This window comes from Vidua chalybeata, chromosome 3, assembly GCF_026979565.1.
Source record: "Vidua chalybeata isolate OUT-0048 chromosome 3, bVidCha1 merged haplotype, whole genome shotgun sequence".
Classification (NCBI taxonomy): Eukaryota; Metazoa; Chordata; class Aves; order Passeriformes; family Viduidae; genus Vidua; species Vidua chalybeata.
This window is the reverse complement of record NC_071532.1, coordinates 56,564,295-56,708,473: the sequence shown is the minus strand read 5'-3', so window position 1 is coordinate 56,708,473 and position 144,179 is coordinate 56,564,295. Positions and strand designations below refer to the sequence as shown.

At 42.6% G+C, this 144,179-nt stretch overlaps 2 protein-coding genes across 3 annotated transcripts; one reads left to right on the top strand and one right to left on the bottom strand.

Annotated features, from left to right (window-relative positions):
* Positions 1-36,894: 36,894 nt before the first annotated feature.
* Positions 36,895-100,700, bottom strand: FNDC1 (fibronectin type III domain containing 1). 2 transcript variants are annotated; one of them, XM_053939131.1, is made up of 20 exons: positions 100,620-100,700; positions 77,195-77,404; positions 76,712-76,810; positions 74,764-74,878; positions 73,452-73,639; positions 72,367-72,474; positions 69,978-70,166; positions 66,826-69,198; positions 64,828-64,949; positions 62,975-63,086; positions 61,599-61,979; positions 56,864-56,929; positions 54,808-54,969; positions 52,610-52,840; positions 52,114-52,222; positions 44,446-44,525; positions 42,733-42,762; positions 40,924-41,085; positions 40,105-40,227; positions 36,895-38,610 (listed from the first exon to the last, which is right to left on the bottom strand). In XM_053939131.1, the coding sequence occupies exons 1-20, from the start codon at positions 100,687-100,689 to the stop codon at positions 38,495-38,497; spliced, it is 5,046 nt and encodes a 1,681-aa protein (XP_053795106.1). In that variant the 5' UTR covers positions 100,690-100,700; the 3' UTR covers positions 36,895-38,494. The 2 variants fall into 2 exon arrangements, with proteins under 2 accessions (XP_053795106.1, XP_053795107.1); XM_053939132.1 differs by lacking the exon at positions 100,620-100,700 and adding an exon at positions 93,423-93,434.
* Positions 100,701-120,813: 20,113 nt separating this feature from the next.
* On the top strand, positions 120,814-141,110 carry GINM1 (glycosylated integral membrane protein 1). Its single transcript, XM_053937403.1, has 8 exons — positions 120,814-122,493; positions 131,071-131,130; positions 131,306-131,402; positions 134,161-134,312; positions 136,443-136,599; positions 137,328-137,458; positions 138,173-138,336; positions 140,168-141,110. The coding sequence occupies exons 1-8, from the start codon at positions 122,389-122,391 to the stop codon at positions 140,274-140,276; spliced, it is 975 nt and encodes a 324-aa protein (XP_053793378.1). The 5' UTR covers positions 120,814-122,388; the 3' UTR covers positions 140,277-141,110.
* The last annotated feature ends 3,069 nt before the right edge of the window (positions 141,111-144,179 follow it).

Sequence of the window (144,179 nt, the reverse complement as noted above, 5' to 3'; positions counted from 1 at the left end):
CTAAGGTCTGATCTGTATCTTTTTCTATTTGGATCTTGGCATAGAGAGAGCTCCTGTGAAATTTATTCACAAGACAGACAAGAGCAGGCAACAAATCTAAAATTATTTGTATAAAAAAGAGAGACAGTACTAAAATTACATTAGACTCATTTTTATTTTTGATTGTGTGTAGCTATTTGACCTTTCTCTGTTGCATTCTTGCCTGGCTGAATGCTTTCCTCTTTGTATCTGTGCCTTTCAATTCTGCCTCCTAACACTTTCTCTTTCACAAGTTCCCTATATAACTTGTAGCAGAGGACAAAAAGAAATCCACTTGATTTGTGGCAAAGGGGGTTTTGGATCAATATGAGTGAAGATTGTGATGGAGAGATGGTGGGATCTTGTCTACTGGAAGCTCTGAAGAGCAGATGTGATGAACGTCTGTCAGACTTGATCTCTCAGGGCTAAATCAGTCCCACATTCCAATGGTTAACATTAAGAGAACAGCTGTGGATCCAGCAGTTGCAGCAAGGACATATGTCTCTTGAAGTTGCAGAGCTATTGACTGTATTATAAAATCAACAGCTGGATTTTATTGAAAAAGACAGCATTTCCCATCTCTCCCTGCACAGAGGCAAACAAATCATGCTTTGTCTATGCTTTGGTCAAAAAGAAAAGCTTCTGCTATTAAAGTATGATTGTATTAATTTAAAAATTCTTCACGGGTATGTTCATGTGTATACATGGCTCTAGGTATATTTCTAGTTGGCATTTCAAGAGAAATTAATAAAAGTGGACATTTTGCTCACCCCACTGACCTTCTCAGGGCAGCTGTAGAGATGGAGCAAATCAGCTTAGACAGCGTTTTCACTGGCTGAACTCTTCATGCCAAAGCCTGTGCTGGGCTTCCTAGCAGTGGAGGAAAATTCAAAGTGGTTGCCACAAGAAGGAGGGGCAGGTCTGGAGCCATGAAACCGTATCATGCCTGTTACAGGAGAGAAAAAGGGAAGGAGAAGGGATGGCAAGCTCTTATCCCCATGTCTGTTACATTCCCATCCCTCCTGTCACATCCCTTCAGAGGTGGCAGACCCAGCACTGAAAAAGATGCACAATGGAGCCTTGACCACTTGGCTGTTATCTTCACTTGACTGCTGTTCTCCATTACTTGTGTCCAGAGTCTGACTTGTCCCACTTTCTTTTTTGGTGAATTATGAATTATGGCAATTAAATCCTACTGGAACATTTGTATGATCAGAGCCCAACTGCAGGCTACAATGCCAAGTGCTGGCTCTCTGAAAGTTCCCAATGAGATGCCAAAAGCAAATACATGATTCTCTGTGTGTGATGCCTGGCTGAGTAGCTTCCAAGTGCTGTATCACACTCTGAAGGAATTGTGTTTCTGCACTGGGCTGTCAGCATCCTCAAACAGGAAATTCTGGAACAGCAGATTTTGGCGACTTGTGTCCTGGGGAGTGGCAAGAGCTCTGCCACGCAGGACAGACACCACAGCTTTAACCTCACTGTAGAAACGAAGAATTCTTTTGTTTCCTGATGAGGAAAAGTCTGCTTGTCCGAATGCTTGCGGTGGCTCAGAAGAGATTACTATAACTCATTCTCATTTTATTGCTCTTAATAGTAAACCATTCCCATGCTGCTAGGACTGGTGGAGTATAAAACCCCACAGAACTGAATCATTACAGCAACACAAATAAGGCCGTGAAGACCATCTTTCATCTATTCCATTAAGTTTATAGCACAAGAAAGCAGCCTTTACATATACAAATCCATGTGTTCTTACAATTAAAAAAAAGTTTCATTTATTTTGTGTGTCTTTATGGATCTGGTCATGAAACTCCTTTAGTATTAATCTTCCCCTCTTTGCCAGTAAAATATTCAAAAAGCTTTCTAAAAATGAGAGCAAACTGGCTGAAGGAAAGCACATCAGGCCAATCTCACCTGTTAAAAATAATTAAAATTAGAACTTGGATGTCTCAAATACTGTGCAATCCATTTTGATATCCGAAGATACTTGCTCATTAATTCAGAGCTAAGTTTTTCAAGTTTGTAGAAAACTTGGCACCACACTAAAATAGTCTAATTTAATAGCATTTAATTCCTGGTCTGCCAGCTTGAAATTTAAAGAGGATGGAGTCTCCATGGCTGTGCCTATGGGTGACTGGGTGCCTCAAGGGACTTGCCAGCAGATGACACAAAATCCTCATGTCTGGAACTCAGCTCATCACTGAAGCTGGAGTTATGGGAGGACCATTCAGTAGCTGTCACTTGCTGGAGGAACACCAAAGATGTTGAAATAAGGGTTTGCAGGAAATCATGTGGGATTTGGCCATCTTTCCCATTCACTGTAAGCTAAGCTATGGGGAAGGTGCTAATTACTGTTTATGCAGCCTCTTAGCAAACTTGGCAGCCTGCTGTGAAGCAGTCCTGCAAGCTGACTGCTCCTGATAGAGGCAGGGAAAGCCCAGCCTGAGTCAGCCACAGTGCTGCATGTGTCCCCTCCCTTTGAGACCACACTGGTGCCTCTGCTCCTGCCTGGCCAGATGGTGATTGCTGTCACTGTTCGTCATCCACTTCTTTGGGTTTTGGAGCCCCACATGCTCTCCCTCAGTCTGAAATCTTTCAAGCTGTGACTGGCAGGGACACCTGGAGGAAAAGCTTTACCCTGGGAGGCCTAGGTAGGGGAGCAAATTGCAGAGCTTTCTTCTGAAACAACCATCATCTGCCCTTTGCTTTCACTCCGTGGTCCTTTGGACTGCAGGGGCTTGTTGCCAAAAGGAAGGCATGTCTCATATCCACCACAGCTGCGTGCTTCTTCTCCATTGTTCTTCTGTATCAGCAAATGGAAAGGTTTAGAGAGATGACTGTGGCTGACCCAGCACACAAGCCAGCTTGTTTTAGAGGGCTGCTATTAACTCTGTGGTTCAACACCGGCAGCCAGAAAGGGAGACAAAAAAATGAAGAGGATTATTTCCAAGTGAATTCCCAAGAGTGCATTCAATTAGAGATGTTGTTTTTTGACCTTTCACAGGCTTCATTAAAGCCCCTATCACTTTTCCAGAAAAAACAATTTTGGAAACAGATAGGAATAAATGAAAAATTTATTCTTACAATGCCACACAGCCCAAAATGAGCAGTCTTGAGTGATCTCTGCTGAGTACCACTGTTCAATTAAAAGGATGCTTATGAAGTCTTCATACTGTGAAACATAAATACTTGCCTACAACCTACTGGGAGCTGCCTCATGAGAGAAAAAACATGCACTCTATTAACTCAGCTGGTATGAAGTTTAGCATGTAGGCTATAAAGTGACCTAGAAAGGGGAGTTTATGGACACTGGTATTACTCACTATGTGATTTCACAAAGAATTATTCGTTAGAAACAGCTTTAAAATACAAAGGAAAATTCCAAGAAAAAGTGGGAAATAGGTTTTGGAAAGACCTGAAAATTTATTTCAAGGGCCTAAAATCTGAGAAGTTCTGGGGGGGAAAGACAGTTATTAGATCAGTAGTGCAGGCTGGTACTCAGAAGAGCTCCTATTACTTACAAAACTGAAATGCTCCTTAATAGGAACATGTGATCCTGTGCTGGTGTTTATCCCATGTGTGACTTTGTTCGAATCCCTTTTGGATCTAGCCTTGAGGGCCTTCTGATATCCGGAAGAGTTGTTTTCCAGCTCAGAGAGCTGGAATGGTTTTTTGGAAGCTTTCTACATCCCACCTGTGCAATGCTGGCTGTTGTGGCTGTCACAAATTGACAGCTGGGCAATGCTCCTCAGTGTATGTCACGACAAGCTGTCCCCACTGAAAATGACTGCAGCCCATTTCTACATCTTCATTTTGAGACAAATATAACTAAACACTTTACACCAAAGAATAAGTTTAGATTAGGTTCCTTTAACTAATTTCATCTATATTCCTATCATATGCTTAATACCCAGTTTGTGTAACAACCTGTGACAGAAATAATTACAGTAATTTGAACCAGTTCTCTTGACAAAATTTCAGCTATTTGAAATGTGAGAGTGAAAATTCTTATAGTCTTTTCATCTAACTACTGAAGAGCTTTTGGATATCAGAGCAGGAACAGAATGCAGTTCTCCTTGTGGAAATCAGTGTAATCAGACTGATATAAACACAGGTGACCTGCAGTCAGTGTTCACTGAGCAAGCTCAGAAGTTCAGCTCTCTGGAAAATATATGAATCAATTTCCTTGTAATCCACTGCTTGCTTTATGTCTCTGCAAATATTCTTTTGGAGACATTAGTGCCCATATGATGGAAGGCACAGCTAACATTATGACTAAACTGAACTTCATCTGGAATGAGAACAACTGTGGTTATTTTATTATGCCAGCTGCAATCTGTTTCTGTTGGGTGAGATGTGTTTACTGGTTCTGACATGACCAACATTACTTCACTAAAAAACTCTTGACATTTTCATCTGTGTATATTTCTAAAAGTCTGTTCTAAATAAATAGGTAAGCCCAAACCATGTTTTCCTATGGAAAAAGATACTTCTTAAAGATTGCATTTTTAAGGATCTTCACTTTATTTAATGTGTGAACACTTGAAAATCATTCCCTGACCTATGATTTTGTGTACTTTACAAATATTTCGTAAGTAAATTTCAGTGAGGACAAGAGAATAGGGTTTAGAGTTGATTCTAGCACCTTCTTTTACTGTTTATATGAAGCCAGTCACACCAAATGGACACACACTCAGCTCTGTTTAAAACATCCACTTCTTACTGAAGGGCAATGACAGGAAAGAGGGAAGGAGGAATATTTGAACCTGCTTGTGGACACTGACAATGTCAAGCAAAGCTTTTAAGTTTGTAATAATTTCCTGCTGCTTCTAAATATCTCCCTGTAAACTATGTTTTAAAAGGAAACAAACAACAATAACAACATAAGTTTATAATTGACACCATCAGTGAAATCTGCTCCTCTGGAGATGCCACAGGCATGCACTGCCTTCCTTAGCTCTGCAAGTACTCAGACACTTTCTGCTTCTCTTATCTGATCACATGATGCTGACAAGGGCTGCTCAGGATAAGGTGTTCTACAGCTGGAGGTGCTCTCTGTTGCATCTCAAACTAAATTCATAAAATCATACAACGGTTTGGGTTGGAAGAGACCTTAGTGATCAGCTAGTTTCAACCCCCCTGCCATGGGCAGGGGCACCTTCCACTAGACCAGATTGCTCAGAGCCCCATCCAACTTGACCTTGAACACCTCCAGGGACGAGGCATCCACAACCTCTCTGGGTGACTTGCTCCAGTGCCTCACCACCCTCACAGTGAAGAATTCCCAAGATCTTCCTCAACCACTGTGTCTCTGGTTCCATGAGTTTACCCCAAGGAAAAAATCTGCATCTGGGTAGAGCAGACCTAGAAGAAGACCCTTGTTCGTCCTCAATGGATCTATCCAGAGGCATAACACTTCTCTTCAAAACTTTTTCCAGCATGTTCCTCGTTAGGCCTTTGTATGTCAGAAACCATCCAGCAGACAGGAAATATTGAGAGAAACATTAAAAGATGTACCCAAGGCCTTAGAAGAAAGCCAGGTCAATATTAAAATTTAGACAACAAAGCAGCTTCCTACTCCATCCCCATTTCTTTTCAGAACAATATGTGTTGCAGTTTAAGGAGGGACACCAGCCACTACAGATCAAGAAAAGGAAGTTGCTTGTTGGTAGATGAAATTAGCAACTGAAATTGTGAGAAGATGGAAGGAAGAAACAGGAATTGTCTCTGGTGAGATCAAATGCCCCTCAGCTGCAGTGGGTTCCCGATGAAGTAGGCAATGTAGCCTTGCCCACAGCTGAAGGTACTTGCAGTGATGTTCACTTCTGCAGGCTTTAGAAACCACCAGCCCAGTCTCTTCTCCTCGAGGAAAGCATGCGTAGCTAGCAGATGCTGAAGAAACACTGTAAAAAGATGAGGAAACATTTATTCTGTGCATCTAACCATTCAGCCTCTTCTGTTTGCATTAACCAGGACTTTGGGGAAATACATAAAAATGGGGATTTATAGCTGCATTAAGTCCAACAGTGTATCAGTGAGCAGCATAAAGTCAGTAACACTTCATAGCACTGTTCCTCTCCTTCAAATGCTTCTTTCCCTGTAATCCAGAAACTTTGGGACAATCACTGTCTTTCAGTTTTTCAAAGAAATGACAGGTTACATGAAAATGATATTATACCTTTTATTACACTGGTGCTGCTTGCTGTTGATTCACTTAGTAACTCTTGTCTTGAACTGAAACAGATGGAATTAGCACAAATATGGTGTGTTAAGATTCAGCATTTGGCAAACTAAGGTGGTTTGTTGCTAGGAGAGCAATTTCTAACAGCACATTTTTAAAACAAAAATTAATGTTTTACCCTTCATATGTTGATATCCAATGTCATGTGTCTCTAGTAACCCACTTCTTTCCTTGCAGCAAAATATTCCACTCCCAGAGTCCAAACTTTCCTGTCTGCTTGGGAGCTATGAGAATACAGCATACAGGAAAAAATGATGCTTATCCAGAAACAAGCCATTCCTCAATGTTAAAGCTGGATATTGATTGTCTTCATGCTGAAATACCTCTGCAAAAACCAGCATCCTTTGTTAGTGAGGAATCCAAGCCTCATATCTCTGATCCAGGGGTGTCTTGCTGGGATAACTATTGGCCCATAATTGAATGTGTCCAACAGAAAATACTTGTGAGGAAAACTGGAAGAAGTCATGTTTCTCTATTGTGGGCCATTTGGAAAACAACCATGAAAATTAACAGATCAAATCTGATTATGCTCTCCAGAACTGAGGTAATGAATCTGCTGACAGGACATGATGAAGGCAGAAAAGTGCTTACTATGTACCAGCTAGGCTGAGAAGAAAACAGATTAAGCAGACATACCCATCCATGGATTTATCTCGGAAACCAAAGATCTGACTCCAGTACTGCCACCAAAGCCATGTGTTCATGCAGCACTGAGAGAGTGTGACTTCTGCAACAGGCACCTTAAACAAGAGTGCTTTGTGATAAATTCCTGACACTAGCAAACAAAGCTGGTCACTCAAATGCTTTCAGAAACAAGTCCTGCTGACAGTTAACAATATACCTGTCAGCAAATTAAAAACAGGGAAAACTGTCTCACATAAGACCCATGCAATAATGCCCAAGGAGCAGTACAGCCTTCAGAGCTGAGCTGTTCCCTGGCCATGGTGGGTGTGGTGCAGAGCATCTCATTGAGCTGGGCTTCAGCATCAGCCACAGCTCAGCCCCTGCTGGCAGATTGCTGGCGCTGACTCTTCCCCCTGCACACCCCTGCACCAGAGCACCTCAGCTGCTAGCAGATTTAAACTGGATGCAACCTACTGCTGCCCTTAAAGTGTGTCCCCCATCTCTGTTTCTCTGGGAGTAATAACAAGACAGCTGTTCAGATGGAGAACTGCTAAAAAGCCTGCTTTTGAAAGCTGGCAAAACCAGGGCCCAGGGGTTTGGTCCAACTCTGCCTTGCATGGGGCAGCTCCAGCCTGCAGTGCCACTGCTGTGCAAACAAAGAACAAACTCATGGTTTTAACATGAGGACAGAGGGTACTTTACCTAGCAAAGTGGAACAGAGCAGGCATGGAAAAGCCTTGTTGCCAGAAGTCTGTCCTGTTCCTGGTCTGCGGGATGGCTGCACCTTCAAACTGAGGCAGCAGCCCAGGGATCCAGCCACACAAGCCTAAAGGGCATCAACAGGACACACCAGAAACAGCCACCCTATCAGTTGCACAAGTTCTGCATGGGGCAGGAGCAGAATCCCGTCTGCCTTGTACTGCCAGGCTTGTGTGTGATGCTGCCCAAAAAATGCCTTGCCAAGTGACACAGCTGGTTAAACCACTTTCCATACTCCCTCTTCTCCTTGATTGTTTGTCTCTGTTCTTTGAAGTCCTGGGGGCTTGAACAGCATTAAGTGTCAGCATGCACCTGTCAGCTCAGCCAGCACCTTTCATCTCAAAGCCTCCAGAGCAACCTCCTTGCTCTGAAACTGTGGGAGTGTACAATGCAAAAATCTTGCCTGGGCCTTGGACCCTACAGGGATATTTTCATTACATTGTTATTATACAAAAGGCCCAGAAGGAAAAATAAAAATTAGGCACCTGCACAAGCATAGTTTAGCCTGGTAGACACACTGAAGGTCTCTGAAGATCTATGCCAAGCAGTAACCTTTCAGTGTGTTTGCAATCATTATGGTTGAGTTCAGTGTACCTGAGCAAACTAACCATCAACAGGTCTCAGCACTGAGATTGCCAGGGCCTGTTTGAACAAAGAAATTTGCAGAGTCCCTTAAAATGTTGTCTTGCCCAGCAAAATACAGCACTAGGCCATTGGGACAGGAGCAGAAGCCAGCATTTCCCAGACTAAAACCCAGCAACATGACCAGTAGCACACCAGCCCACCATGAAAGCTGTGGGTGCTTTGTGGCCTCTGATGACAGAGGAGACCCCTGTGCTCAGTTCTGCCTACCATGCTATGTCTCAGCACTGCTTTCCTGAGGGCTTTTGATGCAAGGCAACCCCAAACCTGACACAGACCTGCTTCTCATTTTACCAACCCAGAGCAGAGTAAAGCATAGCTTGTCAATTGACCATGCATGTGAAATTACCTTTTCTGCTCTGATAACCTGCTTCAAGCAGAATTAATTTTTTTCTTTTCTGTGAGGAATTCTCACTTATAAAATCATCTCAGGGCAAGCAAACCCCATGAGGGAATGGGCTTGATGTATAAGCACATTGATATCAACACGCAGTCATATATGCCTTCATAGTTGGCAGCTTTTCTCTGAGATTGTATCCAGAATGTCACAAGTTTTGTGAAAGAAAGTTGGCTCTATTTTGCTGAGACATCTTTCTTTTCTGTCCTGAAGTGGTAGAAGTTGAGGCTTCTCAGACCACTTAATCACTCCCCTGACTTGAAGTACCTTTGTAATGGCTTCACTGAGCTGAAACTGTTTTCTGCACTTGGGAAGGCTCCTGGCCTTCCTTGGGCTGTTGCTTGCTTAACAGCATGAGCCTCCTCTGCTGTGGAACTGTGCCTGTGCTATTCAGTCAGATTGAAAAATGAAAGCAATTTAAAAATCTACCCAGACTGACATCTCCCATTTGGCTGACCTGGCCCTGCAGACAGGGCCATTGGCCATGGTAGGACCGGCGCCCAGCTACCACTGCATGCCCTGGGCTGGGGCTCTGGTGGGAGGGGAGTGCACCAGGCAGGGAGGGAGATGACATCTGGTACCACTAGGAAAGAGTGCAGGGGAAATTTAGTGTTATGGGGAGGCAGGGGAGGGGAAAGCCATATGGATCTCGGCAGGAGGATGAGGTGGTGCCTGGAGCCAATGAGGAGAGCAGGAGAAGAAAGTCACAAATGAGACACTCTGGGAGGAGAGAGAGGGAGAGGAAGAAGGAGGTCGATTTGACAGGCAATATAAATACCCCTTCTTTTCCTATCCAATTACTGGCTCCTTCTACAGTCCAAAATTAACTACTGTAGTCCATAACAATTACAGGCCTCATTAAAGCCATGGAAGAATGAGCTGTCAGACTGAAGAGCTGTCAAGCCCTTTCGTCTAAGGAAAAGAACTGGAGGCCCAGGCTCGTGCAAGCCATACTGCAGGCAGCCTCAGCCAACAGGCAGAAATTTTCTCTGGAAACAGGCTTGGGGTGTGTATTGGAAAAGCAAAGCCAGGGGGATTTGTGCCCAGTGTGGGTGGCAGCTTGAGTTTGACAAGCTGCCGTGCTAGCAAGTTTGGGAACAGTTGAGTTGGAAGGCACTTCTACTACTCTACTGGCTGGATGGCCGGGCCCAGAGAGCGGTGGTGAGGGGTGCTGCATCCAGCTGGGGACAGTCACCAGTGATGTCCCTCAGGGGCCTGTGCTGGGGCCAGTTCTGTTCAATATTTTTATTGATGACATGGATGAGGGGATTGAGTCTTTCATTAGTAAATTTGCAGATGACACTAAGCTGGGAGTGTGTGTCGATCTGTTGGAAGGTAGGAGGGCTCTGCAGAGAGACCTGGAACAGTTGGATGGATGGGCAGAGTCCAGTAGGATGAAGTTTAATAAATCCAAGGGCCGAGTCCTGCATTTTGGCCACAATAACCCCCTGCAGTGTTATAGGCTGGGGATTGTGAGTCTGGATGGTGTGGAAAGGGACCTGGGAGTACTGGTTGACAGCCAGCTGAACATGAGCCAGCAGTGTGCCCTGGCGGCCAAGAAGGCCAGCAGCATCCTGTATCAGGAATAGTGTGGCCAGCAGGAGCAGGGAGGTCATTCTCCCCCTGTACTCAGCACTGGTGAGGTCACACCTTGTGTCCTGTGTCCAGTTCTGGGCCCCTCAGTTTGGGAAGGACGTTGAGATGCTTGAGCACGTCCAGAGGAGGCAACGAGGCTGGTGAGGGGCTTGGAACACAAGCCCTGTGAGGAACGACTGAAGGAGCTGCGGGTGTTTAACCTGGAGAAAAGGAGACTCAGAGGTGACCTTATCACTCTCTACAACTCCCTGAAGGGTGGTTGTAGTCAGGTGGGGGTTTGTCTCCAGGCAGCAACTGACAGAACCAGAGGACACAGCCTTAAGCTGCACCAAGGGAAATATAGTTTGGATATTAGGAAAAAGTTTTTTATGGAAAGAGTAATAAAGTACTGGAATGGTCTGCCCGGGGAAGTCGTGGAGTGACCATCCCTGGATGTGTTTAAAAAAAGACTGGATGTGGCACTCGCTTAGTTGAGGTGTCAGGGAACAGGTTGGACTTGATGATCTTGAAGGTCTCTTCCAACCTTGTGATTCTGTGATTCTGTGATACTCATACTCCTGCCTCTTTGGGAAATGGGGCTGCCATACCTCCCTAGGGGTCCATGATGGGGTCATGTCAGATATCCTCCATTTCTATAACTGGTTCTTGCCCTGAGGGAAATTGTCCTCCAAGTGACTTCCTTTAGTCACATCAACTGGACAGTGTCGCTGGCCATGCAATGCAATGCCCTTTAGATGCATTCTTTCATTAATTTGTTCATTCATTCAGATGTGTTTCTGCCTACAAGAATGTAGATTTTATGTACCTTGGGGTGTGGAGGGGAAGGCAGGACTGATCACATATGCTATGCCAAGGCTAGCTGCCATGTGCAAATACATGGTTCTGCATGTTGGCATGAACACAGTTGCTTCAGTCAGTCTCACATCAGCCAGAATTCAGCCCCAAGTGTGTACTCAACACAATATCTCTGATCAGCCATGGTGCAAAGGTCTACTCGCGACCAGATTGCAAGTCACCAGTTCCATCTCCTTCATCTTCCCAGCATTTGGCCTGTTTATATTTCCTTTTTTTCTGGGAGATGAAATGAGATTTGAGGACTATTTAATGCTTAAAAAATCCATGCAGCCGTGTTCTACTTAACAGAGAAGTTTTACATGGAAAATGTGTTGTTTTTTCCATTATGTTAACTTCTCACAGCTCTGCCTGCCAGTGGTAGCTCCTTACTTTCAAGTTACTGATGAGCCTCAGCATCTGTTCTTCTGGGCATCCAGACTATTTGCAGATTCTTAAAAGCAAAAGCCATTACATACTCTTATTAGAAATGACTGGATGTCTTCCAGGGTTGGAGTCAATTAGTGAAACAGGCCCACGATGTATTGCTGATATGATGTTGCAAGAAGAGTAGGTTAACAGCTTGTCCACTCACACTAAGGCTACTCTGCCTTCTTCTGTTCTAACACCACCAGTAGAATTCCCCCAGGCATCTGGGAAGAGGTTGGAGAAGTCAGTCTTTCTAGTACATGTCAAGTTGAAAAAATAGTTCTGGGTAGTGCTGACAGCTTAAATGCTCTTTAGACTTGCATTAGAACAAGGTCTTCTGACTTGGAAAACAAATCAAACTTTTAACAAGGCAAAACTGCAAGCACAATCTCTGCATAAAATCCTGATAGCATTTTCCAGCTAGTAAAACTAGAACCTTACATTTTATAGCTGGAAATGAAAGTATTCAACAGCTGTAGGGGAATGAAGCCAAAGTTTTGTGACAAAGATTGTCACTCCTTCACCATCCAGCCAAGCTTTACCCATGGAGCTCTTTGACAGTATTGCTTTTTGTTTTTAGTGAATCTCACACAGAAAGAGCACACACACCTTATCCATTGCCCTTAATATCCAGGCAGGCAAGAGAGTCCAAGCTGAGAGATTATCTTTTGCTAATCTTCTCCAAATGAAGGCTCAGAATTTCTCCTGGACAGCAGAATTGAAGGTTTTACCAAGCAATGCACAGAGCTCTGCACTTTCATCACTGCTGAGGTGTTGTTGGACATGTAATTTTTCATACTGCTGCCAAGTCTGAGAAAGAGAGAGTATGATGCCTAAATGTGAGGCAGCTTTCAGTGACTGCAAAGTTTTCACTTCATTATTTGCTGTAGCAGTTTTGACCGTTCATCCTGGGCCATAGTCATTCAGAGGTACAAGAAACTGGAAACTAGTGTGACATGAATGGAGACATAACGCCAAAGTTTATCAGAGTCTGCTTCCCATCCCTGTCCAGATCCTTCTTGAGAAAGTCAAGAAAGAGAGACAGAAAGGCAACATGAGTCTGTGTAAATCTCCTCGTCACTGCTGGCACAGTGTCAGTGTGCACGTGGCACAAGCCAGTCAAGCTCTACCTCAATGTGCCTCAAAATGGGAAATGGACAGGAATAAGTCAAAGCACTTTTCAGTGTATGTATCTCTTGGCCTGGATGCAAGTACATTAATCAACCTCCTTTTTTGATCTTTTTTCCCTTTTCACCAAGTTGATCTTCCAAAGACATTTTGTCTCCTTCCATTTTCCCCCTTTTAATCATGCAAGTGACAACAGCACTAAGATGGATGTGTTTACAGCCTAGAGCTGGGCTGGTGTCTCAAATTTCTCTGTGCTGCAGACAATTGCATGACTTCACCCACTGGTCACACAGCAGAAGGCCAAGGGGCTGCCAGCCAGCAATGTCCAGCAAGTGTGCAGGAGAGGCTGTTCCCAGTTCACTGGCACTGGAAGAGATGAACTGCAGCAAGGGCTACAGAGGCAGCACACCTCTGGCAAGAGGAAAACCATAGGGAGCAGGCTGGGGATGGACTGTGCCTGTGTGTATCTCCACCCCCCAGTTCATCCATCTGGAGAGACTGAGCAGGCTCAGATGCATGTGGGTGAATTTGCACCATACCTGGCTAGCCACACTCTGGCACACATGTACACTCACAGTGTGTGTCACACCCTGCCCCAGGGCACTTTAATGTGGAGTTAAGTCTTGCTCCTGGTCTTTGCAGGACAGCCCTATCAACTATTTCTGATGTCTGTGGTAAAGAAAGGGAAATAAGCCCCCTTCTGAACAGACCACTGTGAGGCCAGCTCAATGAGTATCAGTATCACAGCCTTGCTTTCTCCAGGTTTGAAATTTAGACGTGGCAGAAGGTTAACTCCTGATATTGTACAGATTGTTCTTTTGCAACTCTGGAGAAAGGTGAAGTGCTCATCTTCATTTTAACTTCATAAATTCTCTGCTGTTACATGGGCTGAGGACATTGACAGTACCTGATCTTGGCTTCTGCTTTCCTGAGGCATACGATGAATTTCTGGCTTCTGGCTTTACCTGCTGAAGGTCTGAAATTTGCTACGGTGTTGTGGCTACTAGCATTCAGTATGTGGGGTCTGCCACCCATCCCAACACACACAGACTAACCCTGGTCACCAGCCAGTCCCAAAGACAGGATCCAGAAGCCCAGTTTCTTCCTGACCCAACATTGCTTAATCGTCCCAGATTAACACCAGAGTTGGGTTTCACTGCTTCAGAGTCCTTCAGACATTTAGCAAGGCAAATCAAGTTGACTATTGCCATCTCAGTTTGGGAAATATAAGACAATTTTATAAAGGGCACTGGTCTTCTCCCACCTCTTTCTTTAGAAATGTCCTCTAAAGCAATTTCACATTTCAAGTAGTTTAGGAATGCTCAGATTTCATCTCTGTTTTCAGACTCTTCTGCCACACTGAGGGAACATGGTGAAGGTTGGTTTGCAATGAGCCAAACTCAGACAACTGAGGCAGGGATTTTTGCTGCCTCCAATAGATTTCCCCATCCCCAATTTCCCCATGGCAATTTCCCTATTTCTCTATGCTGACCTACATATTTCTAAGAAAATCTTCTCTATGAGGCGTGATCTTTGAGACAATTTTTTTGCTTGCCTTTTTCCTGGTGATTTTGTGATCAGATATGTGGACTGGTTGTGTTTTTCATCACTTTCATTTAGTATGAATTGCTACCTCAGGAGCACACTACTCAAGAGCTGGTCCCATAACTAACTTCCTGAATCTTTTTCTCTTCCTGAAGTAGAGTTGAAACTTTTGCAGTGCCCACTTCTTGGACAGTCCCATGCCAAATGTACATTTTAAAGGATGTCACACAAATGCACAAGATAAACCATATCATATTATCAAATGTCTCAATGTGTACTCTTTCCAGAACTAGTTCTAATGCTGAATGTGGTGTGTGAAAGTATGAAACAACCACAGAGAACAGAAACCAAAACTCCCTGCAGATGTGTGCTAGTCAAAAGGCCAAATCTGAGATGTGGCTTTGAACACCCTTCTCTCTCAGTTTCTCTTAGAAGAACAATACTTTAAATAATAAGAGAAACACCTGTAATTTCACCTGATAAACTTCATCCTTCGTCCTGGGGATTTAAAGTGGTCACAGCTTGCATGGTCGAAGGAGGTTCTAACAGGTCTTATGAAAGAGATTTTTTTCCTACTCTTGTTTCCGTACAGAAAAGCTGTTGCAAATGGAAACTGTACAAGTAGGTGAAAAAATAAATGGGAGGGAAAGGGGTGCCTGGAGTGAAAGAGCTACAAGACCACATGGTTCTTCAGAGATCTTTCCTCCACCATTGTGCAGAACCATCATCTCCACCCCTGAGGGCAGCTAAAAGTCGTAAGCCATTTTGGTTCTAGGGAACACAGAACTCTCACACAGAAGAGGTCAAATCCCAGCACGAAAATCCTTGATAGCACACTGTGAATAAAGCAAGCATCTATATTAAAATGTACCTAATTCCAAATTGTTGTACATGTCAACAAATTATAGACACCCTGCTGATGTCTCTCCAGTGCCCTGGTAACAAATTGTAATTTGTAATTTGAAAGAACACTGTCATTTCCAATCTGATCTCCTCTAAGTTTTCTTTTCATATCCAGAGCATAAAATGAGAAGTATTTAAATCTGGGAGAGTTGAGGGTCTTTTTATTTCGGCACTTTCTCATCTTTGCTTTAGATACCCATCATAATTGCTTTGCAAATGGAGTTTTTTACATCATTAAAATAAGTGGGACCCATAACATAGTGAGCTAAACAATGCTTTTTCTAGGGGGAATACCACAAAAAATGAGAGGCGATGATCAGTATTTTATGGTTCAGATGAGCTAGGCAAACAACAGTCCTAGCAGCAAAGAACGTGACCGCCGTGTCTTTGCATCCTGCAATTTCAACCCTTCCCAGACCTTTGCACGGAAAACTATGGTGTCCACACCCCAGCCTCTGCTTTTGGGGAAGGGGCTGATGGGACTGGATTATGTTTCCCCCAGAACTTATGGGGAAGGGGAGACAGCCACCTTCATCTCAGCTGAGCCAAGCATCTCCAAAGCAATTGATGGCAACCTTCATGCTGCAATGGCTGCCCTATTTCTGGAACTCAGGTCACCTTGCTCAAGGCAGTCTTGTGTATCTATGTACTCACGGTGCCCTATTATAGAATCATCATTCAATCATAGCATGCCCTAAGTTGGAAGGGACCCACAGGGATCACTGATTGAGTGATCGAACTCCTGGCCCTGCACAGGACAACCCAAGAATCACGCCTTGTTCTTGAGAGCTTCTTGAAAAGTTTCTTGAACTCTGTCAGGTTTGGTGCTATAACTATGTCCCCGGAGAGCCTATTCCAGTGCCCAGCCACCTTCCGGGTGAAGAAACTTTTCCTAACCTCCCTTGACAGAGTTTCATATCATTCTCTCAGGTCTTACAGCTGGTGGCCAGAGAGAAGGAGACCTACCCCTCCTTCCCCTTGTGAGGAAGCTGTAGACTGATATGAGTTTTCCCTTCAATCTCCTCTTCTCTAGGCTGAATAAACCGAGATCTATGTAGATGTTCCCATGGAAGTCTAATTTCCTGACTTAGGAGAACAAAAATGGAAGCCAGACTTAAACTTTTCTGAAATTTACTCTGTCGTTATATTTAGTTCTGCATTAGCTTTGCAAAAACTCAGCTGAATCTGCAATTACACCTCATGGCCCCTCCAAGGACAAGAAACCAAACCAGAATCTTAAACTATCCTTTGAAATTTCTGCCTCTTTCAATGGTTTGGCAGGGCTAGGTCTTGCTTGTGAAATGTACCAGTCTCCCAGTGGAGGACCACTCATTTGTTACCACTTTCTCCTCTAGTACTATGGAAAGTTTAAAATGATCAGGGAAGTCCATCAATATATTTTTTCCCCCAGCATTAATTTCCTGTTCTCTTTTCATGTGAAAAGTTACCTGAACAAAGCACAGTGAATGATTTGCCTGGTGTGCCTTCCCACATTATTGTAAAATATAATCAGATCAGAAGCTATTCAGGGTGGATTAATACCAAGCAAAAACTAAGGTTTACTGTGGAGAGCATCCAATAGAAATTTCCTTTTTCTCACCACAATTTTATATGGGATTAAAATCATATTCATCAGCACTTTTGCAAATATTTTTCACTGACATTGCAACTGATGTTTTCTCTTATTATTTTAAACAGCTTGATCAATTACCAAGCACAGTAAGTTTCCAGTAATTCCATCTGTGTTATAAGAAGGAAGGTGTTTTATTAAGGTTTGAAATTTCTGTTTACCACAGACATATGTTCAACACAGCCCTTCCAAGAGTTTTGGAGCCACAGTTGTTAATTTTCTTCTTCTTTGGAAGGATGCCTGGTCATAACTGAGGTTCTTTTGCTTGTTGCACTGTTGTTGCATGTAAGGACTAACACAGCTTGTATAGTTTTGTGAAAAATGAAAGTTTGGAAAGGAATGGAAGAAGAGTGAAGTGGTGAGCAGGAGTAGGGCATCCACTGCAAGGAAAGAGAGAAAGCTCAGCTACTTTTTTATGCAAAGACATACTGGCTCTTCCCTGTAGAGCTTGTTTCTAAGCATCTAAGTAGTCTGTTTGGGACTTTTGCTTCTCAGTGGCCACATGGATAAAATGTGAAAGCGTGTGACATAATTTCCACTTACCGGCAGCAGCAGCAGCAGGCAAATACTAGTTTCACTTCTGCTGTCCAGAAGGAGGGGTGGGAGCCAGGTTTACCCTACATCTCTGTTCATCAGACTATCTGGTTAAGGCAGTTACACTGGGCATCTGAAGGTGTCCAGCTGTCCTCCTGTCTTCTAGCTTGTGTAAGATGATACTCGCAGTTTGTCTTGCCACAGCTCACCTGAAGGGTCAGACTTCAGGACAGCTTCAGTGTGAAACCATGTTTATGACAGCAGGTTTGAATGCATGCTGGGCTTCTGGCTTCCCACCACATTCTCCTGGATGTTGAAATATTTATGGGGAAAATAATCTTATGAGCTGAAAGAGATAAGGAGCTACAAAACTGCTGATTGCCATAAGGACTCATCCTCGTCTGGTGGACTTGAGTTTCTCCCACTGACTTGCAGACATAAGCTTTCTGGAATGGAAATGACTGCAGTCCAGCATTTCTCTTGTTTGATGAAATGGAAATGGAAATAAACACCTCACAGCCAGTAGCTCTATCCAAGATTATTGTCCTTTCCAGTTCAGAAGGGTGAAGTCTTGTCACATAAACTGGGTGAGATTTTCCTTAAATCTCCAATCTATACTTGCTTCCCAAATCACAGTACTTTCCAAATTTTACATGCTATTCCCTATTTTTTTCTTTTCCTTTCCTTTTTTCATCTTCTTTTTTCTTTCCTTTTTTCTTTTTCTTTTTTTCACAGTGTCAGTAAAATGTTACTTTGATTGATAGCAGAACTCAGACTCCATCAAGGTTCAAGCCACAAATTCCCTGTGGCAGCCAAAACCACTGAGTAAGGGAGCGCAGCTTGGAAGGATTTAAGGGAGAGTGGTTCTGGGAACTCACATTTGGGATGCCTGGAAGATGCTGGGATTGCAATCCAACTCAGTTTAGGGCTTTCAAGATGTCATGAATTGTACTTCAGAGGAGGCAAGCTGGACCATCATTGATTCTGGTAGGCAGGTGGATAAAAACAATGAAATTGTTTTACGTATCATTCTGAGATGCAATCCTAAAGCTAAGAAATCCCATTTGAGGATCAGTTCAGAAAGTCTTTCATATCATTAAAATCCTCCAGGTGGCTGCTTTTCCCTAAGAACCAAGGATGTTTCTCTGGCAGCTTCACCATGGCTCTGCTGGCTGCCAGACCATTCCACACCAATTTTCTCTGAAATGATACCATGGCAGCCAGTGTGAGCAGAGAACCCTCCATCTCTACAGTGAGTGAACATGTGGGTCCTGTCTGAAAAGAACAGGATGCAACACCTGTCTTTTAAGAGAGGTTAATGTGGTCAGAAGCAAACTGGAACAAAATGGGGCTGTTGAAGACTGTAAGTACCTCCAGCTGTCACTGCTGACACAGCTGCTGGAAGGAAGACAAGTCCTTATGGCTTTAGGGCAAAACCTCACTCACCTGTACCTTCTGCATGGGGTGGGAGGCCACACGGGTGGTGGGTGAGGGTCCTTTTGAAGCTGGCCTTTGTGGGAGCAGCCAGCACCAGCCTGGCCACCAGAGCCATGCCATGGGCAAACCCTGTCTCTAGCCTTCCCCACATCTTGACAGGGAGCTGCCACTGCAGAGTCCTCACACCCCTGTACGACTTGGTGCAAAAAGAAAAGTTGGGGAATAGTTGGAACATTTGGACTCTCTGGCATCCCAAGGATTTCCTTTCTAGCATTTGAAATGACATACCCTTTTGAAAGATTTGTTATTTGAGAAAAAATTAAAAACATTTGGAAACATTTTTAAAAGGTCAAAATCAAAATAAAGTTTTGGAAAATAGAGAATCCAGTCACTCAGTGTGAAGTGTTCATTTTCTTTGAAATAGTTTTGTATAATTTTTTTTCCTTCCAGGACTTCAACATTTCTTCTTTCCTGGTCAGAAAAGAATGTTAGAGCCTGACAGTCCTTATAGGGCTGGAGGAGCTTCTCCTACCCAGCCCTTGTGTGCACACATCATTCATATCAGGAATGGGCCCTTGGACCATAAACCAGTTGAGCAATTTGCTTCCAAAAGGAAACCACCACCAGAGTAGAAAAAGATGCTGAGAATAAAAGTAATTGTTTAATATCTTAAAGAAAATCAGTGCTGAAAATGGCTTCCACTGTATTCCATTTCCTACAGCTTTGTGATTTGAAAACAAAGATTCTACTCTCTGTCTTCCACAGGCTTGACCTAAAGCTTTTCTTTCTCTCAGTTATGTGTCACCTGAATTCCATCAATTTTACACTTCCTCTCTGACTTTGCTTGTCAGGGCCACAGAGCAGGGACACATTTGTTAGCTATTTTCCAAAGCACAGCAGGCACTATACCAGTACAGATAATAAACAAAGGGAAACATGCCAACTCATACAAGAGGTAGAACTTTGAAGTTTTCTCTCCCTGTTTTCCTCATTGCAATTTTAATGGAGTTATTTAGAAGTTAATATATTTCACCCTTGCTTCTCACTAAATATTCTTGACTCAGCAGAGATGTAGAGCTGCTGAACACACTTAAAGCAATGAGAAATTGATTGTCAAACAGATGCAGAACATTATTACTAATTTTGTGGTTTTCATCATTCCTCTCCTGTCAAGAAAAGAAAAATCAAATCACTGAAGTCTGAAACTGGTAACAAACCTTATGGCATTTGCATTCTGAAATAAAAGAGAAAGCCTGTGTCTGCAATCATCCAGAAATTTGTCCTTTAGCCTAAATGTGTTTGTTGTCCTTGGCATTCATTTTAAGACATCTCTATTTCAAAAGTGATCCTCTGAAAAGTGAGGATTTCTAAGATATTGGTGGTGCCCTCTCTCTGACCCTGTGAAGGCAACAGTCTGGGATATCTCTTGGTTTCACTCACCAGGCTACTGGCAAACACAGGCTTAATTACCCTGCCTTTATTCTCACTGTGCATCTGATACACCAAACATGTTGAAGTCACGACAAATATTTTGGTCCTACCATAGTGCAGGTTTCAGTCATACTCCCTGAGTGTTAGGGGTGCTGCCAGGAAGAATTTTGGCTTTGCAGACCCCATGCATTCACCTTCACTCCCTTGCCTAAATATGGGTGCCTAAGGACAGACACCCTGTGGGGCTGGGGGGTAAAATACCAGACCTACAGGTGACCCACAGCTTCCCATGATCACGTCTAGGGACCACACAAGATACACTTCTGCACCTTAGGGAGAGGCCTGTGTTTAGGCATCTGAGTCCTACCTCTAGGAAGCAGCAGGTACCAACACTCTGGTGTTTGCCTAGAGCTACATCCCTCCCCCACTTCAGGGTGAGATGAGTTTTTCCACAAAATCTGTCAATTTCTTTTCTTTGACTGCACAGGAAATTCACCCAGCTGTGCTGCAGGTGCTGGAGACCCCCTGTCTAGGAGAATGTTGTGACCACCACCACCACCACCACCACACAGGTGAACATTGAGGTTCTTCATGGTTGTGTGGCAAAATTCCTGGAAGTATTTACTTCTTTGCAAGAAAATGTTTTAGCCATTTAAGGTGGGAAGAACAGAGGGAAATTATTTTGTTTGTTCTAAAATAAATATCAGGTTGACAAATTTCTTTAACACTGACTAGCATGCATTTCTTTCCCATTATAGTTTTGAAGTCTGCTAAAAACCTTGTGACTGCACATGAATTCCTCACAGTGATGTTAAAGGCAAGCAATGCTGTAGGCTGAAACCTCACCCAGCCAAAAATGATGGAAAGTCTCCTATGAACATCAGTAAGGGCAAAATTTTTACCCCTAATTTTTGTGGTCAAAATATTTCCATGGACTCTAGTTCTCCAGCATATGATTGTTAGCTGGACTAGATCAGGCACCAGAGCAAAAATTCAGACAAGTTGCTCTGAGATCTTAAAGTGGGGCAGAAATACCCTCAAAGATCACATGCTTGCACAGGGATGCTACAAGGGGATTTTAAAGCAGTAAAGCAGTAAAAAGCTGCAAGAGGCTCTCAGGAGTAGAAGTAGTTCTGGAAGTCAGAGGAGAGCCAGGTGAACATATTTCTCTGAACTGCATGAGACTGCAGCTTGAAACTCTGTTGAAGTTCAGGGCTGTGCTGCCTTTATTCAAAACAGATTTCCTAGATTCACTCTCTGTGTGCAGGATTATTTTTTAGTTATTATTTCCTAGCTTTCCTGTTGCTGTATGCAATCATTCCAAGGAATGCTCAGCTATTTTCAAAACTCCATGCTTAATAGCCAAGGTGAATTTTTGAGGAGGCCATGACTTCATCTGCACCCACATGCAGTGCAGCACAGTTGGAATAGGTCTGGGAGTGGGTCAGTGCTGAGGACCCACCTCAAGTCACTCAGATCTCCTCCAGCCTGGTTCAGATGCCCACGAAGATGTGGCACATGTTCCAAGGACTCCCAGGGACCCTTCTCAGCCTCATTTTACCCACCAGTCTGAGTTCCCTGAGGCCAGTCTGCAGTACAAATCTTTGCAGGTTGTGCATGGGGAACACAGATACCTCAAAAACACACTCCTGCTGCAACTGAATGCTGGTGTCAGCACAGCCCCAGGTTTCTGTAAAGCAGGGTAACTTCCCTCTTTGCCCCCATTACAGCAGACAGAACTACAGCGCTCCTAGGCACAGCCACGCTGCTCAGGAAGTGTCAGTGGCACCAGAAGGGAAATGAGTGTGAACAATGAGCCTGCAGGGCTGGATGTGGCTGCTATTAGGACATGAACTATATTCAGCTCCACAAGCTGATTTTTTTCCACGAGCCACAGCAAACCATGCTGATCCAACCCATCCAAAACATCTGTGAGTACAGAAACTAGTATGTAGGAAGTGATTAACAATTAGTTAAACATTAAGCTGTCATCATTAAGAAGGGGAAAGGGAGAAAGCTCCTTTCCGGTAACCCCTCCCAAATCAGTGCTAACAAGCTGAGCTAAAAAGGCAACAGCTGATCTTGCACTCAGGTGCTGAGAGCTACCTGTTGGGATGTGAGTAACACCTGCCAGGATGCTTGCAGTTCATCCAGCCTGTAAAAACATAAATCACCTAATCTCTGGACTGAGCTTGAAGGGAGTCAGTAGTTCAGGCTCGTTTTAATTGTAATTTATATGACTATTCCTGCCTGGAGGAGCAGGCACCAAAGAGGGAAGACACTGCAGCCCTGTCCTCTCTATGATCACTGAGCCATCTCTACCCCTACAGGGATAACAGATGCAGTTAGTTCAGTGGAAGATGGAGCTGTCATGCAAGAGCACAGTGCTGCCCAAATGAAGCACTGTCAGCTCTTAGGGACAAGTTTACCATCTTTGAGGACAATTCTTGCGGTGCTTGGTGTTCTGTTTGCCTTCTAACTTCTGAAATCAAAGTAGCAGAAGTGTATCAGAGGCATTCCATTTCTTCAGCTCAGCTGTTGCAATCTCATGGGAAACATGGTGAGAGCAAAATGCACCAGTTCAAGAATGTAAATGAAGAGAAGTGTGATTTTGTTGTTTAAAAAATGTTTAATTTACACAACTGACTTTGGGGTGAGAAGTAGACTAACACTTGGTGATTTTTTGTGAGTTGCAATATTTAAATAGCACACTCTAAGGCTAAGAGCTGTCTAAGTTCTTCTCTCTTTCCTATCTTTCTTCTAAATTAAGTCATATGTGCTTGCAGTCTCCTTGTCTCCAGGAATGGATTCTCATCCCTGAAAAGAGTTCAGAATCTTTATCTTGAATGATCTGAAACATTTTCCAGGATCCCTAATGACATAGCTCCTCCATTTAAGTTGGAAATTTCTTAAATACAAACATTTCATGTTCTGATCCTGCAAATGCCCATAAGTAAATAAATCATACAATCACAGGATAAGCTGAGTTGGAAGGGAGCAATCAGAATCACCGAGTCCAACTCCTGGCCTTGTGCATGACACCCCAGGAGTCACACCCTGTGCCTGAGAGCAGTGTCCAAACACTTCTTGAACTCTGTCAGGCTGGTGCTGTCACCATTTCCCTGGGGAGCCTGTTCCAGTGCCCAACCACCCTCTGGGTGAATAACTTTTTCGTGATACCTATCCTAAACCTCCTCTGACTCAGCTTCATGCTGTTTCTTCAAGTCCTCTCACTGGTCGTGAGAGTGAAGAGATCGGTACCTGCCCTTCTGCTTCCCCTTGTGAGGATGTTGAAGACCACAATGAGGTCTCTCCTCAGTCTCCTCTTCTCCAAGCTGAACAAACCAAGTGACCTCAGCCACTCCTCATATGGCTTACTCTTTCTTTCCCTTCTTGAAAACTGGGACAATGTTCACGAGCTTCCAGTCAGCTGGAACCTTTGAGGATTCCCAAGACCACACAGAAATCACCTGTGGAAATTGCTCTTGTGTGTAAGTGTTTCAGATGGTTTACCTATAAGGATATTTTTGGCAATAGCCAGCAAAATGCTCGTTATACTTACATAAACCTTGTGGATGGACAATGCTTGGCTGCAAATACAAGCAGTAAGAAAGTGGAAAGAATTGTAACATTTCTGCTATTAGTCAGACCCCTGAAGAGCAAAGAGCATCACAAAGAAGAAAAAAACCACTGGAAATTAACCAAAATTTGCTGAAATTGCAATCTGTAGTTGCAGATGGAAAGAATATGATACATTACCAGAAATGGCCAACCTTTCCAGGTTCATTGCTGTCAACTCTTCAGCAGATTTGTATCTTCAGTCTTCTTGTTTCCTGAAATGCAGCATGTCACTGCTCCAGGCTTCTGATCAGAGTAATGCCATTGTCCTGCTGGCTGGTGGCAACAGTCCCCCCAGGCCTCCAGGATCCTGTAGGCAGCTGAATTCAAGCCCATGCAAGTGTTTCCTGAGCAGCACCATGACCATAAGTGCAAAGTATGTGAAGAAGGAATCATTGATGTAAACAGTTTAGCTTGATGAAGGAATACAAACATTTTCCTTTGGCTCTCACTGACTTCTTAAAGCCAGCATTTCACCCCTTCTCTGAACTTCTGTATCAATTTTGTGTCTTGCAATACTGGATACAGCTCCACTATAAGCAGGGGCTCTATAGAGTAATGCAGCTCAGTATATGAAACACTTGCAAGGGAGCATGGGGCCCTCACAAGGCAGACCTTTGAGGGAAACCTAGAGGGGTGGTGCAGGTCCCTGAAGTCCCAGAAAACTCATGGCTAGTGTTTTGTGCACCAGTCACACAGAAGTGTATGAAAATGGATGAGCAGTTAAAGATTCAGGCTGACAGCAACATGGACTTTGGAATTGCGCTAGACAGGGAGGAGGTGCCTGCCCAGAAAGGTCTTGGTGTAGGGCTGGGAGGTGAATTGAGCTGTCTGAATCAGATAAACAGCATTTTTCTCTACATTAATCAGTTGAAGTTTTAGTAGTTAGCAGTTTACAGATTCACTGGAATTTGTGGTTCAAGCTATTTTAGCTATTTTTTAAAATTGGTTTTTTCATCCCTCTGTTGCTCTTCTCCTTAGCTAATGATAGGAGACAAAGCCCAAGTACTAAGGCTGAAAGATGTTTACTCTGAACCAAATTTTGCTCTCAGGCCTGCCAGGATAAAATTAGTGACTAATATAAGCATGAGAAAAATCAGGACTGTTCTCCTGTCCTTTCTGTCCAAGGGCAGCAGAGAAGGCCAGCAGCTCCCTGGGCTGTGTGAGCAGAAGCACAGCCTGCAGATTAAGGGAAATGTCTGCTTTTTCCACTCAGCACTGAACAGACCATGTGCAGAATACCACGTGTAATTTTGAAGTTTCCAATACTAGGAACACACCAATAACCTGGAGAAGTTTCAGTGGAAGGCCACTAGTATGGTCAGGACTAAAGCACTTGTGAGTAGAAGCTGAGGGAGCTGGATTTGCTGAGCCTGCAGAAGCGAGTTTCTGTGAGACTTAAGAGCAGCCCCCCATACCTTCTGGTCTAATTTGTGAAGGAAGGTATGGGTGGCCGGGCTGGCTAGGGGACAGCTGTGGTCTGTGACATCAGTCTTACAGTCCCCAGCCATCCGACTTCCCTCCATGCTCATGCCATTCCATTACTGGACATCATTAAGGGACCTGGCCTACAGAGTGCTTGGGTCTACTTGGCTGTCAGCAAGGAATATGTTCCTCACCCCTGCTCTGAAAAAAACATCACATTTCAAAAGTGTTCATATAACTCAGCATTTCCTTGACAGAAGATGCTAATTCAGAACAAGTCTTCGTAAACACTGGATTCATAGTGGGACTTGATAGAGATGGGGGTGCTGGGGCTCTTTTGGTGATTGCTGCACTCCACAAATTTCTAAAGGGCTTGTTATAGTACCTTGAAGTGCCAAACAGGTATTTAACGTGGGCCTGCATTTCAATAGCCTTCTACTTTCAGCATTGTATTTATAAAATGGAAAATGAACTACAATTGTAGAAACTACTTACTACAGCAAACTTACCTGTGACTTGCAGGAGGCAAGGGAGGCCTGGACCTGAAATAGGACGTCTCCATCACAGAGGAAAGTGATTTGGCTTGAAAAGCACAGCATTAGAGTTGCCCCATACCACCACTGTGTGCTATACTGGCAGTACAGAGCAGACACGAACTCATCCTGGCCAGCCATGGTCTGGCTGTAACATAGATACCCACCTCAGAATGTTCTGGCTCTGTCAGGGCTTTGCACTTTCCACTCTTGGCCCTTTCTCCTACTTCACATATTTGGGAGGACTATTTAAAACATGGATGAGGGAGTAGTGTTCTGGCAGTGGCATTAGCAAGAGCTGTGTACTTTGGAATGCCTTCTCAGCACAGGCTAAACAGTGAAACCACTGAAACCCCAAACCATGCTGAAAACTTTTCATTTCTTGATGGATTTTTATCCCTGTCCCCACATCTTGGAAATAGCAAGGCTTAAGAATGCAAAATTATTTTTCAGTGTAAGATATTAAAATAAGAGATAGATATTAAGGACCTATGTTAAGATGTAAGATACTAAGGACCAATGTTCTTTAGGAAAAAAATTCTGATGCTTCAGTGCTTTGAAAGGTTTATTGGTGGGGGATGGGGTGGAAAGAGCAAATATCAGCATATGAATAATGTGTGGATTACAAAAAGGGGAAATATAAATTGAGTTAAATATTTATTCTTATCTCTAGCTCACTGCACTTTTGTGCTCTTTCCAGCTCAGCAGGACTTTTAGCTAGCTGAGATGTTGCCTCAGAGACCCATAAAAGTTCTACAGCCCAGAAAAAGCCCCATAAAATAAGTAAAACCTCCCAGTGTGAAGTTCTGCCTCTCTCTCTCAGCAATTAACTCTTCTTCCTCCCACTTTCATAGAAGCTGGCTTTCCACACACTGGATGCCAAGTTTTCTGCTATTTCTTTTTTCACACCAACCTCAAGAGAAGGACAATGGATTTTTAATCATCCTGTCTTTGCACTGTGGTGTGTTCTTCTCATCTCCAAATCTTTTCTGGGAGAGCTGCAGTCTGCTATGGGCCTGTCTCAATTTTATTGGCCATTGAAGGACACTAAAATCTTCTTGCTTTCAACTGTTTCTTCTGTGGAAATATGTCTTAACCATACCTAAATATCTTCCTCTTTCTTACTACCATCTGTGCTACCAGCTTAGAGAGAAACTCTCTTTGCTACTGGAAGCAAAGTTCTGGTGAAGGTCTTGGCATTTGGCAGCTCTTTTGCCTTGTGTCAGGCACACAGAGAGGTTACACTAAAGTCCATTGGTCTCAGTTCTAACTCTCACATCTCCCTGTGACACAACCCCAGCACTGCCCTAGCTCACATCTCTCCTTCTTTGTTAATGGCAGACCTCCAAAAGGTCTCTTATAACAACCACATTCACCTTCTTAATTTGTTTTGTGCCTCTTTTATTTTCTGGAGGATGAGAAAGCATTTTTACCCTCCATTTCCTTTTCCTGCAGCTCTAGATTATAGCTACTTACTGTCTGAGCATGTTTGCTCAGAAACTCTGGAAACACAGTGCAGTTTGTTTCAAAGACCATTTGCAAGTGGAAAATATCAAATGTTGGTAGTGGTGCCAACATTTATTATATGGAGTTTCCTCTGTAGCTGGTTCATATGAAGCATTCATCATACAGCATTGAAAAAAGCATATGATTGATTGACTGGCTGTTTTCAGGAACAGTAGAGTCTGTTCTGTAGCTGGCTTCCTGCCCCTCGACAGCTGGCTAGCTTCTGCTAGTTTCATAGGGACAAACTGGATAAGCAAATTCATGTGCCTGAACGTGACTACTGAAGCTCTGTACAAAAAGGTGACAACTCCAAAACACAAGTCTATGCAAGCAGGACATATTCAGATGTGGATGCACCATTCCTTGAGTGCTTCCTGGAAATCAAGAATTGGGTTAAGCTGTCCATGTCAACACAGACATCAACTAGACCATCCACACATCAAGGAGGAGCCAAATGTAAACCCCCTTCTCTGGGGGTCCGTTTCCTACCTAAGTGCAAGAACTGCAATTTATCTGAGGGTTGACTGTTTCTGTCAAACCATGCCTGTATATTCTGGCATGCATTATTTCCCATTAGATCTATTCAGATCTTGAAGGAGAACCACTTCCCAGTTCAACGTCATAAAACACAAAGTAACATAACAGTAGCCAAATAAACATTTCTCATAAAATAGGGAAACACAGCAATAGTATGCATGTAAAGAAAACCACATTAGCTGTGTGACTAAAACAGATGCCTAGACTCAGTCAGGGAGGAGGGAAATGGCAAACAGATCCTTACGTGGCATTGTACAATCTTTTTAAAATATTAATTTCTCTTTAGTCACTTCTGGCCTCAAAGTAATGACTCAGGTGAAGCTCAACAGAGGCATCTCTGCTGACCCACAGTGTGAGTTTGTGGTCAGAGCTGCCCTGCTCTCCTTCCAGTACATGGGGGCAGAAACTACAATGTGAGACCTAACAAAGCATTCAATTTATTGCATCTGTAAACAGTTAGTTGTCCAGTTTTATATACCAATTTAAATTCAATATCTCTAAATTATCTTCTGTGAAGGCTGACAACTGAAATGTAGCTATAACTTCTCCCTAGTCCAGTAATGAGTGAACTACTAATTAGTACCCTTTTTTTGAATACAATACCTCAACTTTTCAGAAGGCAGATTTTGCATTTTCAAGAAGTGAAAAGGACATTTAGGGGGTTTATAGGAAAGGGATTAATCACCTGGTCTGAAGCCTCCAGCTCCAGACTGTCTCCTTTCAGCTGCTGGCAGCTGGCTAACCCACACCCTAATGGCCCAAATGAAGGAGGAAGTTTCAATTCCAGCTGTTACTTGAGACCCTGGAAAGGACTACAGATCCGTGTGTGTGAATGTGTGGAGTCTGTACCAAAGTGACTTTTTACACAGTTTTTTCAGGCTCAGTGACAACAACAGAAACAAAAACTTGTTGAAAAGATGCAAGATTGAAAACAAGACCCCATACTGAGGGTCTTTTCCTATAACTGGGCTTCCTAAACAATGCACAAGTCTCTACGGAGCAGTGAAACTTGAAAACGCATGACCAAATTTTGTCCCATGCTGAGAGATCCCCAAGATATCTGAAGTCCAGTATTGTGAAGCATCAGGACTCAGTGAGGATTCCAAAGAGTCCCTTTTATACTTCCGTAACTGCATGAAGCAACATTAAGACAAGGATAATATTTATCAGGGAATTTTCTTGTAGAGAAATACCCTCAGAGATTGTTCATTGACATTCTTGCAATCTCCTTTCCTGTTATTCTTTGGCAGAGAACTGAGAGGATGAAATTGGCATTGGTTTGGTGTATTGCCATTGAATGAAATGCAAAGTGTTTAACATAAGGAGACCTCAGGTTTAGTTGCATGCAAGGGATGAACAAGGGCGACTTGGCAAAGTCAGCAAAACTCCAGAGGGCACCAGGCCATCGTACCGATTCTTGCCTCTTTTTCTGTTTGGAAAACAAATGTGTTGGTTTTGATGTGGCTGGTGGAAGATAACACCTATAGAAAAGTGAATGCCCACCATGTAGAAGCATGCTCACCTCCACAATAATGGAGCCAACAACCAAAGCCTTGAAGGGAGAAGGCAAATTAGGCAATCTCACTTGTTTTACACACAACAGCTATAAAAATCTCAACATTCTACGGGGTGCAGCACCACAGCATTTTTACTTCCCAAGTGACACATTGCAGGATTGTTTGAAGAAAATGTTTTCAGAGCCGCAATCTCTCAGGTGAACAGAATGTTTATAAAAATGAAAATCTGGATGATGAGAAAGGAAATCTGCAGTAACACACCAAGATGACAGAAACACCCCCCAGCACAGAGAAACTAGACAGCTGTCTTCGGCAGCTTGCTTTTGCTACACAGCAAAGATTCCTGAACCAAGAACGTTTCCATTGGCAGACTGTGGTCTGTCTCTTTTTGCTAAGGAAGCCAAGGCCTGGGAATCTCAGAAGTTTGAGGAATTACAAAAAGCGCAGCACATTTTGATCACTCAGCCTAATTAACCTCAAGCTATTTGGAGTAACTGACTACCAAGGGACATTCAATCTCCTGAGAGTGCTGTAAAATGTGAACCAGTGAAATATTTCCAAATGTCTTCAGAATTTTCCAAGTTGTAATCATCATAATTCTTCTAATACCTACTTAATCCACTTGTTAGAAACATCAGCATATTGCTAGAACTCACTAAGAATTTGCTGTATACCACGTGTTGTTTGTATTATATCCTTCAGTGCCATACATTTTTCTACTCAGATGCAACTCAAACAACCCGTAATACATTTTTGTCCCTATATCTTATATGCTGTCTCTTTGAAGCAACTCTGTTTTCAGTACATGTTACTCAAATGTCTTGTGATATATTGATTGATGTATAAAATCTTATAACATACTACATAATAAACATAAGAATTCACTAATTATATGAATAAATGGCATGTCAGTTACTCTGAGCAACATGGGGTTTTTTCTGGTTTCTGAACCTTTGGTGTTTTCAGAAAACATAATTCAGCACATAATTCCAGAATAATTTTCAGAAGAAAATTTCAAAAGGAAGAAACCAAAGCAGAGTTTTCTTTGTAATAAAAGATCTTAAAAGCATATTTCTAGTAGGGGAGCTGAAAATCCAGAAAAAGAATATAACCTTAAAATGTAAAGTAAGAGCTGCAGCATTCAGTAAAGGTAACTGGGAAATGGTTGGTCAGCCCTGACTAACCTAGACCATTTCTGTGCAAAAAGCAAGCAGAGAAACTAGGAATCACCAGCCTTCCCATCAGAGGAACATTCCCCGTCATCTTGAAAGTCATTCCATGTTTGTTGGCAAGATCAGTTTTGAGCCTCTGCAGACTGAGGACCAGCAGAGTACCTGGTAGGAGAGCAAAGGGGCTGCAGCGTCACCGTGGATGATCTGTGCAGGAGCCAGGCTGATGCAGTACACTGGACAAGACCATCAGTGTGCAGTTTTGCAAGGTAAAGTTTCGAGGCAGGAGAGTACCAAAAATTGAAATTAGAGGTAATAATAACCCATAATGCTGCTTGAATTGAATGGACAAGTCCTCATTCTGGTTGGTTACTTCTCTGTTTTGTTTAGGTTGCACTCCCTAAAGCTGTTGTTGACAATACTATTCATTTTGTAGGTTTTGTTTTTTCTCACATTTAGGGAGAGGAAATTGTAATATACTCAGGGCTTGGAACAATTTTCTCTTGTTTATTCACTGCTGATTAGCAGCATAAACTACACAGACCTCAGCTGACTTGTATTTACGTACTCTGCTGTTTCAGTAGAGAACAAAAAAAATACACAGTGTATCTGCTCTGGGCAGCCTCTCCTGTGTATGCTATTGCCTTTCGGCAATTCTGTCTGTATGGGTCACCGTGGCAGAGGTTTGGGCTCTCACCCTGCCCTTCCCTGGGGGAAAGGACTCCCAGTATCTGCCCACAGATGTCTGTTGGGGTGCCAGGTGCAGCTGTACAGACAGCCTCTGCCTTTCTCAAGGTTGTCCCAGCCAAAGAGCAGGGCAGCTGCAACACTCTGAGGAGCCATTTCGAGCAGTCCCTTCCCTCCCTTCCAAAGCTGATCTATGAATACTGACCTTCCAAGGCTACCCAAAATGATCCTCATCACCCAGTGTGATGGCACGTGTAGTCTGGGAGAAGGTGACTCACTGGTGACTGACTCCAGCTCAGAAGCTTGCCCCAGGCAAGGCCTGCAATGCAGGCACTCCTGCTCAGTAGGGGCACCCACGGGCAGCACAAGGAGGAGAGGTTCTGCAGCCTGGACCAGGCAAGACAGGGGCCAGCATGAAGACAAAGATGCTGGGTGAGGTGGAGGAGCAGAGAAGATCCGACCACAGGCCCACTCCTGTGTTTTATTGCCTCTGTTTTATTCCCTCATGATGCTACTGACCAGAGGGAAGAGGGAAATGCTGCTACATTTGTTTTGGAGTTTGTGGCATTAACATCTGCTATGTTCATGCAGGAGAGAAATGTGTGGGCAAGGCAGGTTAAACATCTGCTAGCAGGCATTGAGTGGGACAATACAGATCATGCCCATGGGTGTCAGGGAGGAACAACAACCTCTGAGTGAAACTGTGAAATATTTTTGGATATACCTTTAGATTACACTTTCAAGACACAGTGCTTCAAGAAAGACATTCAGCTCCAAGAAAGAATCTCCAATTATCAAAGGAAGAAACTAAAGGAAAGGGGAAGATAGAGGTAAATTATGGAGAATCAGCAAAAGCTTCTGGGATTTTATCAGGAGTTTAAACAAATGCAGCCCATATTTTTAATGGGAAGAAGACCTTCACATAACAAAGACCTTTGGAAGGATGGAAGTTGTGTGGAAAGCAATTAGGTGGGCAGAAACACTGTTGCTATTACATTCAGGAAGACTTTGAAAACCTCCTGGAAACAGTCAGTAATGCTTTCATTCCTGCTGCAAGATAAACTGGTTCTTGTTGCCCACAGTACTCCCGTGAAAATCACACTGCCTGCAACCTTAGGAAAATTATCACCAGTGAAAGCCCAGCAGGATCACACAGTGTTTTTTTGTACTTGTTCCAACTTAGAACATTCCAAAGCTTCAGACAGAGGAGGCTGCAAGTTTTATCTTGTGAGGGATGGACTTCTTCCTGAAGATTCTCTCTAAGACCTGAGAATGGACTTTGCCTCTCCTGAACCAAAACTATGCCTTCATTAAAAGAATTTTCTCGCAATGTGTGTGAAATTTTGAAGGAACACAGAACAGAATCACAGAATATGCCGAGTTGGAAGGGATCCATCAGGATCATCAAGTCCAACTCCTGGCCCTACACAGGACACCCTGAAGAGTCACACCCTGTGCCTGAGAGCAGTGTCCAAACACTTGTTGAACTCTATCAGGCTGGTGCTGTGGTCACTGCCCTGGGGAGCCTGTTCCAGTGCCCAACCACCCTCTGGGTGAAAAAATATTTTCCCTGATATCCAGCCTAAATCCATATCCATATCCCCTCATATCCACTCCTCTGTCCCTCCACTCATCTCCTGCAGCATGGACCTGCTGTAAGTCCTGGCCAAACAGTATCTCCTGCCATCCAGAGGCTTTCTTCAAACCATGAAGGTATTACCCACAGTGGGTGACCTGATCCTCAGGCTCAGCTTCCACAAGCCACATCTGAAACGCATGTGCAGGAACTACTCACAATAAGAAACCATGGTCAGAAATTCTTCATGGGAGTCTAGGAGACCACACCCCTTCCCTGCTTTTGCCCTCAGGGCCTCCCTCACTCCCTCACAAATAATCATGTATTATCTCGGAGCTAGTTGCAACTTCCATTTAGGAACAGGAACACTTCTGATATAACAAAAGGCTGGGAGGCTTGTGACTTTTCAGTCTGGAGAAGAGAAAGCACAGTGGAACCATATCCCTGATGTGGTGGAGCCAGGTTTTTCTCAGTGGCATCCAGTCACAGACAAAAATCAATGGGTACAAACTCAAATACAGGAAAATCCATTTAAACAAAAGAAAAATATTTTATATTGTGGGATGGTGGTTAAACACTGACCCAGGTTGCAGAGAAACTGTGGAGTTTACATCATCAGAGATCTTTAAAATGCAAGAGGACATGGTCTTGCTACAGCTAACCTAATTTCAGCAGGATTGGACTAGATGTTTCTCAATGGTCCCTTCCCACCTCAGCCATTCTGTGAATTTATGATTATTTTTGTCCAATAATATAAAAATCCACGGTGGAAAATGTGTGGAGATTGAAATTTGTTTGTTGTGAAATTTTCATTCTTGTTTTGTCTGGCTGCATAATAGAGTAGTTGGTATCATTCATAGACTTGTATTCTCCAGGTTGGAGGAAGCTTTGAAAATCAGATCCAACACACTTGAACCTCAAAGCAAGGCCAGCATCAAAGTTAGATCAGGCTACTCATGGCCCTGTCCAGGCCAGTCATGAGCACCTTCAGGGGTGGAGTTTTCCCTACCTCTCTGGGCTGCTGTCCCTGTACTTGATAAGTTTGATGATACAAGCATTTTCTTAATATTTCTTGGAATTTCTTATGTTGAAGTCTGTGTCCATTGCCCTTCAGCCTTTCAAGTGTGTGTATCATTCACAAAAGTGTGTGTCTATCTTCTTTATGATTCCTTTAGGCCATTTGAGATATCAAATCACTGCCAGCGAACCCTTCCCTTCCCAAGTCTGAACAAACCCAGTGCTCAGCCTTTCCCTGTATGTCCTGTGCCCTAACCATCATGGTCATCCTCTTGTTGATGTCCTCCAGCTGGCCTTGTTCAGAAGGGCAGAAGATACTCCATGTGCAAGCTCTCCTCTGCTGAAGAGACAAGTACATCCCTGAGCCCACTGGCTGTGTCCTTGCTCATGCAGCTCGGTCTGTGGCTCAGCTTCACTAACACAAATATGTTCTTCCTTGGCATGTGACACGTGGAGGTTCTCCAGCTCTTCTGCTGGTCAGGCCATGTTTGGAGGTGGGTGACACTGGCACTGGCGACACAACTGGCCCTGAGGAGTTATGGCAGCTCTTGGTACCTGAGGACCTAGCCCCCAAACTGTTGCCTTAGACACTTGACTCGCCAGTGTTGACACCAGGATTTTTGCACTCGGCTACAATTCCGGTGTTATTCTCTCCGAGCGCTCATTCTCACCAGGCTCATACATTTCACTAACTGTTGTGATGCAGTTGGCAGAGTGATGTGGCAGAAGTCCGGTGGGAGTGCTTCCTGCTTTATGGGAGACACAAGCATGATGAGAAAGAGAGCAGCAGTACAAGGCATGGCTTTGTTTTCAAATGTTACCAGCTAAGGGCCCTCAGGCAGGCTGGCAGGGCTCTTTGGGTGGGACTTTAAACATCCATAGATGCCAGTTTTTCCTTAGGAAGCAGAGCTGGGCTACTGCCATATTGACCTCATTCCCTTCTTCATTTACCTCTTTCTTTTCTGCCAGAGGAAGGCAGCTTTTCACTTGAATAACATCTATCTGCCTGGTAAGAAAAGAGGACAAGGGTTCTGCAGACAGAAAACTGTATAGTTCCTCATAGAGAGGAACTGCAAGGATCATTTCACATTGCTCAGAGGGTAGGGTTACCTCCCACAAAGGCTTTCTATTATCTTTCCAAGTGACACTCAGTGCTTCCTTCATCACCAAAGAGTTCCACTGTTCACATGCTGGGTTCACATGCAGGGCTTTGGCTGCCCCTGAGAACCCTTGGCATTTTTCACATGTTGGCAATTGTTCCTGCTGCCTTTGAGGCAGAAATCCCAATTCTCACAAAAATATGGTACAATGATCAGAGATTTGCATCTGGAACTGACCAGGCCAGACAATACTTTGAGCAGCTTGCTTGTCTTTTCCTCCCCACCCCTTCCTCTGTTGTGTTTTTATCCCTTTCTTTTTCAGCTCCGTACAATTCCCCACTAGGCAGGGCCCTGGCATCTCTCCACCCCTGAGAGACTTGGACCGGAGGCGATGCAGGCCCAAGCTGTGTGAATTTTCTCTCTGTAGGGATCCTCTTTCTCCTCCATCCTCTTCCCTCAAGGTCACTTAGACAAGAAAGCAGGGGTGGTGCAACACCCCTCAGAGCCTCTGAAGGGACATGGCATTCTCTGAGCTGGCGCCAAGAGCTTGAAAACCAGATGCAGATGTGGTGTTGCCAGTAAGAAGGGCATGGGAGGAGATCTGAGAGAGGGAAAGACCCGTTTCTCTCCCACTAGCAGTACTCAAAGTTGTACGACACTCTCTGATATGCAGCCACAAAGCTGTACAGCTACTTCAGTTGAGAGGCAGTTTATCTCCCAAGGGGCTGTGCTGCTGCTTCTGTGCTGGCACAGTGTACCATGGGGACAGCAGAGAAGTAGGGAAGGAAAGGGGAGGGTTGCCCATTGTTCAGGGTACTGACAGGGCCTTTGAGAGAGGATCTGGATTGGGACATGGCTTTCCTGACCCACACAGCTTTTAGTCACCTCTGTAATCCCACCACCTCTTAGATGAACAAAGAGCAAGATCAGCATCATCTCATCAAGAAACTGCCTAGTATCACGATAATAAGTTTACCCTACGCATGGAGCAAAGGATGCAAATGTGTCAATCAGATCACCTCATACAGCACAGAGGACTTATCCAGACCTCAAAGTGAAGGCTGCATACCATTGTAGTTCATGTGTTTCCCTGCTGTGTCCTACTGCTGACTCTGCCCTGGCTGGTTTAGCCTCAGAGATGATTTACACTGGAGGGGAAGAGTGCACAGTGCCCTCCACCCCTACCTCAGCCCCTCCCAGTTCCTCCTCAGCTGAGGCTGCAGAAAAAGCCACTGTCTCAGATCTTCACCCCTAGTAACATCTCTGAATGGGACTGTCTCACTCCCAAAGGTACTTTCAGCAGGGAATGAAAGAACCATGTCTCTTCAGCTGAATAAATCAGAATTTACCTGTGTTCTCTGAAGGTATAATGCAACTCTTCTGCAAAGTTGCTCTCTGGACAGTCATCCTGTATTGCCACAGGACCAACATGTGGGACTTTTCACTTCCCTTTGCTGAACTTCATGAGTTTTCTGACATCTCATTTCTCCAGCCCATAGAAGTCCCTCTTTTGAGCAGCTCTCTGCATATAAACCACTCTCCAGCCCCAGTTTAGTATCAGTGGCAAGCTTGACTCCATCCATGCACTCCATCCCACTGTCCAGGTCACTAGGCCATACTGGACCCAGTACTGGCCCCTGGGGGTGGCACTTGCAACCACCTGTCATTTGGACTTCGCAATATTTTTGATTACAAGCTTTTGAGCCTCACAACAAAGTGGATCACCAACTCTTTAAGCCATATTCCACCAGTTTCACTACAAGCAGACAGTGGGAGACCATGCCAAGTGTTTTACGGAAGCCAGTGACATTCCCTTTTTTCCCCTGTGCACGGCGGCAGTCGTTGCAACGAGGACGATGACAAGGCTGGCCAGGTAGGATTTGCCCTTGGTAACTCCACACTAGCTGCTAACTATCTTCTAAAGAGAAGAACACATTCACATGCTCCCAGTCCCTTACAAAAAGTTGACACTTAGTCCTGTCCCAAGGAGGACTTTTTGAAAGCTAACAATTTGTCACATATATTACTTGACACAGATGACCAGAAAGGATGAAATAGAAATTGAACCATGTATCATAGGTTTATTAGGGAAAAACATTATACTTCAAGACCATATATTTGGCACTGTACTGAAGCAAAAATATGTGAGAAAAATTAAAACGTTAAAATCCAAATCACCATGAAAAAGAAAATGCTCTTTTAATGACTTTAATTCCCTTTTTTGCCCCCATACAATTTAAAATAACGACAGGAAGCAACTCAAGAAGTGTTAAACCTACGCTACATGTAAACTGGAACAAGAGTGAAAGATGGACCAGAGACTGGATCTGTACCCTGGGTTACTGCTACTCTCCTAGGCTGCCAGAACAGGTGAGTCTTACTAACGTGGGCAAAGGTTCTTGAGATGTTACCATGAAACATTATTGCAAGCCTCCAAACGCCTTCTAAAAAAACAATCATTATACCTTTCATTCATGTCACTTCTGCTTTCTGGTCTGCTTGGAAGAGATGTTGGTAGTATTTAAAAAGAAGTGTATCGCAATTTGTCCCCATGGTCAAATGAGCTTCCTGCTAGTTGACTCCTGTATTGGTGGCTTGGGCTTCTTTTTGGAGAGCAAATAAGTTAAAAGCAGTTTCTAATTTCCAAATTACTCATCCTATGCCTCTGCAGTGAAAGATACTGACAAGGAATAAATAACATACAAAATAAGATGAGAATGGATTGAAGGAAAGTTGCACTAAAACTTTTAAATAGTAAAGGATAGAAAGCTTAACTGATGCTGATGAACTGCTGTGTATGTTTTTGCTGGACTATACAGTGCCACTCTAACATGGATAGAGGAGTAGAAATCCATTGAATGTCCAGTCCAAAGGCCGCCAAGGAAATGGGATACAGGTATTGATCAATAATTCAAATGTTACATCAGCAGTACTCACAAGAAGAATAGAGCTCTTTCCTTGGTTAATATATTTTGCATAGCAATATTTCAAAGAATTAACAGCACCTTTTACATAAAAATTCCAAACATATTTATCTAGTGAATAAGAAGATCTCAGCATCTCTAAGAAGTATTTCTGCAGATGTACAGTACTGTATTTATATAGATATAGATACAGATATATCTCAAAGTGAATTTACACTGTGACCTGGTGATTAGTCCAGCAGTGGATGAACCCACAGGGTAAGTCTTCAGGAGAATATACTGCCTTTGGTGGGTGGCCAGTTACATGGCATGATTGCATAGGGGAGCCCCATCGGGCAGCAAAAGACAGTTTAGCATCCCATTAAGCAAGCACAGCATGCTTAGGTCGTTCCTGTAAGATACAATAAACTTCCAAATTTTCATGGCTAATACAGTTCTAATTTTCACAGGTTGCACACATTGCAACCTTCTCTTTGTGCCTTAAAGACACAGAAGAGGAAGGAAAGAAGGAAACTTATATCCTATCCCTGCTTCCAAGCAGAAATCAAGTAGCACCACAGATTAAGGCTGGTAAAGGGTGTCCATGTTTGTCTTCACAATGGTTTCTTGAGCAGTTGGTCTTCACTGGTTTGCCCCATTTATCTTTTTATTTTTCCTTTTCCAAATCAGTTGCTCACAGTTCTCTAGTAGAAATCATTTGAAAAGCATGGTCTACCTAAGACAGGAAAGACAGACTGCTACCATTTCCCTGGGATGGGCACACCACACTCATACCAGCCCACGTAGTAGTAGGGTGTTGTGTATCCAATGCGTCCAAATGATACAGGTTCCTGGCGGTACTGGCGGTAATACCCTGTCGGGAGAAAAGCACCCATTTGTATTCCAGAACACAGACACAGCAATTTAACAAAAGTAGCAGATGCAGTGAGAGTCAATCCCACAGCGCAAACGAAAATTTATAAACTGTCTGGCAGAGAGTTGTATCAAAAGTGTATTGGCTAGCCCAGGTATTTGGCCAAGATCTTTCTTGAATGATCTAACTCTGGTCCTTAATATTTCTTGTAGTTTTGATTGGTTTTACTGCTCAAAATCTCTGTAACTATTGTGTAATGCTGTGGTCTGCCAAAGAGCTGCTGCATTTCACTCTAAAAGGTGGGCATATTTCAGCTGTGTTTATGAAGTTTTTAAGTCAGTTTAAATATATGAAGGACTCTGAGGCAAAAAATACCATCAAATCACATTATCTCACAGGGCTTAAGAGACTATCAGCAAAAGTTAGCTTTTCACAAAACAAAAAGGTATCATTTCATGCAGTAAATATTGAGTTAAACCCTCCCTTCCCCTTTTAATTCATCTGCAGAAAGAATGTGACTGCTTAAAGCATTAGAAGAGGTGCAGCATTCTTGTCCGCATAGCTCGTGCATTGGAACATCTGAAACACCCATGGCTTGTGCCAATAATAAAACTTCTGTGTGCTCTCTATCTCTTAGACCTAGTATATACACATCTGGATTAATCATCTGTCTTCTGAGCTAAGAATGCAGTACTTCACCACGATATATAAATATCAATGACTATTTCAGTTTCTTCCTGGTAACACCACCATGCAAAGAATATCAACACATAATTTAACATGGAAACCACTAAAGCTAACTGAATAATTTAAACCAACAGACTTACTGAAAAAATTGGCTGACTTCTATGATTGGTTTCATTTTGGGAAGCAACCTGTCTTCTACCTGGTTATGTGAGGTGAGCAATTTGCTCAGATGAACTCCTTCAAGGTAAGAATTTTCCCTCTGAGACAGGTGTCTACCAGGCCAGAATAAAAGTACTGATCTTAAGTCACTAAACATATTCCTTTGTGCTTTGCACTGAATGACCTAATAGAAATCATTCACAAAAGCTGTATTTGCAAAGATGTAGCTGGTCCCTTTAGGCATATGGAAGAGGTTTTGCATCTCGATTCAATGAATCAGGTCTTGTCAATAAGAGAAAGCTTTCATAGACCTGTACAATTATGTTTTGTTTCATTTTGCATTTTATCACTGCATAGTATTTGCATCATATGCTCCTTTCTTTCTGTCTCTGTCTCTGTCTCTGTCTCTGTCTCTGTCTCTGTCTCTGTCTCTGTCTCTGTCTCTGTCTCTGTCTCTCTCTCTCTGCACCCACAAGTCCTCTGGGACTTGCATAATCTGTTCTTAGCTACTGCATCAGCTGGACTCCTTGGAGGGCTGCCAGCAGCTGTGGACAGAGCTCCACTCTGTGCTCTGCTCCCTACCCCTTAATCCTCCTATAGATGGGCTAGCAGGCTCCTGGCCAGCATCCCACTCCCCCACTGCTGTACCTTGGATCGTGGGCAGGGCTTCAATGTATGACTGAGGTCCTGTTCTTCCATCCAGGTGTGAATCCACAAATTGGCAGTGGTCCTCACCCCTTCCCCAGCTATCCCCAATGCTGTAGAAGGTATCTGAAGAGTGATACAGACAGATTACTTAACTCAGCAATACTTATGTCTGGGATACTCTTTACCACCAGGAAAGTAGGTGTGGAAGAAAGCAGTAAGAATGTTGCAGTGACACAGACAGTATCACCAATGAACAAACAGGGACCGGAAAGAGGGAGACTACCTTCACAGAATGGAAGCAGAAATTATGGAAAATAAATGCGTTACAGCTCAGTAAGGAGTAGTCCCCATTTTGCAAGTCCATGGGCAGTGCACTACAGGTGACAGGTGAAGATAATTTCAACTGGATTAGTTGAAATATATCATGTGAAAGTAAAAAACTCTCAATATGTCAATACCATTAGTTTGACTTCAGTCTCAAAGGAAAATTAAGAACTGTGGAGCTCTCTTTCTCAAACAAACAGAGCCCTTTATCTCTTATTATCCAAACACTGTATTGAAACTATACCAAGGCACTACAATAGTCATTAGTATAGCCTGAAAGACCATTGAGATGATCCCATTACCCCAGCTCAATAATATGGAAAGTTTTTTTCATTATCTCACAGGCATTGCACCCGTGTAAGAGCTACTACTAATTCTTCTTGAGAGAAGGACTCTCGCATAGTGGTCACACAATTCTGACACATATGAAATAAACAAAACCAGAAGATGAAGAGACAAGTAATAGTGTAGCAGGAAATTAATCTTGGTGCCTACCTTTCAGGTCATCACTGAGGTAAATTTTGTACCTTAAGGAGTTGCAAAGAACCACTCCTACAAACTTGCGGTACCAAGTTCGTTTCACGTACTGCTTGCCAGTGCAGTCTGAGTAGGTGGGGTCATATTTAAAAGTGAATGGGATCCAGATAGGCTCACCACCTCGGAGAAAGAAATAAATTCCACGTTAGGGACAGACATTAACACTTCAGTCCAAGTTTTGCAGAGTTTAACATCTAATAATATGTTTCAGAAAACATGCTGCAACAGATTATTTTTTTTATATTCAGAAGTAGTACTTCAAGAAAAAAATATTATTAAAAATAAAGTTAGAGACTTTATTAAATCTCTCCTAGGCAGTAGACAAAAATAACTGTTAAAATTATTAAAATATGATTTCATGTACTGAACCACAGCTTAAGTAAACAGTCTTAATTGTTTCAGTAAGACTTCTTCTCTACCTAGCATTACACAGTTTCTCTTCTTAACACAGCCTGATCCTAGGTCTGACAGCGACTCGCCTTGTAAGACTTTAAAACGTAACCCTTTTACAGAAGAACAGATGTTAAGAACTCTGTGGTGAGCAACAGACTATGAAGTCTCTTCTTGCTATTTAGTTTAAAAGATCATATCAAAAATGTACTTTTCTGTTTTGTTTTCCCAGATTACATCAAAACAGATTAGTTTCCAATAACAGACAAGTGAGACCTTTCCTGGGGAACTCTGTTCAGAGCATTGCTGCAGATAAGACTGCTTAATTGTATTGCAAAAGAATAAATATTCCTACTGGCTTGCCTAAATATTTGCTTTGTACTACCAAGATAAATATTTATTTTGAAATTGCTGTTGTATTAATGTATACAGAATAATACAAAAATCTTCCAATGTGATAATTGGCCCAAAGCCATATTTTTACTCTGCTATTTCTAGGTGGTTTACAAATGAGATTGGAAGTTTCTTCTGTTAGTCATTCTTCCTTTCACTGGGCACATGGACCAAATCCTGCAAACCCTTGCATGTGAGAAGCAATCACTGATCATCAATCCTCAGAGACTTCCGAGGACATAAAGAAACCAGACTAGCAAGCACAATAAAACAGAGAAGGAAGGGATATACTGGACACAGTTTTCATGAAAAGTGTAGCAAAAAAATCCTGAACCAGCCATTTTAACACCTTAGGAAAGCTGATGGAGCATAGTAACCATGAGGTCTTTTTTCCTGCATCTCTTCTAAGAGCACGTACTGCCTGGGGTTAGACTACCAATGTTCATGTCAGCAAGGTTAGTCCCAGCACCAGGAAATCAAATCTTCTGATTATGGGCTGAACTGGCTTATTGCAAATTTGGAAATACAAAGCATTTGTGGCATATTATTCAGGTCAGTAACAAATCCTTGAATTTTTTTAGCATTTATAAGGGCATGAAGATTTGTACAGATGAGCACCAGGACTAGAGAGAGAGAAACCTGATCCTGCTATTCAAGCTATGCTTAGGCAACTGAAGGACACAGATACTGAAGTAACATTGTTTACTGCTTTTTACCAAGCAATTAACGCTGTTGTACCAGGGAAAAATATGGACCAAAATCAAGTACTTATTTGAACACATCTTTACAAGGCTTATCTTCAGAAAATAGAATAAAGGGTCCTAAGACAAAAAGTATTTTATGAATTAGTCCCATTTGTTACTACCTGTTCCCACTTGAAACTGTACCTAAAACTGCATGTTTAAAGGTTTCTAATTCCCATATTTGAACTGTTTTGCACAGGCTTTATTCACTTCATGAATGAAACAACAGAGTAAGACTTACCAGGTGGCCTAACAATGAGGAGAGGATTGTCTAGAAGAAAAAACACATCGTTTAGTATTTTGCTCCAAACCTTATTTTATAACACGCAACATACAGAGTCACTGATTGAACATTTTCAATAAGGTACTTCATCCTATGATGGCATTCTTTATTGAATATTCTCATCAGCTCAAACCTTACACTTGCATTAGAAGAGCGCTCTGAATTAGCAATTTCTTTCTCTTATGACCTATTCCATCACTGTAACTATACTACCTGGCCTTGCATTTACCAACTGGTTTTTGTACTTGTGCCAGCTGCAAAGCCACCTTTGGCCATGACAGATGAAAGATTAGTGCTGCAAACAAAACTTTAAATTTGGTGTATGTAACGTGTTAAATAAAGCTCCCAAAGGAGCTGATTTTGGATGGGAAAACTAAGCATTCAGGCCCATATGCTGGCAACAGGAAAATGATCTGCAAGATACAGCACAGAATTATGGAATTGTTTAGGTTGGAAAAAGGCCTTTAACATCAGTGAGTCCACTGTCAACCCAGCATTGCCAAGTCCTCCTCTAAACCATGTCCCTCAGTGCCACATCTACATGTTTTTTAAACACCTTCAGGGATGGGAGCTCCACCGCTTCCCCCAGCAGCCTGCTCCAAAGTTTGACAGTCCTTCTCTGGATGGTCTCGAGCACCTCAAAGTCTTCCTTGTAGTGAGGGGCCCAAAACTGAACACAGGACATGAGGTGCAACCTCACCAGTGCCAAGTGTGGGCACAATCACAGCCCTGGTTCTGCTGGCCACACTATTGTTGATACAGGCCAAGATGCCATTGGCCTTCTTGGCCACCTGGGTAATGTCAAATATTATGCTTGGATTAACATTTGAGCCTCTTATTCATTTAATGAAAATCTGAATACATTATCCAGGACCACTGACTTATCTCACATTTCTGTCTCCCTTCTGTGATGATTTACTTCCACAGTTCTTAGTGGAGCTTCTGAAGTGAGTACTACAGAGTGAAGGCAAATGAGCAATGGCAGAGACTGTGTAAACCTCATGCCATTGAAAGGGCAAAATTTGCAAGAAACAAGACCTTTCACTCAAGTAAAGACTTTAAAATTTGTTCTTTATTATTCAGTGGAATCACTGGCCTCTAGCTCAATGGAAGTAGAAGAAGAAACAGACAAAAACTAGCTCATTTAATGTACTATTTTTAGAAGGGGGTGTTGCTCTTGAATGTACTATTAACCCTGTGAAAGAGCAGTATTCCTTGTCAAAAAAAAAAAAAAAAAAAAAAAAAGAACAGAGCACTTTGCCTGTCTGATGGAACTCTTCTATTGCTTTCTGTTTTTCTTCCAGAGACAACTGCTTCCAACTGTTTAGCTGTTCACAATTAGGAAACTAATTTACTAAATGTTTGGTCAATCTATCAAAGACCTTAAATTTCACATTGTTCCTGTATTGTTGAACATTAGTAGCCCTTTGTATTTGAAATTCAACTTCCTCTTCTCCTGCAGCTGACTTTAACATCACTTACATTTTCATACTGGCATTAGGAGTGCGTATTATTTTCCTAGCTTAACTGAAAATAAATAATTAAAGTTAAAAAATAATATGAAAGCAGCAAGTCCAGAATAATCACTGTTATTGGTATGCTGGTTTCAGTCATTGTCCTACCACATCTGTTATTGCAAGTTTTGAGATGAAAATAAAAAGCAAACCATACCAGATTCTGTTATAAATGAGACTGAAGAGCTAACAGGCCCATAACCAAAGGGATTCTTTGCTTGGACTTTAAAATAATACCTGAAACAAGAAGAAAGGGAAAATAATACTGAAACAGATCACATTGCAATGGCTAAATTATAACTAATAGTAAAACAGGGTAAGAATCAAAGCAGAAGAATTCCAGAGTATCCTTTGCATTAAATGGATTTGGATACTGAGCCAGAGTATGAGTTGGCTGTTACAGACAAATGTCTCCTTTTTGCAACTGCTCCCATGCATATTTTTGGAACACTTACTTATGAATCATCTCCCTTCCAAAAACCACATACAACGACATCCACTTTCTACGAAACAACTAATAGCTAGACTAAAAGAAAAAGTTGCAAGGAAATCAAATTCTGATCTCAGGAACAGTTTTAAACCAGAATAACTCCTAGGGAAGCAGTGGTGTAAACTGCAAACAGAAACTGCATCAGATTTACATGAGCTCAGAAGCTAAGCTTTTGACCTTTCTGTAAAAACTCCAGAAGCATTAAGATCACAATACTTGAGTAAAAGAAGAAAGCATCACATGATGTCTTACTGATTCCTCCGGAGTATTTAAATCACATGCTTAACTCAAAGCACATGAATCACCACTAGAACTCCATTCTTTGCTCAATAGAAGCAAATTTATCCTCACCCTTAGAGAAGAATACATGTAAGTATGTTTTTAGTTCATTTCCAAATACAATGATTTTTAGTTGATGCCTACCCTGACATTTTTCCCCAGATTAATGTTTTCTTCTTTTCCTTTTATATTTGGTTCAGTCCAACAGAAACCAACTAGAATGGATGATAACTTAAAAATTTCCGGCACAGCATTTTTTAAATTCCTGAGTTTAGGTTTCCTTTCTTGCCTGCTTGCTCAATTTCATTCTTGTAAAGAAATTAATTTAAAAAATTATAATTACTGTGCCTTTGTAATATCCACATAGCATTTGGATCTTGATTTAGCCTCTCATCCAAAAGCAGACATGTCCAGAAGCTCTACACACATAACAGGGCAAGTGATTACTTGGATGGATGGTTGCCACCAAGCACTGGATTACCTCACATGAGAGTGTCCCACCGGAATGGCAGGCCTGATGTATCACAGCTGGTGAAAGGCAGTCTACTCCATCAAAAACATCAGGCTGCTCTTCCTGGTGAAGATCTCTCAGACTTAATCACATAGCAGGGCCTGGAGGTCCCTCCTAAAAGGCCCCTGTCTGGCCTAAGCCCATGTGAAACTAATCACAACGAAAAACCAGAGGGGACGCAGTTGAACCAGCCCTTTGGCAAAACAGATTTTTTTTTTTTTTCATTAAGAGGAATATCTTTTGTCAAGAAAGATGAACTGCTTTGCCTTAAAATCAACCTGATCTTTACGAAAAGGTAGGAAGAGATATGCAAATCCTTCTTCTTTGGCTGAAGGGTGGTAGTCACATGAACACTGGGTTTTGCCAAGAAGCAAGGCGGTTATCTCCAGGGTATGGGCCAGGGCATCTCGTTTATTCCTTAAAAATTGTAGGTACATTGTCTAGGTGAAATCAATGCGGAAGCTACCAGAATTGAAATATTCTGGACTTCATCCATGGCAACAGATTTACCTTTTATCTTCCTTGGACCTGGAGCACATGCACGGTCAGACTCTCTGTGGGACATGTTCCCATGCCTGCATGAGGGATGTGTCCCCTGTCCCTGCTGTGTCCTGCAGCTGATACCAGAAAACTACTCCTCTATTGCTTTCTGCAGCCAGTTCTGCCTTCAGTTAATGAGTATATGATGCTCACAAACAACTCATGTTGTTTTTTTTTTTTTTAAAGACACATATGATGTGGCAAAAAGAAAATATGATAAATGCAGAATTCAGCAAGGCTGTGCTTTTTGCTCATGCCCAGCACAATCCTTTTGCTGGCAGAAAATTTTGCGCCTGTTTTTAACTACTGATCTAGATTTTTTGTATAAAAGAGTGTTTAGCATGTCTGGGGAAAGAAGAGAGGAAAGGCAAAAAGCCTCCCATGTGCTTCTCTACTTCTGGCCACCAAGCAGAGCATGGCAGCTCAAGCGCTGCTTTAATCCCAAGTTGCCAATGCTCTCATGGGGCACCTGCATTCATCCACATCTCCTTCACCAGCACTTTTGTCACATAGATTGGGACAGGGGTGAGCAGCACAAGCCTGTCCATAGAGACAGGACACAAGGCAGTAATTCCTCAATGTGGTTCTTGAAAGAGCTACAGCACAGCACCAAGCTTAACTGACTTAGCTCAGTGTTTGCTGCTTCAAAAAAGCAGGAGAAAAACGTTTTGTCCAGCTCACACCTTTCCCATAATGCTTCAAAGCATAGTGGAAGTATGGATGCCTGACTTCCCACTGCCTCCAAAGTATAATCAGATACCACCTTTCAACACAGTGGCACTGTCTGAGTAACTCTTTAAATACACTTCATGCACGTGTATTAATGGTAGCCTCAAAGCATTCCCATCAGACATATGACATATGAGTGCCATAATTCCCCTTGAAACAGGCCAGAGAGCAGTGCAAGAACCTTGTGCATCTCTTTAAGTGGGGAAAAACACGCAGATTTGTAGCCAATGCATAATGCAGGAACTGATTACCTATGCAATCAGGACAACTGTGCATTCAGCTGTCCTGTTACATACATAGAAGCCCATCTAGGGCATATGATGGTTCATGTTGCCTGCTTGACTCTCTAAAAAAAAACCAAAAACAAAACAGTGATGAAGTCATGAGTACATTTTTCTTTGCTAAATTGCAAAATGGGTTCCTAAGCCTTTATATACAGAAGAAAGCTCTAGTTGTATCAGAAAGAGAGCCAGATCTCATGATTTGCTGACCTGTGATTTAAACATAGACAATGCTGTGACTGCTGTATTAAGAAGGTCAATAAAATAATGCAGTTGGGATATATTTCTTTCTCAGACATGACAAATAAAAAAGAAATTGCCAAAGCCATTCTAGGTCCAGGAATCTGACATTTTCATTAGTCAGAATCCTTCAGCTGATGAATTTGCCAGGAAATCACAAATCAGTATAACTTGACTGGTTTTCATCACATAGATACATGAACAAAATTTGCAATATATAATTTGATTTACACTTTGCTTAGGCAGAACTGTATGAATTGCTACCATTAGGCACAGAAGAATCACAACAGATGCAGTACCATTTGTTATTCATTTTCAATACAGACAACAAAAAGGCTTTTCCTCCTACAAATAACCTTCCTTTGAGATTTTATATACCAATTCTAGTCATACGTCAAGAAAGGACATAGTGGACTGTAACAGGGTATTGAATATATAACATGTTTTTTCATTTAGGCTACATGACTTATTGTTCAACATACCTGTCATTTAGAGCAAAATTATTTTCTGACTTAACTCAAGGTGTCTCTGTTCTGTTGGAATTAAATGGCTGGCACTCACAGAGAAAAGGGAGATAATCACTCAGCATGATAATTAGGGAAGCAGCTTTAAAAAAAAAATAGCCTCAAATTCCTTTTTCCACACTTGCCAAAGGCATGCCTTCATGGATTGTCAGCCTTGCACTCTGCTCAGTGGCAGGCTGAAATGGCAGGATGCACCCCCACAGCAAGGGCTAAAATCCTCTGCCTACAACTGCACCATTCTTCCAGAAGAAAAATGTGTAAATCAGTGCCTGCAGGTTCACAGGCTAATGCAAAGTGTCTCACTCCTTCTGAAATGGCCCACCGCTACATCTCTCATCAATATTTGCAACTAATATTATAATAAGACATTAGTGCCAAGATGGCAGAGGAGCTTCCTACAGAGCTGGTATGAGGTAGGTATGTGCCACACAGGTCTACCACTTGCACAGGGCAATGGTTTCATGGACATCTTAGCTCTGTGTGGCCCTGGAGTCACAAAGCAGCCACCTGTGGTTGATGCTGCTTGTTGGACATACCATGGCTTTGTTTTAATGGAGCTATAAAAAGGAAATTGAGTTTTTTGGTGCATCTGGCCCCCTGAAACAGAAGATCCAGGCTCTGTTTGCCATTATAAGCCCTGAGTAAATGTTTAGGAACCTCCTATGAAATACTATATACAACACTGGATTGGTAGTAGGCATTGTGGGATCAAGATAGCCCCAGACTGAACAAAACCCAGTGAACAGAGGGAAAGATTTCAGAAGACATGGAGATATGGGGGTGAAGGACAGTGTTTTAAATCATGAGACTATCTAGCTACTCCCATCAGGACTGACACAGCATTCCTGAAAAATGCAGAAAAAAGTCTAACCATGCTCAGGAAGAGGACTGAAATGTTTATGGCAAGGATTATAATGTTTCTGACTGCATAAGACTGATTTAGTGGTTGAGCAGATGCTGTCCAGCCCTTTGCATCATCTTCTGTGACAGCTGAGAATTAAAGTTAGGAAAGGGACCTTGTCAAAACTACTGGCTTAAAGATTTAATAAAGTTTAAAGTAATTTTAGTGTTTACAATCACAAATCACAAGGAAGCAGCTCCTGTACCCACTGAAGCTGACCAGAGTTTCACTAATGGAAAAACTTCCACTTCTCAAAGGGAGGTCAGGCCAGGCCTCAGTAGAAAATTTATGAAATAGATTAAACATAGATTTCTGTTTTGTTTGTAAAACTTAAATAACAGGCCAATGTTTTCCAGGATATGTTGACAGCTTGAAATCTTCTCTGGTGCTGACTTCAGCCAGGATGCCAACCTGCTTCTCATACACTGTGCATGCTGCAAAATTGCACCACCCATAGCCCCTTGTGGGACGCCCAGTAACCAACAGCACCTGCTCACTGCAAATGACTGAATCAGACATTTCTCACAAAATGCACTAACAATGCAGACACAACATTTTTAGATTAACTTCAGCTTTCATGCCATATTTGCCTAGGCATGTTATCTTTTCCTAGTGGTTAAGGAGTTATTTTTAAGACAAAAGATATGCAATCAATTCAATCTGTTGTTTTGGAGAATGTAAATGAGAATGGCTGATACATAAAATTTCTCTCTTATAAAGATCCTTCGTTCTCCACCATAGACCCCACATGAAGCCTTTATTGCCTTCACAGAGCATACAATAGGGGCCAATGAATTATATCATCTTCAGGAAGATGCTGGTGAAACAATATGCTTAAATAAATAGCACTTGCTTGAATCTCCCTGTCATGAAACAGAACCTTGATTCAACAAGACAGTCACGAGGCTCATGGAGATGCATGAATCCATAACCTTGCTGTTCCTATAAAACTCCATTCAGATACAGACAAAATGTGACATTCTGAAGCCTGGAGTTAATGTACATCTCAGACATGTTGGCAGCCCAACTCCCACCAATTCCCCTGCACTGAGTGTAGCATGGACAGCAGCTGCAGAACTCCTGTGAGCTTTCACTGCAGCCACTCCTTCCGGTGTTCTGGAGCCCTTTAGGTGTTGGGTATGAGAAGCAGAGAGTTATCTCTGGCCTTCAACACTGTCCTTTGGGCATCAGGAGAGGGAGACATGACTGAAAGACTGAAGAGGTGAGGAGCTTCAGCTGAAAGGTAGAAATGGCACAGAAGCAAGAAATGGAGGGCTGCAGCCGGGAGAAGCTGGGATGTAAAGACAATGCCTCCCTGGCCTGCATGGAAGACAAAGTAAGAGTGGAGGAATGAATACTGGTGAAAGGGAAAAGGGCTGGCATACAGAGGAGGCTGGGATGTGGAGGCAGAAATGGGTTCTAGCAGCAAGAGGAGAGTTGTTTAGGGAAAGGGAGTCCTTAAGTCACAAGGATGTAGATATACAAAGGCAAAATGGTCTGCATTCCATAGTGCTTCCATCATATCTTGCTGTAACAGGTGAAACCCACAAAGAGCTGTGCCACATACTACCCTATATACATTTGTAACAACAATGTTTTGTAAGGAGAGCACTAGCAGATGCAGAGTATACCACTGAAGCTCTCCACTGTGAAGTAATTTTGCTTTAACACACCATGAACCAGCCTCAAAGACTCTCACTAAGGTCTAGATTACCAATCTTCTGAATAAGTGGCCTTTTTAAGCTCTTGGATATGTAAGAAAATGCCTCATGAAGCGTGTGATTGACAGTACTGTAGACAAAACAGGAAAGGATAAGATGGACCATGTTTTCCTGTAACATCTATCTCTTTTAACTCTGTGGGTGCTCTGGATGTGCTTATCCTGCTTCTCCATAATTAGCATTCCCCTGCTAATTTTCCAGGTCTTTGACCCTGCAGGTGTCCTCTGCTGAACAAGGCCCTTGTGCAACTGCGTAAGGAACTGCTGCTGAAGTTGCTCAGGCTCTGGCTCTCCCAAGGAGATGTCATGTCCTCAGAACTCTGGCTGGAGGGAAGTCTCTGTGGAGGAGAGATGGGAGTGCACCCCCTTCTTTGAACATACTTTGATTTCTTGGTACTTGGATATTTCCCAGATAGCAGGAGCAGCTGCAGGGGCAAACCTGTCTATGCTGAAGTCTGGAGAAGTGTCATGATGTGGTCAGAAAAATATGCCTCATCATATGCCCCCAAATTGGCTACACTGTACTGGCTTTTCAAAATTTATTTATTTTATTTTATCATTTTGTCTATTAAGGTTTTAGATGAAGGCCATGCTCAAACAATTCTTTTTTCTATGTTGAGGTTCTCAATCAACTACTATTAATTGTCTTGGAAAGAAAAGATACTTTGGCTGACACACTGTTTCTTTCTTCTGTGCTGTCCTAGCACAAATCCTATGTGCCTGTCCAAGCAGTCAGTCCTCACGCAGTGATCTGCGGCTCAGCATCAAGTAAGGCATGTTAATTCCAGCCCACAATCCCAGTGCATCTCTCCACTGTGTGAGCAACACCTTCCACTAGTGCCTAAGAGACTGCAGACAGCAGCATGTGAAGGCCAAGCTCAAGCGAGTACCAAAAGAATTTCAGGCTCAGAATTTGAGACACAAGTATGTGAGACACTGAGCATCTCTCTAAAGGAGTAGTTTGAATGGGATCCCTCTGTAGCTGTTTACTTTGCCCCCGGTCGCCACAAATTATTCCGGTATTATGTGAAGCATGCATTCTTGTTCCGCCATTTCAATCAGATTTTTTGTAAGATGAAGACCTAAAGCTCCTGCTAAACTGACTTCTGAGCAATTGCCACAGCCTCACTTTATATCACCAAGCCTTCTCTTCCAGCGCTATTTATGTGAACAGAAAGCAAACACAGACCAGTGGGCAGCACTTCCCCGGTAGGCATCAAATCTTGGCCACACATATGCTAGAATGGCCCACATCATATCAAGTCACATCATGGGTATATTTTAGTATACTCCCCCCCTCAACATTTGATTCAGTTATCCAAAAGATTAGAAAATGCATTTTAAAACAGTATTTTCTTTGTTACAGATACGTCTTTTCATACACACAAATATATATACATGTACCCACTGCCATCTGCTCCAGGGTTAATATGGTAAAGATATCAGGTTGCTGTTGTGTAGTTTATAGAACAATTTGCTGTCTAACAGAATCAGTAAAATTTAAACCAGATGTACAACATTTATACTAAGACCAAGAAAAACAACTGACAATTCTCAAAATTTGTTTTATTTCCTTAACAGAACTGAAAATGAGTGGATCAAATCCTTACCGTGTGTTGGGCTTCAGGTTCTCAATTGGCAAGTGAGTAGACCCAGCAGTCCTGGTTGACCACTTATTCTTTAAAAAGTCATCATAGGATGCACTGTAAACCAGATAGCCTGTAAACAGGAAAGAGAAATAGTTGTGAGGATTCTAATTTAATTTTAAATAAATTATATCCTTAGGTGTCATGGTAAATTTTAAGGATTAAAAGGAATTGAAACATCTTTGAACATGAAAGTGATTCCATGCCTAACTCCCATGGAAAATCCTGGCCTGTAAGAATTTCCTATCCTTAGCTAATAATCATGGAGCTTTATATCAGAGGACAGCACCCAACTGTGAATTCTGATTTAAAAAACAGTGAAGGCAAAAAGATGACAGAGGTAACCCATTCACTGTTTTAAGTGATACATTAACTGTGCAGACACTACTACAAATGGTCATTTAGGAACACCTTCCTCTTCTCTACTCTCCCACCAGGAGAGAAACCCTCAGGAGAATACCTGTTACCATGTCTCCTTGAGCAGGTTTGGCCCAGTCCACAATGACAAAGGAGTGACAGCCTTCAACTGCCACAACTGTGATGTTGTGAGGGGCTTTCAGGGGACGCTGATCTTTCTCTCTGAAGTCATTGGGAATGATTTCATCAAGGCTCTCCACTTGGAAATGCTCCAGGGCCTCTGTCAAGGAGCAGGGGGCTGCTGGATCCTTGTTGAGATAGGTCACATAAGGAGCTAGAAGAGACAGGGAAGGGCAGCATTTAGTAAGGAGTTTGAGGTATCTCACAGTAGAACACAGGCTAGCAATTTCCTCAAGAGAGTCAAGTTTTGTGGTGCATTTTAAAATTCTTCACCTTCCAGTCCAGAGACCGCTGCCAACAAGGCATGGCTTAGAGCCAAACTGATTGATGAGCAGGGGGAATGGGATACCAGCATTCAGGTTTACCTACCCCACACTCGCAACTGTACCAAACTATGCAAAGATGGAAGGACTGTCTTTGCTACAAGAGGCAGAAGAGAGCAGTCTGAATGCAGCACCCTCTGCTCGCTACCTCCAGCTTCTCTGGAAGGTGGGATGAAAATGTCACCCAAATTCTGCCTTTCCAACATGGGAACAAGTCCCTGCCAGGGCCTTCAATCATCTAAGACTTTACGGGTTTAAGTGGTTGGTTTTTACACAAACATCCTGAAGCTGGAGCAAAACAACAAAAGAAACGTGAAGAGTAATTCCAAGGTGAAGTCCAACCAGTTTAAAGGGATTCTTGTGGTCCCCTGAGTACTAAGGGACCAGGAGCCAGGAGTCTCTACCTTCCAGGCATGTGCTCCCAACCTGTAACTTCTATTTTGAAAAGCTTTGTACTGACTGGAATTGCACTTCAGTTCAGGAAAAGTTTAAAACATCTTTTTATTGCCTTAAAAGTCACCGTAACATTCAAAGTAAGGACTATAAAACTTGCTTTGGAGATGTTTATTCAGTTGCAATAATACAATTCATTGAAATGGTAATATTATTTCCCTAGTGCCTTGAAATGTTCATAAACCAACGTTTCTTGGTTTATCTTATTGGATTCCATGCCCTAAATGAATTTTTTCCAGATCTTGCAATGAAGTTAATTTTAGCCTCTCCAGCTAAATGAATCAAGAAGCACTGTCAGTGAGAGAGCTGAATAGAAACATCATGAAATTGTTTGGACAGGGAAACTGAAGATGCACTGGAAAAAGTTTTGGCATATATAAAAACAAATCTTTCACTCCAGCAGCAGAGTTTCACTTAAGCCACATGATGCTTGTGGATATTAGAAGGGAAGCCAAGACATGTCAAAGACGATTTTCCACCCCCTGAACTATTTTCTGAAATGCCAGGTGAGTCAGCAGCTGACCTGACCTCAGTTCAAGTGCCAGAATTATGCAAAGGGCTGCAGGAGGTGTCACCAGCCTGGGGTGGAAGCTGGAGTGCAGTGCCCTATAATCTCCAAATCCCTGTCTTCTGGACCCCAGCTGCTTCTCTGACACAGCAGCAGAGCAGCTCTGAAGTCAGTGCTGCAACACCAACCTACACACTTGAATGGTTTGTGTACACAGGAGACATGGCTCATGTAATGGGGGCTCCTTCATCAAATGCCTTCTACTGAGAGCACATTAAAATACCAAAATCATATTTATCTCTACTGGATTTATTTTTTGGAAAGTTCATATCCAAACTACCATTCATTTCTCTTGACATACATGCTTGTGCGGCGTGGATGAAATCACTGGGGTTGAACAGATCATTGGAAAACAATCAGGTCCCCCAGAGGAAGACTCACACCTATGTGGAGACTTCCCCTGATGGAACTGCTGGTGTGAAGTTAGATGCAGCTAAGCTGAACTAAGCACTGGTGTAGACACTCTTGCTCTCTTACTAACTTCAGCTAGACCAAATACAATGCAGAACACAGAACAGAGCACTTACACTGAAAGAGTACAAAGAGGTTTTTAGTGGTTGAACAAAATCATTGTAGGCCCATGCATAGACATGCAAGCATTGAAGCAAGGAAAAAAGTACTGCTTTTTGGGTTTCCAGGGTGGCAATCCTTAAAAGGACCACACACACGTCTACTGGATATGTATGTGCAATGATCTCAGCTGAAGGGCTGGCCTAGCTGGAGCAAGACTTCTTTGCAGCACAGTAGCAAGCTACATAAGCCAAAGGGCATCCTTACCAGTGAAGCGTTTCTTCCCAGCAATATCATATTCTGACACAGGGCCAGTGCCACCAACACCGGTCTCTGGATAGACAACCTCCAATTCTGTCGTCGTAGAAGCAGTGGTAGTGGTGACAGTGGTGGTGGTTGGCGGCAAAGTGCTCTCAAAAAACTCGTAGTCTTCAGAGGAAACACAAGATGAAAATGTTAGCATGCTTCATCTAATTTTGGCTTAACTATGAGAAGGGAAACAATTCTATCACTGGCCACAGTCCCAAAGAAGTGCTACACACTCTGCCTAGTGGGGCCACGGCACACTCCTTACAGAACTCTATGTCGAGGTTGGTCAAACTTCAGCCTTGCAGTGGTTTCTACCAAACTGATGGACGGGGAGAACAGTCTTTGCCCCAGAATACTCATGTCACTGCTGATTTAAACCTCACTCACATAGTTAAACAGGACGAAAATTATCAAATGTATTTGTACAACAATATCCGGAATGTGCATCTGCCACATCCTCTCATAAACCCCAAGATAAGATAGTACAGTAATTGAAACCCTGGCCAAAGCCGTCAAATGCCTGAGGAAGGAGAAGGGAGAGAAAAATTGGCTTTCTAAGAAAACTCAGTGTTACAATTCTAAAGCCCTAGAGACAGGTCATACTGCTCTCAAACCCTCCTGTGACGGGAGGTGCAGAGTTCAGTACTTTCCATTTGTGGTCCCTGCAGGGCCATGAAGGAAGGCAAACTCTCCCACATGAGTCCCATTATGTTCAGTCCTATTTAACTCAGTGCTCTTTGAAAAGCTACTGTCCTACCTGACTGGCACACAAAATGAAGGGAAAGTAGCATTTGGCATCTCTGCCATGACCTCATGCAGGATGGGGAGCTCTGCTCATGTCTTTGAGTGTTTTGTGCTTAAACTGCTAAAGCATATGTTTTCTGCATATGATCTGTACCTAAGGGGAGGCCTGGCAAAAGACCTATGCACTGAGGATATTCTGCATCCATGGAGATGTAAGGGAAATGGGATGTATGTCTTGCGTAGTTTCTAATTCATCCCTTCCTCCCCACATTCTAAATGTCAGTTTCAGTACGAAGTGATCAGAATTAAAAGTACAAATGTCTATTATATCTTCCGCTCAGCTGCTGCACTCTTTTTAAATGTTTTTCTGTTGTTGGTTAGACTTAAGATCCAGCACTACAACCACAAATAAAAAAAACCTTCATTGTTCTAGAGCCATAAATTCTACTAAAAAACTTTTTGTTTAACTGAGGTCTGTACTAATCCACTTCCATATGTGGGGGCAGGAGCAGGAATTTGAGGACTAAAAGGGATAGAACATCAGATGTCACTGATGGCAGAAAGTGAATTTCAGTCCCAGTAATTGAGAATTTGCATTCCCTGTGCAAACTTTCAATTAAATGCTGTGAGACTTGACGCTTCCTCTTCAGCTAAGTTTTGTATGTCCTTGTATGTCCTTGATTCCAATATCAAGATGGCATTAATATAACGCTAAAAAAAATATTTACCTCTTTTCCTTTCATCTGATTTCAAATCTCTTTGATATAAATTCTATATCAATTAAGCAGATTAGTTACTTTATATGTAGGTGATCTTATTCAGTATGAGCATGCTTAATTGTCTAAATGCAGACTACACATTAAAGAAATAACTCGCTAAGGTATTTCAGTTGTTCAGGGCTTGAAAGTTATTTGGATTTTGTATTTTAGAGGAGGTAATTGACTTTGACTGGGCTGGAGTTAGAAGTTGTACCAGAGAAAGTAAATCTAGGATTGAAGCAGTGCCTGTATGACATAGCTCTGAAAAGTAACCTATTTCCTCAATAGGTTCCTGTTAGATTGCTGGACTGATAAAAAGGGACTTTTATGTCCATAAACAGATGATTTTGGACCCTTTCTCTTCACATGTGATGCAGAACCGTTTTCCAGCTCACCATCACCTGCTTAAGCTCCCATTTACCAATCTGCCTCCTTGAACCCAGTTCCAAAGAAAGAAGACAGAGAAAAAAGCAATATGCCATTTGCAATGGATTTCTACAGTTAAAGCATACCATCATCGTATATCACATAAGCTTCTGGAGTTGTTGTCACATCTGAATCCAGTCCTGAGAATGTATCTATTGACACAGAAAGAAAAAAAATGCTATAAGAATTCACTAAAATAATTCTGGAATAAAGTTTAATATTAAAGTATTTAGCCAGTGGAATTGTAAAGAAAAAGATAACTTCCTGGTTTCCAAATAATGCAGTGACAGTCTGCCCTGCACATTGAGAATAACAGATGAGAAGCTAAGTGCAGTAGTCAGGAGTTTTGCTGGGGGAAAATGGGTTCGGGGCTCCTACATAAAATTAAGAGTAATCACCTTCCACAAGCTCTGCCCCAGGCCCCAGCTGCTCTGGAGCAAAGGTAGGCTGCCAGCAACTATATAATGATCACATCTGGATATGACAATATTTAATAGTCTCGGAAGCAGCAAATGTGAAAACATTACATGCCAAAAAAAACCAACCAAGGAATTAAGTATTTCTACCCAAATATTTTTGTGGAGGTATAAAAACAAACAGCCCACAGAGCCATGACATTTATAGACCATTTCAATGGTCTTGCAAGGAATGCAGCCCAAAAGGAATGGATTTGTAAAGTAAAGTAATTAGTGCTGGGTTTTCTGGGGTTTTACTCTGCACTAGCTCTATTCTGATCCTATGGAATGGCTGCCCATTACAGGTTGGGTCACATGCGTGTAATCCTGAAGCACTGCTCTGCATTAGTTTCATCCAGCATGAATTCAGTTTTCAGGAAATCAGAGATTGCCCCAGAATGCAAATGAAAACATAGCAAGGACAGATGATTATGAGGTGCGCATCAAAAACACTATACTGATCCACCCCAAAACCCAATGCAGATGCACCAATAGACTTCCCAGCTGACTATTCCTTGATATTATCTCATTATCTCTGCAGGACATGAATCCAGCACCAGATACATCAGCCATCAAGTACCGCATCTGTTGAATCCCAAAGGCTTTCCTGCGCACTCTGAAGAAAGCATTTCTCCACATTATTCGGGGAAGCCAAAGAGTACACAAAGCTCAGCACAGTCATAGAAAGCCATGCAAACAAAGCAAAAGCACTGTGTAACCCACTGCAGGTACCATCAGAAGTCTCCAATGCAATGCTGGGGCTGGGGAGGGGCCAGCATGTGAACAAAGACAAGAGAAAGACAGCTTTGACCTCCAGACACTTCACATACATCGGTCACGTTCCTGTAACACTCAATAGGGAAGCAATAGTGTTATTTTTACTAAACCAGAACTGCAAACAGCACAAAGTTTCAACTGCCAATGTTAAATAGCTCACAAATATAATCTGAATGATACATTTTCATTTTGCTGATTTTTTTTTAGAACCAACAATTACTGTATAACTGCTTTTTTTCTCCTAAAAAGTATTTTAAATACACTGCAGGATTTTAATGCCAAAATAAGACAGGAAATGGGTTTATTCTTGTCGGACTTTCATATATTAGAATCTAACATTTCCTCATGGTAGACTTCTGCAGCCACTCTTCAGGAGATGATCCCCTTGGAAGTCACTTGACTTCTCTGAGGGTAGTGAGTCCCAAAGTAGATTCTTTGCTGAATTCTGCAGATCTACCCACAACTGGCCAACATCAACCAACATCTATAATGTATGCACTTACCTTTGCCTGCCTACATCCAAGTAATCAAGAGGATCAGATATGCAGAAATTTGAAATCTTTCACGGGCAGATTTAAACACGTCCATGCTTATTAGCTAGTAAGTCCTTGACCTACCTACAGTCCAGCAAAGCCAAACTTCATTTTCTATTTTTGTACCCAATTTCAGTGTCTGTCTTCTTTAGCATTAGCAGTGTCATGGTAACAATAAGAGTACTTCCCAACAGACCTCTTATTTTATTATTTTCTGTACATACTCCAGCTGCAGTTCTTCACCTTGCTCCATCACCCTTTGCTGAATCTCTTGAGTAAACCCTGCCTGTAACAGATGGGGCCAAATCTTCCTATGACCACTTGCCGCAGACTTTTGGCATCTGTAAGGACAGACTTGTTGTCTTACTCATCTTACAAATTCCATCACTTGATTTTATCACATGTAACACGTGGTTAAGTCTCCACCTGTTTTTTCCTTTGTTAGTTCATGAATAAAGTTTAGTTGATTTCACTGACAAATCACGCTTGTGTGGCCAAACTCCTCCTTGAAAGTTAAAGACTGATGAATCTAGTAAAAAGCTGACAATAAGTTCTGCTGGATCAAGAAAAATTCCTGCCAGAGATAAAAGAATTTGCCAAAGCTTAAGTAGAACATTTGGAGCTGGGTTTTGGCACTTGCAGACCCTGTCTGTTTGTGAGTAAAGCACTTAGCAACAAATATCAAGCTTTGGCAGAAAAAGTACTTCACTACACAATGTGGAGTAATTTCTAGATTCAGATTAAAGGGAAAGACAAGAGAAAAATATAATTCAAAGTAATTTGGAAATGGTCAAGTGAAAATTGCATTGTTTTGATAATTCAAGTAGTAGTTTACCCCTCTTGAAATATACACTTCCCTTGTTAAACAATGACAGCCAACATTAAAGAAATACCACAAAGATCTTCACTTTTCTAGCAAGTTCCTTTGTGGAACAGACACACTGTTTTCCTGTGTTTATCTAATCCTGAAGCAGGTCACTAGGATTTAAAAAAAAACTGAAAAAGACTTCAGAGAAGCTTTCAAAATTCCCAGGTAGGGACTAATATTGCAAAAGCTATAAGGTAAGAAGCCTTAAGAACCAGGTAAGAAGCAGAAATCCAGCACCATCCTTTCAGTCTTCCACTGTGAGGCATTTGCAGACATACTGTCAAAATGCCAGGCAGTTTATGAGTTACTTCAAGACCATTCTCATTGAACACACAGCCTGAATAAAAACTTAATTTTCATTCGTGCCTCTATCACGTTCAAATATTCAGCAAGCCTAACTGGTAGAAGACAAAAAGCCCAAGCAGAATTTTTTAAAAGTTCAGAAAATCATATGAAAATTCTCCAGCCCACAACTCTGCTAAATGTGAAACCACAAAGGATTTTGTTGTTCAGCTTCTGGAGCCTACCTTCAGTTTAACCCCAGATATATGTCATGAACTTCTACCGTTGTTAAAATGTGTATTCTCAGAAGGGGTCCTCCAGGTACCAAACAGCACAGGCCAAAAAGGAGGAAACATTACAGGACATAATCAATATTAAGATAAGCAAAAGCAGCTGGGGCGTGTGGGAGGGATTCTAACTGCCAAAAATCATGGCTCCCTTTAGGCAACTTTGAAAGTATGAGAGTGACAATATATAACAATATTTGTAGCACTTTTGTAAGTACAATTAAGAACTATGAACTTTCCATAGGGAAAAGCAAAACTCTTCATATTAATATTTAATGATGATATGATTTTTACGTGCATATATATGTGTGTACACATCTGTGCATATCTACACAGTGCAAGCATGCTTCTATAACTGTCAAATGTGGCTAATTGTTAATAAATACTAACACTATAACTCATTGTAATTCCACCTGCACAAGGAACTGACATCTCTGACTCATTAACTGTCATGAGCTGCTGGTAAGGGAAATTTGTTTTCTGCTTCTGAGATCTTCTCCCAAGATGCCATCCTTAGACTCACGGTGAGTTGCAGGAGCCACACCTTTCTATATCACTGCCCTTTTCAAAGTGATAGTTCAGCTTCCTAGGCCATGGTTTCGTGACCTACTTGTAAATCTACTTTGACTTAAGAGATACAGGTGTATGGGAGAAAGGTAAAGGGGCTTCATTACTCATTAAAACTGGCTGCTGCAGTTGTCAGATGTCTGACTGCCAACATGCTGGTAAAGCTATGGCTGTGCTGCTATTGCCTATTAGTAGATTGAATTGAGGATTATCTACAAATGGGAAGGGTAAGGGGGTACCATGGTGCTCCCTGATCTGGCAAAATAAGCAGCTAACTCACTTGCAATGCAACATCCAGGTGCTGAAAGCATAAAACATTATAGGCTCAACACCAAAGACTCTCGTGCATTTATATGTGTTTACTTTGGATTTCAGTTTGGCACCACAACCTAAGCTTGTATAACAGCAACAGGGGAAAATGACATGCACCGACACTGGTTCGTATCTTCAGGTATTAAAGAAATCAGTGTACAACTCTCTGCCTTATCTGTGCAGAACCTGGGCTGCCTTTCACCAGCTTCATCTGTGCTGTGCTGCATTCCTGCTAGACAATCTATCTCCAAGGGCTGGCAAGAGAACAAGAATCTCACTTTGCAAATGCTGTTTCCACCATGGCTCAAAAGAGAGACTCTTCAGAATTCATTGTGATAAGTGAACAGAAAATAAACAAAATGTATAGCTCCTCTAGCTCCTACCCTGGCCTGAAATGGAATGAGAAAAATTCATACGTAAGTGCTTTGACCACAAAGCTACTGCCTATACTTGTAACCCTGTGAGTGAACATATGTGATAAAAGTGGATCCAACACAATGTAAGAAATTTGCTGAAAACGACACAATTTCACAAAAAACCTCAGCTTTGGTGAAAATTGGCATTTTCCAGTAAAAATCCATTTAACACCAAACCCTTCTTCATATGCTTTAATCTCAGCTCCTATCTTATCAAACGGACCCAAATCTTCAAAGGCAGATTCTCCACCATTCCACATCTGTGTAACTGCGCTGTACAAACAGCACAGCCATGGAAATTCAAACAGCACAAAAGGAAATTACCTTCTGCATTGCACTCTGGCAGGCCATTGAACCCCAGGAGCAAGTTGCCTTCATCATCATACTGTCCATAGGTGCCTGGAGGACAGGTTGGTGCGGGTTTCTCAGTGGGTGGTTCAGTGGTGGTCGGTTCAGGAGTGGTGGTGGTGGTGGTTGTAGCAACAGTTGTAGTGGTTGTGGTGGTTGTTGTGGTAGTTGTTGTAGGTATTGTTGTAGTAGTAGTTGCGGGAGTGGTTGTTTTCTTAATCATTTCAAGACCAATCAGAGGCTTTCCTCCAAGGCTTATTATTGGTTTATCTTGTGCACTCGCTACAGGTTTACTAAATCTGCTATGTCCAAACAAAGGCAATCCATCAGGACTCACCATTGGAGCACCCTTTTCATCTAAGAGAGAAGAACAAAACCAAAAAATCTCACCATTAATCCACTTCAAGCTTATAGCATTAAGCATTACTGTGTTTTATCACAGTAGACGCCACAAAAGGACTGAATAGAGTGAATATAGCCTTCTGTAAGTAAACTGACAGAGAGGAGGTTGTTACTTAGGAAAGAGCCATGGCTAAGGAAGCTGGAAAATGGTTCAGAAGAACCTCAGAGAAACCACAGTGGTGTTCACATTTTTCAGCTGTTTGATAAACACTCCAGGGAGGTTTCACTTCAGAATCACAATATGCAGACAACGACGGCATTTCATCTAAGTCACTCTCAGAACTGTTGATGAAACATATGATGAATCCATCTTCTGCTCCTTAATGTCAAGGAAGGAAGATCTGGGATGAGGTGGCAAGATGCTGTCACTGCAGGTAAACTTTTGTGCCGAATTCTGGGTCCCATATTAATCCCGTATAAATATTCGTGGTAGCCAGGTTAACAATAGGCACTGAATTTGTATTCAAGAGATCTGTACAGATGGACTGACATGCAAACAGCAGTGTCTTCAGAGAACACAAATGGGGCTTCTTACTATTTGTGTTCAGTTTTAGAAGAAAAAAATGAAATAAACACATCCATATGGCTGGTACACTACTAGCAGTGGGGAATAATTATTTCTATGTATTCAAAGATATAAACAATCACCGATATTTATTCTACTCATCAGTCCTTATTCTGGCTCAGTTCTCCAGTCTTTCTAATTCTGATACAAGTGAGATGGACCTGAGTGATTCTTGCTGCCTCGTACTCTGGAGTCTCACAGGGTGACTCAAAGCCTCCTCAGGTCCTGCAATGTGCTGACTGTCTGGTGGAGACTTGAGGACAAGCAACTTCAAATGGCTTGCATGGGACCTGGGGATGCCTGAAGCATTCAAGAGCTCAAACATTTGTACCATGTGTACAAAAACTATAGAGCGTCTTTCTGTAAGAAGGAAGTTGTAACTTACCAACAATTGTACGTCCATCCCCTCCTAATTTCACTCGGAGAGGGTTGCCTTGGGAGTCTTGGAGGTATTTGCCTTCAGCATTTAACACTAGCCCTCGGTCAAGATCTACAATCTAAAAGCAATAGATGGACTCAAGTTTAGCTAACCCAAGAGGAGGTGAAATGAAATTTCACAGCAACAGAAATCCTGGGGAAATTCAGACACCAAGTGTGATGCTCAGGAATAGCTACAACACACTTGAACTTTTAAAACTAAGTGTATAGTAATCACTGAAATATCATTGCTGAAGAAAGCAGATTCCCAGGAGCTGGGGTCCATATTCATATCACCTACTGTAGTGAGTAGGGAGTGCAAATGAGCAAATCCCTTGATTTTCTTGGGCTGCACAAGTCCTAAGATAAATTCCTGTAATACTGATTTCAGTATGACACTGAGCCATTTTGAAGATGGGATTTAGAATTATGCCTAACTAAAAAAAAAAAAAAAAAAAAAAAAATTAGACTACTTACTTTATATAGAAACAGCAATGAAAACAAAGTAGCTAAGATTTTAATTGGGGTAGGAGACTGAAGAAAAGCCTCTGTCTCATAAAGCAAATATGTCTGAGAGCTTGGACGGAATTCCAGAGCTAACTGCACTTAAAATTCAATCCTTTTTGCTATTTCAACCCAAAATAGCTGAACTGTATGCTGTTTTAACCTGAGGTAACAGACACTGAGCCACAGAACACAAAAATGCAAAAGGTGTTAAGTACTGTACGGAAATTGGGAAGGAGACAAAGCAGCAATTGGCAAGACAGACTTACATCTGGGGCTGAGGAAAAGACTGCAGAAGGAAGGACAGCAGATGATGAAATCAGTCTCTGAAGCTCCAGGCCCCATATTTGGCAAAGATCCTCTTGCTTTGCAAGGTGTTCATCCTGCTAGCAGCAATGCCTTCCCCCCAAGAGGCAGAGAAATGCCCCATGGCATTCCAAGGACCTTCCTAACCAACTTTCTGGAGCCCATTTGAAGGACTTTGGATGTGCTTCTCAAAATGCCTCCCTTGAATGTGACACTTTTTAATGTTCCTCTAATGAAAATGGTAAGATTGAAGTGGCCATAAAATAAATGACTTTATGTGTCATGCCATGTGCAAGCAGTTCTGCTGATACCAGGGAGGCTGATCACAGACTCCTACTGCTCAGCACTTGAGAAAATATGCAGGAAGCACCAGTTCCTTCCCCTGCTTTCCTTAGTTAAAAACTCATTGAAAAGGATGTTAAAAGACAAGGTGTGGGCATGTATGCAGCTTGTGGGGCTTTCCTATCAATGGCATCTGATCTCTTCTGCATATACCTCTGCAAACATGGGGAAACAAAAATCTACATAAGTGAATTTAAAACATCGTGATAGTTCTGGAGGCACTTTTTATTTCAGAAGTCTTGCTCAGGAGCTTCTACCTGGAGTGAGAGTGTGGGAGAAGCATTGCTGAACACATCTTTCATAGCAGCTATTCCAGGCAGTCTCCACTCACACTGCACAGCAGACAAGAGCCTGCTGTGTCAAGAGTCCCTGAGTCACTGGGGAGCACAAATCTCACTGATTTGATAAAGAAAATAGTTGTCTCCATTTTATAGGAGTAATGTTATAGTTTAAAATTCAACCCATCGGGCTTAAATTTAAAATGTTAAAATAACAAAACCCAGGATTTGTCATTAGATTTCAGTGGAACAGTGGAAACTAAACCACTAAGTATAGCTTCACTTTAAAGCTGCATTGACTGAGGACACTGCTTGCCTGTCTTTTCTTAATGAAAATACAAGTAAAATAGAAGGCCAAAACATCTTGAATTTAGAGAGAAGGTCACCCTACCCACTTTGCTCCTTGAGGGCCATTGATTACTTTCTGTCCACTTGGTTTTCCATTATTACCAGGGATTACTTTTCCATTTCCATTTCCATTTTTCGTTGTAAGATTTGGTCTGCCATTATAACCTGAAACAGGGAAGAAAACACACTATTCTGAAGAAAGCTGTGCAACCTATAAGCCATATTTTAAATTGCAAGTAAATGCATTTTCTGGCTGATCTGAATATAAACAAGAACATAAAGAGGCCTCACAACACTCCACAAACCAGGCACTCCACTTCTTGAAGCAACTGTAGTGACACTGTCAGATTTTTGCAGCTGACACAAGAATCTGAAATTGTTTTTTCTGAAGAGGTTAAACACTCATTGTTCATCTCTATCATGTTTATTTGGTCTCTCTATTCCCTCTTTTTTTTTTTTTTTTTTTTCTTTTAGGAAAGCAGGGCAACATTTCATGGCACAACAGTCATTAAAATGTTTGTGATCTTTGTAAATGATCTTTCAGAAGTGGGATGAAGGAAGAAACCATTATTAAACACAACCACTTGTTCAATCCTATCCTTATACAAAGCTGTAGTGGCAAACTGAAAGGAGAGGGCATAGGAATTATCCCTACACCTATATTTTTAACCTGGAAAATGAAGGAATCTCCTTCTCTACCTGAAAAACCACTGCTAAACGGAAGTACACTCATGTCAAAAGTGGAGAAGCAGTGGTACTGAGCTGTAGGCCCCCCAGCTCTGAAAGGGCAGCAACTTTCACATCTTATCTCAGAGACTTGCCTCCAGAAAAATATAATGGGAAAAATATATAGACTGGGGAAAAAATTAACTAAACACTTGTTGGTTATAACTTCACAATTGCATTGCTAGTAGTAACCTTAGATAACCTCCATACAGAAATCTGTTATTTTTTTCGTGCCATACATCTCATTCCCCATGGTATTATTCAAGGTCTACTCCCATCTTAAAGCTCTTTAAGCTGATGAATCTCTACACAACACTGAGTCTGACTGAAACATATCAAGCTGCACAGTCCTCACTGTATAACAGGGAGGCCACTTCGAACCAAACATGACTACCTACAGATAACACAGAAGGTATTTACTAAAACACTCAGGTCACTAAATACTATTTTGGATGCCCATGCACTGGAGGGAGAAAAGGTATTTCTACTTAGCAAAGTCACCAAGGCTATCAGGGATTTTCCACAGTTGACATGAGGAATAAATAACTTGATGTGTAGTGGACCCTCTATTCTCCTACCCAGGTCCACAGATATTCCATCAGAAAGCAATTTTGAATTTAGAGAGAAGGTCACCCTACCCACTTTGCTCCTTGAGGGCCATTGATTACTTTCTGTCCACTTGGTTTTCCATTATTACCAGGGATTACTTTTCCAAGTAGGAAAGAAGATTGGGGTCAATCACAGCCATAAAGGTATTATTAGATGGCCTGGCTGTGATGGGCACAGTCCTCAACAGGTATGGGTAACCCTGAGCTGTCACTTAGAAAAAAGGGAAAAGTGGCTTAAAAATTCATCAAAGAACACATGGAATGCCAGGGCTCCATGAGGAAACACCTCACTGTCTCGGCATGAGCAACATGGTACTATGGAACCTACAAAGGTCTTTTAGCAATCCATGATGGAGAGCTATGTACCTGAAAGGTTGGCATATTCTGAGTATAAATGGTCTTTCAATGAGCATTTGGTGAAGTCATTGCTCAATAAGGAACTTCTCCAATTTAGCACCTAACTCTGTCACCCTCTTTGTGGATCACAGGATCCTGTGCAGATCAGACCACAGGAGAAAGGGTCTGGGGCACCACATTACACCAAACAGGCAATGTCCTCAAGAACTGGGCTTTCCAGCAACCACCAAAATAAAAAGCATCACATTATACTAAATAACTGAACCTGTATCCTGCTGGAGGACTTTTTATCTAACTGCTGGTCTTAGGAAAACACAATTAGTGACATTAGTACAACAAAGGCAGGATACCTGGTCTATAAGGAGGTCTAACAAACTGGCGCTGAGAAGGGCTCCCTAGCCTGGAGTTCATTAGTCGCTGACGAGGAGATGAAGTGGAAGAAACTGCTGGAGAAATGGTGTGTGTGGTGGTAGATGTAGAAGAACGTGGCCAGACAAAGGTTGGTTTAGATGGGGTATGTTTGTTAGAGGACTGAGTAATCTGTGATGCTATGGCAGAGCTCCTTGGTGATTCAGGAGAAGACATTTTTAATATTGAAGGTTTTTCCATCTCTTCTTCAGAACTTACTTTGTGAGGTAGAAGAGTGTCCATAGATTTTCTTTTATTGCTAGCAGTGTCTTCATATATGTTTTTGCTACCTCTAGAAACAGAAGGGGACCGTTTTGCTGCCAAAGATGTGGGTTTCTCTTCCATTTCTTTCTGATCATATTCACTGTAATAATCATCCTCTTCATTAGAAACTGACTGATGAGATTTAGATGAAGAAGGGGATGGAACTTTTTGAGGATGTTCAGTGTTAGACATTTTTGAGGGCAACAGGCCCTTTTTTTTCTCTGTTTGGGATGATGTTCTTGTAGCAACTCCTGAGCGAGTAGGTAATGAAGGACGAGTTTGTCTCGAAGTGGGTGACAACCTTTGATTATACTGGTTGTCTTTTGCTGTATCACTGGCAGAACTGGAGTCTGGCTGAGTGTGTTTTGGTTTGTAGGAAGGTACCTGAGAACCTGGCTGCTGTTGCTTTGATTGAGATGAACTTGAGCTTCCCTGAGAGAAAGAAGCAGATAATCCCCTAGAAGAGGACACCTCTTTAAGAAACACAGAGTGCCTGCTTGCTCTGTCACTGCCCTCTGTTTCATCCTCATCATCATCTTCCTGCAACTCTTCATTACTTTGGGATGAGACGGCGCGGTGAGATGGGAGGCGCCGGCCCCTTGAATGGAGTATGGAAGGACTGGTTTGTGCCCTCTGTGGAGGCTCTGAGTGGGAGGTCTTCTCCACTGGAAGACGAGAAGAGAGTGTCTTTCTAGGCAAAGACTCGCTTGGTTTTGATCGAGCAAGTGTTTCTTTTACCTCTCGATTGCCCTGCTCTTCAGGTTTGGATTTGGAAAGAGAAGACTGTAAAAGAGAATGCTTTTCTGGAGCAGCTGTCTGACTTTGTTGTTCTTCTGAGTCAGAGTGGAGTGATTTTTCACCATGTGTCTTTCTGGAGCGAGAATCAGAATCGATCTGAAGATTTCTTCTCTTTGAGTAGATTGCTGAGGAAGACTGCCTGGAAGAAGGCAAAGTAGGAAATAAGGGGTTTTCATCTTGTGAGTCCTCCTTATAATTCTTATCAACATCCTTTCCCTTGGATTTGGCACTGGTGGAGGAGCGAGAGTGAGGTGAAGTGTAACCAGGAGCAGCAGACCTTGATGAGACTGCCGCTGCAGCTGATTTTGAATCCTTCCATGTGCGGGAACTGGAGCCTGAGGACAACCTTGTTTGCTGTGATCTAGAGCTTGGCTGTCCTGCTCTATCCTCTGCTTCTTCACTGTCAAAGTCATTGTGGCTATTATGAGTGTGGGAATCTGCTGATTTGGAAGCAGGTTGATGTGAATGCCCCAGAGAGCCAGACCTACTGCGATGGCCTAAGACACCCTCATGAGAGAGAGCAGACTGCCGATTTGATGGCAAGGCCTGGCGACCAGGCTCTGAAGCTTTAGAAGACACTTTCACCAGCATGGGGTCAGGCTTCCCTTCCACATTACTCGCAAGACCATTACTTTTGGCGGGCAGAGGATGGGAAGAGGTCTTAGAAGGCACATTGTTGTTGCTTTGCCTCAATTGCTTTGTTTCATTATCTGTGTATCTGGGAACAGATGAGGCAGAAGGGTGTTGTGCTGATGACGGTAACAGTGCTGGTGGCTCACGTTTCTCTGTGTTCATCAGGCTTGACACCTCAGATGTGTGGGTTCGAACAGACATCCTCCCTGAGGCAAGGACAGGGTGGATTGGCCGACTAGGGGACAGGGGTTTAACATTCCTCCTCTGGTCTTGGGCTTTTGGCGGTGACGTTGTAGCTTCCTGGGAAGAACTGAGATCATCTGTTACCTCAGTGGATTGGAGGTCAGGTTCCAGCTCTCCTGTCTTTCTAGAAGGTAACTGAGATTTACTTAGGACCCCTCGAGTCAGGATTTTGTTCTTATATTCAGAAAGAAGACTCTTTTTATCACTAACACTAGGTGAATGAACAGACAGCTGCTTAGAAGAAGGAACAGACAGCTGGGCTTTTGAAGAAACAGAAGAACTTTGAGAAGAAGATGAGCCAGCATTCCCAGTCTTTTTAGCCTCTGAATTATCTTGAATATTTGTCTTTGGCTGACCAACTGAATCCTCATGAGCAGCTAGGGGCAAAAAGAAAAGTGTTTATTCACAACAATAGAAGATTCACAAAAACTGACCAAAAGCAGAAAACACTCAGGTAGCAAGAACAAAACTTATGAGAATATAAGACAATAACTATTTCTGTATTAACCAGGCTGTGGAGTCCAGCCAAGATAAATTTTGGGTTGTAGGAAGGCACCTATGTGGAATTACTGTAGCTTGGGTAAAACTTAGACCAATTAAAATCAAATATCTTAAATCAGGGACTGCAACACCCTTTCAGGGGAACCAAATCTTCAGCAGAATTTAGTCATGTTGATGGCATCGCGCTGCATTATCCCATGTAAGACTGTGGCCCACCTTTTTAGCTAACCCAGCAAATATTCTGTCCCTACAACAGTAACTTTTTGGCAAGAGCCAAACACAAGGAGTAGTATCTGAGTAAGACATTAAGTGACTTTCAAGAGTGGGAGCTCTCAGGAACATAGCAGCCAAAAACCCAGAGCATTGCGTTCTTTGACCTTTGGATAACAAGAGCACATAGTGTTGTCATAGATTATGACATGCATTTATTTAAGAGGCTAAAATGTCCATAAAAATAACCTTTTGCATGTTGCAGAGTGACAAAGACTTATTTGGACAATATAATGATGAAAAGAGCAAGCAAAAACAATATCAAGGAAGTCAAATCCCACAGGTCAGACAGAGTGCAGAGGAGTTAAGTCAGTAAGAATTAACACAACTGGGACTAAGGAAAGAGTGGGTGAATTACAGCATTGGTTCGTGGCTTGATGCTCACCTGCTGGGATGGCGACACTGAAGGCTTTTGACTGAGGACCCGGTCCCCTCCTGTTTGCTGCACGGATTTTGAAAATATAGCGCTCCCCAGCCTGCAGACCATCTATTATGGCTGATGTTGTAGCTCCAGAGTAGGTGATGGACTTTGCTCCAAATGGCTTGAGAGCCGGGGCGTATGAAAGAATGTATTCTGAAATGATTTGGCAGACGGTTGGAAGGAGGAAACTGAAAACAGTCCTGTTTCCAGCGGACAGACTGTATGGGTAGGATGAATTAGAACGTGCATTACTAAAATTAATACACTGGCAATGCACGCCGAGTCAACAGCTGGAGTATAAAGACATGAGAGAGAGATACACGTATATATGTAGGTTAAGTTGAATATTTGTTCTTATTCAGAAGAGATGCTTCTACCAGAAAATATCAGCACTGCAGATTTGCCAAATGGTAGCAACATCACATCTGTCCAACAAAATCTAAATACGACACACTGTGCTTAGCCAGAGCTAGGGTCAAACACCACAGCAGAGAGCGCAAAGCAAGGCCTGGGTGGCCACTTTGAAACTCACCTTGCTCTCACCTTCAGGTTTTGAATTACTGTGATACCTGTGCTCTGTCTTAGCTTTCTGTATTGAGAGAAATTTCACCCCTATAGGAATTTTGGGCATGAAGAGGAATATTCCCATTATACTCCCAAGAAGTGCAGGTGAGATCTCAGGCATGTGCAAGGTCTGTTTTCTTTTCAAATCCTCTTTAACAGGCACAGGTATCAGACAAAACCAGGGTTTTGATAGTAAATTTCATGGGCTGCCAGCTTTCTCTCTCTATACAAAAACCCACAATAATACCTGAGAAGCCATAGTGCCACAATGAGAAAATTCTAGAACATAATGGCATCTCTTTTTTTCTGAAAGTGAGCCTATATTCATTGTGTTAAGAAATAAGCCATGCACAGTTCATCAAAATCAAGAGAAAAAAATTATTGATATTTCATATGCAAATACATTTAATGCTCCACTGGAAAACAAATCAAGGTATCAGAAGGCATGAATCTTTTTCTTTGAATCTTTTTTCTTTGAATATTTTTCTTTTCCTTCTTTTTACACAGGAGTTGCTTTCATGGCAGGGACACTGGTGTAGCTTCTGATAATTCTCAAATGGCTACTGGAGAACATTTTTTCCTGTTATTTTAATATGTGGTATTAATACATAAAAGGACAGGGTTGAAAAACAAAAGGATCAAAAGACAAAAATTCCTGTTTACCACATGCTATCAAAATAACCATGAAATGTTAATTCAGTGATTTTATTTAGCCAGCAAAAATATCTTGTCATTTATTTAGCTTAAAAATAAGACCTCTCCTATCACACTTCATACTCAAGTAACAATATATTAGATGTGTATAAGCATTCAGCCCTTGAATATTAAGGTATCTTTAAAATTATTGCCTTGGATGAATAATCTAAGAACGATGCAGACAAAACTGCACAAAGGGCTACAGATTGTTAAAAATTAGGAGCAGACCTGAAATATCACATAATGTCCCTGCATGACCCTTCTTACAGAAATAATGATTCTTGGACATAACTGCAGCTCCATTGAAGTAATCGGCAAGACTTCTACTGACTTCAAAAAAGGAAGGAATTCCACCACTCTCCTGAAGAACACATAAAGCAGGTCTTGCAGGCACGGTGTGCCTCCCTCCAGGCCAATGAATTTTCAAATCTTGAGATGATGAAGCACTGATAAGGGACCTCCAAAAACTTGTGTAATTTGAGAACACAATCTTGGTAACCACTGAAGAACATGAGGCTAAAAAAATCAGCCTCATTTTCAGAGGGAAACAGGAAAAAAATCCCAGAAAGAGCTTTTTCTTTTTCTTTAATTCTATGCAAAAACTTAGCCAACTGGCAAACTTTCTTTATGACCATGTGCAGTAACACTATAGTACACAAGATTTATGCATGAGATCTTCTGAAATCAGATTTGTGTTTGCTTCTTAAGCTGAGGATTTCCCTCCATGACAAACTAGAAATAAAACACAACATAAAGCCACTCTCTTTCTTGGCAACTACCCAACTTTTTCCTGTTCAACTAATTCTTCAAAATCCTTCTTGAGCCTCATTTTAACCTGCCTGTTAATGGAAGAAGAGGTAAAATGTGCATGCATGATACCCCAGGAACCTCTGTGACATCCCAGGCAGACAGTGACAGTGGCTTCTCAGTGGCTCTGTGGAGACACTGGGCTGGAAACATGAAAATCTTGCTTGGGTTTAATCAAGTTAAAGAATCCTGGCACAGCCAAGGTTCCAGCTTACTGCAGGGCAGCAGTCTGCCTTTGAGATCAACAGCTCCTTGAGAGAGTTAGGAACCAACAGTGAAGACTCACCTTTGACTTTTCCTTCGCTCTCTGGAAGAGCATCCCAGGATGCTGCTACAGAGGTTGGTTTCCCCTTTAATGGCCAAACATCCAAATTTTCAGGTGCACTGGCAGGAGCTGGGAAACAGCCATACACAGAAGAGGCAAGTAAGAATCAACACAGCGTACACCTTTTGCTCCATAGTAGAGATTCCTATACAGCTACTTCAAAGATAAATATGAAGAGTACACTTGGTTCAGGTACATGCTTGTCTCTGTTACATCTCTCTCTCAGACTGCCATAGTGAAAATTTATTCCATAATTTTAAGAACAGGAAGTCTGCACAAGACTGCTATTGTGGCTTAGCCAGAATGACACGGTAATTTCTTTGTTATGGACCACTTCCCTGTACCAAAGGGGCCTGACAGCTTCTCCATGGTGGAGGGAGGATTTAAATTTGCTGTCCACAAAGAGGAATGGAAGCCAGGTTGCTCTTCTCAAAGGAAGAGGTACATCTAGCTATGTCGCTGTCAAGCAGGACGGGAACAGAGAACTCCAGATCAGAAGGCAAAGAAAATGAGCTCTGATTTATTTCAAATATACCGCTCTATATATAGAGGACATCGAGAAGACTAATTTCATTGGTCTTAGAGTGAAAACATCCCACACCATTGGTGTGCAGTGAATGACGCGCAGTGGCAGAGCATATCTATAAACAATGTGAATAACAAGATAGATTAGAGAATTATTTACATTCTTTCCCAACTGTTTCCCAGGCTCTTGCCTGGTTAGAAAACCTTTCTCTTTCTCTCTGACTGAGCTGAGAATATCCACATAGCTACAGGGATCCAAGATGCTGAACCATCCCACAAAAATACCTAAGCCACTTCCCCTTGTTCTCCTTGCTCCACAAGAGCAGCTGGGTATGCTCCCCTGGTGTGCTTCACTACCACAGGGCAGGAGCAGGCAGCAGCACAGAGGCCTTTCCCACACTCTCAACCCTCTGCTGCCCCAAGCAATCACTTGGTTCATTCTGGCTTTCCCTCATGTCAGCCCTATTCCACAGCTCAAACCCTATGACTTGTGTTACCCCAAGGACCCTTTGAGTGCATACCTGCCTCTGGGGTCCGCTGGTAAATAGACACGCTCCATTTGCCTTCCTTTTCTCCCTCCAAGATTTGGATGGCAAACTCGTACATAGTGTCTGGCACTAGGTTCTCCACCAGTGCCCGCCGGTTGGACACCTGCTTGTAATCCCACCTTGCCGATTCCCCCTTTTCCCGATAGCGAACATTATACTGCCTGGCACCAGAAACACAGGAAAATAAAAGTTAGCATGTGCAAGTCTAGCATTAGCAGAACCAGAGTGGGACAGGGATGCTTTGCCCTCAAGTAGCTTGCTGGGGCTTAAGGAGGAACCTACCAAAGTGCAAACAACAAAGTACTAACAACAAAACCCAGCGTATTTTTTCCTTCCTCTAATGGAGTGTGATTACTTTTACCCCAAAGGATGGACTCTCCAAGATGGGTCTTTCAAGACTCTTACTCAAAACACCCTCTTCCCTGGGGGGAAGCTGCAGGATTTCCTGAACTGGGCCAGGCATCCTGGGGGCGTCCACACCACTATCTCACTGCCCCATGGCCATGAGCGTGGCTGGATTGCTGGCAGACCCTTGTTCCCAGAGCAGCACCAGTGGCTCAGTTCCCACCTGTTTGGTTAGATAACTGCTTCCACAGAGAAACAGAGAGCATCTAAAATTACTAGTTTTCCTGCTGTGACTCTCAGGGCATTTCAGAACCAGTTTCCGCAGCTTTTCAGTGTTCCCAGGCTGAGCAACACAATCCAATGCTTTCAGATCTTGGCAGTTTCCAGCTCATTTCCTTGTTTGTTTTGGTCTCCAACTGCTGCAGCATGCTGCCACAAGCCAAGCTCTCACTCACAGGAACCCCAGCCTGCTCAGACTCAGCTGCATGAGGTTTCTGGAGGGTCAGAGGATGCAGGGTGCAATAATGGGTGTTTTTCTCACTGCAGTGATGTGTCTTTCCCACTCCACCCACAGCAGGGTCATCTTGAAGCTGTAGTCTGTTTTGATAACTCAACTCAACACCTCATCTCTGTGGGCTGTGCCTTGCTCCCACTCCGTCTTTGCCCATGCATCTTTGGGGATTTGCTGACTGTGGTGATATACCAACACTGGAACAGCCAAATACTGGAGCTAGTGCTGGCAACATTTCAGAAGGGATGTAAACCCCTGTGTGAGTGAGTACAACACTCACACAGATCTCTAAATGCTAACAAGCAGGGCGCTAGGAGGCAAGCTGAATTATTCTCATAACCAACAGCAATTAAATGAATGCAAAAGTATTCAGTAGAGCATTGGCAGCAGTTCCCCTTCAGTACCATTTAAAAACCCAGGGCTAAGTACCTATTTGCTGCAACCTTCCGCTTTTCATACAGTGGGTCTGTCCAAGTAACAAGCACAGACTGAGAGGACATAACTCGAACTGTTACATCTTGTGCCACCTCCACCTCTTCCTCCTCTGAAATGGCAAAACAGAACAGCATATCCTTAACAACATTGGAGCTCTCGTAAAAAGCAGCAAATGTCTTCAACTGACACTATAATATTCGCACAGCACAGTTGATTTAGAAATACAGGTGGGAGTGGAAGACTAATTACATTGGTTACTAATGGTATTTCATGGAAAGATAATGTCTTTTGTTAGCTGTGTGCCTGCAAGACGACAGTACTAATACATTCTACAGTCCTTCAATATTCTACTCATCCCCAAACTGTTACTCATTGCAAATGTTTTATTAACATACTGATATTCACCATCTCTGGCAAATGCACTGCTAGAGGTACCTGGAGAGCAGAAATTTTGTCTTAAAGAAAATTCTGAGATTTTAAAATCAGGTTTCATTTTGAAGGGCAATAAAACCTTCTTCAAAATGTTTTTCACAAGGGAGAATTAGTGTATATTTTATGGTTTTGAGTGCTTCAAACAGGTTGTTTGAATTCAGCTTTAATTTTTCATGGTATACAAGAAAAAATGAAAAATATCATTGAAGTGGGCTGTTTTGACATATCAGAGTACTTTTTGAAAATAATTTACAAAATTTTAAAATTAAGTGAAACTAATTTGATATTCTGTGATTTTTCATTTTGATGAGTTTTCCTTTTCTATCTGTCCATCAGAGTTGTTTTAGCCTAGTCTATCTACCGGCCAATGAGAGACTTATTACTTTTCCTTATTAGTGTAATGGCAACTATTTCCAAATCTCCCAAAGGCACAGAACGTACAAGGCATGACCTTCCAGACAGAGTTTTATAGACAAGTAACACTGGAAAAAATATAGATGTCTCAGGAAAGGAAAGGAGCCAGTAAACTCTGGAGGATGATCTCATTCTCTAGGGATCTTACTCATATATGACTGAAATTCAGGGAGAAATTGCCCTTCTCTTGCTGAAGAGAAGGGCATTAGCCCAAAATCCAGCACTGTCAGCACAAATGGCAGGCAGCAAGGAGGCACATTTCCCCTTTTCCAAACAGGTTTTTAACGCAAAGCATTTTCAGACAGTTCCAGGTTTTCCAAGCCAAACAGCTACTATGCAAAAATGGCCAAGAGGATCCATCTGCTACCCACAAGTAGCATAGGGGGCCTATTTGCAAAGTTTTGCAAAGAGAGCACCTGAGGAAAGAAAGTGAGCACAATAAAGAGATGAGCATCACATCTCCAGAAAAGGTGTGAGATGGGATTTGAATACAGTTCAACCACAATTCTCAGTTCCTGCATAGGTGTTTATCACCATCAAAATCTCTTAAACACTTTGCCATTCCCATGCCATTCACATCACAGTGTGAGGGGGTGAAAAAGCACACCGGCATGGAGATGACTCAGAATCTCAGTCATCCTTTTTAATCGTGGCAGCAGCATGCAATGACTTCTTTCCAGTGAAAGTGAAAACTTTACCAGGTTGACACTTCTGGTAATCTACCCTTCAGAAAAGGGGTTATAGATCTGAGAAGAAGAAGGCATATCATTTTGGGGGGTCTGGCTTTGATTTAATCAAGTCTTTTCATGCAGTTACTGCAATGCATAATATTTGTCAGTAGATAGAGAGAAGATTAAAGAAAAAAAAGAAAACAAACCAAACAGGACCTCAGAAACTCAACCAACCATGTTACAAAATTGTATTATTTTATTAATCCTGCTTGAATTAGAGAATTAGAGACATCCATCAAGCTCTTTACCCAAAATAGAAAAACCCAGTAGCTCCAGCGCCAAGACTTCCAGTGTAAAAATCACAAAGCTATCTCTTTGCATCCAATTGTCTCCACTCATTGACAGTAGATGTGAAAGAAACATACCTGTGACTTTTCTTTTAGTTAAAGATGACCTATAGACAGGTTGGTTCCGTCCTTGTGAGCTCCTTGATGGCAGCGAAACCACATGAACTGATTCAGAGGCTGTGCAGGCAGGGAAAAAGCAGAAAGTTTCCTGTAACCTTTTTCATTTAAAAGAAAGGATGGATTTCAGAGTGGTCCCACCACTTGTAAGCAGAATCTGAGCTATGGCTCTTCACCCTTTCCTTCTGCTGTTAATATGACAAACTTGCACATGGTGTCTCTTTAACTTAGCATCAAGTTCTCCTACAATTTCTACCCTATTCTCTACATAATACCCTCCCTCTGCTAAGATACAGAACACAATTATAACAAGTGTTTTCATTTTTAGGAAGAAGGGTTTTTGATACCTAGGACAGCATGTGGTGTGCGCTCAGCGGCAGGGGACTACAGAAGTGTGCTAGCTAAGCCATCTAGGAATTTAGAAATCAGGGAAATTTGACTCACCTAGTTTTCTTGCTTCCTGGTTTTGTCGCTCTTGTGGCATCGGAGCATAGCTCATCCTTCGGTTGCTCTCTCCGTATCCACGGGGATAGCCTTGGGATCTGCTGTGTGGACCCCTGAAGCCTGCTCCATAAGGTGGTTTCCACCGAAAAGGTAACTTGCCATCTGAAGACTGGGCTCGCACTCTCAGAGGTCTGCTTGGCATGCCTTTCTCTTCACAAAACAAGCAAATATACACACAAACCCCATGATAGTTACTATGGAGCACATGATATCAGCAGTCCACATATATCTGTTGGAAGCACATCTATTAAGATCAGAATAAAGGGCATAATTTTACGGCTTTTTAAATTTTTTCTGTAAAACCAAATTGGAGTAACAACAAGCTTTCCAAGTGGGATGTACAATACTCAACAGTGCCTTTTCCCAGGCCCTTCAGACAGACCGGTGCAAGACCTTGAAAGTGAAAACATATCATACAAGGACTCCTGCCAGAAACTGGGGATGTCTTGTAGCTTTCCTGCTTAAATATTTTCCTTTTCCTTTTTTTAAACCCCCTTTCCCTACTTCAGGCACACCGGTACATTATTTTTTTGGGAAGAGCTAAAGTTCAGTGTAAAATGAAGCACAGAACAGTTTTACTATTAAAAGCAGGTTCTTTTCTCCTAAACCCATCTCTAATTGTTCTGTTCTCCAACAGACACATGTATAAAATGTCTGTTCTGCACATGCCTCCATTCCTGACTGCCCAAACTCCTATTATATGATCCCTTGAGCACTGTAAAAGGTACCTCATGCAAGTTGGGTATTTTTTAACATTTGCTGACAAGTTGGCAGCATTCTTTTAAGAAGTCACACTGGTTCAAGACTTGACAGCTCTTTCAGTGAAAAAAAAAAATTCCTAGTATCCAATCTAAACCTCCTTTTTGGCAACTTGAGACCATTTCCTCTTGTTCTATCACTTGCAACTTGGGAGAAGAGATTGACTCCCCCCATGCTACAACCTTCTTTCAAGCAGTTGTAGAGCTTAACAAGGCTTTCCCTGAGACCTTTTCTCCTTTTCTCCAGCTGAACAACTCCAGCTCCCACAACATTCCTTTATAAGACCTGTGCTCCAGAACTGTCCCAACCTTGTTGCCCTTCTCTGGACTTCCTCCAGCACCTCAATGGCTTTCTTGTATTGAGGGCCCAAAACTGGACACAGAACTCAAAGTAGTTGAGTATCACCAGTCCAGGTTCAGGGGTATGATCCCTTCCCTGGTCCTGCTGTCACGCTATTTCTCATACATTTTCCTCATGTCCAACCCAAACATCCCAAAGAGCTACCTGCAGCTGCTGCCCAGCGTTACAGCACTACATGTGCCTTCATTCTACCAAGGAGTGACTTTCTTGCAGCCTCCCACCAAGGAGCAGCTGGCTGCTGAGACATGTTTTCCTGTCTTCCTGTTTGGGCCAGCCCACTCCCTTAGGCTCCCACTGGAGCCCATGTGCCATTGGTAGCCACCACATGCCCAGATCTCAACATTTTCTTGAGCATCCCAGCCCTGGCTGAGGGGAGCAACATCTCTCCTCAACCAGGTCTCCCAGGCTGCAGTGGAAGCACACTGTACTGGTTTTCTCTCAACAGCCCTATATGTTCTGGAAGAACACTGCAGCCAAACAGCTCTTCTTCCCCAGTCAAAGCTGCAGCTTTCATCTGCAATTAAAATAGAGTTGCAAGGGATGAAGGATACAAAAGGAACCAGCCCAGCCAGAGAGCCATATGGAAAGTATTCCATGTAAAACAAATGTGGTTTTAGGCAAAGAGAATTGTATCGACCCTAAGGCTGAATGCAGGGGACCAGCTGAGATTTTAAAACCAGGGCTTTCCAAGGCTTCAATTACTTGCCTCATGGTAGCACTACACTCTACTACATTGTTCCCATTTCACTAGTTAGTTCCAGTTTCTATTTATCATTTCTCATCACAATTTGACCAGCAGGAGTCTGAAGGCACCCAAGATGGAGTTATCAGCAATGGTTAAGATGGAGTTATCAGCAATGGTTAAAATGGCATCGCTGATAACTGCTGATCCAACAAAAACAGCGTTTTTGTGTGAAGTCTGTTCCAAGCTTTACAAGAAAGGAACTTCTCATTAAAAATGAAAGGCAGCAGCAGGAGCTTACCACAGCCCAGAAGCCATCAGTCTGGTCTGGAATAAGGCTGAAGGCCCTGACCTCAGCCATACAGGGGAGGATGAAGCTGGGTTCACACCTCCCCATAGAAGTACCTATCAAGTTGCTGTCCCAACAGGTTTAGCCATGCCAAAGGGTCGGCACTTCCCAGTCAAAAGGACATTTCACACTCCTTAAGTTCCCAACAGAGTCACTGTCTTCTGCAGTCACAGCCCCTAAACCTCAGCATCCCCCTGTCCTGGTGTCCTGCTCTCATCTTGGCTCTGGGGAAAAAAAAATCTGAATTTCCACAAGGAGGATAACCCTGGGACTGTAGACACTGAGCAACAAGAAAAACTCATTGTATCCTAAAGACCAGAGTTTTGTCCTCCTGGGCAGGCTCATTCATATTCAAAAAAGCCTTCAGAACCACCACCACCACCAACAACAACAAAAATCACACCAAAAGATTAGAACTATCCTAAACAAGCTATACTCACTAGACAAGGGATGGGAGGAGGAAGTAATAAATCCCATGCATCATTTAAGTAATTCAACTCCCAATGTAGCCCCTTCCTGTGGGGATACTGAACTCCCCAGGAACAATAGTCTTGAACAGTTTTTAAAAAATTAGTTACTAAGTACGTGACTGAACTAAAGGTTGAGTCTTCCTCATCTGTCCATTATTTACCCCTGTAAACATCTCTCTTTTGTTCCAAAACTGATTTAACAGCTTTCTGGACTTCCACTCTGGTCAAACAAAATCAACTGGAAATCATCTTCAGAACTCATCTAAAGATCTACCTGCAATGAAATGCTTTTCTATAGTCTCAAAAATGAGAGTCACTCCCTTTCACTCTCTTCAGTCTCAAAATCCAACATTACTTAAGACTGCAGGAATCTGTGTACAGTATCTTGGCCCCAGAAATTCAGGGCTGGTTAAAACCTTGATATTGACTTTTCACAGATGAAATGTCCACTAGTATCGCCAAAATGTCTCTGTAGTGTAAGAAAGCATTTTACAAATTATGTAAGCCCAAAGCACAAGGTCTAAGCTGAGGGTAAAACATCCTCTGAACAACCACACAAGGAGGAAGCTTGCACTTGCCAAATCATACAGATTCTTCAGAGGGTCTCATCAATTATCTAGCAAAGGAAAACACGAAATAGTTCCAGAAGAAAAGGGAAGTACTGACCCCTAGCAATCAATCTAAAACTGCAGGGGAAAACAAATCAAACAACTCAAACCTATTAAGATACAAGTACAAAAAGTCATTGAAATTTGACATCACAAAAAATTAGGCACTTCAGTTTACCACTACAAGTCTAGGTACAGATTTTTCCTTTTGCCTTTCATATTCAGCAAAAACTTTTCTACACTTGGTGCACCATAACTTCAGGACTGGAAAACTGGACCTATACAATGTGTTCTGCTGCAGAGATGACACATAACTTGGCACAGTCAGTGGACAACATCCATATAGTTCATAAACAACTATCTATCTCTCTTTTCACTTCAGGCAAAAGTCTGGGAGACTGAGTACAGTGACCCAGCCCTGGCCTAAGTAACAGCTTGGAGGCAGAAACTGTAGCTGCAAGAAGATAAAAATGTCATCAGAAAAGACCAAAAATGGTAGCTGGTAAATGAAATCCTGCAAGGGGCAACTTGACCAAAAATCATCAGAATCTGCAGTGCAACAGCAAACTGGCAGGATTTTTGCAGATTTTTTTAGGGGAAAGGTGGTGTTTCAGTTTTTCTTATTATTTTAGATTAAGTTCCAAGCATCAAATGGGACTTTCTGATTCTGAACCCTGTACTTGAGACTACTGCTGCTTTACCAGACAAAACAGTATGAAAGGTTAAAGAAAGTACTGAACTGCTCAGTTCATTCATCCCTCTCAAAAAGCAGATTCCTGTCTTAAGAAGTCTTTAACTGCTCCCTAAGCTCAACTATTTGTCCTTTGAGGTAAGAACCTTGCACCACTGACAATCTGCAATCCAATTTCAGAGCTGAGCAACTCAGTTTACAGACCCCTGCACCTTTCCACTCAAAACCACCACCAGGACTAGAAAAGTACCTCAGCCAGATGCAGTTCCTAGATCTCTGAGCTATTTCTTTGGGAAACAACACTCTGCATACTATGCATTTCCATAAGTGTCCAAGCCCTACCTCCATGAAGATGGCAGCTGTACTTGTAGCAGAAAAGGATAGTTAATTAAAGAACAGGAAAAAAGAGACTATATTTCAATTCCTTAGCTGGCAATTCTAAATTTAATTCCATTTGTGAGGTAAGACTCTTTGTAAAACATTCACATGCGTAAAACCTATTGTACTGGCCATTCCTAGATGCAACTGCTTGAGTGGTGACACTCAATTTCAGGACACACATGGCAAACACATCCTAAGGCAACTCTACAGGTGCCCTTTTTGGGCAGCTTGTGAAACCAAGACAGGATTCTGCCCAGGGGTACAGAAAGACTGAGGAATGTCAGTCCTGCAGAAAGCACCAGGAAAGTCAAAGAGTAAAGCCCCACACTCACATGGCAGTGTTCATGTCCTGGCTGCATCGTGGCCTGACCTTCACCAGGAAAAAATTATTGTTTTCAAAAATCCTTTGCAACATGATCAGCTCTTTCTTCTTCATGCCCCCAACATGTGCTGGTTTCCATATGGTGCTTTACTATCTTCCAGTAGGTAAATCACTTTGTATATTGGCTTTAAGGGTTGGGGCAATTCAGATACACCACCTTATTTTTTCACCAAATTTGAAATAGATTATGAAACAGAGTGTATTTGACAAGGTGAAAGCAGAGCTTTACCAGTGAAGCCAGGCATCTAAGCTCTGCAGTCCTTTGTGCATTTTAAGGCTTTCAACCTTTGTTGATTATTCATGAACAGGAAAAGGAAAATGTCATTTTACCATAACTGAAAAGCAAAGGGGAAAGAAAACATCTCACGATTCTCATCCAGCAATCCACACAGGGGTGGCTGCTCTCCTCCTCACCTTCACATACTCTGTTACCTGTCACCACACAGCTATCCCCAAGCCACATCAGCAGAAAAGAAGAAAGAGGACAAACACAGTATCACAGGAAGATAGTTGTTTTCCACCCAAAAATTAATGTCCCATGTCACTTTGGCTAAGTGTTACTGGATTTTTTTTGATAAGTTTTTTTTCTAAGTTGATGACCCAAGCTCGGTTAAGAAAATGTGAGCAATTCACCATCTTCAATGAGGGCTGGACTGGGGCCATCCCAAGAAGAGTTCACTCTGCAAAGATATTTCCTGCAGTGGGTGAGCCAGTTCAAACAGTGCTGATGTGGCCTTCTGAACTGCAATGTGCTGACTGATCTAAATGCACAAGACTCTAGGCTCAATGATTTCTTTCAGACCTGCCCTGGCACAGAGCAGAACAAGAGCTCTAGTGGGGATCTTCAGAGTAGTGCAGCAGTTAACATGTGTAAAAAGCCTAAGTGTATGACCAGAGAAAGTAGAACTGAAATGGAAAAACAAATCCACCCTGAGGCTTACTGGGTCGGTGGGTCCCCTAGCATTTTAAAATGAACTGTTAAACTTGTCCCTGTGAGGGCTGATCAACTCTTGTAATGCCACTAATTTATACACTCAACATCAGATCTCCTCCTGGAAATAAGATAATCAGTTAAAGCAGTAGAAGCAAGCAACATAAAAATCCTTTGTTTCTTGCAGGAAAAAAAAAAAAAAACTTAGCACATTTCCACACACTTCTGCTTGGCGCAGAAAGCAGGGACTGGAACGCTTTAGTTCCTGCAAAGCACAATGGAATCTGTGCCATAATTCACTGGGCTCCGGTCAGGAGCTTTGGGCAGAGGACCAGTATCCAGCGGTAATGTCTGATTTAAGGAAAATGATTCATTATAGATCTGTAGAGGAGCTACCTGGCATCCGGAGGACATTCTTTAAATTGACAGCGTCAACAGAAGCTTCCAGCGCTCCCTTTGAAGAGCCCTCTGAATGCTAAGCACAGTGGATCAGGGCACTTTTCAAAGTCAGGAATGTAATTCTACACGATTAACACGTGTATTACGACTTAGGAAAAACCAACAGTGAGTTATTGAAGGCTTCACATTCTCCCATTGACATCAATGCACAGGCTTCCTTCTGCATCAATGACCTCTGAAGGGAGCCCTCTGAGGCTGGGCAATGTCTGTCTCTCACACTCACTGGTTTTGGATGCCTCACATCTGGTCTTCTCCAGTGATCAAACTACTGTGCAAAGGCCCCCAGGAACCTCACAAAGGCTGTCAGAGCACACTGCAGCCATGGCCTTGATCTGCAAGTGCCCTTTCAGGGTGTTGTCCAACACCTGCCTGTTCACTGAGTTGGAGGAAAGGTAGTACTGGAGTGACAACAGCTTAGGGGGTTCCTTGTGGGGACAGAGCAGGTGAAACCAGCTGGCAAAGGCACGGGGTTGCCCTCACCATTACTGGCTTCACCCACAGGCTGAGCTGGGGGGACTCCTTTCCATTAACTTATTGGGCTGTAATTGTCTGTTCTCCCTGAAGACTGCACCCTTGGTATCTTGCCCTAATCATGAAGTCACTCATCTACATCTGTTAGTGTATTTATACAGCCAAAACCTTTAAAATGCATTACATCATCAGTGACCATGTTGTTCACCAGGCACTACAAAGAACTCCAGCATCAGAACAGATGAAGTGCACAGTCACTGCACCCACATGTGAGGTATGGACAACAGGTATGTGGTTGTGCACATTCCTTGGCAGGACATTCTCTTGCCAGTCACCATGAGGACAAAGCTGCCTTCTAACCCTTCTGCCTTGTAGGTGTGACTGGTTGGCTTAAACAGACATCACAGATGATGGAAAAGCATCATTTGTATCAGTGCAACCATCCATAGCATATACCTGGGCAAGGGTTAGTCAGTTGAAGCTTCCAGAGAAAACCAACAATGTATCACACAGAGAAATGCAGGGATGAATTAGGGCCCACCTGTGGTTCCCTCGAAAATGACAGCTACAAAGATATGGATAATGTCTCCAGTCAGCATGAAAAGGGGGTAAAATCATGACACTTGGCAAGGGAGAACTGAGACTCAGTAAGCTGTGCTTTGCTGCATGCATTAACCAAGCAACAAAAATTTATGGAAACAGTTCCTCCATCTGGGCCCAGAGCTGCAACAGCAAAAGCCATCCATTCTGAGCCATACAGCTCTCAGAACACCACTGTTATAATTTTAAAACTTGCATTTTCCATCTTTCTCTTTCCACATTCTTCACAAGAGATTCTGTGGATATCTATGCCTTATAAACAGACCCCTTGGTTTATTTTACATAGCTGTGCCACTACTGCATACGTTTTTCACTTATAATTGTCACTTGGAGACTGATATCAGTCTCATGAGCACTTAAATATATCCCTCATCACATGCCTTTGAGTTCTTTGATTCAAGACTGCATTCAAAGCTCTTCACTCTCTCACAGCTTAAACCTTCCTAGTTCCCAGCTGAAGCCTTGGTAGCACACTTTGTCTCCAACTTAATTTGAAATCTACCCCCCGCTCCAGAGGTAGAGGGACCAAGCCATTGCTCCTTTAGGTCCAATGAGAGGACAGAAACCCCTGACAGTCCAGAAGAACTGAGCAGGTGGTCTTCAAGCTCTCCTGGCTGCAGAGCTCTGGCCCTGGGTCTCCTTGTTGCCACCCACACTAATGTGCATGGCCTGGGCTCCAAAACACATGGTTTACATCAGGCCACTGTTTCAGCTCCTGGAGAATTACAGCCCACTGCTCAACTAGGCAGCCACTTCTTGGAGTGCAAAACATGAAACCTATTCCAGCAGCAGGCCTCCTGAAAGCTTCCAAACATCAGGCAGTGAGATGGATATGGATGAATATAGCACACTCTGTAAATCAGGAACAGTATGTAGGGGTGTGACCCTTCTAAAATAAACTCCTCAATCGCTAACAGAAAAGAGAGCAGCATTTATGAAGAATGTACTTTGTATGTCATAAAAACTTTAATTATTCCCAATTCCCTAATAAGTAAAATACAGAAAAAGTTGAACATTTGGCAGACCCATTTCGGAAGTGTTTTTAAAACCAGCTACTCCAAAACCAGCACTGAAAGGTGGCTTTTAAACCTGTCACTCAAAGTATCCCTTTGTCTAGATACATTTCCTCCACCTGGCTGTCTAATAGTAACTCAGATTTATATTAATCTATTTTTCTTTTTGATTCTCATCAATGCATCTTTCAAGGTCCTGATAATATTAGCTTCCTTACATTTGAAGTCTTTGAAGTTCTTCATCTGGTGAAAATAATTTTGTTTCTGGTGGATTGTTCTCTTTTACATGGCTTAACCGTGTCAGCCAGAGATACTGCCAAAATACTGACAACATAAGGACATTTTTTTCCTATGCAGGACAGAGTCATAATTCTGACTCCAGCTGTTCCTTAAGAGTCCAGAAAACAGTCTGAGGATTAGGTGGTACCATTAGCAGAATTAGGCTTACAGCCCTTAAGTTTTTGATAGCAAATAAAAATCATATCTATGCTATTTGACTACGTTTCAAATGTTAATACAGGTATCCTTTCACTCTTTTTTTACTGACTTCAAGTCTAACCTTTTCTAAACTTAAAAATGGAAGACTGTAAGGAAGGACTGGATGCCTGTGGTACTCTAGTTTGACCTGAAGCTCCCTGACTTCAGTGGAAACCTCTACTTCATCAGGCCTGTCACTGGAAATTTGATTTGCAAGAAGGGGGACTCACTGATTTTACAGAAAAACAAGTTTATAGCAAAGCTCACCTATTTCTTTTACATCAACAAGGAGGGATAGCTTGAGCTGTCAATAGATCTGATAAAGCCGTTGACCCAAATGATTCCATATACACCCCTTCAACTCCTCATCTGCAGGATAAAGGGCATATTAGTACTTCTCTACTGAAATGCACCTGAGGTTTCCCAGTGCTGACACCACACTGCCTCATGAGACTCCTGGCTGTCTCAACTGGCAGCTCCTGTGACACTCAGATTCTGCTTACTGTGCAAGAAACTCTCATCTCTTGGCTTCACTGGACACTCAATTGTAGAAATAGCACAAATATCAACTTACAACATCTTAAGCCCTGTTTCTGAGATAAATCAGAGCCTGAGGCTGCTTTAAATGGTGCAGTCTGAATTTAATCTGACTGCAATCACAAACACAACAAAAGCACAGGATAAAGTTAGAACTGAGCTTGTTTTCCCGCAGATAATCCTTGTACAGGCTGTCCTCTAGCCCTAGTCAGAAGTTCAGTGACAGGAAGGAAACCTGCCTGAGAAAATTAGAACAATGAGCCCACACCAAGCAACTCATGCCATGGCAAGACATTGTCAGGAATAAAGCATCCCCCTTCAAAGTCTGTGTCTTTCCACACCATGTTCATGACTGTAGTCACCACATTGTTTTCACCTACACTTTGTTGTTGTTTTCATATTCATGTTCTTTATTTACTATAAACTGTGGTAACTTCTTTGTTTCTAACAGTCTAAGATGAAGCACACACTACATCAAAACTGTGTCAGGAAAGTTAAGAGCAAACATAACATTGCCACAAAGCTAACAGACCTACAATTTTGGTTAGTTTCCTATTTAAAATTAGGGACACTTGACTCATACTACTTTTTAATGTATATTTTTGCTGTCAAAGAAGGTATTGAAAACAGACTGTTCATTTAAGAGAAGTGGACAGCACAGAAAAGAAACCCACAATATGGTCCCGAATATGTGGAAGCCACATCTTCCCTGGGACATCCCTGACTTCCACCTGTACCATCCTCACACTCTCTTCACAGCCACCTCTACAAAGGCTGGGGCCTTTAACAGCATTGGCCTTGGAAACACAGCTTAATCAGAAGAAGCCCACTGGTATCACGAGTGGTAACACTCTCCTTAGTGGGGAGAAGTGGGTTTTAAGCAGTTCATATTTCTCTCTCTGACTGCAGGAGAAGGTAGAAGAAATCCCTGAGAGATTCCAAAGGCAGCAGGATCCCCCCAAGCAACTCCATGGCTCCTGAGGGCAGACCCAAGGGCCCTCATGCATCCATCTGTCACTGGTGCTTGGGGCAAGCTCATGGGTTTCAACAGCCTCTTCCATGCAAGCTCCTGGAAAGCAGGGCTGCCCTTTGTTCACCACTACCCCAGTCCCCTGTTTGTCCCTCAAACATTTCAAAGGCTGTCAGAGGTGTGGGGATACTCTAAGTGCCACTTGGAACCCAGGCAGGATTTTGGCTGCACAACCCGTGATGAGCAAAAACACTCTTATTCTCCTCTAACAATCTGGCAAGTTTGACCATGACAACAGCAGAAGGTGGCATGAAGACAACAAAAAACTTGCACTAGGATGGATATTATCCCTCTTGTAAAGTATACTGACTCCCACACCGAGAGCTGCCACATCTGAGACACAATCTCTACATGTGTTTCTAGGACAAAAAATTGACTGCTGGTACAAATGTATATGGTAAAATCCACCATGGCAGTAGGAAAAAATAACATCAGCTGGTAGCACTGCTCCATTTAACTGAAGTTTATGGTGGCTTCATGAAAACCTGGAATAAGACAGAATATTTGCTCAGAGTGACTTAGTCTCAGTGGCTTTCTCACATTCTGTGAAGCTGCCACTGAGGAAATGTTTCATTTCCACATAAGGAAATACATGCAGAGCTTTCTTTAAGTTGAAGGTGAAACTGGAACCACAGTTGATGCCCACACAGCTATGGCTAGATAGGAAGGATGCAGGATTACAAGCTCACAAATGCCCTTCTCTCCAGCACTGACACCAGCATGGAGCTTGCACAATGCTGCTCTGCCCAGACTGGACATGGGTCCTGGGTGTGTGAGTTACTGCACTGCAGCTTACCCACATTTACTGTCACTCCCACACAGGTTGCAGATGAGACAGCTTATTTCCCTCTAGCTGGACCTCAGAGGATGCCTGCAGGTGAGGTAGTAAAAAAAGAGAGTATTGTTTCTAGGCTGCCAGGCATCCCCTCCACCACTGCTCCCTCCCCCTGTGCCCACAGCCTGAGGAAGCTTTGAAGTGGCTTGGCAGGGGACACAAGTCAGAGCCAGAGCATGCGCTTCTGTGAGCCAACCTCTGTCCTGCTCCCCACAGCTATGGCCATAGATCTCCAGTAAGGAAAACACACACCCATTAAAATTGCACTGCTCATTAGGAGGCTAACTAAACCGTGGCAGCATCTTTATGCTGTGCACCTGGATCATTTCTTATGAACCTCAGTCTGCTCTCCTTTCACATCCGTGCAATCTCATTAAAACCAGTGGCATGTTATAGAAGCGCTCAAGTGAAGAATGAGGCCCTGCTCACTTAAAGGCTGAAGAAAACATTGTATGTAATTATCCTGATGGAGGATATGGACTAGGCTTACGGGAAGTCACAGGAGGAAGCACAGCTCTCCTTCTGCACCAGCTTTCACTCAAACCTCATCAGGCAGTGGTTACCAACATCCACAAAGCACAAAGCTTCGCATGCTTTATTCATATTATTCATTTATCTGAGATTTTTATCATCAGTTAAATTCTTCTACCCAAATACCCAATTTCCTTTCAAATTTCTCTCAGCTATTGGTTGCTGGGATGTTTCATGGCCCATCCTCAAAGCGGGAGACAAATGGTAGCCTACAGCCTACTCTGTATTGTTTTGTGATGGGCTGTGGGAGGAAAGTGACAACCCTCAGTCACCTTCACATCCCCTGAAAAGCCTGTTAATCTCAGCCACTTTAACACAGCAAATGGATTACATCAGTCATTTGTGGGCACAGCAACAAGTGTTAACCAAGCCACAACTAGTAAAAAAACCTTATGGCTTCAACTGTTATTCAGAAATCTAGGATTTTGAAAATTTCAGAAAATTGATTTTCACTTATTAAAAAAAAAATGGGAAAAAGATGATCAGTAGGATACTTCTGAAATGAAGATTGGGTTTGAATCCAAAGCATTGGTAATCTGAATGCTGTGTTTCTGCTTTTAGTTCATTCCTTTACGCATATCACAGACTTAACCAAATCATCCTCAAGGATCCTACTTACATTTGGGATGGTTGATTTACATTTCTTTCCAAAACAACTTCAATATAGATAAATTTTCTCCCTTACCCAGTGAAATAGCACAGATTTTTTAATCTACTGGAGATTCATATGCTTATGTAAAGTCTTTCCATTCCATCTTTAGTTGAAGTGCATGTTCAACTTTCCATTTGAAACTGCCAAAAATGCCTCAGACTCACAAAGTCAGAGAGTAGGAATTCAAGTTTCATCATGCATTGAAGGAAAATAAAATCTAAAACTCTTCATTTTTGTTTCACATTTCCAAACCTTTTATAAATCAGAAAAGTTAGTTTCCCAAGGTTCAGGTTTGCTAAGAACAAAACTCAGGCTCAACATTAGTGTCTGCTCTTTCATTAGCAGCTCTCAGAGATTAAGTTACTTTACACAGACTGGAAAACGTAAATCTTAAAATAACATAGTCTTTGCTGCTTCCTCTTAATGGAAAATGAAAATAAAAACCACTAAAATAGTATTTATATAGCTCTAATAAGAAACTGTTCACGATTCATGTCTTGAAGTAAGACCCACTCTGATTCTTCTAACTAACTTTATTCCACATTATTTATTACAAAAGTTTTTTTCCAAATCTACACATGTAGCTTTGTACTGTAAAAGGGAAGCTGGTGGTGCACGCTCTAGGGCTCCCAAAGTGCAAAACTCATAAATCCTAGATAAATGGACAGAATACTATGATCACTATTTTTAGGAGCTCTGTATTAGGTTGGGCTCAGATAGGCACAGATCTTCACTACTGATAAATTACTTTCTTATTTAATTTCTTTTCCAAAGAGCAACTTTCTGCAGTCATATTCAAAGCAATGTCTTCATGCTGACATGAAGCTGAGCTGTTTCACACATTATAAGCAGTTCTATCATAGCTGAGCAGATACATCTGAGACACACGGCAGCAGCCACTTGGATTCGCCTCATCATGACTTGTCAAGTACTGGGACAGTTGGCGAAGATTTTGCCCAATTAATAACCTTGAAAATAATCTGAACATATAAAAAAGATGCAGTGACAGCTCTGCAGGTTTGTAAAAGAGAATCTATGCCATCTTCCTTGGGTTAACCCAGGGACATCTAGAACTGAAAATACACATATCTACATTGGTTAGGTCTCCAGTGTTGAGGTTCAAGACTTGCAGCTTCTCCCCACAGAGCATAGAATATCCCTGACCAGTGGGATGTACAGCAAGATGAGCCTCTGGGGAAGAAGAAAATCAATCCTTCCTGTTAACAAAGCCTCTGCAAAAATCAGGAGAGCAAGTCTCAGGAAGGACTTCCAGAGTCTTTAACATGCCCTAACTAGCAGCCTGCTAGATCTACGTACCAATGTACATGGACTCCTACTTTATGCTATTCATGTTGGTGTTTGAACACCCAAAGTAGGAGATTTGGAAGGAAGGATGCAGTGGAAGGGTGTATTGATGCAGCCCACTCTGACTGCTGCTAGGTGACCTGTGACACCAAGCTGGCTGCGGTACAGTTCAGAGGAATGAAGCTTTCTAGTACCAAAACACCCGCCCAGCACTGCCCGCTTTGCTTGTGAGCTCTGACCCACCCATCACCAATGCTGGTGACCTATAATGATGTTGTGATGAAAAATAATTCCCTCTCTCTTCAAACTTGAGCCTCTGATGAAAACCAGCCCTTACTTCTGTGGCAGTGGTATCCTCTACTTTCACAGGGCTTTGACTAGATCTGCATGGCAAGGACAGGTTACCCAACAGGGCAATGGGCAGCCTGAATCTGGGTGTTCTGTGTGGCCAGTGCTGGGGAAGCATCCCTGCAGCAACAGCAGAGACAAGGTTCGAGCTTGGATCCCTCAAACCAAGGCTGGCTGCTAAGAGCAAGGCAAGGAAATTTGCACTATTTTACAAGTAACTTAAGCAACTTGCTAACCTTTTGTGGGTTGGCCATCTGCTACTATTCAGGAGCATAAACATTTTGCTGAAGCTGCAAAGCTTCCTGAAACACAGTGATTTCCTTCCATACAAAGAGGCCCCAAATTACTCAAAAGCTCCTACAAGCATTTTGAAGTTTCACTATTTTCCTTCTCAGTTTTTATGGGGACTACTTGCAAGCATAACAAAAGTTTGGGGGTTTTAGAATGTATTTATACAGCACAAGCAGAGAAAAAATATATTTGCAAAAGGTCCAACTGCTGAAAAACCCAAAGGGTTCATTTCATGTTGGCAAAAATCTTGCAAACTCTATGTCTAATTTTATGAGGCTCTTATGTTAGGATTCATAGGGTCTGTTTCTGCCACCCTCACTACAATTACTAGCAGCTTGTTCTGTAAGTGTCCAGTCCTAAGAAAAATCGTGCTTCTCCCAAAGGAAAGCAACAGATAGAACAGTAGGCATGTGCTAAAATTAACTCCTCCATCTTCAAACACACCATCTTCTTTCAGAAACATCCATACTAACTCATCAGATACTCTGATGCTTCTATCCACCAGACCCCAAGGTCCATCAGTTATCTGAGCTCTCACTTCAGCTCTCTCCACTGGGCTGAATCCTTCCTATCTCCCTGCTGGTGTTAGGAAAAAAAATCTTGTTTTTTCTTGTATTTCCTTCTCCCTTCCCTCTGTTGACACACACATGACAGTTCCTTCCCTCCACTCCCAGTGGGAATGTGGATACCATCCTCTCCCAGACACACTCCCACTGTGCACTGTACAGGCACAACTGTGGCCACACCACACTGCCTGTGACTACCCTGTGCTAGCATAACGTGGGACAGCTGGCTTGTCACCACCACAAGGGAAGACTTAAGCCAGTTCCAAGCCATTTCTCTTTTAATTTCACTTAGGAAGTGGTCTGAAATCAGTTTCCATCCCTCCAAGGTTTCACACTCATTCCCATTCCCACGTCACGTCATCAACTGCAGGTTTCCAGCCCAACCTGCACGATGTGATACCAAACACAACTAGAATCCCACAGTGTCTCATACTACTCATCATCCCACCCTGAGGGTAATTTAAACAGGTGTTTTGCAGATGAAAGAAAGTGTGTTAGCAGAGGTGTCTGGCCCTCAGCAATCAGCATTTCCAAGGGGCATGTCATAACTGCACTGGGGCCTCACTTGCTGGGAGGGCAGATGAGGAGCACGTATGGTGTGAGACATCTTGTGGCAATAAATTTGTGCTCAGCAACTGAAACCCAGCAGCTCTGACTTGGGAATGGCTTTCATGAAAACACGTACAGTGCCCACTGAGCCTGATTCTCATTTAAGCATGGAGTCAGGCTCCTGGAGGATCAGCTTGACTTACAGTAGCCATTACGAGTGAAGAAAAGGAGTTTAGTGCCCTGGCAGAGCAATCACTGCATTGCAAACAAAATAATACATCACTGTACACATCTAGCATGGAAACTTGGCTTGCTAATATTGCTGTTTAAGGTTTAGACTTTCTAGGTTTTCAATACTGTTGCTGTGCTATCACAGAACAGCTTTTCTGGTTAATTTCATTTTCTTTTGACTTTGTAAGGACAGCAATTTTGCTTCTGCGTGTATTCAGCTTTGGGCAACTGGGCAATTCACAAGACATCAGTCATTACTTCTTGTTTGGAAAATTTCAAGCAGAAGAGAGTAGAGTCTTAGCTTGGGCAGTTCTTCAGCACTGCAGCATGGAAAAAACATTCAGCCCATTTTTAAAACAGGGCCAGTAGAGCTCAGGAAAGGTGAGATGTCACTTTCAAAGGTGAGATGTCACTTTTTCAAAGAAAAAAACATTCAACTCGTTATTAAAACAGGGCCAGTGGAGCTCAGGAAAGGTGAGACACCACTTTCAAAGTCTGTCTTAGACTTTTGAATGAAACCAGACCTTGTGATCCCCACTCACTTCCCTAGTAACATAATCTTAGACACTTATCAAATACATATATTGCAAATACATGCAACCTGAAATCAGCCTGAAGTCTCAGAGCAGCAAAGCCAAATGGAGCATTTCCATCACTTACATTTGGTTTTAAATTGTTTGTAGCCCCTCTGCTTTGGGAGACCAGAAACATGAGACCAATGGCACAGCTGGGACAGAGGCTGACACAAAGCTCAGCTGATGCAGCCACACATAACCCAGAGCACCCACTCCTGCAAAGTGCAGCGAGCCCTCAGCCAAGTCATTGCTTGGCTGAGGATTGCTGTCAGCTTCACACTACTGCAGCCTCTTGGAGCGCGAGCTGAGGGCCATCTGCAATGCATCCCGGGCTAAAGACCACACAATTATGTCACCGAGCTCGGCATGGCTTCAAAAGGTGATGAAAGGGAAAGACACGCAGACTGTGCGAAAGTGCAGCTCAGTTACTCATGCAGGGGCAGATTCTGATGCTGTTAGGTGCTTCCATGGGGCTGCCACATGAAGCAAGACAGTACCCAGCAGGAGTTACAGCATCTAAATCCAGCTCTCCATCCATCTGGCTACAGCCTGTATCCTGCTGTGCTCTCAGACCTGCCCCAAGATCTCAGCAGCAAAGGCAAAATTAAAGGCTGTCTTCCTGAGGCTGAGAACATGAAGCCTGGCTACTTCTCAGGCTGCAGGATGGGTGCTAGGCTTGGGAACTGGGTGCTGCTCCACACTCCCTTCCCTCAGCAGCAGGAGCATCCAGGGGCTCTGAGAGGGCTGGTGAGACGGGTGGGAGGGCTTGGGCTGTTCTCTGGTACCACAAAACATGCACGGCAGCATGTTTTGCCAGTTACATTTGCTGCTTTCCATTGTGGGAATTTTAAGGCACACTCAGTTGTTATTTCCTGATTCCAGCTAAACCCTTCTGTACACTCTTCCAAGGACACCACTCTGAAAGAAGGGATTAAAGAAGGGATTAAGCACTTCATAACAGAATACCAAAACAAATTATGTTGACTATTCAATTTCTCTTATTTTTGTATTTGTTTTTTAGAGACACGGAAACACTAACATTGCAGCTCCAGCAGTCCTGCACTTTTTCCCAAAAAAAAGTTTCATCCAAAATATTGCAGTCAGCTCTACAGTAAACATGACAAATAACCATTTGAAGAGTGGCCTCTTATTTTACAGCAAATGTATATATTAAGAACAACCAACTCCTCCAATGGAAAAATAATCAGTTTAGTGCAGGAAGAATACAACAGTCAGAAAGATTTGCTGGAACTAGGATCATTGCAGGATGCCCAAGAGGACTTAATAACTATGTAATAGTGGAATAGCTGCACTGGAACTGTGAAATATGAATACACTCCACAGTCCTCAAAGAGTAATTTACTCTGTTTAATGAAGAGCTGATTTGATGACTGAGTTATTCACCGAAGAGGGTTGATTTAAAATGCACACTTCTCCAGACCACTTTTTAATGTGTACATAGTTAAATTTGGATGTTCATTTTATGTGTTCTTCCAGGATGAGGAGAAGCTTGGACAGCCTTCCTTACCACTGGATTTCAGTATTACATTTGATGTAACTAACAATTTCTCTTTGTTTAGGAAAAGGTCTCTGTTTAAAGCACACAATTGCTACATGGCTTGGGTCTTTCTTCCACTTTTCCTTGCTTCTCCACTCCTTAAGACTATTTGCTTTAAATACAGACCTGCCAAATGCAAGCATCTATACCAAAATGGAGACATATGCAGGCTGATTTCAGAGGCACTGAAGAGTGCTCAGCTGTCACCACAGCACAGAGATGCGACACAGCCGGGGTACACAACCCAACCTGGCACATGGGAAAAGCTGCTGTGTCCCACTGCACAGTTGTCATTTATGAAAAGCTAACAATAGGCCAGAGGTTACAAGTTCAATGAGAGTGAGGTACAGTGACTGCTGCTTGAGAAAGGTACAATTTAACCCAGAGAGATTTTAACCATCCTGAAAGTGCTGTGAACAGTACAAAACATGCTGAAGTTTAAACACATATTTGCAGAAACTGAGTAGGAGAAAAGCCCTTATATGACACCCCAGACAGCAGCTCTAGGGAACCTGGGAGGAGAGTTCACCATTTCCAGAGCTACATGACCCAGCAGCCATGTGCCTTAGGAGGGTGGGACACAGGACAAGCAGTCTGGAGAGAGGTCCCATCCAGCAGAGAGCAGGCAGAGGGAGCTCAGCAGCCTGCACAGGTCTTGCTGGGGACCAGAAGCACATGAGCTGTCAGCACAAGCTCTCATCTCCCCAGGCAAATCAAGACCAGGCAATAAAGGGGACGCTGTGTAAACACTGTTTGATGTTGCTGCTGTTAACTCTGCTACCAGTATAGCAGTTAAGCACTCAACCATGTGGTACACTGTGGAAGAAGTTATTTTTCATTACAAGCTTGTCTAAAGTTTAAAGAGGAACCAGGGAAAGCAGACACTTTCCAGGTGCTTGTACACCCCCAAAGGAAATGAATCCTACTACAGAGGTGCTGCAGGCAAAGGCTGCTGGTGCCTCATGTAAGAATAAATGTGAGAGCTGGGATCAGAGTGTGCACAGTCAGTCTAGCCAGGTACAAGGGCAGTGCAAAATCCCGCTGGTCTAAATGCCTCTTTGGTAAGAGGCAAGCAGTGGAGACACAGGAATAAACCACACCACCCTTCTAAATCCCTAGACCTCCAGGGTGTGGAGGAAAGTTAAGAAACGTGTGTCCCGAGACTCAGAGGACAGCAAAGCAGAAGATCTCAGCAGTTCTTTGGTTTTCTTTAAATCTTGTGCAATTTAAGCCACTGTCTTGATCTTGGCAGTGCTTATTTTGGCACTTCAGTTTGTGAACATTCAACACAGACTGTAGGTTTTGCAGCCAAGAGTGCAGCAGAATAAGCAGTATAGCAAACACGTATAAGAAAATGCAGACACGATTTCAAAGGCTTTCTATTGGGGCATGCACAACAAAGGATCTTTCAGACAACCTCACATTTCTCCAAGACACCCATCACTCCTCAACTGACCTGAAATGTAAGCCATAGCACTCCTCAGGGGCTATGATGTTAGTGCAAACATAGCCAAAATGCAATTTCTCAACCCACATGGAAGAAAAATGCTTGGGTTTCTCACGAGACAGAGGGAAAGGATCTCCCCAGCTTCAGTATCTGATGCTCTCCTCTGGATTTCACTGCCTCACATCCCAGCAGTTCATCCCTTCCTCTCATGCTGGGCAGGGGCACTGGCTGCAGAGCTGAAGCCATCTTTCTCATCTTGGGGAATAATGAAAACACTCATAGTTGCAAGTGAATTAAATTTCATGTGCATTCAAAGGAATAAAAACAATCCCGCAGTGCAGCACGCCAGTGAAAGTGTTTCTGCTTTAGGGAGCTATAAAAGAGAAATGACACGTGGCAATTTCAAGGGTAGAAAAAGACAACAGGGAGTACTGGCACCTGCCTGAAGGATCAGTACAGAGTCTGCAGGGCTGGGGGAACCCTCTCAAGACTGCACAAAAGTGTGGTACACCTGCAGCTTGGGGGAGAAAATAGCAGCATGGGGCTTCCCAAGAGGAGGGCACATCAATGTCCACACCATTTCCTCTGGGGAAGTGACCACTTCTGCTTAGTGCATTAGCAGTCTGTGGGAGACATGTCTATCATCCATGCTCCCTCCTCTTTCCCAGCAGAAAGCACAACAAAAGGTGAATGTTCCCATGATACATGCATGAACCTACCTATGGTTCACTTGGGCAGGTGAAGGGGGGAGTAAAGGAATACTAATTTATGAAGACAGTTAAGTTAAACAAGATAAGCAGATCCTGACACTTCAAAACTAAGGGGAGAAAAAAGTGTTGAATTGGCTGCAATTTTTTGCATATTTGGGATCACATCCAGGCTACTAAACACAGGTTCACTCTAGAGGTCTTTGGTTAGGAAGAGGTTCCAGTCCTGATTCTGCTTGAGCTGCAGCAGCATAAATTTAAGAGACATAATCCCTCGTGCCAGCACATCCCAATGCCAACTTAGCCACATTCCTGAGAACTTCCTCAGTGACAGACAGAGATGTGTTACGTAACTCCCAGCTAGAGAAACCATGAGTCCTAGACACGCACCAGAAACTGCACCTGGTGGAAATATTGTTATGCTTCCTTCATGTGAAGACAACAGCCCACCTGCAGACAGCTGCATACAATGTGAAGCAGATATAAAGTCCAGCCTAAGTTATCTTGAGAACTTAGATGTCACTTTTCAGTGTCCTGCGTGGGAAATATGATCACTGAATGTGTCTGAGATATATTTTTGTGCAATTGAATGCTCACTCAAAACACTGGATCACATACACAAGATCCCATTCCCCCTGCTGGTGTGTCTTTGTCTTGCTGCATCATCTACTCAGCCCCCCCCACCCCCACCCCTTCTAATTTCTTTCTGTATAGATCAGCTTCTGAAAGCATCTTCCTAACCACACATCCAGCCAAAATCAGTCCATGTGCTGTCTGAAGAGCTGGAATCACAGACTTGGACGGCACAGGAGCTTTCATACATCTGACACACCCAGAGGCTGGTACAGAGCTATACAGTTAAGACCATTACAGCACTGTCCTAAATAACTGAGAAGATACATTCCTTAGAGCTAAATGAAGTGGAAAATTCCCTTGGAGACCCTTCTGCTTTCTCTGTTTGTGTCAGACAGTCTAGACAAGGAAGGAAAATGAGAGTTAGTACTACTGTCAGAAAGGCTCTTGCTCTGAGCAGAGCCTCTTCTTAATGTTTCTCCCAAACTTCTCCCATTGGCTGCAGGTGGTTCTTGAATACTGTTTGTCTCAGCTAATTAAGGTGGGTGGGTGACTACTGTTTTCTGTAGTCAGTATCCATTCTTCCACACATGGGATCTGACAGCAAGCAGCAAATCTCTCTTGGCAATACACAAATGGGATCTGCCCCCTGAGTTGGCTCCAGTACAGCAACCTTCTCTTAAGCTTTCTTGGCCAGAGGACTGCCACAACAATCCTGGGCATAGGCCCCACACTGACTTTCTATTTTGATAAACAGAACACAGTCAATGACAGCACCAGCCCAATGCCAGACCCTTACAGGGGAAAAATCTTTCTTTTCTTTCCACAGACAAAAATTGAAGGGCTTTTTTGCTTCGTTGGAGCCTGTCTGCTGAGCCAAGGCAGCCTCCCTGTCTCATAGACATGGTACTTGGACAAAGGCTCCAAAGTACAGAGTGGATTTGGGACAGGTTCCCTAGACAGAGTGCATGCAGTGAAGGTGGTCAGCAGGACCATTTCAAACACAGCTAGAGTGTGAGAAAGCAGGACCAAGGGCAGCAAAAATGCTCAGCAATGGCTTTTACCCCTTGAGAAAGAACTCCAGAACCCACCAGCCCTCCTGCCTGAGACTGCACTTGCTCAGGACACAGCTCAGCAGCTTATAAACTACTCTCTAGACCGGAGAAGGAATGTGGTGTCCACTCGGTGTGGCCAGCACACCAGCAAGGACAGGGAGTACACATGCAGCCCACATCCAGTCCTGTCCAGCCACTCTGGAGTTAACAGCGCAGTTAACAGCGCAGTGTTCCCACTCCAGCAGGTTTTGGTGTGCTCCAGAGCTCCATAGCTGGGAAGCACGCAGAGCTCTGTGCAGCTCTATGCCAACACATTTGGGTTTGTTCAGAAATTGGCCAAAATTTTATAGCACATTGGTGTGGGACTGCAAAGAAAGAAAGACTATATGGATATTACATGCAAAAATTTTAGTGAAGTATCAGATTCTCCAAGAATCACTTTAGACATTACACAGTCAGGGAAGCAAGAGCCTGCATGCACTCTGCAGCTAACACTTTTCCTCAGAGGCTATGACATTTCTCACGATGTTTCCCTCAATAGCAGAACAAAAACTCCCCTGCTCCCTTCCCTCCTCCTCTCACCTTCCAGCTGGCAGCCCCGGAAATCCAGTTCCCCCTCCATTTACCACTGCCACGAGGGAGCACTATTATAAAACCGCTTCCAGGAGTGTGATCCCCAGCTTGACCCGGACGGGCACAGCAACTTGCAGAGAGACTACAGTTCCCGGCTAAGCAGATCATTCCTTTCTGGTTGTTTAACTGCACACTAAGACTCACCAGAAGCCACGGGTGACATGAAGTCCCAGGCTCTGCCGCACAGCCCAGAGCTGCAGGGAGAGCTGGGGAGAATGCTATCGCCCTTGGCTGGCTCCTTCCTCTGCGACTACAGCACGGGGCTGGAGATGGGACAGCCACCACATCCGGAGCCTGCGGGCAAGTGTCCCTGTGCCGCTCTGGCTACTGTAACCCCAACAGGTACATTCTAGCGCTGACATGACTCCTTATGTGTGTCTATACTCTGTCTTTACCCGTGCTCTGGTGCAGACCTTGTGCTCAGAAGCTGAGGAGATTAGGTTCAGCATTGCCTGCGGTGCAAAAAAGTGCCGAGCGGATGCTGTGATCGTACACTGCTTCCACAGGAGAAAGGACAGGGCAGATCTGCCACTGCCTCCCACAACGCCACCTCCAGAACAGTTTAAACCTGAGCCTGCGGGCCCCGGGGAACTCTGATAGCAGCGCCAGCCTCGCCCAGGCTGATACACGGTTCGATCCACAGGACTCCGGCGGTGGGAACGAAGGGAAGAGGGATCTCTCCTGGCTTCCCGGAGAGATGCAGCGCTGGGCTACCCGGTGGCAGTGCCGCTAACCGCGCGAGCGGGTCTCCTCAGCAGAGCCCAGACGGGACGATGGAACCATGACGAGGTTCCAGGGGGGAAAAGGCATCCACGGACTGAAGGCAAGCAGGAGGCTGTCACCCTCCGGTGCCATCTGCTCAAGTCTGGCCACGAGCGTCCTTGTGGGCTGCCAGCCGTGAGCTCCGGAGCTGCCCGAAACGCGGCAGAGCGGCAGCGAGCTAACACACGGAGGGTCCCGGCCGCTCTCCGAGAGCCAGGTGACCCTCGGCGCCGAGGCTTGCCCGGCTCTGCAGCTCCCCTCCCCGCTCGGGGGGCACCCGCCGAGAGGCCCGCACACGCAGGGGGCAGCGGCAGGTGCCTGCGCCGGGGCAGGGAGGCGGCCGGTTCGCCCGGGGTGTCCCCCGCGACGCCGCCGCGGCGCTCGTCCCCGTGCCGGGCGGGGGCAGAGAGCGGCGCCGCTGGGCATCCCCAAGCACCGTGTCGCCCCGAGCCCCCCGCCCCGCGGCACCTCCCCGCCCCACGCCGCCGGGCAGCGACGCGTGTGGGACGGCAGCCGCTCACCCCCGCGCGGGGCAGCTCCCGCGTACCTGGCAGGGCGGCGGGCAGCAGGGCGGCCAGGAGCAGCAGGGCGGCCCAGGGGCCGGCGGGCCCCGCCATGGGGCCGGGGGCGCGGGGCGCGGGCGGCGGGAGCGGCGGGGCGCGGAGCTGCCGCCCGCCCGGCGATCGTCTCGGCGGGGCTGCCCCGCTGCTGCCTGCGCGCCCCGCCGTCTCCTCCTCCCGGGCTGCCGGGACACTGCAGCGGGGCGGCCCCGCGGAGGCGGGAGCCGGCCCTCCGCCCCCCGCGCCCCGGCCCGCCCGGCGCCCCGGCCCGCCCGCCCCGGCGGCCAGTGCCCGCAGCATCCCCTCCCTTGGCGTGAGGGCACCTGGCTCCTTCGGGAAGCATCTCCCCAAGGAGACGACGAGCTCCGAGCCTGCCCCTCGGCACCAGGGGAATTTCAGCTGGCCCACGCGTGTTACCCGCACCCTCGTGCTGCCTTTTGTCTTCTCCACTTGTGGCACTGTGCCCTTCCAGCTGGGGTGGGTATTCAGTCCTGCGTGGGCACAGGTTCACTATACAGAGCTTTCTATACCAGGCTGTCTTTCCTTCTTCACATCATCTTTTGTTCTTTGTGATTTTCACCCCATATCTGGCCGGGGTTTTTGCTTCAGTAGCCTTGCACTGGAGAGATGCACTGTTAGATCTACAAGGCACTTCGGAGTCCGACTTGTCTGGCTCTTCCCACAACCCTCTAACCCATATCCCCCACCTACTTTTTGAATGGGTCTTCTGCTGTGGAACCTAAACAAAAATAAAATCAAAATAAAACTAAATGGGCATAAAACTTCTTGCCTGCTATGAAGGGAGAGGAAAGAGACTGAGAAAAATAAACATCATATATTAGAAAAAAAAAAAACAAAAAAAAACAAAAACAAAAAAAAAACCAAAGAAACAAACAGACCAAACAAACAAAAGTACAAATCAAAGGAAGCCAAATAACAGGAGCAGACTTTGCACAGGAATCTGGCTCCACACCTGCTTCTGCCCAGACACTGGCTTTGGCATGCTGCCACACAGCTCCATGGCTGAGCACATGGAGGACTGGCACAGAGTGGCTCCAAAGTCTCAGGCTACGTCTCTGCTGCTGGACGTAGCTGCTTCTGGGACTCTGGTCCTACTCACCACTCTGTCCCTCCTGGCCAAGCTGCCCAGGGTCCCACAGCCCACAGGAGCATACTGGCCACGTCCCCACTGGTATCAGTGAATACACAGTATCCTTTGTGCCCTGTTACATATGTGTTACATATGTGCATTTTCATAGTTTGCAGCATCCAAAATGAGGTGCAGACAGTGTTAACTGATGAGCTGAATGTGTGTCCACAGTAGAACACTGTAGGCTGCATTCCCTGTGATGTTACAGTGGGATGGTGTTGGAGAGCTCTGTGGGTCATAGGGAGCCAAACCTGGCAGCTGCTTAACCATAGTGGGTATGGGGCAGCCTCCTGCAGAACTACACCTGGGTTTTGTTTCATTGCTAGGTGATCACTGCACTCTCTAAGGAAGCCTGGGAGCAAGCTGAGACTGGAGCAGCCAGGCACAAGGTAGGGACTGTAGTCCAGAACTGAAGCAGGAAGCCACACTGGAACAAGCAAAGGGAGTTGTGGGTATCTCCAGAAAGCTGTCTTTCACCACTCCTGGAATATTTCCTCCTATAACTTGATTGCTATAGCTTTTAAAAACCAAGCAGCATAGCAAACAGAAGGAGTCTCTAGATGACAGGGTTTCAGGAAGCTCAAGTTAAGGCACATCTGTAATACCATATTTTTAGTAGATTGCTGTCCATTGTAGCCTCCTGGCTTTGCATCACACCAGGCATCACTGGTCACTGTACCCCTCATTGCTCTGTACACTGTACCACTCCTGTTTCAGCATCACAACTTCATTATTCCCTTTCAGCATTGCTTCTCTCTTTCCTAAGTGGCATTCTCAAGGATGTAGTTCCCAATGCAATATCATCAGTCATATCGTGTGGAATGGAATGCAAAAGTGCAGCTTTGAAAGGCCTTTTCTGGATTATGAATCAAGGACTGACTTGAACACTGACTGGTTAAAGACATGCAATTCTCATGTGGGACACCAGCTGTTTCTGAGAGAAAGTACACTTCACTAGCAAAGCATGACAGCTAGAGAAAAAACTAAAAACAACCACACTGGGAGATCTGGATATTCTGGTCAAAAGTTTTAGCAAGTAAACCTGGTAAAGAGTATCTATTAGAGTCAGGGATCTCAGCATCACAGAAATCGAAATCCTGCCTGTTATCTGCAGCAAGAGCTGTTCTGTGTGAGGAAGGTATCATTTACATGGTGCACATTTGGGAATTTCAGTGGATATAATTAGTGGAATGATGTGACTGTGCCAGTACTCCCTGATAAGGATGTCTGAGCTTGCCCTAAGAGAAAATGGTACCTGGCAAGGCAGGAGGAATGGCCTCAGCATGCCCCTCCAGCACTCACACAGCCCCTCTCACTCCTCAGTTGGTCATAGGTGGCAGAGGGATCCCCCCATGGAAGCTGACATTACTCAGCAGGGTCAAGCCTACTTGCTGTTTTTTAAAGCACAGCTCTGAAAAGGGAAAAACCATGGCACTTGCTAACTGGAGGCAAAATGGTATATAGGTGTACTGGAAAGGGTGAATCTTTGCAGAGTACACAAATCTGGAAGGGGTTTTGTTTTCCTCAGTTGTTTCTTCAGTGCTTGCTCTATGCAAGTGCATCCAGGAGAGACAGAGGGTTGAACATGCAGGGGTGCAGCTATCTGTCTGCATGAAACTATCCACCATGCTCACCCATATAGGCTGTGCAGTCTTGGAGGTTTTTCACTTAAAAGACAGAATTCTCTTGAGAATGTGGATTGCTCAGGAAACAACCAAGATACCATATTGCAATGAGTATGGACTTGTTCCTATGGCAATGTGAAATCTGTTTCTTTGCAGGAAAGGAATTTTCTGTAATTAGCTCAGCTAATATTGGTATAACAGTTAAGATTAAATTATAGTGTAAACCAAGACAAGGGATATTTGGGATTGCTGATTCTTTCTCTCTTGTTTATGCAAGTGCTTCTCTTGAAACCATATAAGGCCAGACAAATAATCACTATATGCTGGAAAATCCTGAGCAGAGAAGATGCAATGCACCAGCAGTTTGTTTTCAGAATTTCTAGAAAACTCATTGAAACAGGTCTTCAGCTGGCACAGTCTAGCAGAGCTTCTTGCCTCACCTCCTTTCATTCTCTGTGGGGCTCTTTTATTTACACCAGCTAATGGAACAGCTTTTTGCATTTGGTGAACAAACTTACTGACTCTTGACTTCAAGTATGTTTGTCATTGATGCAAAGGAAAGATAGCTGCAGGCTGTGAGATAAAAATGGTACTCCCAACAGTTTGTAGGGGCAGGTTTACAAATGGAAGACACAGGCAGACAGAGACATATAAAGGAAGAATTTTAGTGAGCCAAATTGTCAGATACTTATAAGCAATTTCAAGGGCTCTGTACAGAGAGTTTCTCTCCTCTGTAATTCTCTACAGCACTGGCTGCAGCTCACTTGGATGCAAGCAATCAAGATTCAGCCCCAGCATCAGCCCAGGTATGGCAGCATGGGCTCAAATACAGGCATGGCTCAGCACCCAACAGCTAAAGCCACATCTGCTGTGGAGTGTCTTCTACTCCATCTGCAGTCACAGTTTCAGATCCAAGTGAAAACATAGCAGCCTTTTACTAAATGCCAGTGACATTTGCTTTATTTATGCGCAAGAAAGGAGGAATGCCACATTAAACACTGCCAAGCAAGTTTCTGACCACTTACTCTAATGGCAACCACTGTTCCACACAATTTTGTTTAAATGATCTGAGACCCTTCTTTTGTAAATGTTTTGCATCTGTTTAACACTAAACCTGCACAAAATGCTAGGAATATTGAAATGCATAAGCCTAAGTATCTATTTTGCTCCAAAATGAACAGAAACAGTTTTAAGCATGTTACTCATGTTATTATTTTAAGTGTACAATTCTGTTGAAGACCGCTAATGGAGAGAAAAGAGAATGAAAGAGAGCCAGGAAATACCTTCCAGCAATGTAAAACTACGTGCACCTGGTAACCACTCCTTTCCTTGCAGGTAGCCTATTTCAGTTTGAGCTACAGGTTGGTAGAAGCACAAATAGCTGCATCATGTAAAAATAAATGCTCATTTTTAAAAAAGAAGACAGCATAGAAGATATACTTGTTATGGGCAAATCACAAGTAGGCAATAATTATTTGCTGAATTTTGCCTTTTGTTCTGGTTTACTTGCCTGGAAACAGTTTCTTTAATGTATTTGTTAATTATTTACATTTATATGTTTTGGTAACCCTCCCACTTAAACCAAAAGACAGATTTCTGGTTGTATAATAACAAAATGGTTTAGGCATGTGTTCTTGAAAATATGTGGGGTATCTACCCAATCCAGCTTCTAGGTAGAGATTCAAGAAAAAAAAAAAAAAAAACAAACCTGCCAGAAGAAAATTAAAACTTGCTTAAGTTAAATGAAATTGCCAGATGAGTGTCAGCGGAATCAGAATTCTTGTATGCCCATCTGGTATACTCATTGAAACAAAAACTAAAGAAGAGATTATGTCATTAAAGAATGCTGCAAACAAACAAGGAGTAACTAAAGTTTTTTAGGCAGCTGTAGAGCTGGCATGCCTTGTTTCTTGTGTTATGTCTGAAAACATGTATTTCCCATGCCATTCTTCTACAGCAATGTCAGTGTTTGGCGCTAAGATCATCGGCTTTGGTTGAACTCGATGATTTTAAGGGTCTTTTCTAAACGAAATGATTCTGCGATTCTATGACTTTTATGGACAAAGTGCCCAGCACCACTTCTGTTGAGCTCCATTTTAGCAGCTCCTCCTGGATGCCAGGTGCCCACTAGAGTCACTCTATCACTCTCCTCCTCAGCTGGACGGGGGAGAGAAAATAAAGCAAAAAGCTCATGGGTTGAGATGAGAGTAGGGAGAGATCACTCAACAGTTACAGTAATGGGCAAACAGGCTTGACTTGGGAAAATTAATTCATTTATTACAAATCAAATCAGAGTAGGGTAATGAGAAATAAAACCAAAACACCTTCCCCCTACCCCTCTCTTCTTCACCAGCTTACTTTACTCAAATTTTCTCTACCTCCTCCCCCACCGCTGCACAGGGACACAGGGAATGAGGCTGTGGTCAGTTCAGCATGTTCTTTCCTTTTTAAAAGAAGGACTCCTCACACTCCTCCTCTGCTCCAGTGTGGGGTCTCTCTCCTGGGAGACACTCTCCCATTAACTTCTCCAGTGTGAGTTCTTCCCACAGGCTGCATTAATTGTTCCAGTGTGGGTCCCCTCCACAGGACACAGTCCTTGAGGAACAGACTACTCCAGTGTTCTGGGGCTGGGTCACAAGTCCTGCCAGCTAACCTGCTCCACTGTGAACTTCTCTCTCTCCCCATGGGTCCACAGTTTTTTCCAGGAGCCTACTCCAGTGCTTCCCAAGGGGTCTTCACCAGGAGCTTCAGGGGAATCTCTGCTTGGGTACTTGGCACCTTCTCTTTCTGCTCCTTCACTGACCCGGGTGCCTGCAGAGCTGTTTCTGTCATATATTCTCATTTCTCTGGCTGAAGTTGCTGTTGTGCAATTTTTTTCCCCTTCTTAAACACATCATCCCAGAGGTGCTGCCACTGTCACTCATGGGTTCAACCTTGACCACTGGCAGATCTGTTCTTGAGCTGGCTGGCATTGGCTCTATCAGACATGGGGAAGCTTCTAGCAGCTTCTCAGAGAAGCCACACCTGTAATTCTCCCACTCTTTGTCACATACCACAATAGAGGGTGGCAGTAATGCTGCACCTCTCCATTAAACTGCTTCAGCTTCTGGTGCAAATTAATATTTTCCTTTGAGTGTTTATGCATATGGAGAGAGCTGTGTTATTCTACCATGCAGTTTTGTCAGAGTGAATGTAATAATGCTATGTCATGATCCCTATTCCTCATCTCTTGGTGAGACTCAGTTGATATAACTCAGTCATTGCTGCCTTGCCAAACACCTTTCAACACTGCAACCAATCAGCATTAAAATAGCAGAATGTAAGTGCTACTTGTGAAAGTCTTTGCAAAATTTGTATTTAAAGCATCAAGAACAAGCTGCCTGTGTTCCTGCCTGGTGTCACAAAACCCAAGTCCAGCAGCATGTCAAACCTGGGTGCTGTTGACTGCCTGAAGCATGCAATCCCCAGTGGTATGGGATCCCTGCCAGTGTGATTGCTGGACATTAATGTTTACACCCTGGGAACTGTCAGGAGAGAGAGTGATTGACACAGGCTTTGATGATGGGCGCCATCAGAAATGCAACACTGTCTGTCCAGGTTCAAGGCCATTTCAGCTGCTAAAGCTCAGTCAGCACAATGAAGTGTCGAGTCCTGAAAGCTTCATCATGGCAAGCAGCAGTCTAATAAAAGGTGTGTCAGTTTGACCCCTCTTACCATGGGTTCTTCCAAATAAAACACGATTATGGCTGCTTCTAAAACAGGAAAAATGCGTCATCCCTCTGTATGGAGCCCTCCACAGTGGAAGAGCACTGAACTGGAAAGGCACGTGGAGGGATCCTAAGCTGCTGTTCCCGTATGGTGCTTGTATTCCCCACGTTGCAGATGGTGGTAACTTTGAGACGTGAGAAAAAAAAAAAGCTTCTAGTAGAGACTTGATGAGTTTGAGGCTTTACACAAAACCCTGACTTTTGCCGTTTTGCCAAAATAAACAGATTTTCGTGACAACTCCAGGGGGTAGAGACCATCTGAGTTGCATGGACAAGCCCTGCAGCACAGCCTGTCTACATGATGAAGAGTTTAGGACTTCTAGACCCCCATTTTCACCCTCCTCTCCTTAACTCCTACGGCAGTCAGCTACTCTGACAGAAACTAGGAGCATTATAGATTAGTCCAGGAGAGGTTATCCTTACTGCTCCTCTTTGTCTGATGAGACCATGGCCAGCAGCTCAGAGCAGTGATTGCAGGGACACTTGTGTGCTGCTGGCCCGCAGAGGGCAACTGGGATGGAGACTGAGACAGAGATGGGGAGCTCTGGTCCTGTGAGGAAAGAGCTCTCACCAAGGATGGCAGTCACAGGATTCTGAGAGGATGTTCTTTGTGAATTTAAGAGCCTCAGAGGATTCATCTCCCAACCAATAAATTCTGCTGGGCCCACATAAACTCCACTGATTTACAAAGTTGTCCCAGCTTGTTTGCCCCAACACTTCCCTTGCCCCACCACTAGGAGCAAGTGACAGCCCATTCCTAATTGGCATCTCCATGAAACTCATGCTCCTGGAAACTTAGGAGTGAGAACACAACTCTAATTTTACAGCAGTAGAGGATATTTGTTCTCTGAGTTCCTTCTGTTAAAAGAGAAGGCTATTGTTATTGCTCTATTTGGCAAGAATAGAACTAGGATTGATCAACAGCTTAGGCTTACTTTTTCCTTAATGACTACAACTGCTTTGCTCTCAGTGTTTTTTTAGGGATGTTGCTTACTCCAGCTTCAGCCCCACTCAGGATACTTGGAATTCAAATAAACTGCATTGCACTGCATTTTCTGGCAGGCACCCAGCGCAATGAATTTCAAACTAGTGTTTGATTTTGACAGCTACAAGGCAGAGAGGCATCTCACTAGTCAAGACTAATTCTTCCAGTTGCTACACAGCATGACCCTATGAATTTACTGTCAGTCACATCACTGAAGTCACGTTATCCTTCAGTAACAGTACCCTGAAAACATGGTAAAGTGCAGATGGTGATCTGCAGAGTGAGGTGACTTTGCATCTGTGGTATTTAAGACCTGAAATTAACTGTGGGTGTATCTACTAATATTTGGAAGAAATATAAAGGATTTTCAACCTTTAGGGTGACTCGCATAGACTTACAATATTTGTGGTTGCAGATCTTAAACAGATAATTGAAAAAGTGTGGGAGAAACATGGTTTTTCATTAATTAAATAGAAAATAAGAATAAATTAACTTTCTGAGGTCAAGAAATCATCCCCAAAATATTATTCACCATCCCCCTCCCCCCCCACCCCCCTCCAATGTTATATATATTTTCAAGTCAGGGTTTCTCAAAGAACTTTACAAAATGTTGCTTGATGAGCATAAAGGTAAAGTATCACTCAGACCTATTAAATACTCTGGGCCATGCACAGAGCAGGCTATTTAAGGCTATCTTTAAAGGAGAATCCTGGCCAAGGCACCCTCCCTCCTGCTCATTTTGCATACAGGAATTAGTTCCTCACACGCTCCAAGCAAGTCTCCAGCACCCTAAGATGTTTGTGTTTCCTCTTCTTCTTCAGAAAGGGCCCTCCTGCTGAGCAGCTTCATTGCCTAAATCTTCATGTCAGCCTGGTGACTGGAAACAATGCTGCCATTGCACAAGCAGATCCTCAAAACATTGAAGGGTTGTGCCTAATTTCTTCATGAATGGTCTTCCTGTCACCAGGGCCATGAGGAAGGCCAGATCCATGTGCAGCCCTGGCTGCCACCCTACAAGAGCCGGCTGCTCCTGCTCCTGAGCTCAGCAGCAGGCGCTGTTGATATTTGGCTCTTAGGACTTGTTGCCTGAAGGTTTCCCTGAGATGGATGCCCCCAGAGTGGCCCAGTGTTGCCTGGCTGATCTCAGAGGAGCAGCTCAGAGGGCAGAATTGCCCCTGGGCACACCTGGGGCTGCCCAGTGGGGCTGGAAGACACTACCAAGACAGGCCAGCTGTGCCCTTGCCCCAGGCACAGAAGATGCTCTGTTGAACATGACACTACCAGGCTGTGAGGGGTGCAGCTCTCTTGCTGTTGCCTCAGAAGGAAGTTTTTTTCAATGCATGGTGGCTCTGCATACTTGAAGTACCAGTTTGGAAACACAGCACAGGGCAAAGCTCTTCTGGGATATTTGTGTCTTTCAGGGTGTTCTATCATTAAGCTTTGCATTGATGAAGTTCTCTCTCTGCTTCAGGGACAAGGTACTTTTATTTGAGACATGTGGCATGGGACTGTGGATTATGGACTGTTGGGATGCAGGTACCACAAAGGGAGAGGGAACTCAGCCTGTCCCAGGAAAAACTAGTAGTGGTTTGAACACACTGCGACTACCAGAGTCACCTCTGAGTCACAGGGACCTGCATCTTACTATCCTTCTGTTCAGAATTTTAAGAACCCTGAAGTCCAAGTAGCATTTTCAAAAGGTCTTTTCCAACTGCACCTGCCTCCCTGTCCTCTTCAGCACTACTGTTTTGTCTTCCCTCAGTTTTCCTTTGCCTAATCATATTTCCTCCCTTTTTATTAACTTTTTGCTCCTTATCCTCAAATAGCATCTCACCATTTCTTCATTCTTGTGGTTGCTTACTCTTTCCTTTTCTTTCCCACATCTTTCTTAACAATTAATTATTCCAGGGATAAAAAGTGGAAAGATGTTGCTGGGCTTTTCTTCTCATTATCAATAATTCCAGCACCTCCCTGCTCTTTCTCACCCTCTTCCCATCACCAGCAATTCATCCAAATTCTCTACATGTCCCATCCTGAGCTCTCTTGGAGGTCACAACTTGGAGACCATCACCTTTCCCTCACATCACTACCTTTTAACCACAACCTCACTAACTCTCACCTCTACACTGGTGCCCATCTGATTACCTGGCATCTTTCTTTCAATGATTTGCCCCGCAGCTATGGTCTATATTTCATACAGAAATGAACCCACTGAAATGGATCTCACCTCTGCCATGGAATATGCCCTCACTGGTCTGCTTTAGCACTGCCCTCTGTGTTTGACTGGTTAATACCAAATTTCTCTAAGTCCCCTCCACCCTTTTCCTGCATATCATCTTTCACTTATGCCGACCTCTGGGTGACTGTTTCTATGTCTCAGCTTTCTTACCTTCCTCAGCCACCCTAAAATCTGTCATTTCTTCTCAAACCCTTTCACAGCCCTTCTCCTTTCCAGTTTTGTCCCCTTTTGCACCCACTCCCTTCAGAGCATTACTCCCATTTTCTTAACTCTATTTTTTCCCTCTTGCTTCCTAGCATTCACTGGCTATACCTCATCAAAGGCTTCTCTTTTTACCTTTTAGACCTTCCCTAGGTGACCATTCTCAGCCTCTGTCATCCTTCAGCCTTTGCTTTGCTTGCCTTGCTTTCTCCTGTGTAGATTTTCTTCAAGTGACAAATTGCTCTGAAGGGCAGATGTCTGCTCAAACCTCATCTCTTTAACAAGGTACCCAATTCTCTCATTTCTGACCCTTAGAAGAATGGCTCTTCTTTCTTCTGTCCTTTCTTCTTCCAGCCCCAGCTTGGAAAAGACAACAGTACCATGATGTGTCTACCATGGAAAACTCAAAAAAAAATCCAATGGAACTCATGAAAATTGTGAAGTGAAACTGGTTCAATGGCATCAATCAGGTCATCTTCACTTCAAACAAGAACCCCTGTGCAGACAGATAGAGATGGAATTTAACTAATTCCCTTTGTATCTGTACTTCTAGGTAATCTAGATTACCTCCACAGACCTTTGAAAAACCCTCACCTTATCATGGTCATTTCTCAGCAGTCTCTGGTGCCTTACTTTTGTATGTCTTTCCTTTTTCTCTCTGTACTTCTTGGCAGAGTTAATCTCTTTTCTCCTGCTGTATGAAACCTGGAAGAACCAGACCACCCCTGTTGGACTCTGTCAGCACCAGAACAAACAAGGTCTATAGCAGCTGTGCCTCAGAGCAAGGGCTAAGATGGGTGGCAGCACCCCATCCAAGCTGCCCTGCAAGGAGAACAGCCATCAATTATCTGGGAGATGAGGCTGTCTGGAGCAAATCTGCTGCTGCAAGTCAGATGCAGAATTCAGTATTTCCTCATACTTGGAATACTTGGCACAGTGATTATGAAAATAAATGACAATCAACTCTTTTTCTAAAGAAGTGGGTACAAAGATAATTTTGATGCAAATTCTTTTCAGAAACCAATTTTCCCCATGAGAATGCTGGCATTTAAATGCATTTTAAGAGCTAAGAAAAACACTTCATTTATTCTTTGTTGCCAGACAGGAACACTGTGTTTCAGATTTGTCTCAAAAACTTCCTGAGCAAGTGGGTTGGCCTTGTTAACCTCACGCTTAGCTGTGGTTAGCTTCTGCTGGGTGCCAATAGTGCTTTGAGCCTATTGATTGATTTTCAGGATAGGAAAGAGATTAATGTTTTGAATACACATCAGAACTTATCTTCACTGTTCAAAAAGGACATATAATTGAAACAGAGATAAGTCTATTGTTTTGAAATAAAATAGGCAGAAAACTATTTTTCATGAGGACACTGAACCACTCTTTTTGGTTCAATGGGTCAAAATTTTTGCCACCCTTCTTGGGTTTTGCTATCTTGAGCAAATGATTTTCCACCATTCATTGGAACAGTGTAAAACTGAGGAACTGAATCTTCACTAGTCAGCACCTAGATGACCAACCAAGGGAATCTGTTACATTCAACACTGATTTCCAATGGGTCCATTACAACTACTCAGTTGAGGTAGTGGGAATTTAGCCTTAAGACTAACATGGTCTGGGAAAACTGACCACTAGAATTGTTCCAAGTCTCTAAAAGGGCAATTGAACATAAAGGCATCATCTCTAGTTCAATGAATCTGTCAGCTGGAAATCACTGCTGATCAGAGAAGTACTACAGAGAACAATTGCTATACATTTGCTCTATTCTCCTCCTCTTTCCTAGGCATCAGCCTTTGGCCATTCCCAAAGACAGGACACTGACAAAGAGAGGATCTAGGTGAAACTTTGGTTTCACCCAAAAAAGACATTACTGGCGCTGTGACAGGAGTTGCCACTACAGAGAACAGCTACTCTGGTCAAAGTTTCAGTAGAAAGCTCACAAAAGGGCAAGGGGTCAAAATCTCATCCCATCCACATCATCTAGGAAAAGGATCTACATGAACTCATGAACTTCCGCCAAAGGTAACTGGACCCAAACTGTATCTTTCTTAGAAAAGAGCATGAACAATGGCTGCTCTGAGTCAAACACTCCCTGCATCATGCAGAGAAGGCAGCTATCCTTCCTCCCAAGCTAGAGCTGAGGAAAGCTAAGTGAGATGCTATGTTTTTAGTCAAGTACTGTTCACTATGAAGTCTTAATCCTGAGTACATCCATAAAGCAGATAGACAAATCTGTCCAGCTTCCAGTTATCTTCTAAACATGACCTAGCATGATCCAGACTGGACTTAAGCAACTTGTGTATATAAGCAGAAAGCCATGAGAATGCTCTTTTCCATGCAGCCCATTGGTGTGCAGCATCCTAGTAACACAGGTCACTGCAGACACCCTTATGTACCCCTGCTGCTCTGTCATGGCCTCACAGAGAATTGATTCAGGTTCAACATCTGAGACACTTGTCCTTGAGGCACTGTGGGGTTTGGGTCCCTGCTGTCCAGAAGGCTTCCTGCTACTTCAGTGCAATGATTGCAGCTGACAAATTAACTCCATGTCAAGGCAGCAGTGGTTTGGGTGCCAGAGCTTGCATAAGCCTAAGATTTGCAAGAGGTGTGTGGGGCCCAGCATACAAGCTCCCACACAGGAATCAAGCTGAGCAGCTTCTGACCCATGGGGACACAAGTCAAGGCCAGGTTGAACAGGGCTTTGAGCAGCCTGGCTGAGTGGAAAGTGTCCCTGCCTATGACACGGGAGCTGGAACTAGGTGATCTTTAAGGACCCTTCCAACCCAAATTGTTCTATCATTCTGTAACACCAGTGCCTGCGGGAACTGGGGCAGAAACATGAGGCAAACACTCCTCTCTCTCCCATTCATTAGTTTCCCAGTAATCCCAAAGAACATCACTAGCATCTTCAGGGGCACAGTGATCCTCATTTTTGGCACAATTATTCTATTCTTTGATGTGTCTTAGGTGATGATATTTTGGCTTAATTAAATTGTGCTGGTACCAGACAGTCTGGGACCACTAAGATTCCTCAGTGTGAGGTGCTACGGCCTGAGGAGCTGTCATGTTGATCCAGGATTTCCTCTGCAAAACAGGGAGGAGAGAATGCACATTCCAAACTCTCCAATCCAAAGCACTTTGTGAAATTCCTTTAGTTCTAGTTCACTAACAATACCTTAAGCCCCACCTTCTGGTGAATGACTAAAGTGCAGGGAGAGACAACTCTCCGAGTCAAGTTAAAACAAGAGTTTTGAAGACAATACTATTAAAATAGAAAAATACCTGATTCTTCAGGATAATCCATTTCAATAAAGTGTCGAAAAATAGTTTTAAAAGGCATCATAGTGTTTTTTGAAAGGCATCAAGTAGTTTTATCATGTTCGATTCCATTTTTTTCACTTGATATAAACTGTCATGCTATAAAATAGACTTTTTATTTTAAGCAGTTTTCTCTCTCTTCTCAGTAGTGGCAGCGAGCACACACAAATCAAAACTAGTCTGATCATAACCACAGGCTGAATCATGGGATGACTCTAGGAAGTTGTGAGAGAACAGGAAGAAACAGGGCGACAGCCCAAGAACGTGCTTTTCAGTTGAAAAGCACCCTCTGAAAAGAGGCTTCTCTCTAACTTGTGCTAACCAAGAGGACAAAGCATCAATTTCTGAAATCTCTTGGTTACTGAAGGACCTAAGGCACAGATTTTAAAACCTGATCTAGAGATTCCATATCAAGCCAAAATCACATAAATATATTTTTTCCCATATAAATTACAGTAACTACTGTTAGCGACAGTGAAGTGTCTCTGAGGTAAGGCAAGCTACAGAAACATAATCTGTAATTTATGTATGGCCATAAATAAAGATGAAAGAGAGTTCCAGCTCCTTTTGGCACAATTTTTCAAAGTCTTTAATACCTAGCAGCTCAAACTTGACAGGACACTGTTCTAGTCCTGATGGAACTAGAGATGAGAAATGTTCCCAAATAACCCCAGTGAAAGAGGTCTGAAGGAAGAACCAGATGGAAAGACAGCACGATCCTCTTCTCTTATTGTAAAGTCAGATAACTATGTTTCAGAAATTTTGAAGTCACTCATCAATACCAAGAATAAGGATTATAAGACTATGGTAATACTTTCATCTATTAATCCTATTGGAGAGAAACTGAAAAGTCTTCTCTTCAATGGAAATGCTCTAATGGAGAGAAACTGAAAATTCTTCTCTTCAAGGGAAATGCTCTATAATAGTCAGGTCTACTTTCCATGTGGAATGAGGCAGCACAAATGGAAACAGCTGGCCACTATATTTTGCTTAGGAAGACCATGGTTTGGATCATTACATTTTACTTCTATCCATAATCTGACTTTCAAAGTTCCACATCCACTGCTGTCAAGAGAAGATGCTGTGAAACAGAACATAAAATGTATTGCACCCTGTGCTACCCTCACACAGCAAAAGAAAACATCAAATGAAACACACTTCTCTTCACACAGGATGACTGCCATCTCTCAGTCCAAGAACTGCTCCCCTTTTACTGGGAGAAGGCAGCAGGTAGTGATGATCAGGTGAGTGTCTATTTTTGGCCAGTAAATTACTTTTCTCTTAGATATAGCTGAACATAAAGGGCACTGTTTAGAATATTTATAACAGGAGAAGGGCTGTGAAAGATGAGTGACCTGGTTTTGGTCTCACTTATGTGGGGAAACTAAACACAAACCCAGTGGATACAATCGCGGCAGAGGAAATCAAATTAAGGCTTGAAGGTTTACAAGACTTTACTGTTTAAAAAGAAAATACAATTAAATAATGATGTGGCACACATCCTCCTTCACTCATGCTTCCCCAGCCTGTCACCACATCTCTACTCAAAAGAATTTAAGCTAGACCCAGCTACACAAGCAAACCCCTGGGCTTACCTGTTCTGATGCAGAGGTCTGCTCAGGAGGATGAGCTGTATCCAAATAATTCCAGCATAGGCTCAAGTACTTTCTCAAAGTTCAGAGCTCTTGCTTATGAATTCCTCAAAGCAAAGTGTGTTCCTTGCACAACAAAATTTATGGTGCCACAGGGGGGAGCTTGGAGCTTGTGCCGTGGCTAAAGTTCACCACTTTCAGATCACGAGAAAAGGACAGCTCAGCAGCATTAACAACTGCAGCCACTGGAAACGCTGTTCTGGAAAGGCTGGTTGAAAATCATGACACATGCATCCATACTACACAAACACTTTAATAAAGATGTTCCTTTTCAACATGATCTTAGGAGGCACTCATTGACTTTGTCTTGAAAAAGCAGGCCAAACCCATAACTTATTTCAGAACAGAAGTCTTACAGAGTCTTTACCCACTATAGTTTGGGAAAAGACTACAAATGCAAAAAAAAAAAGACCACATTTTCCCCCAAATGCACCTTTGAAAGTGTCTGTTGATTTTCTTTGAACACTTGCACGAGAGGGAAGCTATCACATTACTTACACCTTTATCTTCCTCCCCACCAAAGGAAGCAAGATGTCCCAGCACAGTGCTAGGAAATACCTACCTTTTTTACACATTATTTTCTAAATGGTGCTACATTTTACTGCATGTTTATTTTTTTTTTTTTTTGTGTTGGTACAAAGTGTGAGCAGGAAGGCACATGATTTTAATAACTTGCACAGCAGCTATTTGATTGTTATTTATTTATTTATTATTTTATAAAAATATATTCCTATGTAAAGACTTTTAATTAGGCAAGAAATGTGCTTCCTTTGGACAATGGGCTTGGTTCACAGCAATACCTGTGTAATCAATGCTTATTTATTAGAAAAGCATCCCTGAATCAGTAAATGGGGCTATTGTCTCTGCTGCAAACCACTATGCCAGTCTGCTTTGGTAGCTTCAAAAATATAAATCATCTACATCTAATAGGAAAACAAATTCAAGCTGAAAAACATTGCTGTAATTGAAAAAGTCAAATCCTGAGCAGCCTTTAAACAATATTTCCTCATGACCTTAATACAACGAGTTCATACTACTTGATTGTGAACTGGGCCCAATATTTACAATATTACTAACCAAAGGTCAATGTAATTAACAAAACGGATATAATTCATTATTTTGGAAGAAAAAATAAAAGAGACTGATTTTGTTGGGATTTTGGAGAGCTGGCTTGGTATAGAGTGCTACTTCTGTATCAAAGCATTTTAAACATAAAGAAATCACTGGCTAAAGGACTGATGGCTAAGACAGCATTTTCAGTGGTGGTATCTTATACTGCTGGAAACGAAGTTACCAGTGATATAACATAAATCAAGGCAGTAGTACATTAGTTTAAAGATACGTAAATATTTATTTGAATTCTGCAGCATAATAGCTGTAATTTTTCACTGCTTTGATATCCAGGGATTCCTAGTACTACACAAATATATTTTATCTGCTTCATTTTTTTAGTTTCGGTACTTTCATTCAAAGCAAAGTAACTCCCATTTCTTTGTACTGCACTGAAATAAAGAATCTTGTTTCAGTCCATAATGCTTTTCTTATTCTTTCTGGTCTGTCTCTGTCAGTGTTTGTTTTATGAGCACCAAACCCCAGATACTAGTCCCTAGTGTCCAGCTCCCAGTACCCTGGCTCCCAGCCCTCTGTACGTACACACCCCAAAGGCACACCAGGCAACACTGACAGCGCACCTGGTGCCTCCATCCAGGGCTCTGCAGAGGCTGAGCAGCACTGGCACTGCTACCAGACCACTGGGACTTCTGCAACATGATCCCTTTTTATAGTAGATTCCCATTAGGATTCTTGTTGGAACCTGGGAAAGCAGGCCCTACCCTGCATTTCCCATTTCTCAGGAGACTGCCAATCATTGTGATTTTCTGTTGCTGGGACTGCTGTCACTTTCTGTTAAGACCACAGAAGTCCTAAATAAATAAACACAAATCTCCCTCTGACTTCCATCTAAAAAGCTTCTAACCAGGTCTACTAGTAAGTACTTTGCTCTGTGGAGACTCATGCTCCCATCAGTTTGGAAATGAGAACATTCAGGAGCAGACAATATTCAAACAAAAAGGTAAAGACTGACAGGAGGTGGGAGAAAGCTGAACTTCCCAACATAAGTACTGGCCTCAGTAGTGTGTGCTTCTGTAAGAGCTGTTTTCTGTTGCACCAAAAAGGCAGCTTTTGACTGCACAGATCACAGCAAGGTGAGCAATAACTGGCTGCTCTGTGACTCTGAACAGATTTCAGGTGCAGCAGGAGTGATGAGGTCAGAACAAGGAGAAACAATCAATTCCCATGCAGAGAAGCTTTATCTTAATTCCCAAACTACTTATGTCCCCCATTTTTTCCTAACAGCATCCAGAACACCTCAGTGTCACATTTCGTATGCTTTTTGCAAGACAATTATTCTACTTTATTATTTTTGTGCTGATTGTCACAGAAAATTAAGTATACACTTAACAAAAGTCTGCATTTAGGAACTCAATATGCTTTTCACTTATGCAGCTTCACAACAATCATATGAAGTAGAAAACAAAATATTAGTTCTGCTTTCACACAATGAGCTTTAATTGCTTACTGTGCTCTGTATCACAACAGTTAGTTTGCAAATACAAAAAAATTAAATTTAGCTGCTGACATCCATGTAAATACTAAATTTCCTTTACAAATATGCATCTTCTCTAGGTAGATATGCATGGAAATGTTCAGATACGTTCCATGAGAACACAAAAAAAAAAAAATTCAATGACACTAGCTGAAAAGAAATCAGCTGCAGTGTCACAGCTACAGTACAGGACACTGCCACTGGACTGATTCACAGAGAAGGAAAGGATTTTATCCTATTCCCTGCCTTTGATAGCATCCAACAGGATTTGCACTCCTGTGGAATGAGATGATGGTGATGGTGATATGGATGGCCCCCCTCTCCATTCAGGATCATATGCACTAGAATACAATGAATAACTGCTTTTTATGAGACTGCCTAGTCCTAAACTGGTCACCTCTCAAGTAAAACAGACGATGTTTACTTACAGTACTATAATGTTTTCAATAGGACACACCCTTTTCAGAGTGGATCTCCACCACCTAGGCAGGACATACCTTTTATCAATTAAAGTAGGGCACCTCCTTTGAGTGTGTAACTATAGGCTTGTTGTACTTCAGGTAACGAATCCGACTTTGTGGACAATGCTGTGAGTAGGCTGCCAGGGAGCCTGTCCTGGAGGGGATGTGGAAAATGAAAGACACACACCCACACCACCCCAGGAGCAACCTCCTATGGGAGAGTACACGTTTTGATGTGGGTCACACAGCTTTTGAGTGTGGTGCACACTGAGGGGTTGTGTGCTTATTTTACCCAGTCTATCTCACAGATACTAATTAGAGGGTTTCAAAACAATTAACAGTCCACATATTTATTGTGAGTACATGGTCACAACATGACCTGTAGTATTGTGAGCACCTCTGAAAGAACAGGCAAGCAAGCAGAATCTATTCCCTTCCTGTAGTGCACATGCACTACATGTAGTATAGCACGTGTAGGTGTACATGTAGCTACATTACACATGTAGCAAGTTCTTGGGCTTATGTGTTACAGCTGAAATCACCTAAGCAGGCTTGTTGCCTTCAAAATAAGGGATTCTGCTCCCCAGTGTAGAGAACTTCTACTTCAGGCCACTGTCTTAACTTCTTTCCAGATCATGCTCTGGTACTCATCACACAATGAGGTTGTCCAAGTCACTAATCTGCTGCAAAACTATTTCTCTTTTTTTATCACTGAATTTGTTTTCTGCCAGATTAGTGACCTGAATTGACTCACTGTGCAGTAAAATGGAACCAGCGAAGGGGAAAGGGGGGAGCAGGAGATGGGAGTGCAGAGGTTTCTGTAGGTTGGTGAGAGCAGGATCTCCTCTTTAAGTACTAGTAAAAGCAGCAGCAGATCTAATAACACCTTTTTAAACAGCCAAGCAGGGAATTTACTTTTCAAAGCTATACTGCTGCAGGATGGTCCTGGGGACATAGTGGGCTGGTCCTGGGGCCATGATCTGCCCTGCAGGGCATTGTGTTTTGCCTCCACACTGTGCTAATTCTCAAAGCTGTTTGTGCTGTCATCAAGTGACTGACAGTGTTGTATTGCTCTTGTGAGCTTATTCCCAGCCTGTATGTCAATCCAGAATTGATTCCAGGCTGGTTTTAAGCCATCCATATGGCAGTTATCGACAGAAGAAAGCACTATAGCACACATTAAATTTATTATTCTGAAACTTTAGGAGGGATGTAAATGGTACATTAGTCTCATGCAAGCCTATGCTGCCTGAAATTTAACTATTTACTTGCTACTCTAAGTACTCTTACTTTGCACTTCAGTAAGAAAACATACTACTAACTAAGAGCAGGCTTTTATCACTCTTTTTAGTCATAAAAAAACCTAAATCCTAATTTCCTTCTTCTTTACACTGGCTTCTGTCTCCTAATAACCCATGCCTGCAATGAAGGTTCAAAGAAAAAACAGCTTTTCACAATTAGTTGGAAAGGTCAAAGACATTACTTCCAACTTAAATAAAAACCCAATGAAATATACTACTTCTGGCATACAGCAGCTCAAGCAGTAGTCAGTCTCAATACCATATATTCAAAAATGTTACATATTCTAACAATAGTTTAAAATGTCAGGACATGTTCACTGGCAGACTGGAGGAGCCCAAGAGCCTTGCAGCTGAGCCCAAAAGGAAAGCCCTGTTATGCTCGCAGCTTTTCCTAGCACTGAGTAGCTCCACCTTCACCCAAGGACAGTTCAGCTGTGAAACTGATCATAAGTTATTTAGTTATTGCAAGGAATTCTACAATTTACATTAAATAAAACTGTTATGACATCTGTTATGCTGTGAGACTAATGAAAGCTTTGAAATTTGAAGAAAACAGAAATACTTGAAAGCACTATTAGTCCATAATTTTTAAAGTTTTTAATTAAGTTCCAGGAGAATAAAGAGAGTAAGAGAGAGTATTGAAGAAAAGAGGGTGGAAAAGATGGAAAGAAAAAGGAAAGAACAATGGGGACAGAAACAGAAGGAAAGCACTACTTGATAGGTACTTGAAGGCAACTTGCAAGCAGAGATAGTAAAAAATGAAAAGGCATTCATCTACTATTCAATTTCAGTGAGATGCTAAACTCCTCAAGGTCAGCTCAGAACCCAGCTTGAATTTTGCTGAATCTAAAAATTCTGCAGATCAGGGATCTTTGCTTCCCTCCATTTTAATGTACCCGAATAACATTAATTATTACACCTCTGGTACATTTTGTAAACATTTGAGGTAATGAATCTATTACAAAAAACACTACTATTCTCCTGCTGGAAGGCAACCCCCACTCTGAGTTCTAGAGAATGCAACTCACAGTTAGGAATTTTGGTAATTTAAACTTCCTCCCACCAGCACATGCAAATGACTGCAAGTACTGACAAGAGCTGCATTCTGACAGCCCTCATATCCCTGAACATGCTCCTGCAGCTGTCAGGAGAGGCAGCAAAACGCCGTGCTGGGGAGCTCACTTACCTCACAGTTCTCTGCCTTATGAGGCAGCACAGTGAACAGATCCTTTACCTATTGCTTTCAGGTTTAACAGATTAAAAAAAAAAAAAATCTTGAGGATGAGTATGTGAGAAATTAGGTAAACTAGGTGATAGTGAAGAGAGGTGGTGGAAATTAAGATGTCAGTTTTTATCCCTTCTTCTGTTACTGATATCTGTGGATATTACAAAGGCAATTAGTCAGCTCTGTTTTTTGCAATCTCTAAAACAGTAGGAACTGCTGATGTGTTTAGGGATTACATATTTGAGGGTTTCATGGAAGTCTGTAAAACATACTTCACAATATACGACTCTCTTAGGCCTCATTTTCCAATGCCTTGTTCCTTGTACCAGATGTTTGCATCAGTGTCTCGTGAATGCGGACTGCATACAAAGTAAGACATTTCTGTGGGTTTTATGATTCATGCTCATTATCAACCAATAGGGAGTCATAAAATCAGGCTAAAGATTGCTTCAACAGGACAGCTAATTTATGGCAGTATTAAAACCTCTCTAGACAAGGTGTTCATGTATTTACCATGCCGACCATTTTTTGCTAATGGCAATCCTTCTTGTTCCAAATAAAACACTTGTTATCTTCAAATCCACTGAGAACTTGGTGGTCTAGCTTTTCTTTGTCTTTACCTGAGACTTCCATGGTTTTGACTGCCACTACTAAGTTTCCCTTTGCTTCCTCTTCTTTAGGATGATGACCTCTAGCTCTTGAAAACTTTATCTCCTGCTTTCTTCCTTCCCGATGACTCTCTCTGCTCCCTCCCGAAGTACTCTGCCTGCTTCTGCTTTCCAGAACCCTTTCCTGCAGTGTAGTGCTGAGGACTCGGGCGGTATTGCTCCGGCCCTACGACCCTCTCCACGCAGAGCAGGTGACAACAGCAGGCGCCTCACGGGAGCCTCACCACACACGCTGGCCGTTTCACAAACAGCTGCAATTATTAGCACTATCTATACGGGCACTTCTCTTAGTGCTTTCAAAGGCTGCATTCGCCTATTAAGCGTGACGGGCTCCTGTAGACGCAGCTCCGTATTCGCGCCTTATTCCGCAACGCCGAACTCGGGATCTCCCGGCGGCGGCGCTGCCCGGCCAGGGGCAGGGGCAGGGACAGGGACAGTGACAGTGGCAGGGGCAGAGCCGGGGCAGGGCCGGGGCAGGGCCGGCCCCCTCCCGCCGCCTCCCCCGCTTCCTCCCGGCCCCGCCTGTTGATGTTTCACTTGCTTTTAATTCCCGGGTCGCAAGATGGAGGCGGCGCTGGGACGTCGGGAGCTGCTGCTGCTGCCGCTGTCGCTGCTGCTGCCGCCTCTGGCCGCCGCTCTGCTGGGCCCGGCCGCGCCGCTGGGACAGGTACCAGCCCTGCCCTGCCGCTTTCCCTGCCCCTGCCCCTCTCCCTGTTCCTGCTCCTGCTCCTGGCCCGGCCCCGGCCCCTGGCCGTGCCCCGCTCCCTCACAGGGCTGAGCCGGACCCTGCCGCGGGCAGACAGGGTTTCCCCTCTCCCTTTGAGGGTTTGCCTGTATAGGATTTGATGTGCCGTATCTGACAGGTCTGAGGGGGAAGGTAGTTACTTCTGTGCAATATAAATGTGTTTATATTGTATTTTCAGGCTTGGCTGCCTACATCTCCATGGTTCAGTGCTGTACAAGTACGCACTGCATTAGGTCCATACTTGAGCCTAGCCTACTCGTGATTCGAGCCAAGAAAAGGGTTTTGATGTATTGGTGTATATCTATAAGTACACAGGGCATTGTGTTGTCTGTTCTTCTGTCCCAATATCTATGCTGTATCTTGGTGACATCCGTTTTAAATTTAGTGGCTTTTTAAAAGAGTGGAAGGAATGTTTTGGGTACTACTTAGGAGAACTTTCCAGTGGAAATAAAAAGATTTGCCACAGCACCAGTGAGCTCTGACCTCTAGAATTACAGAAGAGCTGGGTATGTGTGCCTGAGCTTGAATCATTATCAGATACGTCATCTACAATTGTTATAATTGTGAACCCAAAGTGTAAGATCACAGAGGGAAGAGTTGTGAAGGATTTGTAGTCAACTTGTCTAGCCAATGTGAAGTTACTGTTACCTGACCAAATGTATTATGTCTTTTTTCCCCTCCAGAGTTACTTATTTATTAGTGCAATTTAAGTAAACCATTTCCAAGAAAGCCTGGCAGAGGCCCTGCACTGGCACATCCTGTGTTGCGAAGCAGGATTCATTCCTGGCCTTACTTCCTGGTTTCTGCTTCTCTTTATGAACTTTTGAAGAGAGACCTCCTTAGCTCTGATTTCAGAATGGGGATCTAGATCTTCAGACACCTACAAAAGTACCTGAATGCCTGAAGTGAGGTGTGCTAAAGAAGGCAGAGGGAGCTCAGTATTTGGGTACTTTGCTTATCCCTCTGAGAAAGGGAGTGCGGGCTTGAATTTTCCAAAAGGCTCATGAAATGACAATGTAATCCAGACTTAGGCTCTTGCTCACCTTCTACCCAGAAACTGTCACACTTCCACACTGAAACTACAGCTTGGTAGCATTAAAATTGTCACTGCTGGCAGTTTCAAAGGACATGGCACATTTGTGTCTGCTGTCTTTGGATGTGAAAGAATGAGCAGGGCACAGGGGTGCCAGGGCAGTGCCACGTAAGGCAGCTTGGGGTCAGGGATAGAACAGGTATGTTTTGGAGTGTGAGTAGGACTTGACTTAGGAACTGTAGTGCCATATGGGCACAGCTGTGCTGTTTGTGGGGTTGAGTTTGACCATTTGTGGCTTACTGCTCAAGTGGTCTTGTGAGCTCATGATTTGCTAATTTGGAAGTGTCTGCACTCTTAGTTTTATACGGGTCTGGTGGCCTAAGTATTTGCAGAAAATTTCTTCTAAGAGTCAAAAAGGGACATAAAAATTTTTACTTTAGTGTTTTTTTTCTTTTTATATGTTAAACTTAGCAAAATAAAAACTTGTATTTTCTCCTGCACTATTTAGTTTTGTACATACAGGACCAGTTTTGATGCAAAAGGAACAGTGTGTCTGGAGAAGGCTTTGAGTAGAAGAATCAATGTTTTTTGACACTGAGCTGTTTTTTAGTGGCCTATTAGGAACAGAAGTGCCTAGGCAGTGGGAATAGGCAGAGTGGGAATGCCATGCTGTCAAGATGCCTTCAGAAGCTATGAGCTCAGTGACAGTGGGCTATAGGGTCAGAATAACTATGTTGTTTCCTCAGGATGGCTTGGGACTGCAGACTGGTTGGGAGCAGGCAGCATCAACATGGTCAGCTTTGCTTTGGCTGGACACCACAGCTGTGCTTTACAACTCTGTGAGCCCGCTGGCTGCACTCTACAGCTTCACGTTTTGTTAACTCTTCCATGTGGGGTTTAAAGCTGGTGTCAAAGTTTACCTCCGTGCTGATGGCAATGGTGTTACAAAAACCATAGCGGAAGGACTGAGGAAAAACCTGGATACACTGGAATAGCATTTTGTAAGGCTGAAATGCTTTTGTTCAGCTCTGGAATGTGAACGCCTCAACTGTTGTGCAATACTTGTAATTTCTTAAAAAAGCTGTTTTGAAATCAGGACTTTTTTTTAACATTAGCATGTCTGTTATGGTTTTTATATCTCCTCATAAAATTTGGATATGCAAAACTGGACTAAAAATTGATTGATTTTAGACAAAATTGGGGGTTTGTTGTGGTTGTTTTGGGCTTTTTTTTCTTACAAAAAATTTAAAGGGAATGATGCAATAAGACAACTGACCTTCACGTTAAAGTAATGTTTTTGATGCAAGGTCAGGCATAAGGGTTTGTGCTTTAGAGTATTTTTTTAATGTGCTGATAGGAACTGGCTGAAAGCAGTACTAACACCATGTTATTTGCTTATTCTGTTTACCTCTTGATAATTGAGGCTAATAGAGTTTTTTTTAATAAGATATTTGCCTACCAGACTTTTTTTTCTGTTTAGTTCAGTTGCCTGGAAAAAAAAATGCTTTTATATTATTTCTTGCCTGCAAGAACTCTGTGTGGATGGGTCGTTTCACAACAGCAGGAAATAATCTTCACTACATCAACCATTTGATGCAGTGAGTACAATGTATTTTAATCAAAGAAGAAACTTGTTAATAGCAATGTGCTGGAATGTTTCTTCCATCGCTTTATGCCAATTTCTCTATTAGCAGCCCAGCACATGTGAATTTCAGGCCTAAAAGAGCTGACATCGTCTTCCAATGTATATTTGATTAAATTAAAGCAATATTATGTAACTGTGTCTCTGTGATGTGAGACTGAGTATTCACCTTTAAAACTCATGATAAAATATCATAGTATAGGTTGTTTTAATAGAAAGGATACAAAGACAATTAATTCTAGTAACATACATAGGGGAAAGGGAAGGATAAACCATATTATAATAAGAGTCATTGTAAAACAAGGAAGGAATGAAAGTAAGTGTGCTTGTTCAGAAAAGCAAAGTAAAGCAAAAGCATCATGTCAGATTATTATATTAAGAAAGAGTTCAGCTTTAGCTAGTTAAGAAAATACTGGATGTAGTTATCTTACCCTAAATACTGTCATGCAGTTTAATAATGCCAAATCTTAATGGAGAAAATTTTGTACAAAAATTTTCTGAAATGTGAGGGACAAATTATCGTCCTGCAAACTTGTGAAAGTCTATCTTGTCATGTCAAGCTTTTACCATGGTTACTTCTCAATTCAATTATGCCTGATTGCAGTTAAGACTCTAAAACATAGTTCTTTTTTGATTCTTATGAAAGAATTATGTGAAGCATGGATCATGGAACCCTGGATTGCAATATATACACAAATGTATATTGCAATATCCAAATATTACGCTATTTGGAGCCAGTTGTCCACGTGAGTGCCAGGACTCAAGTGGTATGAGTTTGTGTGGTAGTTTTGTTTGTCTGTTCACACACTTCTTTTCCCCTAATCTCTTCTTAAATTTAGAAACAGGTTATTGGTTTTGTCTATTTTTTACCTGTTTGGCAACCTGACATTTTTCAGTTGCAAACAGGATCTCAGCTGTGCCTGTGTAATGGCTGTGAGGGGATTGTCTGCCTTTCTCGTCTCTGTACAGCTGGCCATCTTGTACGGCATTGTGCCATCTGTTCCTAGGGCTGCCCACTTGGCTTCCCACAGGCCTCGTAGCAGAAGGAGCCTTGTTTGGAGAGCCTCAATAGAGAACAGCTGTGCTTCAAGTGGGCTGGCTGCTAGCAGCAGAATCTTGATGGGGTGTGTGTGACTGATGCAGCTGTGTAGGACTGAACAGTTACCCTGTATTAGGATAAACTGTACAGTGCACCCCATCAGGTATTCACTGCCTGTGGATAAAGTTTTTCCATGATTCTTTAATCAGATCTGTTTGAAGTTCCTGTGTGATTGGACCCATCAGCTTTTTCTTTTGCGGCATTTTTTTAAAAAAGCAATATTAGGTGAAATGTTCTCTGTAGATTTGTGTGGTGTTAGTCTTTGACAATTAATGAATATTCCCTTTTAACTTTTGCCTGATGCTTTATATTCTTTGCTGACATCTTTTCCCCTTTTTGTTATTCTGCTGCTACTGTAATTATACTGCCCCAGTTAACAGTCCTGGATTCTGTTGCAGCCCACAGTGAAAGAGAAAAGGAATAGAAAATGATCACTACCTGCTTACCTCTGCTGATCCAAGTTTACAAAAATTCACTAGTTCACTGTAACCTATGTCATCACACTGTTATTGCTGCTGCCTAGCTGTCCTAGAACAGAATTAATTATATTTGTGGTAGGGATGCTGTCCTCTTTGCAGGTTCAGTGGCCATTACCATTGTAAATATCACTGCTGGAGTACTAAAACAGAGATGAGAAATCATAGGAAAATTCAGGAGAGACATTTACATCCTGTAAGAGCATTAAGAATGATAGGGCCATTTTTAGTGCAGATTGGAGTTTTGTGTGAAGGCATTTACCAGCACAGGAGGGGGCAAGGGGCAGCGAAGTATAGAACGGGGTCAATGGTAAGCTGAAACCACACCCCAATTCTTAGGGACTTGAATTGCTTCTTGGGGCTGTCCTTTCATTCTGGCTGTGTCAAAGCACTGCTTTTTTAAATATCCCAGTGAATTCAGAACCTTTTAAATTACAGGCTTGTCTGAAACTTGCATGATACTGTTAATGCTGAAAAGTGTATTATAAGTTAAGCAACCAAGTTTTACACTCACAGTTGAGGCTTCTCCAGAAACTGACAGTGCAACAGTATGGACTGCTGCAGATTTCCTGTGTTCTGCTCTCAGTGGCTTTGTTACTGCAGGATTGGCTTGCTATGCTTTTACAAAATAAGGGATGTGGGGTTATTTACCTTTCTTAGTACTGAAGTACATAACCACAAGACATACAAAGCACTATAAAACACTTTCTTCCCCTCCACCCTCAGGTTGTGAATTTTATTATGGTAACAAAAAAAATTCATCTGTTGAAATTAAAGGGTGTTCTGTAAGTGTGTGTCTTCAGCCCTAGGACTGGAAAGATTGGGATTTGAATTATCACTAGAGCACTTTCTAGCAAGTGTGGCTTGTCAGACCAGGCATTTCATCCTGAAAGACTGGTACAAGAGCTGTTGACCTGCCACATCTGTTTCTCTCCCCTTTAGGAGGCATAAACAACGAATGGCTCTTGAGCACTTGTCAACATGCAGATATTCAAGGGGTACCAATCAGGCCTGTGATAACAGGGCCAGTGCTATGCATCACTTCTTCCCTGCTGTGGGTGAAAGTGGGTTAGCAGGGATGGTACTCTGCTCTCCTGTGAGCTGCTGCTTCCTTTCCCCAGCACTCCTGCCCAGCTTTTCCTTGCAGTTGGCATGCATCTTGTTGTTTTTGCCATCCTGTAGATTTTGTTAGATGGGGTATGTGTAGGGTCAGGATGATTTGCCACAGCAGGACCCATTGAGTTTTGAGTGTGGCACTGCAGGAGACACCAGTGGGAAGCCATGGGAAGACAGCAGTATGAAACCCACCTTCAAGGAAAGGTTAAGACTGAGCTGGAACACTGCTATTTTCTGTGGGAAGATAAGAAGAGTAACGAACAACCTGTTCATAAATTGCAGAACGAGAGCATATGACAACTGAGTAGAATGGATGTACAGAATATGGGAAGAGAGCAGTAGAATTTTTTTTGATCTGGATGTAAACAGACTAGTCCCAGGAATGGCAGCAGTATGAGTTCTCTGTTGTGTGTGAACACAAAATTGCAAGGGTCATGATGCAGCTGCTGTAGGGAAATGCTGACCATTGCTCTGAGTTACTGAGGAGCTTTATGAACCTGTACCATTAAGGAGATGCATCACCATCACCTGAGATGGTGGTGAGTACAGATGTCTCCCAAGGAGATGCTGCAAGGACAGACAGACCACGCAGCAGAGGCAGTCCGACAATCTCTGTGCATCAGAACAAGGAGCCCAGCTCATTCTTCCCAGCTGTGTCCTTGGATCTCTTGTGCTTGTCCAGCTCTTCCTTGCTTGTTCAACTAACAGAAAAACGGTCTGACAAAAAAGGGAAAGTTTTTGTGCCAATTTAATGAACTAAATTACCTCACTGACTTGGGATGGATTGAGAGGGAAGGGATGATGTGCAGGAGAGATCTGCACCCTCTCTTTCCGTGGCAGAGGCAGCAAGTGGTTAAACTGTCTTACTGTCTGATTTTTGAACAGAAGCGATCCACTGAAATATTTCATTTCTTAAACATGTACCATGTTCTTCAATGCAAGTCTTAAGTATGTTCCAGAATTCGTAACAGTGCTTGTGGATACTGTGTCAACAGAGCTGACAGCTGTTCTGAAGGAAATTAATCATTGTATGTATAGCTGACTTTGTACATTTAACAGTCAATTGTTGAGCATATCTAGCTTCCTTCATGCCCTTCACTTTCAAATAAAGAATTTGATTAAAAAAAAAAAAAGGTGGGGATTTTTCATCAGTCATTTCCTGTTTCTTGTAATCTCAGTGAGTCTCTTTGTAGATGTTGAAAAAAGATTGTGAAATACTTTCTGTGTAAAAATGTAATGTAATGTGTAATGTAATTTGTGGCTTAAAAAATGAAAGACTATTAAGACTGCCTGGAAAATCCATCTTTTGTGCCCTTTGAATTCCCAGAAAACAGAAAAACCTTGGAACAAAGTTTTGGTAATCTGTTAAACATTTTGAGAGTGTAAAAGACTTAAGTTCTGAATGCTAAGAGCAAAAAGATCTAAAAGTTTTGTGGATTTTTATTTTATTATTAATATACACAATTCATAAAATATGAGAAGGAAATGAGTGGTTTGAGGAAATTACAGGAAGACAGGATAGAATATATCCTATGTTTATACTGTTAATCCAGTTTATATTTTCAGTTACAGAGTTCACTTCTCTGACTAATTTGGTAATTTTAATTTCCTTTGAATAGCTAGGATTTAAGTTCTGAAGAAAAGTCAATATAAAAACCTGTTTCATAGAAAGGGCATTGAGGAAGAGATTTCTCTTTGGTCTCGGTGGCCAGAGAGTTTTCTTAATGATATGCCAAATGAGTCTGAAGTATTTCCAAGTCACTTAGAACCAAAAGGTTATCTGTGCTAGGTTTGAAACCATTCTTCTCATGATGCCAGATTCCAGCTGAATTGGACTTTGAGGTTGTTTTTTCAGTTTTTGACAGTTCTGGCCACTTGAGTATGCTCATTAACACCCATTATTTCAATGATTTTTTGACATTATAGTCACACTTCAGAGTTTTCTGTTTCTGAACTGGGGTTGTATTATGTTAGGTATTGTATATTTCACATATTTTCTGGCTGAAAATCTAGTGTTGTATAAAATTACTAAATAAAAAGTCTTCTTATGTATTTACATTTTTATTTCTTTTAAATGCTGAGCATGTTCAACTTTTTATTGAGACATGACTCACTTTTTAACTGTTCGTTGTGAAACAATGACTCAACTACAGAGCTAAAGAAGATGCTGAAGGTATGGAGAAATTTTTCAGAGGAAAATGGATCCACAGAATCACCAAATCATTTAGGTTTGGAAAGACCTCTTAAGATCAAATCCAGCCTTTGACTGACCACCACCCAGCTAACTATACCATAGCACTAAGTGCCATGTCCAGGTATTAATGAAATGAAGTTATAATGATTTAAGGCTCCCACAGACCAAATATGGAGCTTAACATTATTTTTGAAGAGGTGTCTGAGGAAGGCAGTGTGGCAATCATTACTTCTGGCTATGTGCAAGCAAGATTTGATTTTTGTATGTAGTTTTTTTTCAGAGACAGATCTGGGAGATTTAAGGTCTCATTTGCAAAGCAGCCCCTGAAATTACAAGGGAGAAATGAGAGGACAGAATGAGTGATTCAATGAACTACAGCAATTAGGGTTTGAGAGAAAGAAGCAAACCCCCATTTTCTGTGAGTTTGAGGTGTCCCGTGTGGCATAATTTGGGAATCATAACCAAAGAAACAGAATTTCTGCTGACAGAACTGAATGTTCTTTAGTATAGACTAGCTTCACTTTGAAGACTAACTGAAGTGCTTAAAAAAAACATTTACAGAGAATCTGATTTTTACGTTTTTACGTTTTGTGGTCTGTTAATTTTCAGCTAATATGAGAGACTTCTGTTATATCACTTGAGAAACAAGTGATTATTATTCTTAATCTTTATTACAAAAACCCACAAACTATACATAGGGGAATGCAGATGTCATTCTTTTTCATCAGTCCTCTTTATTAAAAAGAAGAGTGAAAAAAACAGAGTAATCCTTACATGAAACAAGAAGGCATATTCCTTTTCCTTCTATCTGCTGGACAGAAAGCCTGGCAATGCGCTCTGGGATTAGTATGAAGTCATTCTGCTAGGACAGTGCAAGAAAGTTGCCTGCAGTGGCTCATGTGTTTTCTCAGACTAACATCTCTTCTGTTTTTTTTCCAGGAAGCAATTAGAGTTGGTGTTATGATGCTGAACACCAGTGGAGAACTTCACAAAGTACAGGTTTGTCCAGTTTTTCTGTTTATTCAGTGAATTAATATGCAGTGAAACAAAGTCCGCAGCAGCTGCAAGTATATCCTTTATTCTGACATCAGTCAGTAGGGAGTGTCTCCTCTGAGAGCAGAATTGCAGCACAGGGGCAGGAAACGTACACTCATTCTGGCTGTCTTTCTTTCAGGTTCTTTTTAACATCACCTATGTTAATGGACAGGTATATCTAAATGACTTTCCTATGAAAAGCGGGGTTGCCCACATAACATGTCAAACAATAATATGTGAGTATTCTCTTTTCCTTTTTTTTTTTTTTTATTTTATTTCATTTTCCTCCCTCCCCTGGGGTATTTGGCTTCCCTGTTGTCTAGTAACCAAAGCTTGCAATGGCTATGTGTTCTGTATTTGTAAACCAGAGCATTGTGGAAGCAAAACATTTCCCAAGGTAGGACAATTTTGGTATTAAAATGGATCAAAAAAAATCTTACTGCCTTCATCTCAAGTCACATTAACAGGCTTGTGTGTAAATGGTCTAATCTGAAATCCAGACTCTGCCCATCTTTTCAAAAGAATGTTTTGCACTACAAGCTAGACAATGTAAACAGAAGGATGCAACTCCACCCTGCTAATGGCTGTGTCCCTAGGTTGGTTGGCCTATATCCAGAAGGAGATTCATTAACAAAAGTATGAATTGTTGTTAGGACAATTTTTTAATGATATCACTTCTGTATCTGTTGGACAAACAAGTTTCTGCTGGATAGGATATTATAGCACAAATATTGCACTTTAATGACTGCAGTAGTTAATGACTTCAAATTGTCTTGAACTTGCTGTTTTTCCACTGATTCAATGCTACATTTTTTGGTGAAAAAACAGAAAGTACCATGTGATTTTTTTTTTTTTTTTGGAGATCCACAGAACATACTGTATAATTAATTAAAGAAGGACCATTAGGCTTGTTTGATGTAGGCTTCTGTTGTATTGAGAACCATATTCTGCTGCATAAGATGCAGTCAGTCTCTAGGTTGATATCTGAGGTCATCCTCATCAGGGACTTACAGAATACACTTTTACAAATTGCTTCTCTGAGCTCTGACCTTGATGCTTGAACCCTTCTTTCCCAAGCGTTATCTGTTATTAATTTGACAGTATTTCTTTCCTGGAGAGGGAAAGCAGTAATCAAATTCTCTTTTTCTGTTACAAAACCGTGGCAAAAACATAATTTACTTGCAAAATAACTCACTCCAGAAAAATAGATATGATTTTACTGAGTAATTCTGAGAGCTCCTGAGCACTCTTCTGTAGTTCCTGTTAATTTCCCAAATCATAGTTGTAGTGCTTGTGATGACTAGTTTTGAATCTGAAACAGTGAGGAAAATACTGATTTGACCTGGGAGCTAGAAACCTGAAACTCTTTATTTCCATCTTTGGGTCTGAGTCCCCAGCACAGTACTTCTCTCATAGTATAAACATTACCTGTAATGTAATGTTTATACTATTTACTTACTAAATTATTGACAGCAGATTCAGATTCAGCATAGTGTTAGTAAAATGCTAAAGAAATATCAAGATACTTATTAATAGAGGGGGAAATACTCCTGAGTGTATATAAAACCAAAACTTGACCTTAATAATCATGCTTTTGAATATTGGAGACCATGTACTCTAACATAGTTGTCAGAGCATTCTTGGCACCTACATCCCCACTTGAAGTTCCCCCAAAAGTCAGTTTTGGAAGTGTATGTGTCACTCCCGTGAATGTAGTGGTGGTTGAACAGCCTGACACATGGTAAAAGCTGGGAACACAGGGAGCTTCAGCTGCTTGGCAAGTTAGAGGCTTTGGGCCTTCAGTGCAAGCTTGCTGCTCCAAGTCAGAAAACTCAGCAACCAGGTTAGTGCCCTGGCTCACACCTGTAGGGAACTTTCCTTCTGCCATTTATTTTGGCAATAGAAGACATTACTAAATTATGCCAGAAAGTATTTTTCTATATTTTAAATAATAAAAATAGCTTTATGAGGACAGGGATCACAGCATAAAAGTAGTGGACACACTGAGTAGTTACTGTGTGACTGAGACTCAAGTTGAGCTGTATCCAACATTACCTGACAGGCTCAGCACTCCAAGTGACACACACACAGCACCAGTGGCTTAGCATCAGGAATGGGTTGGTCTCAGTTCATGTCCCTTGGTATCTGCATACTGGAGAGATCCCTCACCTCTACTCTTGTGCTTCTCCAGGACTTCAGTTCTAGCATGCCCTCACCTGAAGCAGAGGTGTGGTAACTGGGAGAAGGATACTAAGACTGTGCAGAAACAGCCAGGATAGAAAGGCAGTTCCGTGTGTACTTGTAGAATATTAAGCTGTTGAAATAGCTGAAAGCTTTTGGGTAGGAAGAGAGGTTGAGGTGTTACCAGTCACATATGAAAACAGAGAGGAGGACAGAAAAATATGTAGGAGGGAACTGGCACTCATCTTGAGCAGGAGATGCAATGTGCCTGAAAAAGACCATATTTGTTTCTGTATTCAGAGGAAGGGGAATGTTGTGCAAATGAAGATGTTTACACAGGTGGCTGTCTAAGCTGTGGCATTACTCTCATGAACTCTTTTGGACAACTGAAATAAGAATGCAGCAATAACCAAGCCAAAGAGCTCTGCTTAGAGCACTTAAATGCAAACCTCAAAGGCAGAGATGTGACACTGTTTGCAGGCTTCACGAGTCAGGGGATTGTACAGCTCTGCTGTGTTATAGACCTGCTCTGAGCCTGATTTGGTAATATACTGGTAAAAAAATCATGGAACCTGTTTTAGCTGTTGTCCAGATTACTACTGGTTGTAAAAGCAGTTACTGGAAGTGTTAAGATGTTCTGTACTGTTGCTCTGGCATCTCTGGCTTGATGCTAGTGGTACTCTGACTTCTCCATTCAGGTCTGCATGTGCAAAGGCATCTGTGTCAGAGTTGCACCTGTTTTCTCTATGGCTGGGTGCTGCTTTCTGGTTGAGGTGGTTTCTCTTTGAAAATTATGACATTGTGTGTTAACAGTGGAGAACAGAAGCTTGGATAACTTACCGGATCAGCAGCACCTGGGAACCGTCAGTGTTAGAATCATGGTTCACGAGTGGCCTTTGGCATCCGCTTCTGATTTGCAGCTGATTGTCATTCAGGAAGAAGTGACAGAAATTGATGGAAAACAGGTAAAAAAAAGTCCTGCTACAACATTCTGCTTGTTTTTAATTTAGGAGAGGCAAGTAGTTCCCAGGGATTACAAGGTTTACATGTATCTGGCTGGTGATTAGAACACAAAGTGTATAATTAATGTTAACTAACATAGCACTGAGGGAGACAACAGCAGCATTGGCAGCATAAGAGTGGGGGTGTCTCATGAGGAAACTACAAGTTTTAATGCTTCTTTTCACATTTTATTAATTAACTATATCACATGCACTTTGAATAAGTGAACTTGTGCAAGCGAAGCCAGACTCACAAGCAAGAGTTGGTTTATAAAATAATGTACAAAACGAACAAAAGGGGCATGGGCTCATTCTGTGTCTTGAGGTTTTCCCCATTGTTTATTCCAAGCTAACAAAAGTTTTCAAGTATGGGGAACAGCTTGCAGCAGGAAGCTCTTATGGCAAGTGGGCTTATTGTGAAAGCCCACTACTCCTGAGAATTTGAATCTTGATAACGAACATGGATTTTGAGATGAACAAGCACCTCCACCCCTCTGATTTCTAAACAGTATTTGCACAAATAGCAGTCAATGTGAGGGGTTGCAATTCTAGCTGAGGTTGAAATGTGCAGAACTAAGTTCTCAAAATCACTTGTATGGTGTAGTTGATTTACTGACAGAAAGAGATTCTGTAGAAAAGATCCAGCTGCTGAAGTCAGCAACTGGCTTATTTCTGTGTCATATTTCTGTTTTTGCACATCTGCATCTTACATGTGGCCAGGCTTTTTTGAAGCTGACTTGTGTTCTGTTGCCTTTTTATTTTTTTAAATTATAATGATCATAATACCACTGATCCTTGATTAATTGCATAGTCAGCATATAGAAGTTTTTACAGGGATCTGTATCATGTCAGAGTCTTAGTGAAAAGCCCCACTGAGAGGTCTGTAGCTTTTCCAATGAGGTCTTTATTCCACTGATAATAGGCTAAGAATTGTTGTTTGATTCAGTTGTTACACAACAATGGCATTGTATTTCAGGCCTCAAACTAGGCATCACAATGCATTTCAGATTTTCATAGGGACCTAGGAAAAATAACCAGAAAGCTAATGCTGTTTCCTTGATTGCTCCTCTAAGTCAAAAGCAGTCTCACATAAGCACAGTAGAGGAGCAGAATCACCTCCCTCAACCTTCTGGCCACACTGCTTTTGCTGCAGCCCCAGGACAGAGTTTGCTTTCTGGAACCTGAGTGCACACTCCTAGGTCATGTTGAGCTTTTCATCCACCATCACTCCCAAGTCTTTTTATCTAAGGCTGCTCTTTATCCATTCACTGCCCAGCCTGTACTTGTGCTTGGAACTGGCCCAACCCAGGTACAGCACCTTGCACTTGGCCTTGCTCAACTTGGTGAGGGGTTCACCTCTCAAACCTGTTCAACTGATTCTAGATGATGTCTCTTCCCTTCAGCAGGTTGACCACAGGGTGTCATCAACAAACTTGCTGAGGGTGCACTCAGTCTCACTGTCCATAGTCCAGCAAAGTTGTTAAACAGGAGCAGTGCAAATACCCATCCCTGAGGACACCACTTGTCACTGATCTCCATTTGGATATTGAGCCACTGGCAGCAACTTTCTAGAGTGCAAGCATTCAGCCAATGCCATACATATCCAGTGCCTGGTCCATCTGTCAAGTGCATGTCTCTTGGTTCAAGATAAGGGTTTCAAACACGTCAGTGTCAAATGCTGGAACACTTGGCTTTCAGTTGTTAAAAACAAGCAATGTTCCTGCAAAAGCAGAAATTTCAGTCTTGCCTTAGCAAGTGTTTGCAAGTGCTTTCACTACATATCTGAGTTTTCCATGCCCTAAAATGCCTCCCTGCAAGAGGATAGTGATGTACTATGTAAGACTTGGTTAAAAGCCCATGGATTGACTGCCATGTGCTTTTGCAGGGAGAGACCCAGTCTGTTCAGCATATTTTCTGATGTGGTATGGTCTACAGAAGTGTGGTATGTGAAAACAAAAAATACCAATTCTTGTTGTAACAGCCCCGTGTGTATGTCTTAGTGGCCTGGAGTTTTCTGGGACATACTGGTGTCATCTGCCAGGCTCCTTCAGTCTTGCTTTAAACTCAGTAATATGATGTCTGCATCTTTTGTAGGTTCAGCAGGAAGAAGTGACAGAAATAGATATTTTAGTAAAGGACCTGAGAGTACTTAGACATTCCAACTACACTGTCCCTTTGAAAGAGAGCATGCTGTACTCCATGCCAAGGGACAACGACGTGTTATTTACACTGCCCAACCTCTCAGGAAAAGGTATCTCTCAGCTGTTAAGTAGTATTTTCATCCATATTCAATGTTGTGCTTTACAGGGTAAGAGAGCATCATTTATCCCTTGTTTTACATAGTGAAAGAGTTTCTTCATTAACAGGGACGGGTTTTATTTTATATGTCTTGGTTTTTATTTTTTTTAACACCTAAATTCAACTCTTCATATTAGGTATTTTATTTGTTTGTTTTCAAATCTGTTCTCCTTTGAAGTACTTGATACTTGGCAGTCTGCAATCCAGACATCTGACAGGAATAAATTTCTCTCTCAGATCTGCGATGGAAGTTTCTCTACAGCTCCCCCTTTTTCCTGAGAATGAAAGAAAAAACTGTAGAGGAAATACCTGTCTGGGTCAATTCCAAACCACAGAACAGTTTTCTGTTATTAAATTGAATAACTTAAAAGCAGTAGAAGTTACTTGATGCCTTAATTTTATTTCTGTTTTGTTTAATTAAAATTTTAATTTTAATCTAGTCCATCACCTTTTAATCTGATGACAGCTGAAATTTACAGCTAAGGGCATAGCTAAAGGCTGCACTGTAACACTGTTTCTGCTTCTTATCAAGTTCACTGCTCAATTAAAAAAAAAAGCCTTCTTGCTGTAAATGTGTGAAAACTGTACCCTCTGTAGAGAAACATTGCATGTCTTTATTTTCCTTCAGAGTGAGTCAAACAAAAAGTTAACTCTCCCCTAAATCTAGCTCTTCTTCTTCAGATATTCAAGATCCACTGCAGACTACCAGTCAGTACCTCATCCAGCAAGTAGAAACTACAGTGGATGAAGAGACATTACCTGGCAAGTTACCAGAGACCCCTCTTAGGGTAGAACCTCCATCTTCTTACAAGGTGCTTTTGTTGTTTGTTTGCTTGTTTTAATGATCAGTATCATTATTAGTATATAAATACAGTTATTTAAAGACAGGCAACCACTAAGTCTAGTGGATTTTTGCAGATAAACCCCAAATAAACCAAAAAATGTCTGCTCCTAAATTACTATTCAGCAGTGACAAGTCCAGTAGGAATCCATTGGGCTTCTAAATCTTGCCATGTTCTGACCACACAGATACTTTATGATAGGCAGTTGTGACATTTACATTATACCAAGCTAAGCATTTATGACAATTTCAAATATTGCTTAGCTTTAAATTCCACCATTTTCTCCTGACTCTGCTCAACTGCATGGTCCCTATGAGAAATGGACCACTGGTCTCACCTGCTGTAGGAAACACAGTAACAGCTGGAGAAGTTCAGTTCCAGTTTAGACAAGGATGGGTTTCATGGCCTCCTCTGTGGCCAAAACACAGTTACAACCCACTGTCTGCTCTGTTCAAGTGTCCTTTATTTTCCAAAGGGACCATTAATTAACAGAGAGCTAAACCTTTACCTGTTTCAGACTTTGAACAATAAAGATATCTGAGCCACCAGTCAATTCCATCATGCTTTTATGTATGTTTAAGTAAAATTATCACCACGTAATGTGATTTACCAGTAGCTAAAAAAAACCCTAAAACCCAGCAGTTGATTTGTTTCGCAATCTTTGTACTTTTACCTGTTTTGTAGGTGATGTGCCAGTGGGTGGAAGACTTGAGAAAAGGGTTGTGCAGATTCTGGTTTCAGTCTCTGCCTATCTTGTTTAGTTTCATGGAAGTTGTTGTTGTTGGAGTTGTTGGAGCAGCTCTTATTATCAAAGTCTTAAAGCTGATTCTCCCTTCCTGTGAAAATAAGTAAGTAATTTTTGTAATTTTTTTTTTGCTTTGATGAAGGCAAAATACTGACTAAAATAATCTTCCAAGATGCAGGCCCATTCTGTAGGATAGTTGTAGCAAGAATTCAATGAGAAAGCTACTGGTAACTTTCCATTCCAAGTGCATTTCTGGCACACAGGCATTTCAGAGAGACATGGGAAAGTATTTCATTGGAAATGTCTTTAGCTGAGCTGTCATACTGCCAATTTTTTATCAAGTCTTCTAAGGACTACATTGTGAGATGCTATTAACATAGTTCCAAGAAAGGAGGGTAGAAACTAAGTCTAAACAATTCCAACATCTCCCAGTCTTTTCATACTCCTACTGTGTTGGAGTTTTACAGTAGTTCTGAAAGGCCTCAAATTTGGCTTTGCAAATCTACAAGGGAATTCTTCAAGGGGGACCAACCTCTGTAGGCAGCTTCCAAGCCATAGTGACTGGTGCTGGCATAGGTGGCAAGAGGCCACAAATAAAGCTGATTGCCTGCAAGGGCGGTATCCATCCACTCCCTGTGTTACCAGCAACACATTTTTTGGGAAAGCAAGGTCTCAGAGCAAGGGGCAGAATGAATTAGTAACTGCAGGTCATAAATCAGTGTAGATTTAGTGCTGGAATGGGCAAGCATATGCACGTTAAAGCAACCTAAGTCAGCTCTGGGAGAGCTGTCCCTTGGAACTTCATTGGGAAGCGACCGACAGCGCAGCGTGCTTCATCAGCCCCAAGCACAGCTGATGTCTTCAAATGCAGCTGATCAGCTGTGCCTCTGAATGGCCCTGCATGCAGTTAATTTATGTATGCACTCAGGGGTACAGGTGTTCTTGGTCCTTCTGAAAAACCGGGAAGATCAGGAAGGTTGGAAAGAGCAGTGACAAAAGAGGCAGTGCTTCCCCTGGCATTTCACACAGCGTGCTGTCAGATGGGAGGGCTCCCCTGGTTAGAGTGGAAAGAGTGGAGAAACACTTTGTACTTTCCCCAGTAAGCAGCTTAACACTGCCATGTATGAAACTGAACTAAGTGGAACTGGGAAGAAAATTCTAATCCCAACAAACTGTTCAGCAAAGTGGATGATAACCTGTCCATAGCAGAAGTCAGTATGGAGCAGAGGAACCAGCTTGCAGTAATTTCTCTTCCAGTTGAGAACATGGAGCTTGCTTATGCCTTGTTAGAGTGTATAAAGAAATTGAACCACCCCCTCCATTAAAAAAAAAAAAAAAACAAAAACAAACCTCCAAAAAACAACTCCTAAACCACAGTTATTTTCTTTCTACCTGTGTAAAGTGGTTCCTGTGGTAAAGTGGTACGTATGTGAAAAATGGTAAAGGTTTAACTCAGGATTGTAAACCAGTAAGAATGACCAGAACATCTCATCTGGTGAATGATAGTTGCAGATGTGAGTTGGGACCTCATCCCAAGTCTTTAATGCCATTCATTGTTACACTGATGAAACTGGAGGCTGTTACTGAGTCCTGGAGAATCAGCTGTAGATCCTGACAGCAAACAGTTTTAGGCTACTATGAAACTGAGCAACTAGAGCCTACACTGCTGACATTTCAGATGTAGAAACTGGGCAAAGGGAGCTCTCAGAAACCACAGCCGGTACATTTTGGAAGCATTTTTCATTGCAACTTCATATAAGAGATATTATGAGGGTAATACTAAGTTGATGCATTGATTTAAACTTTGTTTATTTAAACTTTGTTGATGCATTTGATTTAAACTAAGTTTGGGGAGTTTAGTAATAAGTCCAATTTTTAGAACACAGAATCGTTTTGTGTATTGTTTTCTAATGCCAGGTAACCTTACCTTTCAGAGGCGTCCTTCTGCTGGATCAAGTCACCTTTGTACCTGTGACTACCATCAGCCTGCCTTCAGACCTTTCAGACAGGAAAAATAATTTAGATGAGAAAGCATGTACTTAATACTGTATTTACTTTGGAGTTACTGGTTTTTAAAAACACACTTTTAGTTGATCTGATATTTGGCACCTGATCTTAATACCTTGGTTTTTTTCCTACTAAGAAAACTAAGTCAGTTGATTAATTGATAAAAGGCCACTCAGGCCAAGGCCCAAAGCTGACTTCCTTGTGCCTCTCCATAAACAAGCAGCCTTTTCAGAAGCTTCAAAGTAGAGCAGCTGCCTTTTCAGAAGTTTCAATATAGAGCAGCTTTCCACCCTGAGGGCTACCATTGGTTTTAACTTCTGTGAAGTCACTTTTCCACACCTCAGACAGGCTGCTGGCTGCCTTCATGCCCATAAACCAAGTTAGCTGTCCTGACTAACAAGATTATGAAATTCAGGGTGTCCTTAAGTCCAGAGATAGCATTCTTAAAAAACATCTGAGGAAATATTGCAAACATCAGCTGTGCCTGCAAACCTAAGCAAAGCTACCCCACCTGGTTCCAGGTCTCATAGAGTTAAGTGTGTCTTGCAAGGAAGATACCACTACCAAACACTTGTGTTACTCAAAAGATCTGACATTTTATATATGCAAAACAAAAATTTGAACGGCAGATTTATATTTCAAGCACTTTACATTTTTATGGTCCCTTCCACTCATAAAAATTGTTAGCAGTTGTAACTAGCTTGCTTTTTTGTATCTGTGACAGCAGAATTCTATGAAGTCCCAAAAGAAAAATGAAAATTCCATTAAATTATACAGAAATACTGGCTTACTATTGCTGAGTAGGCCCAGTCTGCTCATGCCAGTTCGTACTGTTAACGTTTTTCAAATAAACATTTAAATTGTTTATTAGACTGTAATCATGTGTGCATTTATAGTTAGGTAAAACAGCAGTTTGCCAAACATTTCAGACTCAGGGCACTATCTGTTTCTTAGCTTTTCATTGTTCTTACTTACAAAAATTGTTTGTCAAAAGAATGAATAGGAAAAAACCTCAGAACTGTAACTACCTGACACTAGACTAAGCACAGTTATCATCAGAGTGATCAGAATTACCTGTGTTCAGCTGGAGTTGTTAGAGTGAGGGAGAAAAGCTGGGATTTCCCCCCCACACCGGCTCCTGCCCTAAGGAAACATCATGTGTGTAATGAGATCCAAGTTACTCAGATGCTGGTCTGTGACAGGAACAACTCTCATTTGTCTCACTGAACTGACAGCATTGCAGTGATAAAAGGAACATTTCTAACACCAGCTTGGCCTTATAAAAAAACCAAACCTAACTTCACCATCCAGCAGTGCAGTGTGGTACACACCACACCAGCTCAAGGTAACGGGCACTGCTCAAATTTCCCTTTTTTTTTTTTTTTTTTTTTTTTTTTTTTTTGTTCTAGTACCTTGTGGGTGGCATAGGGATTGCCACCCATGGCTGAACAGGAAACTGCTAGGATTAGCACAGGAATGGTGACTGCACAGACAAGAGCAAGTATTCAAACAGGAATAGACAAACTTGTCTGTATGTGGATATTGCCTGGCCCCTCCATTAGCATAGTTCAAGAAGAAGTGATGTACAAGGCTGAAGTTAGCTTCTTCTGGGGAAAAAAATAGGATGGACAAGAAACACAATAGTTCTCCCTTAATGCACACAGTAGGAATTATGCTGCAGATGGAAACTTGGCAGCTGTTTGCATGTGCTCTTTGCATCCCTCCTTGTGAAACTGGAAACCAAGCACCAGAAACAGCCACAAGGAGATTTAGCTGTTCTAAACAGCTGCAACAAATGCATGGTTAAGCCTGAAAGTGTTGGTACTGCTTCAAAACCTGGCTGATTTCTGTAAAGTTACAAAGCAGCAGGAAAGAAGTATCACCATCAGGTTAATGGAATTCTAAAATTAGTGCAAATCTTGAACACAGTATCTGCCAGTTTCTGCTGCTTTATGGAGCTGGAGTTACCAAGTCTTTAAAAAAAGTTAAAGCTTTTGTGTTTCTGCTTTAGCATGCACATGGTTTTCCCAAATCACAAATCTCATGCCTTTCAGAGGTGTGCTACTCTGAGCTGGCATGACTCTAAACTATTTTGCAAATTGATTAAAAAACCACCTCACCTAACTAAGACAATAAGAAGGATAGGGCAACTGTCCTGCATGCCAGTCATGGTAGGTCTCATTTTTCCAGGACATGAACTGATGTACCCTCCAAGGGAAGGTATGTGGGGGGACTGGGAACTGGGGAAAAAAAAAAAAACAAACACCAACAAAACCCATCTACCCAAAAAAATCCCAGGTGGGATAGTGGTAGGTTCCTAGAAACAGCAATATCATCTCCTCACAAGCACCTCACTGCAGCCCTTCCTGCCCTCAGAACTGTGTATCACCACATTGTGTGTTCCAAACCAAAATGAACCTCTGAGCTACAAAATCAGCCTCTATCACCTTTTCTTTCCTGTACTACGCATTACAGAGATGTTAATTTTGTTCAATCAGAGTGAACAGGGCTGGTTGAGTACCAAATTATTGCTTTTAAGTTGAGGTTTACTTTAGGAGTTCTCAAAATATATCACACTTAGTCTAAGTGGCCCCTTAATGGACTGCTGCCAAGGTCCAAAGCTTGCTTACTCTCCCTTCTTATGTGGGAGACAGATTAAGTATTCTGGTTTGTTTGCAGTGAGTTATGAGAAGAAATCTGCAACAACACCTGACAGCTACACTCTTATCCTTATATACAAACAGAAAAATAAGTACTAAGAGTACCTACATCTTCAAAATATTGTGTATTTTTATTAACTCTGACACATAAGACTATCCAAAAATAGTAAATTTGTTTTCCATTCTGGAAATGGACGTCTATAACGCACACCTGTATACTCACCTCAACTTTTTCATTTCATTTCTGGGTTCATCATGCCAGGTCCACCCAGGGATTCAGGAGCTCTCAGTGTCTTACTTGAGCCTCTCATTGCTGACACTGCTGAAGTCCCTTTACAGCATGTCCAGCTGTCACTCACAACATAGCGACAAATTTTAGGCACGTGAACAAGATGCTCACAATAATGCCATTTACACAGCTGTCTTTTGAGATGCACTTGCCTCCTACTCAGACTGCAACTTTGCGTTACCATTACGAGCAGGAATTCCACAGCCAGCTTTATACAGCATTTATCTACCAGCTGGAACAACTCTAGACCTATTTGATTCATGAAAAATAATGAAGTTTACCCATAAGCGGAGCTACAGCTGGCTGCAATGGGAGGAGCTAGCAGGAAGAAAAGTTTCCGAAACAGTAGAAGATGGAAAGAAATTAAAGGTGGTTTAGTTACAATTACTACTGTTCAGCAAAATCTAAAATTATTACCTTAATGGTTACTGCTGACTCAGATAATAAGTGGCATGTAGAAGCAGTTAAATAATGAAAAAAGAGAATTTAGATTTTATGTCAATTGTAAAGTCAGGGTTATGAACTGAGCACAAACACAACACATGCTGCCTTACCAGAATAATCATGTAAACCAGGACCCAACTCACCAGTCTAACGTTTTGCTGCTTGCAGTACCAGACAGTCAAGGAAGAAACACCTATTTCAGAATTAATGCCAGAAAGCTTTTGATTTCTCAGACTAACAAGGAAATTATACATGTGACAGCACCACTGCTGGCTGCTCAGAATTAGTTTACACCAGCTGGACATATTTTAATATTTTTTAGCAGCTGCTGTAAACCCATGATGATCTTAACCCCTTGCTCAAACTCCACTAACTTCATTCACTGTTCCAGCATGAGGGTTGCTGTTCCACATCTAAGCTTTGCACAGGTCCTTTAACAACAGTTTAATGTCAGAATTTTCCAAGATCAGCTAGGAAAACTACCTTTTGTAACTGCATCTTGTTTGTCCAATTTTCAAGTTCTCAGCATCCCTGACTCACTTAGCA

What these genes read in the sequence shown, in the direction of transcription:
- FNDC1 (XM_053939131.1), bottom strand. Translation starts at nt 100,689, where the DNA reads ATGGCGGGGCCCGCCGGCCCCTGGGCCGCCCTGCTGCTCCTGGCCGCC. An exon ending in CCAGGAAGCAAGAAAACTAG is followed by an intron (nt 76,811 to 77,194) that starts GTGAGTCAAATT and finishes CTGCCTGCACAG; the next exon opens with CCTCTGAATCAGTTCATGTG. An exon ending in AACCTGAAGCCCAACACACG is followed by an intron (nt 44,526 to 52,113) that starts GTAAGGATTTGA and finishes TTCTTGTTTCAG; the next exon opens with GTATTATTTTAAAGTCCAAG.
- GINM1 (XM_053937403.1), top strand. Translation starts at nt 122,389, where the DNA reads ATGGAGGCGGCGCTGGGACGTCGGGAGCTGCTGCTGCTGCCGCTGTCG. An exon ending in AACATGTCAAACAATAATAT is followed by an intron (nt 131,403 to 134,160) that starts GTGAGTATTCTC and finishes GTGTGTTAACAG; the next exon opens with TGGAGAACAGAAGCTTGGAT. An exon ending in CTCCCTTCCTGTGAAAATAA is followed by an intron (nt 138,337 to 140,167) that starts GTAAGTAATTTT and finishes CTTACCTTTCAG; the next exon opens with AGGCGTCCTTCTGCTGGATC.